Source organism: Halictus rubicundus, unplaced genomic scaffold (genome assembly GCF_050948215.1).
Source record: "Halictus rubicundus isolate RS-2024b unplaced genomic scaffold, iyHalRubi1_principal scaffold0088, whole genome shotgun sequence".
In the NCBI taxonomy this organism is placed as follows: domain Eukaryota; kingdom Metazoa; phylum Arthropoda; class Insecta; order Hymenoptera; family Halictidae; genus Halictus; species Halictus rubicundus.
Window position 1 is genome coordinate 456,834 of NW_027488629.1, and position 144,179 is coordinate 601,012.

The window sequence follows — 144,179 nt, forward strand, 5'->3', positions numbered from 1 at the left end:
ATAGGATAGAGGATAGGATAGGATGGAGGATAGGATAGGATAGAGGATAGGATAGGATAGAGGATAGGATAGAATGGAGGATAGGATAGGATAGAGGATAGGATAGGATAGAGTATAGGGTAGAGGATGGAGGATAGGATAGGATAGAGGATGAGATAGGATAGTGGATAGAATAGGATGGATGATAGGATATGACAGAGGATAGGATAGTTTAGAGTATAGGATTGGATAGAGAATAGGATAGGATTGGGATAGATAGATACGATAGATAATAGAGGATAGGATAGCGGATACGATATGATAGAGGATAGGGTAGGATGGAGGATTGAGGATACTATAGGATAGAGGATGGGATAGGATGGATGATAGGACATGACAGAGGATGGGATAGTACAGACTATAGGATTGGATAGAGGATACGATATGATATGGGATTGGATCGGATAGAGGATATTATAGGATAGAGGATAGGATAGGATTTGGGATAGGATAGGATAGAGGATAGGATAGGATGGAGGATAGGGTAGGATAGACGATAGAGGATAGGATGGATGATAGGATATGATACAGGATAAGATAGGATAGAGGATAGGATAGGATAGGGGATAGGATAGGATTGAGGATAGGATAGGATGGAGGATATGATAGGATTGAGGGTAGGATTGGATTGAGGATAGGATAGGATTGAGGATAGGATAGGATAGAGGATAGGATAGGATAGAGGATAGGATAGGATAGAGGATAGGATAGGATAGAGGATAGGATAGGATAGGATAGAGGATAGGATAGGATAGAGGATAGGATAGGATAGAGGATAGGATAGGATAGAGGATAGGATAGGATAGAGGATAGGATAGGATAGAGGATAGGATAGAGGATAGGATAGGATAGAGGATAGGATAGGATAGAGGATAGGATAGGATAGAGTATAGGATAGGATAGATGATACGATATGATAGAGGATAGGATAGGATGGATGATAGGATAGGATAGAGGATAGGATAGGATAGAGGATAGGATAGGATAGGATAGAGGATAGGATAGGATAGAGGATAGGATAGGAAAGAGGATAGGATAGGATAGAGGATAGGATAGGATAGAGGATAGGATAGGATAGAGGATAGGATAGGATAGGATAGAGGATAGGATAGGATAGAGGATAGGATAGGATAGAGGATAGGATAGGATAGAGGATAGGATAGTATAGAGGATAGGATAGGATAGAGGATAGGATTGGATTGAGGATAGGATAGGATTGAGGATAGGATAGGATAGAGGATAGGATAGGATAGAGGATAGGATAGGATAGAGGATAGGATAGGATAGAGGATAGGATAGGATAGGATAGAGGATAGGATAGGATAGAGGATAGGATAGGAAAGAGGATAGGATAGGATAGAGGATAGGATAGGATAGAGGATAGGATAGGATAGAGGATAGGATAGGATAGGATAGAGGATAGGATAGGATAGAGGATAGGATAGGATAGAGGATAGGATAGGATAGAGGATAGGATAGGATAGAGGATAGGATAGGATAGAGGATAGGATAGGATAGAGGATAGGATAGGATAGAGGATAGGATAGGATAGAGGATAGGATAGGATAGAGGATAGGATAGGATAGAGGATAGGATAGGATGGATGATAGGATAGGATAGAGGATAGGATAGGATAGAGGATAGGATAGGATAGGATAGAGGATAGGATAGGATAGAGGATAGGATAGGAAAGAGGATAGGATAGGATAGAGGATAGGATAGGATAGAGGATAGGATAGGATAGAGGATAGGATAGGATAGGATAGAGGATAGGATAGGATAGAGGATAGGATAGGATAGAGGATAGGATAGGATAGAGGATAGGATAGGATAGAGGATAGGATAGGATAGAGGATAGGATAGGATAGAGGATAGGATAGGATAGAGGATAGGACAGGATAGAGGATAGGATAGGATAGAGGATAGGATAGGATAGAGGATAGGATAGGATAGAGGATAGGATAGGATAGAGGATAGGATAGGATACAGGATAGGATAGGATAGAGGATAGGATAGGATAGAGGATAGGATAGGATAGAGGATAGGATAGGATAGAGGATAGGATAGGATAGAGGATAGGATAGGATAGAGGATAGGATAGGATAGAGGATAGGATAGGATAGAGGATAGGATAGGATAGAGGATAGGATAGGATAGAGGATAGGATAGGATAGAGTATAGGATAGGATAGAGGATAGGATAGGATAGAGGATAGGATAGGATAGAGGATAGGATAGGATAGAGGATAGGATAGGATAGAGGATAGGATAGGATAGAGGATAGGATAGGATAGAGGATAGGGTAGGATAGAGGATAGGATAGGATAGAGGATAGGATAGGATAGAGGATAGGATAGGATAGAGGATAGGATAGGATAGAGGATAGGATAGGATAGAGGATAGGATAGGATAGAGGATAGGATAGGATAGAGGATAGGATAGGATAGAGGATAGGATAGGATAGAGGATAGTATAGGATAGAGAATAGGATAGGATATATGATATTATAGTATAGAGAATAGGATAGGATAGAGGATACGATAGGGGATTGGATAGGATAGGATAGAGGATACGATATTATAGAGGATACGATAGGATAGAGGATAGGATAGGATAGAGGATAGGATAAGATAGAGGATAGGATAGGATAGAGGATAGGATAGGATAGAGGATAGGATAGATGATTGGATGGAGGAGTGGATAGGATAGAGGATATTATAGGATAGAGAATAGGATAGGATAGGGAATAGGATAGGATAGAGGATAGGATAGGATGGAGGATAGGATAGGATAGAGGATAGGATAGGATAGAGGATAGGATAGAATGGAGGATAGGATAGGATAGAGGATAGGATAGGATAGAGTATAGGGTAGAGGATGGAGGATAGGATAGGATAGAGGATGAGATAGGATAGTGGATAGAATAGGATGGATGATAGGATATGACAGAGGATAGGATAGTTTAGAGTATAGGATTGGATAGAGAATAGGATAGGATTGGGATAGATAGATACGATAGATAATAGAGGATAGGATAGCGGATACGATATGATAGAGGATAGGGTAGGATGGAGGATTGAGGATACTATAGGATAGAGGATGGGATAGGATGGATGATAGGACATGACAGAGGATGGGATAGTACAGACTATAGGATTGGATAGAGGATACGATATGATATGGGATTGGATCGGATAGAGGATATTATAGGATAGAGGATAGGATAGGATTTGGGATAGGATAGGATAGAGGATAGGATAGGATGGAGGATAGGGTAGGATAGACGATAGAGGATAGGATGGATGATAGGATATGATACAGGATAAGATAGGATAGAGGATAGGATAGGATAGGGGATAGGATAGGATTGAGGATAGGATAGGATGGAGGATATGATAGGATTGAGGGTAGGATTGGATTGAGGATAGGATAGGATTGAGGATAGGATAGGATAGAGGATAGGATAGGATAGAGGATAGGATAGGATAGAGGATAGGATAGGATAGAGGATAGGATAGGATAGGATAGAGGATAGGATAGGATAGAGGATAGGATAGGATAGGATAGAGGATAGGATAGGATAGAGGATAGGATAGGATAGAGGATAGGATAGGATAGAGGATAGGATAGGATAGAGGATAGGATAGGATAGAGGATAGGATAGAGGATAGGATAGGATAGAGGATAGGATAGGATAGAGGATAGGATAGGATAGAGTATAGGATAGGATAGATGATACGATATGATAGAGGATAGGATAGGATGGATGATAGGATAGGATAGAGGATAGGATAGGATAGAGGATAGGATAGGATAGGATAGAGGATAGGATAGGATAGAGGATAGGATAGGAAAGAGGATAGGATAGGATAGAGGATAGGATAGGATAGAGGATAGGATAGGATAGAGGATAGGATAGGATAGGATAGAGGATAGGATAGGATAGAGGATAGCATAGGACAGAGGATAGGATAGGATAGAGGATAGGATAGGATAGAGGATAGGATAGGATAGAGGATAGGATAGGATAGAGGATAGGATAGAGGATAGGATAGGATAGAGGATAGGATAGGATAGAGGATAGGATAGGATAGAGGATAGGATAGGATAGAGGATAGGATTGGATTGAGGATAGGATAGGATTGAGGATAGGATAGGATAGAGGATAGGATAGGATAGAGGATAGGATAGGATAGAGGATAGGATAGGATAGAGGATAGGATAGGATAGAGGATAGGATAGAGTATAGGATAGGATAGATGATACGATACGATAGAGGATAGGATAGGATGGATGATAGGATAAGATAGGATAGAGGATATGATAGGGGATTGGATCGAATACAGGATAGGATAGAATGGATGATAGGATATGATAGAGGATAGGATAGGATAGAGTAGAGGATGGGATAGAGGATAGGACAGGATAGAGGATAAGATAGGATTTGGGATAGGATAGGATAGAGGATAGGATAGGATAGAGGATAGGATAGATGATTGGATGGAGGAGTGGATAGGATAGAGGATATTATAGGATAGAGAATAGGATAGGATAGGGAATAGGATAGGATAGAGGATAGGATAGGATGGAGGATAGGATAGGATAGAGGATAGGATAGGATAGAGGATAGGATAGAATGGAGGATAGGATAGGATAGAGGATAGGATAGGATAGAGTATAGGGTAGAGGATGGAGGATAGGATAGGATAGAGGATGAGATAGGATAGTGGATAGAATAGGATGGATGATAGGATATGACAGAGGATAGGATAGTTTAGAGTATAGGATTGGATAGAGAATAGGATAGCATTGGGATAGATAGATACGATAGATAATAGAGGATAGGATAGCGGATACGATATGATAGAGGATAGGGTAGGATGGAGGATTGAGGATACTATAGGATAGAGGATGGGATAGGATGGATGATAGGACATGACAGAGGATGGGATAGTACAGACTATAGGATTGGATAGAGGATACGATATGATATGGGATTGGATCGGATAGAGGATATTATAGGATAGAGGATAGGATAGGATTTGGGATAGGATAGGATAGAGGATAGGATAGGATGGAGGATAGGGTAGGATAGACGATAGAGGATAGGATGGATGATAGGATATGATACAGGATAAGATAGGATAGAGGATAGGATAGGATAGGGGATAGGATAGGATTGAGGATAGGATAGGATGGAGGATATGATAGGATTGAGGGTAGGATTGGATTGAGGATAGGATAGGATTGAGGATAGGATAGGATAGAGGATAGGATAGGATAGAGGATAGGATAGGATAGAGGATAGGATAGGATAGAGGATAGGATAGGATAGGATAGAGGATAGGATAGCATAGAGGATAGGATAGGATAGAGGATAGGATAGGATAGAGGATAGGATAGGATAGAGGATAGGATAGAGGATAGGATAGGATAGAGGATAGGATAGGATAGAGGATAGGATAGGATAGAGTATAGGATAGGATAGATGATACGATATGATAGAGGATAGGATAGGATGGATGATAGGATAGGATAGAGGATAGGATAGGATAGAGGATAGGATAGGATAGGATAGAGGATAGGATAGGATAGAGGATAGGATAGGAAAGAGGATAGGATAGGATAGAGGATAGGATAGGATAGAGGATAGGATAGGATAGAGGATAGGATAGGATAGGATAGAGGATAGGATAGGATAGAGGATAGGATAGGATAGAGGATAGGATAGGATAGAGGATAGGATAGGATAGAGGATAGGATAGGATAGAGGATAGGATAGGATAGAGGATAGGATTGGATTGAGGATAGGATAGGATTGAGGATAGGATAGGATAGAGGATAGGATAGGATAGAGGATAGGATAGGATAGAGGATAGGATAGGATAGAGGATAGGATAGGATAGGATAGAGGATAGGATAGGATAGAGGATAGGATAGGAAAGAGGATAGGATAGGATAGAGGATAGGATAGGATAGAGGATAGGATAGGATAGAGGATAGGATAGGATAGGATAGAGGATAGGATAGGATAGAGGATAGGATAGGATAGAGGATAGGATAGGATAGAGGATAGGATAGGATAGAGGATAGGATAGGATAGAGGATAGGATAGGATAGAGGATAGGATAGGATAGAGGATAGGATAGGATAGAGGATAGGATAGGATAGAGGATAGGATAGGATAGAGGATAGGATAGGATAGAGGATAGGATAGGATAGAGGATAGGATAGGATAGAGGATAGGATAGGATAGAGGATAGGATAGAGTATAGGATAGGATAGATGATACGATACGATAGAGGATAGGATAGGATGGATGATAGGATAAGATAGGATAGAGGATATGATAGGGGATTGGATCGAATACAGGATAGGATAGAATGGATGATAGGATAGGATAGAGTAGAGGATGGGAAAGAGGATAGGACAGGATAGAGGATAAGATAGGATTTGGGATAGGATAGGATAGAGGATAGGATAGGATAGAGGATAGGATAGATGATTGGATGGAGGAGTGGATAGGATAGAGGATAGGATAGGATACAGGATAGGATAGGATAGAGGATAGGATAGGATAGAGGATAGGATAGGATAGAGGATAGGATAGGATAGAGGATAGGATAGGATAGAGGATAGGATAGGATAGAGGATAGGATAGGATAGAGGATAGGATAGGATAGAGGATAGGATAGGATAGAGGATAGGATAGGATAGAGGATAGGATAGGATAGAGTATAGGATAGGATAGAGGATAGGATAGGATAGAGGATAGGATAGGATAGAGGATAGGATAGGATAGAGGATAGGATAGGATAGAGGATAGGATGGGATAGAGGATAGGATAGGATAGAGGATAGGATAGGATAGAGGATAGGATAGGATAGAGGATAGGATAGGATAGAGGATAGGATAGGATAGAGGATAGGATAGGATAGAGGATAGGATAGGATAGAGGATAGGATAGAGGATAGGATAGGATAGAGGATAGGATAGGATAGAGGATAGGATAGGATAGAGTATAGGATAGGATAGATGATACGATATGATAGAGGATAGGATAGGATGGATGATAGGATAGGATAGAGGATAGGATAGGATAGAGGATAGGATAGGATAGGATAGAGGATAGGATAGGATAGAGGATAGGATAGGAAAGAGGATAGGATAGGATAGAGGATAGGATAGGATAGAGGATAGGATAGGATAGAGGATAGGATAGGATAGGATAGAGGATAGGATAGGATAGAGGATAGGATAGGATAGAGGATAGGATAGGATAGAGGATAGGATAGGATAGAGGATAGGATAGGATAGAGGATAGGATAGGATAGAGGATAGGATTGGATTGAGGATAGGATAGGATTGAGGATAGGATAGGATAGAGGATAGGATAGGATAGAGGATAGGATAGGATAGAGGATAGGATAGGATAGAGGATAGGATAGGATAGGATAGAGGATAGGATAGGATAGAGGATAGGATAGGAAAGAGGATAGGATAGGATAGAGGATAGGATAGGATAGAGGATAGGATAGGATAGAGGATAGGATAGGATAGGATAGAGGATAGGATAGGATAGAGGATAGGATAGGATAGATGATAGGATAGGATAGAGGATAGGATAGGATAGAGGATAGGATAGGATAGAGGATAGGATAGGATAGAGGATAGGATAGGATAGAGGATAGGATAGGATAGAGGATAGGATAGGATAGAGGATAGGATAGGATAGAGGATAGGATAGGATAGAGGATAGGATAGGATAGAGGATAGGATAGGATAGAGGATAGGATAGGATAGAGGATAGGATAGAGTATAGGATAGGATAGATGATACGATACGATAGAGGATAGGATAGGATGGATGATAGGATAAGATAGGATAGAGGATATGATAGGGGATTGGATCGAATACAGGATAGGATAGAATGGATGATAGGATAGGATAGAGTAGAGGATGGGAAAGAGGATAGGACAGGATAGAGGATAAGATAGGATTTGGGATAGGATAGGATAGAGGATAGGATAGGATAGAGGATAGGATAGATGATTGGATGGAGGAGTGGATAGGATAGAGGATATTATAGGATAGAGAATAGGATAGGATAGGGAATAGGATAGGATAGAGGATAGGATAGGATGGAGGATAGGATAGGATAGAGGATAGGATAGGATAGAGGATAGGATAGAATGGAGGATAGGATAGGATAGAGGATAGGATAGGATAGAGTATAGGGTAGAGGATGGAGGATAGGATAGGATAGAGGATGAGATAGGATAGTGGATAGAATAGGATGGATGATAGGATATGACAGAGGATAGGATAGTTTAGAGTATAGGATTGGATAGAGAATAGGATAGGATTGGGATAGATAGATACGATAGATAATAGAGGATAGGATAGCGGATACGATATGATAGAGGATAGGGTAGGATGGAGGATAGAGGATACTATAGGATAGAGGATGGGATAGGATGGATGATAGGACATGACAGAGAATGGGATAGTACAGACTATAGGATTGGATAGAGGATACGATATGATATGGGATTGGATCGGATAGAGGATATTATAGGATAGAAGATAGGATAGGATTTGGGATAGGATAGGATAGAGGATAGGATAGGATGGAGGATAGGGTAGGATAGACGATAGAGGATAGGATGGATGATAGGATATGATACAGGATAAGATAGGATAGAGGATAGGATAGGATAGGGGATAGGATAGGATTGAGGATAGGATAGGATGGAGGATATGATAGGATTGAGGGTAGGATTGGATTGAGGATAGGATAGGATTGAGGATAGGATAGGATAGAGGATAGGATAGGATAGAGGATAGGATAGGATAGAGGATAGGATAGGATAGAGGATAGGATAGGATAGGATAGAGGATAGGATAGGATAGAGGATAGGATAGGATAGAGGATAGGATAGGATAGGATAGAGGATAGGATAGGATAGAGGATAGGATAGAGTATAGGATAGGATAGATGATACGATACGATAGAGGATAGGATAGGATGGATGATAGGATAAGATAGGATAGAGGATACGATAGGGGATTGGATCGAATACAGGATAGGATAGAATGGATGATAGGATATGATAGAGGATAGGATAGGATAGAGTAGAGGATGGGATAGAGGATAGGACAGGATAGAGGATAAGATAGGATTTGGGATAGGATAGGATAGAGGATAGGATAGGATAGAGGATAGGATAGATGATTGGATGGAGGAGTGGATAGGATAGAGGATATTATAGGATAGAGAATAGGATAGGATAGGGAATAGGATAGGATAGAGGATAGGATAGGATGGAGGATAGGATAGGATAGAGGATAGGATAGGATAGAGGATAGGATAGAATGGAGGATAGGATAGGATAGAGGATAGGATAGGATAGAGTATAGGGTAGAGGATGGAGGATAGGATAGGATTGAGGATAGGATAGGATGGAGGATATGATAGGATTGAGGGTAGGATTGGATTGAGGATAGGATAGGATTGAGGATAGGATAGGATAGGATAGATGATACGATATGATTAAGGATAGGATAGGATAGAGGAAAGGATAGGATGGAGGATAGGATAGGATAGAGGATACGATATGATATGGGATTGGATCGGATAGAGGATAGGATAGGATAGAGGATACGATATGATATGGGATTGGATCGGATAGAGGATATTATAGGATAGAGGATAGGATAGGATAGGGTATACGATATTATAGAGGATAGGTTTGGGGATAGGATAGGATAGAGGAAAGGATAGGTTAGGGGATAGGATAGGATAGAGGAAATGATAGGATGGAGGATAGGATAGGATAGCGGATAGGATAGGATAGAGGATAGGATAGGATAGAGGATAGGATTTAATAGAGGATAGGATAAGATAGAGGATAGGATAGGGGATTGGGTAGGATAGAGGACAGGAGACGATAGAGGATAGGATAGGATAGAGGATAGGATAGGATAGAGGATAGGATAGGGTAGAGGATAGGATAGGATAGAGGATACGATATTATAGATGATTGAATAGGATCGAGTATTGGATAGGATAGAGAATAGGATAGGGGATTGGATAGGATAGAGGATAGGATAGGATAGAGGATAGGATAGGATAGAGGATTGGATAGGATAGAGTATACGATAGGATAGAGGATAGGATAGAGAATAGGATAGGATAGAGGATAGGAGACGATAGAGGATAGGATTGGATAGAGAATAGGATAGAGGATAGTATAGAGGATTGGATAGGATAGAGGATATTATAGGATAGAGGATATGATAGGATAGCGGATAGGATAGGATACAGGATAGGATACGATAGAGGATAGGATAGGATAGAGGATAGGATAGGATAGAGGATAGGATAGGATAGGATAGAGGATAGGATAGGATAGAGGATAGGATAGGATAGAGGATAGGATAGGATGGAGGATCGGATAGGATAGGATAGAGGATAGGATGGAGGATTGGATGGGGTCGAGGATAGGAGACGATAGAGGATAGGATAAGATAGAGGATAGGATAGGATAGAGGATAGGAGAGGATAGAAGATAGGATAGCATAGAGGATAGGATAGAGGATAGGATAGAGGATTGCATAGGATAGAGGATAGGATAGAGGATAGGATAGGGGATAGGATAGGATTGATGATTGGATAGGATAGATGATATTATAGGAAAGAGGATACGATAGGATGGAGGATAGGATAGGATAGAGGATCAGATAGGATAGCGGAAAAGATAGGATAGAGTATAGGATAGGATGGAGGATAGGATAGGATAGAGGATCAGATAGGATAGCGGAAAGGATAGGATAGAGTATAGGATAGGATAGAGGATAGGATAGGATAGAGGATAGGATAGGATTGAGTATAGGATATAGGATTGGATCGGATACAGGATAGGATACGATAGAGGATAGGATAGACGATAGGATAGGATAGAGGATACGATAGGATAGAGGATAGGATAGAGAATAGGATAGGATAGAGGATACGATTGGGGATTGGATCGGATACAGGATAGGATACGGTAGAGGATAGGTTAGGATAGGATAGAGAATAGGATAGGATAGATGATATTATAGGATAGAGGACAGGATAGGATAGAGGATAGGATAGGATAGAGTATAGGATATAATAGAGGATAGGATAGGAGAGAAGGATAGGATAGGATAGAGGATAGGATAGGATTGATGATTGGATAGGATAGATGATATTATAGGAAAGAGGATACGATAGGATGGAGGATAGGATAGGATAGAGGATCATATAGGATAGCGGAAAGGATAGGATAGAGTATAGGATACGATAGAGGATAGGATAGGATATTATAGAGAATAGGATAGGCTAGATGATATTATAGGATAGAGGACATTATAGGACAGAGGAAACGATATTATAATGGATAGGATAGGATAGAGTATAGAATAGGATAGAGGATAAGATAGGATAGAGGATAGGATAAGTTAGAGGATAGGATAGGATAGAGGATAGGATAGGATAGAGGATAGGATAAGATAGTGAATAGGATAGGATAGATGATATTATTGGATAGAGGGTACAATATGATGGAGGATACGATATTATAGAGGATAGGATAGGATAGAGAATAGGATAGGGGATTGGATAGGATAGGGGTTTGGATAGGATAGAGGATAGGATAGGATACAGGATAGAATGGAGATTAGGATATGATAGCGGATAGGATAGGGGATTGGATAGGATAGAGGATAGGAGACGATAGAGGATAGGATAGGATAGAGAATAGGATAGGATAGATGATATTATAGGATAGAGGACAGGACAGGATAGAGGATAGGATAGGATAGAGGATAGGATAGGATAGAGGATAGGATAGGATAGAGGATAATATAGTATAGAGAATAGGATAGGATTGAGGATAGGATAGGATAGAGGATAGGATAAGATAGTGAATAGGATAGGATAGATGATATTATTGGATAGAGGGTACAATATGATGGAGGATACGATATTATAGAGGATAGGATAGGATAGAGGATCGGATAGGATAGAGGATAGGATAGGATAGAGGATAGGATAGGATAGAGGATCGGATAGGATAGAGGATAGGATAGGATAGAGGATACGATAGGATAGAGGATAGGATAGAGAATAGGATAGGATAGAGAATAGGATAGGATAGATGATATTATAGGATAGAGGACAGGACAGGATAGAGGATAGGATAGGATAGAGGATAGGATAGGATAGAGGATAGGATAGGATAGAGGATAATATAGTATAGAGAATAGGATAGGATAGAGGATAGGATAGGATAGAGGATAGGATAAGATAGTGAATAGGATAGGATAGATGATATTATTGGATAGAGGGTACAATATGATGGAGGATACGATATGATAGAGGATAGGATAGGATAGAGGATCGGATAGGATAGAGGATAGGATAGGATAGAGGATAGCACAGAGAATAGGATAGGATAGAGGATATGATAGGGGATTGGATAGGATAGAGGATAGGATAGGATAGAGGATAGGATAGGATAGAGCATAGGATAGGATGGAGGATACCATATAATAGAGGATACGATAATAGATGGGATAGGATAGGATAGAGGATAGGATAGGATTGAGTATAGGATAGGATAGAGGATAGAATAGGATAGAGGATAGGATAGGATAGAGGATAGGATAGGATAGAGGATAGGATAGGATACAGGATAAGATAGGGGATTGGATAGGATAGAGAATAGGAGACGATAGAGGATAGGATAGGATAGAGGATAGGATAGGATAGAGAAGAGGATAGGATATGATAGAGGAAATGAAATTATAGAGGATAGGATAGGATAGAGGATCGGATAGGATAGAGGATTGGATAGAATGGAGGATAGGATATGATATAGGATAGGATAGAATAATATAGGGTACAGGATAGAGAATAGGATAGGCTAGAGGATAGGATAGAGGATAGGATAGAGAATAGGATAGGGTAGAGGATAGGATAGAGGATAGGATCTTATAGAGGATACGATATTATAGAGGATAAGATAGGATAGAGGATAGGATCGGATAGAGGATATGATAGGGGAATGGATAGGATAGAGGATAGAATAGGATAGAGGATAGGATAGGATAGGGGATAGGATAGGATAGAGGATAGGATAGGATAGAGGATAGGATGGGATAGAGGATAGGATAGGATAGAGGATAGGGTAGGATAGAGGATAGGATAGGATAGAGGATAGGGTAGGATAGAGGATAGGATAGGATAGGCGATTGGATCGGATACAGGATAGGATACGATAGAGGATAGGATAGGATAGAGGATAGGATAGGATAGAGGATACGATAGGATAGAGGATAGGATAGGAGAGAAGGATAGGATAGGATAGAGGATAGGATAGGATAGAGGATAGGATAGGAGAGAAGGATAGGATAGGATAGAGGATAGGATAGGATAGAGGATAGGATAGGATAGAGGATAGGATAGGATAGAGGAAAGGGTAGGATAGAGGATAGGATCGGGGATTGGATAGGATAGGGGATTGGATGGGATAGAGGATAGGATAGGATAGAGGATAGGGTAGGATAGAGGACAGAATAGGATAGAGGATAGGATAGGATAGGATAGAGGATAGGATAGGATAGAGGATAGGATAGGGTAGAGGATAGGATAGGATAGAGGATAGGATGGGATAGAGGATAGGATAGGATAGAGGATAGGGTAGGATAGAGGATAGGATAGGATAGGCGATTGGATCGGATACAGGATAGGATACGATAGAGGATAGGATAGTATAGAGGATACGATAGGATAGAGGATAGGATAGGAGAGAAGGATAGGATAGGATAGAGGATAGGATAGGATAGAGGATAGGATAGGATAGAGGATAGGATGGGATAGAGGATAGGATAGGATAGAGGATAGGGTAGGATAGAGGATAGGATAGGATAGGCGATTGGATCGGATACAGGATAGGATACGATAGAGGATAGGATAGGATAGAGGATAGGATAGGATAGAGGATACGATAGGGGATTGGATCGGATACACGATAGGATACGGTAGAGGATAGGATAGGATAGGATAGAGGATAGGATAGGATAGAGGAAAGGGTAGGATAGAGGATAGGATCGGGGATTGGATAGGATAGGGGATTGGATAGGATAGAGGACAGGAGACGATAGAGGATAGGATAGGATAGAGGATAGAATAGGATGGAGGATAGGATAGGATAGGGAATAGGGTAGGATAGAGGATAGGATAGGATAGAGGGTAGGATAGGATAGAGGATAGGATAGGGGATTGGATAGGATAGGGGATTGGATAGGATAGAGGACAGGATAGGATAGAGGATAGGATAGGATAGAGGATAGAATAGGATAGAGGATAGGGTAGGTTAGAGGATAGGATAGGATAGAGGGTAGGATAGGATAGAGGATAGGATAGGATAGAGGATAGGATAGGATAGAGGATAGGATAGGATAGAGGATAGGATAGGATAGAGGATAGGATAGGATAGAGGATAGGATAGGATAGAGGATAGGATAGGATAGGATAGAGGATAGGATAGGATAGAGGATAGGATAGGATAGGATAGAGGATAGGATAGGATAGAGGATAGGATAGGATAGAGGATAGGATAGGATAGAGGATAGGATAGGATAGAGGATAGGATAGGATAGAGGATAGGATAGGATAGAGGATAGGATAGGATAGAAGATAGGATAGAGGATAGGATAGGATAGAGGATAGGATAGGATAGAGGATAGGATAGGATAGAGTATAGGATAGGATAGATGATACGATATGATAGAGGATAGGATAGGATGGATGATAGGATAGGATAGAGGATAGGATAGGATAGAGGATAGGATAGGATAGGATAGAGGATAGGATAGGATAGAGGATAGGATAGGAAAGAGGATAGGATAGGATAGAGGATAGGATAGGATAGAGGATAGGATAGGATAGAGGATAGGATAGGATAGGATAGAGGATAGGATAGGATAGAGGATAGGATAGGACAGAGGATAGGATAGGATAGAGGATAGGATAGGATAGAGGATAGGATAGGATAGAGGATAGGATAGGATAGAGGATAGGATAGAGGATAGGATAGGATAGAGGATAGGATAGGATAGAGGATAGGATAGGATAGAGGATAGGATAGGATAGAGGATAGGATTGGATTGAGGATAGGATAGGATTGAGGATAGGATAGGATAGAGGATAGGATAGGATAGAGGATAGGATAGGATAGAGGATAGGATAGGATAGGATAGGATAGGATAGAGGATAGGATAGGATAGAGGATAGGATAGGATAGAGGATAGGATAGGATAGAGGATAGGATAGGATAGAGGATAGGATAGGATAGAGGATAGGATAGGATAGAGGATAGGATAGAGTATAGGATAGGATAGATGATACGATACGATAGAGGATAGGATAGGATGGATGATAGGATAAGATAGGATAGAGGATATGATAGGGGATTGGATCGAATACAGGATAGGATAGAATGGATGATAGGATATGATAGAGGATAGGATAGGATAGAGTAGAGGATGGGATAGAGGATAGGACAGGATAGAGGATAAGATAGGATTTGGGATAGGATAGGATAGAGGATAGGATAGGATAGAGGATAGGATAGATGATTGGATGGAGGAGTGGATAGGATAGAGGATATTATACGATAGAGAATAGGATAGGATAGGATAGAGGATAGGATAGGATAGAGGATAGGATAGGATAGAGGATAGGATTGGATTGAGGATAGGATAGGATTGAGGATAGGATAGGATAGAGGATAGGATAGGATAGAGGATAGGATAGGATAGAGGATAGGATAGGATAGAGGATAGGATAGGATAGGATAGAGGATAGGATAGGATAGAGGATAGGATAGGAAAGAGGATAGGATAGGATAGAGGATAGGATAGGATAGAGGATAGGATAGGATAGAGGATAGGATAGGATAGAGGATAGGATAGGATAGGATAGAGGATAGGATAGGATAGAGGATAGGATAGGATAGAGGATAGGATAGGATAGAGGATAGGATAGGATAGAGGATAGGATAGGATAGAGGATAGGATAGGATAGAGGATAGGATAGGATAGAGGATAGGATAGGATAGAGGATAGGATAGGATAGAGGATAGGATAGAGTATAGGATAGGATAGATGATACGATACGATAGAGGATAGGATAGGATGGATGATAGGATAAGATAGGATAGAGGATATGATAGGGGATTGGATCGAATACAGGATAGGATAGAATGGATGATAGGATATGATAGAGGATAGGATAGGATAGAGTAGAGGATGGGATAGAGGATAGGACAGGATAGAGGATAAGATAGGATTTGGGATAGGATAGGATAGAGGATAGGATAGGATAGAGGATAGGATAGATGATTGGATGGAGGAGTGGATAGGATAGAGGATATTATAGGATAGAGAATAGGATAGGATAGGGAATAGGATAGGATAGAGGATAGGATAGGATGGAGGATAGGATAGGATAGAGGATAGGATAGGATAGAGGATAGGATAGAATGGAGGATAGGATAGGATAGAGGATAGGATAGGATAGAGTATAGGGTAGAGGATGGAGGATAGGATAGGATAGAGGATGAGATAGGATAGTGGATAGAATAGGATGGATGATAGGATATGACAGAGGATAGGATAGTTTAGAGTATAGGATTGGATAGAGAATAGGATAGGATTGGGATAGATAGATACGATAGATAATAGAGGATAGGATAGCGGATACGATATGATAGAGGATAGGGTAGGATGGAGGATAGAGGATACTATAGGATAGAGGATGGGATAGGATGGATGATAGGACATGACAGAGGATGGGATAGTACAGACTATAGGATTGGATAGAGGATACGATATGATATGGGATTGGATCGGATAGAGGATATTATAGGATAGAAGATAGGATAGGATTTGGGATAGGATAGATAAGAGGATAGGATAGGATGGAGGATAGGGTAGGATAGACGATAGAGGATAGGATGGATGATAGGATATGATACAGGATAAGATAGGATAGAGGATAGGATAGGATAGGGGATAGGATAGGATTGAGGATAGGATAGGATGGAGGATATGATAGGATTGAGGGTAGGATTGGATTGAGGAAAGGATAGGATTGAGGATAGGATAGGATAGAGGATACGATAGGATAGAGGATAGGATAGGATAGAGGATAGGATAGGATAGAGGATAGGATAGGATAGGATAGAGGATAGGATAGGATAGAGGATAGGATAGGATAGACGATAGGATAGGATAGGATAGGATAGAGGATAGGATAGGATAGAGGATAGGATAGAGTATAGGATAGGATAGATGATACGATACGATAGAGGATAGGATAGGATGGATGATAGGATAAGATAGGATAGAGGATATGATAGGGGATTGGATCGAATACAGGATAGGATAGAATGGATGATAGGATATGATAGAGGATAGGATAGGATAGAGTAGAGGATGGGATAGAGGATAGGACAGGATAGAGGATAAGATAGGATTTGGGATAGGATAGGATAGAGGATAGGATAGGATAGAGGATAGGATAGATGATTGGATGGAGGAGTGGATAGGATAGAGGATATTATAGGATAGAGAATAGGATAGGATAGGGAATAGGATAGGATAGAGGATAGGATAGGATGGAGGATAGGATAGGATAGAGGATAGGATAGGATAGAGGATAGGATAGAATGGAGGATAGGATAGGATAGAGGATAGGATAGGATAGAGTATAGGGTAGAGGATGGAGGATACGATAGGATTGAGGATAGGATAGGATGGAGGATATGATAGGATTGAGGGTAGGATTGGATTGAGGATAGGATAGGATTGAGGATAGGATAGGATAGGATAGATGATACGATATGATTAAGGATAGGATAGGATAGAGGAAATGATAGGATGGAGGATAGGATAGGATAGAGGATACGATATGATATGGGATTGGATCGGATAGAGGATAGGATAGGATAGAGGATACGATATGATATGGGATTGGATCGGATAGAGGATATTATAGGATAGAGGATAGGATAGGATAGGGTATACGATATTATAGAGGATAGGTTTGGGGATAGGATAGGATAGAGGAAAGGATAGGTTAGGGGATAGGATAGGATAGAGGAAATGATAGGATGGAGGATAGGATAGGATAGCGGATAGGATAGGATAGAGGATAGGATAGGATAGAGGATAGGATTTAATAGAGGATAGGATAAGATAGAGGATAGGATAGGGGATTGGGTAGGATAGAGGACAGGAGACGATAGAGGATAGGATAGGATAGAGGATAGGATAGGATAGAGGATAGGATAGGGTAGAGGATAGGATAGGATAGAGGATACGATATTATAGATGATTGAATAGGATCGAGTATTGGATAGGATAGAGAATAGGATAGGGGATTGGATAGGATAGAGGATAGGATAGGATAGAGGATAGGATAGGATAGAGGATTGGATAGGATAGAGTATACGATAGGATAGAGGATAGGATAGAGAATAGGATAGGATAGAGAATAGGATAGGATAGAGGATAGGAGACGATAGAGGATAGGATTGGATAGAGAATAGGATAGAGGATAGTATAGAGGATATTATAGGATAGAGGATATGATAGGATAGCGGATAGGATAGGATACAGGATAGGATACGATAGAGGATAGGATAGGATAGAGGATAGGATAGGATAGAGGATAGGATAGGATAGGATAGAGGATAGGATAGGATAGAGGATAGGATAGGATAGAGGATAGGATAGGATGGAGGATCGGATAGGATAGGATAGAGGATAGGATGGAGGATTGGATGGGGTCGAGGATAGGAGACGATAGAGGATAGGATAAGATAGAGGATAGGATAGGATAGAGGATAGGAGAGGATAGAAGATAGGATAGCATAGAGGATAGGATAGAGGATAGGATAGAGGATTGCATAGGATAGAGGATAGGATAGAGGATAGGATAGGGGATAGGATAGGATTGATGATTGGATAGGATAGATGATATTATAGGAAAGAGGATACGATAGGATGGAGGATAGGATAGGATAGAGGATCAGATAGGATAGCGGAAAGGATAGGATAGAGTATAGGATAGGATGGAGGATAGGATAGGATAGAGGATCAGATAGGATAGCGGAAAGGATAGGATAGAGTATAGGATAGGATAGAGGATAGGATAGGATAGAGGATAGGATAGGATTGAGTATAGGATATAGGATTGGATCGGATACAGGATAGGATACGATAGAGGATAGGATAGACGATAGGATAGGATAGAGGATACGATAGGATAGAGGATAGGATAGAGAATAGGATAGGATAGAGGATACGATTGGGGATTGGATCGGATACAGGATAGGATACGGTAGAGGATAGGTTAGGATAGGATAGAGAATAGGATAGGATAGATGATATTATAGGATAGAGGACAGGATAGGATAGAGGATAGGATAGGATAGAGTATAGGATATAATAGAGGATAGGATAGGAGAGAAGGATAGGATAGGATAGAGGATAGGATAGGATTGATGATTGGATAGGATAGATGATATTATAGGAAAGAGGATACGATAGGATGGAGGATAGGATAGGATAGAGGATCAGATAGGATAGCGGAAAGGATAGGATAGAGTATAGGATACGATAGAGGATAGGATAGGATATTATAGAGAATAGGATAGGCTAGATGATATTATAGGATAGAGGACATTATAGGACAGAGGAAACGATATTATAATGGATAGGATAGGATAGAGTATAGAATAGGATAGAGGATAAGATAGGATAGAGGATAGGATAAGTTAGAGGATAGGATAGGATAGAGGATAGGATAGGATAGAGGATAGGGTAAGATAGTGAATAGGATAGGATAGATGATATTATTGGATAGAGGGTACAATATGATGGAGGATACGATATTATAGAGGATAGGATAGGATAGAGAATAGGATAGGGGATTGGATAGGATAGGGGTTTGGATAGGATAGAGGATAGGATAGGATACAGGATAGAATGGAGATTAGGATATGATAGCGGATAGGATAGGGGATTGGATAGGATAGAGGATAGGAGACGATAGAGGATAGGATAGGATAGAGAATAGGATAGGATAGATGATATTATAGGATAGAGGACAGGACAGGATAGAGGACAGGATAGGATAGAGGATAGGATAGGATAGAGGATAGGATAGGATAGAGGATAATATAGTATAGAGAATAGGATAGGATTGAGGATAGGATAGGATAGAGGATAGGATAAGATAGTGAATAGGATAGGATAGATGATATTATTGGATAGAGGGTACAATATGATGGAGGATACGATATTATAGAGGATAGGATAGGATAGAGGATCGGATAGGATAGAGGATAGGATAGGATAGAGGATAGGATAGGATAGAGGATCGGATAGGATAGAGGATAGGATAGGATAGAGGATACGATAGGATAGAGGATAGGATAGAGAATAGGATAGGATAGAGAATAGGATAGGATAGATGATATTATAGGATAGAGGACAGGACAGGATAGAGGATAGGATAGGATAGAGGATAGGATAGGATAGAGGATAGGATAGGATAGAGGATAATATAGTATAGAGAATAGGATAGGATAGAGGATAGGATAGGATAGAGGATAGGATAAGATAGTGAATAGGATAGGATAGATGATATTATTGGATAGAGGGTACAATATGATGGAGGATACGATATGATAGAGGATAGGATAGGATAGAGGATCGGATAGGATAGAGGATAGGATAGGATAGAGGATAGCACAGAGAATAGGATAGGATAGAGGATATGATAGGGGATTGGATAGGATAGAGGATAGGATAGGATAGAGGATAGGATAGGATAGAGCATAGGATAGGATGGAGGATACGATATAATAGAGGATACGATAATAGATGGGATAGGATAGGATAGAGGATAGGATAGGATTGAGTATAGGATAGGATAGAGGATAGAATAGGATAGAGGATAGGATAGGATAGAGGATAGGATAGGATAGAGGATAGGATAGGATACAGGATAAGATAGGGGATTGGATAGGATAGAGAATAGGAGACGATAGAGGATAGGATAGGATAGAGGATAGGATAGGATAGAGAAGAGGATAGGATATGATAGAGGAAATGAAATTATAGAGGATAGGATAGGATAGAGGATCGGATAGGATAGAGGATTGGATAGAATGGAGGATAGGATATGATATAGGATAGGATAGAATAATATAGGGTACAGGATAGAGAATAGGATAGGCTAGCGGATAGGATAGAGGATAGGATAGAGAATAGGATAGGGTAGAGGATAGGATAGAGGATAGGATCGGATAGAGGATACGATATTATAGAGGATAAGATAGGATAGAGGATAGGATCGGATAGAGGATATGATAGGGGAATGGATAGGATAGAGGATAGAATAGGATAGAGGATAGGATAGGATAGGGGATAGGATAGGATAGAGGATAGGATAGGATAGAGGATAGGATGGGATAGAGGATAGGATAGGATAGAGGATAGGGTAGGATAGAGGATAGGATAGGATAGAGGATAGGGTAGGATAGAGGATAGGATAGGATAGGCGATTGGATCGGATACAGGATAGGATACGATAGAGGATAGGATAGGATAGAGGATAGGATAGGATAGAGGATACGATAGGATAGAGGATAGGATAGGAGAGAAGGATAGGATAGGATAGAGGATAGGATAGGATAGAGGATAGGATAGGAGAGAAGGATAGGATAGGATAGAGGATAGGATAGGATAGAGGATAGGATAGGATAGAGGATAGGATAGGATAGAGGAAAGGGTAGGATAGAGGATAGGATCGGGGATTGGATAGGATAGGGGATTGGATGGGATAGAGGATAGGATAGGATAGAGGATAGGGTAGGATAGAGGACAGAATAGGATAGAGGATAGGATAGGATAGGATAGAGGATAGGATAGGATAGAGGATAGGATAGGGTAGAGGATAGGATAGGATAGAGGATAGGTTGGGATAGAGGATAGGATAGGATAGAGGATAGGGTAGGATAGAGGATAGGATAGGATAGGCGATTGGATCGGATACAGGATAGGATACGATAGAGGATAGGATAGGATAGAGGATACGATAGGATAGAGGATAGGATAGGAGAGAAGGATAGGATAGGATAGAGGATAGGATAGGATAGAGGATAGGATAGGATAGAGGATAGGATGGGATAGAGGATAGGATAGGATAGAGGATAGGGTAGGATAGAGGATAGGATAGGATAGGCGATTGGATCGGATACAGGATAGGATACGATAGAGGATAGGATAGGATAGAGGATAGGATAGGATAGAGGATACGATAGGGGATTGGATCGGATACACGATAGGATACGGTAGAGGATAGGATAGGATAGGATAGAGGATAGGATAGGATAGAGGAAAGGGTAGGATAGAGGATAGGATCGGGGATTGGATAGGATAGGGGATTGGATAGGATAGAGGACAGGAGACGAAAGAGGATAGGATAGGATAGAGGATAGAATAGGATGGAGGATAGGATAGGATAGGGGATAGGGTAGGATAGAGGATAGGATAGGATAGAGGATAGGATAGGATAGAGGATAGGATAGGGGATTGGATAGGATAGGGGATTGGATAGGATAGAGGACAGGATAGGATAGAGGATAGGATAGGATAGAGGATAGAATAGGATAGAGGATAGGGTAGGTTAGAGGATAGGATAGGATAGAGGGTAGGATAGGATAGAGGATAGGATAGGATAGAGGATAGGATAGGATAGAGGATAGGATAGGATAGAGGATAGGATAGGATAGAGGATAGGATAGGGGATTGGATAGGATAGGGGATTGGATAGGATAGAGGACAGGAGACGATAGAGGATAGGATAGCATAGAGGATAGGATAGGATAGAGGATAGGATAGGATAGAGGATAGGATAGGATAGATAATAGGATAGGATAGAGGAAAGGGTAGGATAGAGGATAGGATCGGGGATTGGATAGGATAGGGGATTGGATAGGATAGTGGACAGGAGACGATAGAGGATAGGATAGGATAGAGGATAGAATAGGATAGATGATACGATAGGATAGGGGATAGGATACGATAGAGGATAGGATTGGATAGAGGATAGGATGGGATAGAGGATAGGATAGGATAGAGGATAGGGTAGGATAGAGGATAGGATAGGATAGAGGATAGGGTAGGATAGAGGATAGGATAGGATAGGCGATTGGATCGGATACAGGATAGGATACGATAGAGGATAGGATAGGATAGAGGATAGGATAGGATAGAGGATACGATAGGATAGAGGATAGGATAGGAGAGAAGGATAGGATAGGATAGAGGATAGGATAGGATAGAGGATAGGATAGGAGAGAAGGATAGGATAGGATAGAGGATAGGATAGGATAGAGGATAGGATAGGATAGAGGATAGGATAGGATAGAGGAAAGGGTAGGATAGAGGATAGGATCGGGGATTGGATAGGATAGGGGAATGGATAGGATAGAGGACAGGAGACGATAGAGGATAGGATAGGATAGAGGACAGAATAGGATAGAGGATAGGATAGGATAGGATAGAGGATAGGATAGGATAGGGGATAGGATAGGGTAGAGGATAGGATAGGATAGAGGATAGGATGGGATAGAGGATAGGATAGGATAGAGGATAGGGTAGGATAGAGGATAGGATAGGATAGGCGATTGGATCGGATACAGGATAGGATACGATAGAGGATAGGATAGGATAGAGGATAGGATAGGATAGAGGATACGATAGGATAGAGGATAGGATAGGAGAGAAGGATAGGATAGGATAGAGGATAGGATAGGATAGAGGATAGGATAGGATAGAGGATAGGATGGGATAGAGGATAGGATAGGATAGAGGATAGGATAGGATAGAGGATAGGATAGGATAGGATAGAGGATAGGATAGGATAGAGGATAGGATAGGATAGAGGATAGGATAGGATGGAGGATCGGATAGGATAGGATAGAGGATAGGATGGAGGATTGGATGGGGTCGAGGATAGGAGACGATAGAGGATAGGATAAGATAGAGGATAGGATAGGATAGAGGATAGGAGAGGATAGAAGATAGGATAGCATAGAGGATAGGATAGAGGATAGGATAGAGGATTGCATAGGATAGAGGATAGGATAGAGGATAGGATAGGGGATAGGATAGGATTGATGATTGGATAGGATAGATGATATTATAGGAAAGAGGATACGATAGGATGGAGGATAGGATAGGATAGAGGATCAGATAGGATAGCGGAAAGGATAGGATAGAGTATAGGATAGGATGGAGGATAGGATAGGATAGAGGATCAGATAGGATAGCGGAAAGGATAGGATAGAGTATAGGATAGGATAGAGGATAGGATAGGATAGAGGATAGGATAGGATTGAGTATAGGATATAGGATTGGATCGGATACAGGATAGGATACGATAGAGGATAGGATAGACGATAGGATAGGATAGAGGATACGATAGGATAGAGGATAGGATAGAGAATAGGATAGGATAGAGGATACGATTGGGGATTGGATCGGATACAGGATAGGATACGGTAGAGGATAGGTTAGGATAGGATAGAGAATAGGATAGGATAGATGATATTATAGGATAGAGGACAGGATAGGATAGAGGATAGGATAGGATAGAGTATAGGATATAATAGAGGATAGGATAGGAGAGAAGGATAGGATAGGATAGAGGATAGGATAGGATTGATGATTGGATAGGATAGATGATATTATAGGAAAGAGGATACGATAGGATGGAGGATAGGATAGGATAGAGGATCAGATAGGATAGCGGAAAGGATAGGATAGAGTATAGGATACGATAGAGGATAGGATAGGATATTATAGAGAATAGGATAGGCTAGATGATATTATAGGATAGAGGACATTATAGGACAGAGGAAACGATATTATAATGGATAGGATAGGATAGAGTATAGAATAGGATAGAGGATAAGATAGGATAGAGGATAGGATAAGTTAGAGGATAGGATAGGATAGAGGATAGGATAGGATAGAGGATAGGATAAGATAGTGAATAGGATAGGATAGATGATATTATTGGATAGAGGGTACAATATGATGGAGGATACGATATTATAGAGGATAGGATAGGATAGAGAATAGGATAGGGGATTGGATAGGATAGGGGTTTGGATAGGATAGAGGATAGGATAGGATACAGGATAGAATGGAGATTAGGATATGATAGCGGATAGGATAGGGGATTGGATAGGATAGAGGATAGGAGACGATAGAGGATAGGATAGGATAGAGAATAGGATAGGATAGATGATATTATAGGATAGAGGACAGGACAGGATAGAGGATAGGATAGGATAGAGGATAGGATAGGATAGAGGATAGGATAGGATAGAGGATAATATAGTATAGAGAATAGGATAGGATTGAGGATAGGATAGGATAGAGGATAGGATAAGATAGTGAATAGGATAGGATAGATGATATTATTGGATAGAGGGTACAATATGATGGAGGATACGATATTATAGAGGATAGGATAGGATAGAGGATCGGATAGGATAGAGGATAGGATAGGATAGAGGATAGGATAGGATAGAGGATCGGATAGGATAGAGGATAGGATAGGATAGAGGATACGATAGGATAGAGGATAGGATAGAGAATAGGATAGGATAGAGAATAGGATAGGATAGATGATATTATAGGATAGAGGACAGGACAGGATAGAGGATAGGATAGGATAGAGGATAGGATAGGATAGAGGATAGGATAGGATAGAGGATAATATAGTATAGAGAATAGGATAGGATAGAGGATAGGATAGGATAGAGGATAGGATAAGATAGTGAATAGGATAGGATAGATGATATTATTGGATAGAGGGTACAATATGATGGAGGATACGATATGATAGAGGATAGGATAGGATAGAGGATCGGATAGGATAGAGGATAGGATAGGATAGAGGATAGCACAGAGAATAGGATAGGATAGAGGATATGATAGGGGATTGGATAGGATAGAGGATAGGATAGGATAGAGGATAGGATAGGATAGAGCATAGGATAGGATGGAGGATACGATATAATAGAGGATACGATAATAGATGGGATAGGATAGGATAGAGGATAGGATAGGATTGAGTATAGGATAGGATAGAGGATAGAATAGGATAGAGGATAGGATAGGATAGAGGATAGGATAGGATAGAGGATAGGATAGGATACAGGATAAGATAGGGGATTGGATAGGATAGAGAATAGGAGACGATAGAGGATAGGATAGGATAGAGGATAGGATAGGATAGAGAAGAGGATAGGATATGATAGAGGAAATGAAATTATAGAGGATAGGATAGGATAGAGGATCGGATAGGATAGAGGATTGGATAGAATGGAGGATAGGATATGATATAGGATAGGATAGAATAATATAGGGTACAGGATAGAGAATAGGATAGGCTAGCGGATAGGATAGAGGATAGGATAGAGAATAGGATAGGGTAGAGGATAGGATAGAGGATAGGATCGGATAGAGGATACGATATTATAGAGGATAAGATAGGATAGAGGATAGGATCGGATAGAGGATATGATAGGGGAATGGATAGGATAGAGGATAGAATAGGATAGAGGATAGGATAGGATAGAGGATAGGATAGGATAGAGGATACGATAGGATAGAGGATAGGATAGGAGAGAAGGATAGGATAGGATAGAGGATAGGATAGGATAGAGGATAGGATAGGATAGAGGATAGGATAGGAGAGAAGGATAGGATAGGATAGAGGATAGGATAGGATAGAGGATAGGATAGGATAGAGGATAGGATAGGATAGAGGAAAGGGTAGGATAGAGGATAGGATCGGGGATTGGATAGGATAGGGGATTGGATGGGATAGAGGATAGGATAGGATAGAGGATAGGGTAGGATAGAGGACAGAATAGGATAGAGGATAGGATAGGATAGGATAGAGGATAGGATAGGATAGAGGATAGGATAGGGTAGAGGATAGGATAGGATAGAGGATAGGTTGGGATAGAGGATAGGATAGGATAGAGGATAGGGTAGGATAGAGGATAGGATAGGATAGGCGATTGGATCGGACACAGGATAGGATACGATAGAGGATAGGATAGGATAGAGGATACGATAGGATAGAGGATAGGATAGGAGAGAAGGATAGGATAGGATAGAGGATAGGATAGGATAGAGGATAGGATAGGATAGAGGATAGGATGGGATAGAGGATAGGATAGGATAGAGGATAGGGTAGGATAGAGGATAGGATAGGATAGGCGATTGGATCGGATACAGGATAGGATACGATAGAGGATAGGATAGGATAGAGGATAGGATAGGATAGAGGATAGGATAGGATAGAGGAAAGGGTAGGATAGAGGATAGGATCGGGGATTGGATAGGATAGGGGATTGGATAGGATAGAGGACAGGAGACGATAGAGGATAGGATAGGATAGAGGATAGAATAGGATGGAGGATAGGATAGGATAGGGGATAGGGTAGGATAGAGGATAGGATAGGATAGAGGGTAGGATAGGATAGAGGATAGGATAGGGGATTGGATAGGATAGGGGATTGGATAGGATAGAGGACAGGATAGGATAGAGGATAGGATAGGATAGAGGATAGAATAGGATAGAGGATAGGGTAGGTTAGAGGATAGGATAGGATAGAGGGTAGGATAGGATAGAGGATAGGATAGGATAGAGGATAGGATAGGATAGAGGATAGGATAGGATAGAGGATAGGATAGGATAGAGGATAGGATAGGGGATTGGATAGGATAGGGGATTGGATAGGATAGAGGACAGGAGACGATAGAGGATAGGATAGCATAGAGGATAGGATAGGATAGAGGATAGGATAGGATAGAGGATAGGATAGGATAGATAATAGGATAGGATAGAGGAAAGGGTAGGATAGAGGATAGGATCGGGGATTGGATAGGATAGGGGATTGGATAGGATAGTGGACAGGAGACGATAGAGGATAGGATAGGATAGAGGATAGAATAGGATAGATGATACGATAGGATAGGGGATAGGATACGATAGAGGATAGGATTGGATAGAGGATAGGATGGGATAGAGGATAGGATAGGATAGAGGATAGGGTAGGATAGAGGATAGGATAGGATAGAGGATAGGGTAGGATAGAGGATAGGATAGGATAGGCGATTGGATCGGATACAGGATAGGATACGATAGAGGATAGGATAGGATAGAGGATAGGATAGGATAGAGGATACGATAGGATAGAGGATAGGATAGGAGAGAAGGATAGGATAGGATAGAGGATAGGATAGGATAGAGGATAGGATAGGAGAGAAGGATAGGATAGGATAGAGGATAGGATAGGATAGAGGATAGGATAGGATAGAGGATAGGATAGGATAGAGGAAAGGGTAGGATAGAGGATAGGATCGGGGATTGGATAGGATAGGGGAATGGATAGGATAGAGGACAGGAGACGATAGAGGATAGGATAGGATAGAGGACAGAATAGGATAGAGGATAGGATAGGATAGGATAGAGGATAGGATAGGATAGGGGATAGGATAGGGTAGAGGATAGGATAGGATAGAGGATAGGATGGGATAGAGGATAGGATAGGATAGAGGATAGGGTAGGATAGAGGATAGGATAGGATAGGCGATTGGATCGGATACAGGATAGGATACGATAGAGGATAGGATAGGATAGAGGATAGGATAGGATAGAGGATACGATAGGATAGAGGATAGGATAGGAGAGAAGGATAGGATAGGATAGAGGATAGGATAGGATAGAGGATAGGATAGGATAGAGGATAGGATGGGATAGAGGATAGGATAGGATAGAGGATAGGGTAGGATAGAGGATAGGATAGGATAGGCGATTGGATCGGATACAGGATAGGATACGATAGAGGATAGGATAGGATAGGGGATAGGATAGGATAGAGGATACGATAGGATAGAGGATAGGATAGAGAATAGGATAGGATAGAGGATACGATAGGGGATTGGATCGGATACACGATAGGATACGGTAGAGGATAGGATAGGATAGGATAGAGGATAGGATAGGATAGAGGAAAGGGTAGGATAGAGGATAGGATCGGGGATTGGATAGGATAGGGGATTGGATAGGATAGAGGACAGGAGACGATAGAGGATAGGATAGGATAGAGGATAGAATAGGATGGAGGATAGGATAGGATAGGGGATAGGGTAGGATAGAGGATAGGATAGGATAGAGGATAGGATAGGATAGAGGATAGGATAGGGGATTGGATAGGATAGGTGATTGGATAGGATAGAGGACAGGATAGGATAGAGGATAGGATAGGATAGAGGATAGAATAGGATAGAGGATAGGGTAGGTTAGAGGATAGGATAGGATAGAGGGTAGGATAGGATAGAGGATAGGATAGGATAGAGGATAGGATAGGATAGAAGATAGGATAGGATAGAGGATAGGATAGGATAGAGGATAGGATAGGGGATTGGATAGGATAGGGGATTGGATAGGATAGAGGACAGGAGACGATAGAGGATAGGATAGGATAGAGGATAGGATAGGATAGAGGATAGGATAGGATAGAGGATAGGATAGGATAGATAATAGGATAGGATAGAGGAAAGGGTAGGATAGAGGATAGGATCGGGGATTGGATAGGATAGGGGATTGGATAGGATAGTGGACAGGAGACGATAGAGGATAGGATAGGATAGAGGATAGAATAGGATAGATGATACGATAGGATAGGGGATAGGATACGATAGAGGATAGGATAGGATAGAGAATAGGATATAGGATTGGATAGGATAGAGGATAGGATACGATAGAGGATAGGATAGGATAGGATAGAGAATAGGATAGGATAGATCATATTATAGGATAGAGGACATTATAGGACAGAGGAAACGATATTATAGAGGATAGGATAGGATAGAGGATAGGATAGGATAGAGGATAGGATAGGATAGAGGATAGGATAGAGGATAGGATAGGATAGACGATAGGATAGGATAGAGGATAGGATAGGATAGAGGATAGGATAGGATAGAGGATAGGATAGGATAGAGGATAGGATAGGGGATTGGATAGGATAGGGGATTGGATAGGATAGAGGACAGGAGACGATAGAGGATAGGATAGGATAGAGGATAGAATAGGGTAGAGGGTAGGATAGGATAGGGGATAGGATAGGATAGAGGATAGGATAGGATAGAGCATAGGATAGGATAGAGGATAGGATAGGATAGGATAGAGGATAGGATAGGATAGAGGATAGGATAGGATAGAGGATAGGATAGGATAGAGGATAGGATAGGATAGAGGATAGAATAGGATAGAGGATAGGATAGGATAGATGATAGGATAGGATAGGATAGATGATAGGATAGGATAGATGATATTGTAGGATAGAGCAAGGATAGGACAGAGGATACGATATTATAGAGGATAGGATAGCATAGCGGAAAGGGTAGGATAGAGGATAGGATCGGGGATTGGATAGGATAGGGGATTGGATAGGATAGAGGACAGGAGACGATAGAGGATAGGATAGGATAGAGGATAGGATAGGATAGGATAGAGAATAGGATAGGATAGATGATATTATATGATAGAGGACATTATAGGACAGAGGAAACGATATTATAGATCATAGGATAGGATAGAGGATAGGATAGGGGATTGGATAGGATAGAGGATAGGATTCGATAGAGGACAGGATAGGAAAGAGGATAGGATAGGATAGAGGATAGGATAGGATAGAGGATAGGATAGGATAGAGGATTGGATAGGATAGAGGAAAGGGTAGGATAGAGGATAGGATAGGATAGAGGATAGGATAGGGGATTGGATAGGATAGGGGATTGGATAGGATAGAGGACAGGAGACGATAGAGGATAGGATAGGATAGAGGATAGAATAGGGTAGAGGGTAGGATAGGATAGGGGATAGGATAGGATAGAGGATAGGATAGGATAGAGCATAGGATAGGATAGAGGATAGGATAGGATAGGATAGAGGATAGGATAGGATAGAGGATAGGATAGGATAGAGGATAGGATAGGATAGAGGATAGGATAGGATAGAGGATAGAATAGGATAGAGGATAGGATAGGATAGATGATAGGATAGGATAGGATAGATGATAGGATAGGATAGATGATATTGTAGGATAGAGCAAGGATAGGACATAGGATACGATATTATAGAGGATAGGATAGCATAGCGGAAAGGGTAGGATAGAGGATAGGATCGGGGATTGGATAGGATAGGGGATTGGATAGGATAGAGGACAGGAGACGATAGAGGATAGGATAGGATAGAGGATAGGATAGGATAGGATAGAGAATAGGATAGGATAGATGATATTATATGATAGAGGACATTATAGGACAGAGGAAACGATATTATAGATCATAGGATAGGATAGAGGATAGGATAGGGGATTGGATAGGATAGAGGATAGGATTCGATAGAGGACAGGATAGGAAAGAGGATAGGATAGGATAGAGGATAGGATAGGATAGAGGATAGGATAGGATAGAGGATTGGATAGGATAGAGGAAAGGGTAGGATAGAGGATAGGATAGGATAGGGGATAGGATAGAGGATTGGATAGGATAGAGGATACGATAGGATAGAGGATAGGATAGGGGATTGGATCCGATACAGGATAGGATACGGTAGAGGATAGGATAGGATAGGATAGAGAATAGGATAGGGTAGATGATATTATAGGATAGAGGACAGGATAGGATAGAGGATAGGATAGGAGAGAAGGATAGGATAGGATAGAGGATAGGATAGGATAGAGGATAGGATAGGATAGAGGATAGGATTGGATAGAGGATAGGATAGGATAGAGGATAGGGTAGGATAGAGGATAGGATAGGATAGGATAGGCGATTGGATCGGATACAGGATAGGATACGATAGAGGATAGGATAGGATAGAGGATAGGATAGGATAGAGGATAGGATAGGATAGAGGATAGGATAGGATAGTGGATAGGATGGGATAGAGGATAGGATAGGATAGAGCATAGGATAGGATAGAGGTTAGGATAGGATAGGATAGAGGATAGGATAGGATAGAGGATAGGATAGGATAGAGGATAGGATAGGATAGAGGATAGGATAGGATAGAGGATAGGATAGGATAGAGGATAGGATAGGATAGAGGATAGGATAGGATAGAGGATAGGATAGGATAGAGGATAGGATAGGATAGAGGATAGGATAGGATAGAGGATAGGATAGGATAGGATAGAGGATAGGATAGGATAGGATAGAGGATAGGATAGGATAGATGATATTGTAGGATAGAGCAAGGATAGGACAGAGGATACGATATTATAGAGGATAGGATAGCATAGCGGAAAGGGTAGGATAGAGGATAGGATCGGGGATTGGATAGGATAGGGGATTGGATAGGATAGAGGACAGGAGACGATAGAGGATAGGATAGGATAGAGGATAGGATTGGATAGGATAGAGAATAGGATAGGATATATGATATTATATGATAGAGGACATTATAGGACAGAGGAAACGATATTATAGATCATAGGATAGGATAGAGGATAGGATAGAGGATAGGATAGGAGAGAAGGATAGGATAGGATATAGGATAGTATACGATGGAGGATAGGATAGGATAGAGGATAGAATAGGATAGAGGATAGGATAGGATAGGGGATAGGATAGGATAGACGATAGGATAGGATAGAGGATAGGATAGCATAAAGGATAGGATAGGATTGACGATAGGATAGGATAGAGGATAGGATAGAGGATAGGATAGAGGATAGGATAGAGGATAGGATAGAGGATAGGATAGAGGATAGGATATAGGATTGGATAGGATAGAGGATAGGAGAGGATACAGGATAGGATACCATAGAGGATAGGATAGGATAGTGGATAGGATAGGATAGAGGATAGGATAGGATAGAGGATAGGATGGGATAGAGGATAGGATAGGATAGAGCATAGGATAGGATAGAGGATAGGATAGGATAGGATAGAGGATAGGATAGGATAGAGGATAGGATAGGATAGAGGATAGGATAGGATAGAGGATAGGATAGGATAGAGGATAGGATAGGATAGAGGATAGAATAGGATAGAGGATAGGATAGGATAGGATAGAGGATAGGATAGGATAGATGATAGGATAGGATAGATGATATTGTAGGATAGAGCAAGGATAGGACAGAGGATACGATATTATAGAGGATAGGATAGCATAGCGGAAAGGGTAGGATAGAGGATAGGATCGGGGATTGGATAGGATAGGGGATTGGATAGGATAGAGGACAGGAGACGATAGAGGATAGGATAGGATAGAGGATAGGATAGGATAGGATAGAGGATAGGATAGGATAGAGGATAGGATAGGATAGAGGATAGGATTGGATAGAGGATAGGATAGGATAGAGGATAGGGTAGAATAGAGGATAGGATAGGATAGGCGATTGGATCGGATACAGGATAGGATACCATAGAGGATAGGATAGGATAGTGGATAGGATAGGATAGAGGATAGGATAGGATAGAGGATAGGATGGGATAGAGGATAGGATAGGATAGAGCATAGGATAGGATAGAGGATAGGATAGGATAGGATAGAGGATAGGATAGGATAGAGGATAGGATAGGATAGAGGATAGGATAGGATAGAGGATAGAATAGGATAGAGGATAGGATAGGATAGAGGATAGAATAGGATAGAGGATAGGATAGGATAGGGGATAGGATAGGATAGACGATAGGATAGGATAGAGGATAGGATAGCATAAAGGATAGGATAGGATTGACGATAGGATAGGATAGAGGATAGGATAGAGGATAGGATAGAGGATAGGATAGAGGATAGGATAGAGGATAGGATAGAGGATAGGATATAGGATTGGATAGGATAGAGGATAGGATAGGGGGTTGGATAGGATAGAAGATAGGATACGATAGAGGATAGGATAGGATAGAGAATAGGATAGGATAGATGATTTTACAGGAAAGAGGATAGGATACGATGGAGGATACGATATTATAGAGAATACGATCTTATAGAGAATAGGATAGGATAGAAGATAGGATAGAGGATAGGATAGAGGATTGGACAGGATAGAGGATATTATAGGATAGAGGATAGGATAGGATAGCGGATAGGATAGGATGGAGTAGAGGATAGGAATGAGGATAGGATAGGATGGAGTAGAGGATAGGAATGAGGATAGGATAGGGTTGAGGATAGGATAGCATAGAGGATATTATAGGAAAGAGGATAGGATATGATAGAGGATCGGATAGGATAGAGGATAGGAAAGGATAAGATAGAGGGTAGGATAGGGGATTGGGTAGGATAGAGGACAGGAGACGATAGAGGATAGGATAGGATAGAGGATAGGATAGCATAAAGGATAGGATAGGATTGACGATAGGATAGGATAGAGGATAGGATAGAGGATAGGATAGAGGATAGGATAGAGGATAGGATAGAGGATAGGATAGAGGATAGGATATAGGATTGGATAGGATAGAGGATAGGATAGGGGGTTGGATAGGATAGAAGATAGGATACGATAGAGGATAGGATAGGATAAAGAATAGGATAGGATAGATGATATTACAGGAAAGAGGATAGGATACGATGGAGGATACGATATTATAGAGAATACGATCTTATAGAGAATAGGATAGGATAGAAGATAGGATAGAGGATAGGATAGAGGATTGGACAGGATAGAGGATATTATAGGATAGAGGATAGGATAGGATAGCGGATAGGATAGGATGGAGTAGAGGATAGGAATGAGGATAGGATAGGATGGAGTAGAGGATAGGAATGAGGATAGGATAGGGTTGAGGATAGGATAGCATAGAGGATATTATAGGAAAGAGGATAGGATATGATAGAGGATCGGATAGGATAGAGGATAGGAAAGGATAAGATAGAGGGTAGGATAGGGGATTGGGTAGGATAGAGGACAGGAGACGATAGAGGATAGGATAGGATAGAGGATATGATAGGATAGAGGATAGGATAGGATAGAGGATAGGATAGGATAGTGGATAGGATGGGATAGAGGATAGGATAGGATAGAGCATAGGATAGGATAGAAGTTAGGATAGGATAGGATAGAGGATAGGATAGGATAGAGGATAGGATAGGATAGAGGATAGGATAGGATAGAGGATAGGATAGAGGATAGGATAGGATAGAGGATAGGATAGGATAGAGGATAGGATAGAGGATAGGATAGGAGAGAAGGATAGGATAGGATATAGGATAGTATACGATAGAGGATAGGATAGGATAGAGGATAGAATAGGATAGAGGATAGGATAGGATAGGGGATAGGATAGGATAGACGATAGGATAGGATAGAGGATAGGATAGCATAAAGGATAGGATAGGATTGACGATAGGATAGGATAGAGGATAGGATAGAGGATAGGATAGAGGATGGGATAGAGGATAGGATAGAGGATAGGATAGAGGATAGGATATAGGATTGGATAGGATAGAGGATAGGATAGGATTCAGGATAGGATTGGATAGAGGATAGGGTAGGATAGAGGATACGATATAGGATTGGATAGGATAGAGGATAGGATAGGATAGAGAACAGGATAGGATAGATGATATTATAGGAAAGAGGATAGGATACGATGGAGGATACGATATTATAGAGAATACGATCTTATAGAGGATAGGATAGGATAGAGGATAGGATAGGATAGAGGATGGGATAGGATAGAGGATAGGATAGGATAGACGATAGGAGAGGATAGAGGATAGGATAGCATAGAGGATAGGATAGGGGATTGGATAGGATACAGGATAGGAGACGATAGAGGATAGGATAGGATAGAGGATAGGATAGGGGATTGGACAGGATAGAGGATATTATAGGATAGAGGATAGGATAGGATAGCGGATAGGATAGGATCGAGTGGAGGATAGGTATGAGGATAGGATAGGGTTGAGGATAGGATAGCATAGAGGATATTATAGGAAAGAGGATAGGATATGATAGAGGATCGGATAGGATAGAGGATAGGAAAGGATAAGATAGAGGGTAGGATAGGGGATTGGGTAGGATAGAGGTCAGGAGACGATAGAGGATAGGATAGGATAGAGGATATGATAGGATAGAGGATAGGATAGGGTAGAGGATATGATAGGATAGAGGATTCGATATTATAGATGATAGAATAGGATTGAGTATTGGATAGGATAGAGAATAGGATAGGGGATTGGATAGGATAAAGGATAGGATAGGATAGAGTACAGGATAGGGGATTGGATAGGATAGAGGATAGGATAGGATAGAGTATAGGATAGGATAGCGGGTAGAATTGGATAGAGTATATAATAGGATAGAGGAGAGGATACAGGATTGGATAGGATAGAGGATAGGATACGGTAGAGGATAGGATAGGGGATTGGACAGGATAGAGGATAGGATAGCATTGAGGATAGGATAGGTTAGAGGCTAGGATAGGATAGGATAGACGATGGGATATAAAACAGGATATGATAGGATAGAGGATAGGATAAGATTGAGGATAGGATAGAGGATAGGATATAGGATTGGATAGGATAGAGGATCGGATAGGATATAGGATTGGATAGGATAGAGGATCGGATAAGATAGAGGATAGGATAGGATTCAGGATAGGATTGGATAGAGGATAGGGTAGGATGGAGGATACGATATAGGATTGGATAGGATAGAGGATAGGATAGGATAGAGAACAGGATAGGATAGATGATATTATAGGAAAGAGGATAGGATACGATGGAGGATACGATATTATAGAGAATACGATCTTATAGAGGATAGGATAGGATAGAGGATAGGATAGGATAGAGGATGGGATAGGATAGAGGATAGGATAGAGGATAGGATAGAGGATAGGATATAGGATTGGATAGGATAGAGGATAGGATAGGGGGTTGGATAGGATAGAGGATAGGATAGGATAGAGGATAGGATAGGGTAGAGGATAGGATAGGATAGAGGATACGATATTATAGAGGATAGGATAGGATAGAGGATAGGATAGGATAGAGGATAGGATAGGGTAGATGATAGGATAGGATAGAGGATAGGATAGGATAGAGGATAGGATAGGATAGACGATAGGAGAGGATAGAGGATAGGATAGAGGATTGGATAGGATAGAGGATACGATAGGATAGAGGATAGGATAGAGAATAGGATAGGATAGAGGATACGATAGGGGATTGGATCGGATACAGGATAGGATACGGTAGAGGATAGGATAGGATAGGATAGAGAATAGGATAGGATAGATGATATTATAGGATAGAGGACAGGATAGGATACAGGATAGGATAGGATAGAGGATAGGATAGGATAGAGGATAGGATAGGAGAGAAGGATAGGATAGGATAGAGGATAGGATAGAGGATAGGATAGGATAGAGGATAGGATGGGATAGAGGATAGGATAGGATAGAGGATAGGGTAGGATAGAGGATAGGATAGGATAGAGGATATTATAGGATAGAGGATAGGATAGGATAGAGGATAGGATAGGATAGAGGATAGGATAGGATAGGATAGAGGATAGGATAGGATAGGATAGAGGATAGGATAGGATAGAGGATAGGATAGGATAGAGGATAGGATAGGATAGAGGATAGGATAGGATAGAGGATAGGATAGGATAGAGGATAGGATAGGATAGACGATAGGATAGGATAGAGGATAGGATAGGGTAGATGATAGGATAGGATAGAGGATAGGATAGGATAGAGGATACGATATTATAGAGGATAGGATAGGATAGAGGATAGGATAGGATAGAGGATAGGATAGGATAGAGGATAGGATAGGATAGGGGATAGGATGGGATAGAGGATAGGATAGGATAGAGGATAGGATAGGATAGAGGATAGGATAGAGGATTGGATAGGATAGAGGATACGATAGGATAGAGGATAGGATAGAGAATAGGATAGGATAGAGGATACGATAGGGGATTGGATCGGATACAGGATAGGATACGGTAGAGGATAGGATAGGATAGGATAGAGAATAGGATAGGATAGATGATATTATAGGATAGAGGACAGGATAGGATACAGGATAGGATAGGATAGAGGATAGGATAGGATAGAGGATAGGATAGGAGAGAAGGATAGGATAGGATAGAGGATAGGATAGAGGATAGGATAGGATAGAGGATAGGATGGGATAGAGGATAGGATAGGATAGAGGATAGGGTAGGATAGAGGATAGGATAGGATAGAGGATATTATAGGATAGAGGATAGGATAGAATAGAGGATAGGATAGGATAGAGGATAGGATAGGATAGGATAGAGGATAGGATAGGATAGGATGGAGGATAGGATAGGATAGAGGATAGGATAGGATAGAGGATAGGATAGGATAGAGGATAGGATAGGATAGAGGATAGGATAGGATAGAGGATGGGGACCGAGGGGATATGGGCTTAGTAGTGGTGACTCGGATCCACTACTAGGTATGCCACAGTGGTGGCGGTCATATCCCTAAAATCCTCTACGCTCCACCTCCTCGTGGTGGTCCCTGGGAACACACATAGTTGTGTGTTGCTAACGGAGCGAGGGGTATTCCGCGGAAAGTAGTCCCAATGATGTATGAGGCGATGCCGGCGGGATCTTCGGATCCTGGCAGGGCCTCCCTTGCCGGTAAGGCTCACACGGAGGGATAAAAAACCGCGGAATGGGTCCTGCGATAACGACCGGGGAGGTCGCCGCAGGGCCCTTGCCGTAAACCGGTGGTCATGTTTTACCGGAACGGTGGTCTTGCCTTAATCGGCCGGGCCGCGAGGATGATAACCTCTATAAAAATCCCTAATGCCCTAAGCTTAGGTGCGCGGTGAGAGGGTACGCCCTGGCTACAGGGCGCGGCTGGTGGGGTACATCAGCCACTAGCGCACCATCTCTGGATACCTGGCGAACTCCAGTTGAAATTAGCCTTACCCGGGCAAGGAGGCTCTGCCCGGGCGGACGTGTTTTTTCCTGCCAATCTCGTGGGACCAGATATGGAATCGTATAATAAAAACCTTGATGTTGTGGGGGAGGCTGCCGATACGGCAGCAGCTGCAGCGGGGGAAGAGACGGCAGCGGTCACTGACGGGGAGGGGATGGCAACGATTACTGCCGGGGAGGACGCGGTCGTGGTCATCGCGGACGAGGACTCGGATGGGGATGAAACAATCATCTCCATCTCGAGCTCCGTCGGCTCGATCGTGACGCGCGGGGGCGCGGAGAAGCGGGGCGCGACATCTGGGGTCTCTGACCCCAAGCGTGCCCGGTTAGAGGGGGGGCAGCACACCCGCGGCGGGTCGGTGTCGCGGACGGACCCCGGGGAGGGCTCGTCGGGGACGCCCACCATGGATCTGGCCCTCGGCGGCCGCGCCGAGAGGAGTCAGACGAGGAGGGTGGATGACCTCATCGAGCTGGGTGGGAGGATGCCGACAGCGCAGCTAGTAGGGGAGGTGGAGGAGGCGATGTTGAGGGTGGAGAGAGTCTCCACCGTCTCAAAGGGCCTCAAGGGGGACCTGGCTAAAGACTTGCGGGATTGTTCTGCAGTCGCCAGGGCCCACTGCACCACCTTGATGCAGCGGTGCTTTACCGGGATGGCGTGGCAGGGTAGCCAGGAGGTGGCCCGCCTCCGCGAGCAGAACGCGGCCCTCGCGAAGGAGGCGGGTGACCTCCGGGCGAGGCTCCGGTCAATGGAGGCCGGGCGGCGGGCGAACACCGACAGCGGTCGCCGGGCGGGACATGCGCCAATAGGGGAAGCGCCCCCCGCCTCCTCGACAGCGGGGGTCCGTACGCGGGGGATGGAGGCGATGGGACCGTCGGGGGAGGGAGCGGGAGTTTTGGACTCCGAAGCCCTGCTTCTCCGGGTCGGCGCGCTGATAACGGCCAGGAACCGGGAGCTAGAGGCCCGGATGGAGGAGCGGTTCCGGACGATTCTGGCCGGGTTGGCCCCGGCCCTCCGGGCGGAGGGTAAATCGGCGCGCGAGGCGACGCCGGTGGCTTCTCTGCCGGCGACGTCTGTCACCAAGGGGACTGGACCGGTGGTCGTGTCCAACGTGAGGGTGGTGCCCCCCGTTATCATTCCGCCACCGGTCGTCCCGGCCTCGTGGATGGAGGTGACGAGCAAGGCGGCGAAGAGGGCCAAGAAGAAGATGGCCGCGGAGGAGGCTGCGGCGAGAGCAGCCGCGGCCGAGGCAGCTGCCGCCGCTTCACGGCTGCAGGCTGCGAGGGAGCCGAGGGCGGCGGGCGGCGCACGAGTGCAGGGCGGCGCGAGCGCGGCGAAGCCCGCCGCCGGGAGGGACGGTGGCCTGGGACGCACCCCCAGAACGGGAGCAGTGGCCATCACCATCCCCGAGGGCTGCAAGCTCACTTATTCGGAGGTGATGGCCAGGGCAAAAGAGAGGGTGGACCTCAAGGCTATCGGGATCGAGTCGGGGGTGCTTCCCAGGCGGTCGAAAACCGGCGGGATCCTCCTGGAGGTCAGGGGCACGGGGTGCCAGGAGAAGGCACGGGCCCTCTCCGGGAGGATCGCCGAGGCGCTTGGGGGGACCGGGGTTAAGGTCTCCCAGGCGGTCAAGCGCGGCGAGGTGCGCGTGGCGGGCCTGGACGACTCGGTGTCGCCCGGGGACGTAGCGGCGGCGCTGGCGGCGGCGGGGGGGTGTTCCGCGGCGGAGTTCCGGGTCGGCGAGATCGGCAGACCCGCCTCGGAGCAGGCGCTGGGCTCCTGTTGGGCCCAGGGCCCCCTCGCGGCCGTCAAGAAAGTGTTGGCGGGAGGCCGGCTGCTGGTCGGCTGGTCCTCGGCCCGCGTCGAGGCGCTGAGGGAGCGGCCCCTCCAATGCTTCCGTTGTTTGGAGACGGGGCACACGCGGGCGACATGCAAGAGCGCGGTCGACAGAGGCGCGATGTGCTACCGCTGCGGGGCGGCGGAGCACCGGGCTTCGGCCTGTAAGGCCGCCCCCAGGTGTCCGCTCTGCGCGGACCTGGGGAGACCATCGGGCCATAGATTCGGGGCCAAAGCGTGTGCCCCGGCTCCCAAGAGGGGCCGCGCGGCGACGAAAGAGAAGGGCGCGTCTGGGGCTGCATCCGCGCAGCGGCCGCAGACGGCGCCGGGGGCCCGGACCTCCCAGGGAGGGGACTCTGCAGAGCCCATGTTAGAGTAGGTACTTTTAATCCTACTCCGGTTCTGCAGGCGAACCTCAACCACTCGCGCGCGGCACAGGACCTGTTTGTCCAAGCCGTGCGCGAGTGGGGGGCTGGGCTGGCAGTTGCGGCGGAGCCGTACGCAATCCCCGAACACCCCTTCTGGGTGGGGGACGAGATCGGCTCCGTAGTAATAGTGGCGGGAAGCCGCCCCGGGTCCCCGTCGGTCTCCCTTCTGGAGCGGGGCGAGGGATTCGTGGCGGTGCAATGGGGGGACATCGCGGTTGTCGGGATCTACATCTCGCCGAGCTGTGGCCTCGATCAATTTCGGGGGTTCCTGGGCGGGCTGAACAGCTGCATCGCGCGGTGCAGCGCCCGCCCGGTTCTCGTTTTGGGAGACTTCAATGCCCACGCGGTATCGTGGGGGAGTCCCAGGACGACCACTAGGGGTAGCGAGGTGTTAACCTGGGCGGCCGGCCTGGATCTCCGGTTGATTAACCGGGGATCCACGCCGACGTGCGTGCGTCCGCAGGGGGTCTCGATTGTCGACCTGACATGGGGGACTCCCTCGGCCGTGCGCCGGGTGTCGGGATGGAGGGTGGCCGAGGAGATAGAGATTGCGTCAGACCATACGCCCATCGTCATGGACGTGTGGCCCACCCTCCACGCGCGGGATTCCCGGCCGGGCCGGGGGGACCGACGGCCGCGATGGGCCTGGAAGCGGCTGGACGCGGACGCGTTCGGGGCCGCGGTAGCCGCGGCGACATGGACGGGGCCGGCCCTGTGCGAGCTGGCGCCTGCGCAAGGGGCGAGGCGGCTGCGGGAGGTAATGACGGCGGTGTGCGACACCGCCATGCCCCGCAGCCGGTTCGCCCCCAGGAGGGCGGCGTACTGGTGGTCCGCCGGCATTGCGGAGCTCCGGCGTGCCTGCAATGCCGCGCGGCGTCGGTACGGCCGAGCGCGTAGGAGGCGCGACGACGAGGAGGCGACGGCGAGGCTCGGCGGGGAGTACCGAGCCGCGCTCGGGGTTCTCCGCAGGGCTATCGCGCGGGCCAAGGCCGACGCGTGGTCGGAGCTCGTCGGCACGGTGGACTCCGATCCATGGGGGCGCCCGTACAAGCTTGTCATGAACAAGCTGCGCGCGTGGGCGCCTCCGGTGACGGAGTCGATGGACCCCCACCTGCTCGAGGGAGTGGTGGCGTCCCTCTTCCCGCGAGAGGGGGGACAACTGCGTCGCTCCCATTGGGAACAGGAGCCTCTCTCCTGGTCCGCAGAGTGGGAGGTGTCGGCCGGCGAGCTGGGTGAGGCGATGGCCAGGGCGCGGCGGGTGGGCCGCAAGGCCCCGGGCCCGGACGGGGTGCCGGGCCGCGCGTTGGTCTTGGCCCTGGAGGGGGGACTCGCCGCCGAACTCCGGCAGCTGTATAACGGCTGTCTGAGGGAGGGGGTGTTCCCCACGGAGTGGAAGTCGGGCAGGTTGGTCCTCCTTCCGAAGGGGGGCAAGTCCCGGGACTCGCCCTCAGGGTACCGGCCAATTTGTCTGCTGGACGAGGCGGGGAAGTTGTTCGAGCGCGTACTCGTTGGACGCCTCGTCCGGCACCTGTCGGCGGGAGGGGTCCCCGATCTGAGCGGGGTTCAATTCGGCTTCCGGGAGGGTCTCTCCACCGTCGACGCTATTCGGCGGGTGAGGGCTCTCTCGGAGGCCTGTACGAGGGGGGGGCGGTGTTGCGTTGGCGATATCCTTGGATATCGCTAACGCGTTCAACACCGTCCCCTGGGATCGGATAATGGAGGCCCTGGTCTTCCACCGGGTGCCTCTGTATCTCAGAAGGGTGATTGGGAGCTATCTCTCCGACAGGGGTATAGAGTATCCCGGCCGGTACGGGATGGTGCGCAGGGGCGTCGTGCGCGGGGTTCCGCAGGGCTCGGTGTTGGGCCCGTTGCTGTGGAATCTTGCGTACGATCGCGTCCTGCGGGACGAGATGCCTCCCGGGGTCAGCCTGACGTGTTACGCCGACGACACGCTGGTATTGGCCACCGGGAGGTATGCGAAGGAGGCCATCTGCCTGGCGGAGCGCGGCGCGTGGCGCGCGGTGCGCGCGATCCGGTCGCTGGGCCTAGAGGTGTCCGTCGAGAAAACCAGGGCCATGTGGTTTCTCCGCTCGGCCCGGTTGGCGGCGCCTCCCCAGTGCTGGATCTGCGTGGGGGAGGGTATGGTCAAGGTCGGGTCCCAGATGCGGTACCTGGGACTCGAGCTTGACGGCCGGTGGCGTTTTGACCGCCACCTTGAGTCGCTGGCGCCCCGGGCGGAGAGGGCGACCGCTGCGCTCGGTCGCCTTCTCCCGAATCTCGGGGGACCCTGTGGACGGGTGCGTCGTCTGTTCGCGGTGGTGGTGCGAGTTTTGGTCCTGTACGGAGCCCCTGTGTGGGCGCGCGATGTCTTGGCTAGGGGGCGCAGTGGCGGCACACGGTCGCTGCTGCGTCGCATCGAGCGCAGGCTGGCCATAGGCATCGTGCGGGGGTACCGCACCATTTCATACGCGACGGCGATGGTGATGTCGGGGCTGATCCCCCTCGAGCTGGAGGCCCGCGTGTTGGCGGATGTGCATACGCACTCCAGGGAACTCCGGCTCCGGGGGGTGGCCCCGGATCAGGCGCGGCTCATGGTGGATGAGCTCAGGCGACATGCTCGGCGGCACGCAGCCCGGGAGTGGCGCGATAGCCTTCCCGGGACGAGGGAGGGCGAGAGGCGGGCCGTTCGGGCCATCCTCCCGGTGTTCGACCAATGGAACAGGGGATGGATGGGGCATAGGGTCTCCTACCGTGTGACGCAGGTGATGAGCGGGCACGGGTGCTTCGGCGACTACCTGTGTCGCATCGGGAGGGAGACCGAGGAGGCGTGTCACCACTGCGGCGAGCCGCGGGACACGGCGCAACACACTCTGGAGGAGTGTCCGGCATGGGGGGGAGAGCGCCGTGCCCTGCGGCGCGCGGTGGGCCACGACCTCTCGCTCCCGGCTGTCGTCGCTGCGGCAGCCGGTGGCGAGGAGGCGTGGAGGGGGTTCGCTTCCTTCTGCGAGCGGGTTATGCTGCGGAAGGAGGCTGCGGAACGGGATCGGGAGCGTAATCACGATCCCGGCCGAAGGGGGGGGAGGCGGCTCAGGGTACGCCCCGGGGGCGTACCCCCGTTGCGACGCCTCTGACGCGAGCGGGGACGCCCTTGATGATCTCGAGGCGGGGGATCGGATATCCCCTTACACTCGGTCACCAACGGCGTCCCCGGAGGCCGCCGGGCATCTCGAGCGGGGGCTCGGATGCTCATCGGGCGGCCTAACAGGGGGGAAGGCGCCACGTCGTCCGTTGCGTGGTGCCTTCGGATAGAGTAGGTACGGGAGGGGGCCGCGTCCCCCCCTGGGTGGTATGCTAAGGCGGGGGCACACCGGATTGACATGCGCGCGCAGAGCACGGGTGCCCCCAGGAGTCTAGGGACGGACGGGGAGGAGTTAGTGGGTATACTCGGCGTTGCACCAACCAGCCGAGGAGTCCCACATAACCCGGACCACCCCCCCCGGGGGGGTTCGGGTATCCGTAACGAGATTACCTCCTCGGAAAAAAAAAAAAAAAAAAAAAAATAGGATAGGATAGAGGGTAGGATAGGATAGAGGAAAGGGTAGGATAGAGGATAGGATCGGGGATTGGATAGGATAGGGGATTGGATAGGATAGAGGACAGGAGACGATAGAGGATAGGATAGGATAGAGGATAGAATAGGATAGAGGATAGGATAGGATAGGGGATAGGATAGGATAGAGGATAGGATAGGATAGAGGATAGGATAGGATAGAGGATAGGATAGGATAGATAATAGGATAGGATAGAGGAAAGGGTAGGATAGAGGATAGGATAGGATAGAGGATAGGATAGGATAGATAATAGGATAGGATAGAGGAAAGGGTAGGATAGAGGATAGGATCGGGGATTGGATAGGATAGGGGATTGGATAGGATAGTGGACAGGAGACGATAGAGGATAGGATAGGATAGAGGATAGAATAGGATAGAGGATACGATAGGATAGGGGATAGGATACGATAGAGGATAGGATAGGATAGAGAATAGGATATAGGATTGGATAGGATAGAGGATAGGATAGGATAGAGGATAGGATAGGATGGAGGATAGGATAGGATAGAGGATAGGATAGGATAGAGGATAGGATAGGATAGAGGATAGGATAGGATAGAAGATAGGATAGGATAGAGGATAGGATAGGATAGAGGAAAGGGTAGGATAGAGGATAGGATCGGGGATTGGATAGGATAGGGGATTGGATAGGATAGAGGACAGGAGACGATAGAGGATAGGATAGGATAGAGGATAGAATAGGATAGAGGATAGGATAGGATAGGGGATAGGATAGGATAGAGGATAGGATAGGATAGAGGATAGGATAGGATAGAGGATAGGATAGGATAGATAATAGGATAGGATAGAGGAAAGGGTAGGATAGAGGATAGGATAGGATAGAGGATAGGATAGGATAGATAATAGGATAGGATAGAGGAAAGGGTAGGATAGAGGATAGGATCGGGGATTGGATAGGATAGGGGATTGGATAGGATAGTGGACAGGAGACGATAGAGGATAGGATAGGATAGAGGATAGAATAGGATAGAGGATACGATAGGATAGGGGATAGGATACGATAGAGGATAGGATAGGATAGAGAATAGGATATAGGATTGGATAGGATAGAGGATAGGATACGAAAGAGGATAGGATAGGATAGGATAGAGAATAGGATAGGATAGATGATATTATAGGATAGAGGACATTATAGGACAGAGGAAACGATATTATAGAGGATAGGATAGGATAGAGGATAGGATCGGATAGAGGATAGGATAGGGGATAGGATTCGATAGAGGACAGGATAGGATAGGATGGCGGAAAGGATAGGATAGAGTATATAATAGGACAGAGGATAAGATAGGATAGAGGATAGGATAAGTTAGAGGATAGGATAGGATAGAGGATAGGATAGAGGATTGGATAGGATAGAGGATACGATAGGATAGAGGATAGGATAGAGAATAGGATAGGATATAGGATACGATAGGGGATTGGATCCGATACAGGATAGGATACGGTAGAGGATAGGATAGGATAGGATAGAGAATAGGATAGGATAGATGATTTTATAGGATAGAAGACAGGATAGGATAGAGGATAGGATAGGATAGAGGATAGGACAGGATAGAAGATAGGATAGGATAGAGGATAGGATAGGATAGAGGATAGGATGGGATAGAGGATAGGATAGGATAGAGGATAGGGTAGGATAGAGGATAGGATAGGATAGGGGATTGGATCGGATACAGGATAGGATACAATAGAGGATAGGATAGGATAGAGGATAGGATAGGATAGAGGATACGATGGGATAGAGGATAGTATAGAGAATAGGATAGGATAGAGGATACGATAGGGGATTGCATCGGATACACGATAGGATACGGTAGAGGATAGGATAGGATAGGATAGACGATAGAATAGGATAGAGGATAGGATAGGATAGGGGATAGGATAGGATAGAGGATAGGATAGGATACAGGATAGGATAGGATAGAGGATAGGATAGGATAGGATAGAGGATAGGATAGAGGATTGGATAGGATAGAGGATACGATAGGATAGAGGACAGGATAGAGAATAGGATAGGATAGAGGATACGATAGGGGATTGGATCGGATACAGGATAGGATACGGTAGAGGATAGGATAGGATAGGATAGAGAATAGGATAGGATAGATGATATTATAGGATAGAGGACAGGATAGGATACAGGATAGGATAGGATAGTGGATAGGATAGGATAGAGGATAGGATAGGAGAGAAGGATAGGATGGGATAGAGGATAGGATAGGATAGAGGATAGGGTAGGATAGAGGATAGGATAGGATAGAGGATATTATAGGATAGAGGATAGGATAGGATAGAGGATAGGATAGGATAGGATAGAGGATAGGATAGGATAGGATAGAGGATAGGATAGGATAGGATAGAGGATAGGATAGGATAGAGGATAGGATAGGATAGAGGATAGGATAGGATAGAGGAAAGGGTAGGATAGAGGATAGGATCGGGGATTGGATAGGATAGGGGATTGGATAGGATAGAGGACAGGTGACGATAGAGGATAGGATAGGATAGAGGATAGAATAGGATAGAGGATAGGATAGGATAGGGGATAGGATAGGATAGAGGATAGGATAGGATAGAGGATAGGATAGGATAGAGGATAGGATACGATAGATAATAGGATAGGATAGAGAAAAGGGTAGGATAGAGGATAGGATCGGGGATTGGATAGGATAGTGGACAGGAGACGATAGAGGATAGGATAGGATAGAGGATAGAATAGGATAGAGGATAGGATGGGATATAGGATAGGATAGAGGATAGGATAGAGGATTGGATAGGATAGAGGATACGATAGGATAGAGGATAGGATAGAGAATAGGATAGGATAGAGGATACGATAGGGGATAGGATCCTATACAGGATAGGATACGGTAGAGGATAGGATAGGATAGGATAGAGAATAGGATAGGATAGATGATATTATAGGATAGAGGACAGGATAGGATAGAGGATAGGATAGGATAGAGGATAGGATAGGAGAGAAGGATAGGATAGGATAGAGGATAGGATAGGATACAGGATAGGATGGGATAGAGGATAGGATAGGGTAGAGGATAGGGTAGGATAGAGGATAGGATAGGATAGGCGATTGGATCGGATACAGGATAGGATACGATAGAGGATAGGATAGGATAGAGGATACGATAGGATAGAGGATAGGATAGAGAATAGGATAGGATAGAGGATACGATAGGGGATTGGATCGGATACACGATAGGATACGGTAGAGGATAGGATAGGATAGGATAGAGAATAGGATAGGATAGATGATATTATAGGATAGAGGACAGGATAGGATACAGGATTTGATAGGATAGAGGATAGGATAGGTTAGAGGATAGGATAGGAGAGAAGGATAGGATAGGATAGAGGATAGGATAGGATAGAGGATAGGATAGGATAGAGGATAGGATAGGATAGAGGATAGGATAGGATAGAGGATAGGAGACGATAGAGGATAGGATAGGATAGAGGATAGAATAGGATAGAGGATATTAGAGGACAGAAGATAGGATAGGATAGGATTGAGGATACGATAGGATAGAGGATAGGATAGAGAATAGGATAGGATAGAGGATACGATAGGGGATTGGATCGGATACACGATAGGATACGGTAGAGGATAGGATAGGATAGGATAGAGGATAGGATAGGATAGAGGAAAGGGTAGGATAGAGGATATGATCGGGGATTGGATAGGATAGGGGATTGGATAGGATAGAGGATAGAATAGGATAGAGGATAGGATAGGGGATAGGATAGGATAGAGGATAGGATAGAGGATTGGATAGGATAGAGGATACGATAGGATAGAGGATAGGATAGAGAATAGGATAGGATAGAGGATACGATAGGGGATTGGATCGGATACACGATAGGATACGGTAGAGGATAGGATAGGATAGGATAGAGAATAGGATAGGATAGATGATATTATAGGATAGAGGACAGGATAGGATACAGGATTTGATAGGATAGAGGATAGGATAGGTTAGAGGATAGGATAGGAGAGAAGGATAGGATAGGATAGAGGATAGGATAGGATAGAGGATAGGATAGGATAGAGGATAGGATAGGATAGAGGATAGGATAGGATAGAGGATAGGAGACGATAGAGGATAGGATAGGATAGAGGATAGAATAGGATAGAGGATATTAGAGGACAGAAGATAGGATAGGATAGGATTGAGGATACGATAGGATAGAGGATAGGATAGAGAATAGGATAGGATAGAGGATACGATAGGGGATTGGATCGGATACACGATAGGATACGGTAGAGGATAGGATAGGATAGGATAGAGGATAGGATAGGATAGAGGAAAGGGTAGGATAGAGGATATGATCGGGGATTGGATAGGATAGGGGATTGGATAGGATAGAGGATAGAATAGGATAGAGGATAGGATAGGGGATAGGATAGGATAGAGGATAGGATAGAGGATTGGATAGGATAGAGGATACGATAGGATAGAGGATAGGATAGAGAATAGGATAGGATAGAGGATACGATAGGGGATTGGATCGGATACAGGATAGGATACGGTAGAGGATAGGATAGGATAGGATAGAGAATAGGATAGGATAGATGATATTATAGGATAGAGGACAGGATAGGATACAGGATAGGATAGGATAGTGGATAGGATAGGATAGAGGATAGGATAGGAGAGAAGGATAGGATGGGATAGAGGATAGGACAGGATAGAGTATAGGATGGGATAGAGGATAGGATAGGATAGAGGATAGGGTAGGATAGAGGATAGGATAGGATAGAGGATATTATAGGTTAGAGGATAGGATAGGATAGAGGATAGGATAGGATAGAGGATAGGATAGGATAGGATAGAGGATAGGATAGGATAGGATAGAGGATAGGATAGGATAGGATAGGATAGAGGATAGGATAGGATAGAGGATAGGATAGGATAGAAGAAAGGGTAGGATAGAGGATAGGATCGGGGATTGGATAGGATAGGGGATTGGATAGGATAGAGGACAGGAGACGATAGAGGATAGGATAGGATAGAGGATAGAATAGGATAGAGGATAGGATAGGATAGGGGATAGGATAGGATAGAGGATAGGATAGGATAGAGGATAGGATAGGATAGAGGATAGGATAGGATAGATAATAGGATAGGATAGAGGAAAGGGTAGGATAGAGGATAGGATCGGGGATTGGATAGGATAGTGGACAGGAGACGATAGAGGATAGGATAGGATAGAGGATAGAATAGGATAGAGGATAGGATGGGATAGAGGATAGGATAGGATAGAGGATAGGATAGAGGATTGGATAGGATAGAGGATACGATAGGATAGAGGATAGGATAGAGAATAGGATAGGATAGAGGATACGATAGGGGATTGGATCCGATACAGGATAGGATACGGTAGAGGATAGGATAGGATAGGATAGAGAATAGGATAGGATAGATGATATTATAGGATAGAGGACAGGATAGGATAGAGGATAGGATAGGATAGAGGATAGGATAGGAGAGAAGGATAGGATAGGATAGAGGATAGGATAGGATAGAGGATAGGATGGGATAGAGGATAGGATAGGATAGAGGATAGGGTAGGATAGAGGATAGGATAGGATAGGCGATTGGATCGGATACAGGATAGGATACGATAGAGGATAGGATAGGATAGAGGATAGGATAGGATAGAGGATACGATAGGATAGAGGATAGGATAGAGAATAGGATAGGATAGAGGATACGATAGGGGATTGGATCGGATACACGATAGGATACGGTAGAGGATAGGATAGGATAGGATAGAGAATAGGATAGGATAGATGATATTATAGGATAGAGGACAGGATAGGATACAGGATTTGATAGGATAGAGGATAGGATAGGATAGAGGATAGGATAGGATAGAGGATAGGATAGGATAGAGGATAGGAGACGATAGAGGATAGGATAGGATAGAGGATAGAATAGGATAGAGGATATTATAGGACAGAGGATAGGATAGGATAGGATTGAGGATACGATAGGATAGAGGATAGGATAGAGAATAGGATAGGATAGAGGATACGATAGGGGATTGGATCGGATACACGATAGGATACGGTAGAGGATAGGATAGGATAGGATAGAGGATAGGATAGGATAGAGGAAAGGGTAGGATAGAGGATAGGATCGGGGATTGGATAGGATAGGGGATTGGATAGGATAGAGGACAGGAGACGATAGAGGATAGGATAGGATAGAGGATAGAATAGGATAGAGGATAGGATAGGATAGGGGATAGGGTAGGATAGAGGATAGGATAGGATAGAGGATAGGATAGGATAGAGGATAGGATAGGATAGAGGATAGGATAGGATACAGGATAGGATAGGATAGAGGATAGGATAGGATAGAGGATAGGATAGAGGATTGGATAGGATAGAGGATACGATAGGATAGAGGATAGGATAGAGAATAGGATAGGATATAGGATACGATAGGGGATTGGATCCGATACAGGATAGGATACGGTAGAGGATAGGATAGGATAGGATAGAGAATAGGATAGGATAGATGATAGGATAGGATAGAGGAAAGGGTAGGATAGAGGATAGGATCGGGGATTGGATAGGATAGGGGATTGGATAGGATAGAGGACAGGATAGGATAGAGGATAGGATAGGATACAGGATAGGATAGGATAGAGGATAGGATAGGATAGAGGATAGGATAGAGGATTGGATAGGATAGAGGATACGATAGGATAGAGGATAGGATAGAGAATAGGATAGGATATAGGATACGATAGGGGATTGGATCCGATACAGGATAGGATACGGTAGAGGATAGGATAGGATAGGATAGAGAATAGGATAGGATAGATGATATTATAGGATAGAGGATAGGATAGGATAGGATAGAGGATAGGATAGGATAGAGGATAGGATAGGATAGGATAGAGGATAGGATAGGATAGGATAGAGGATAGGATAGGATAGAGGATAGGATAGGATAGAGGATAGGATAGGATAGAGGATAGGATAGGATAGAGGAAAGGGTAGGATAGAGGATAGGAGCTGGGATTGGATAGGATAGGGGATTGGATAGGATAGAGGACAGGAGACGATAGAGGATAGGATAGAATAGAGGATAGAATAGGATAGAGGATAGGATAGGATAGGGGATAGGATAGGATAGAGGATAGGATAGGATAGAGGATAGGATAGGATAGAGGATAGGATAGGATAGATAATAGGATAGGATAGAGGAAAGGGTAGGATAGAGGATAGGATCGGGGATTGGATAGGATAGGGGATTGGATAGGATAGTGGACAGGAGACGATAGATGATAGGATAGGATAGAGGATAGAATAGGATAGAGGATAGGATGAGATAGAGGATAGGATAGGATAGAGGATAGGATAGAGGATTGGATAGGATAGAGGATACGATAGGATAGAGGATAGGATAGAGAATAGGATAGGATAGAGGATACGATAGGGGATTGGATCCGATACAGGATAGGATACGGTAGAGGATAGGATAGGATAGGATAGAGAATAGGATAGGATAGATGATATTATAGGATAGAGGACAGGATAGGATAGAGGATAGGATAGGATAGAGGATAGGATAGGAGAGAAGGATAGGATAGGATAGAGGATAGCATAGGATAGAGGATAGGATGGGATAGAGGATAGGATAGGATAGAGGATAGGATAGGATAGAGGATAGAATAGGATAGAGGATACGATAGGATAGTGGATAGGATACGATAGAGGATAGGATAGGATAGAGAATAGGATATAGGATTGGATAGGATAGAGGATAGGATCGGGGATTGGATAGGATAGGGGATTGGATAGGATAGAGGACAGGAGACGATAGAGGATAGGATAGGATAGAGGATAGAATAGGATAGAGGATATTATAGGATAGGATAGAGGATAGGATAGGATAGAGGATACGATAGGATAGAGGATAGGACAGAGAATAGGATAGGATAGAGGATACGATAGGGGATTGGATCGGATACACGATAGGATACGGTAGAGGATAGGATAGGATAGGATAGAGAATAGGATAGGATATATGATATTATAGGATAGAGGACAGGATAGGATACAGGATTTGATAGGATAGAGGATAGGATAGGATAGAGGATAGGATAGGAGAGAAGGATAGGATAGGATAGAGGATAGGATAGGATAGAGGATAGGATAGGATAGAGGATAGGATAGGATAGAGGATAGGAGACGATAGAGGATAGGATAGGATAGAGGATAGAATAGGATAGAGGATATTATAGGACAGAGGATAGGATAGGATAGGATTGAGGATACGATAGGATAGAGGATAGGATAGAGAATAGGATAGGATAGAGGATACGATAGGGGATTGGATCGGATACACGATAGGATACGGTAGAGGATAGGATAGGATAGGATAGAGGATAGGATAGGATAGAGGAAAGGGTAGGATAGAGGATAGGATCGGGGATTGGATAGGATAGGGGATTGGATAGGATAGAGGACAGGAGACGATAGAGGATAGGATAGGATAGAGGATAGAATAGGATAGAGGATAGGATAGGATAGGGGATAGGGTAGGATAGAGGATAGGATAGGATAGAGGATAGGATAGGATAGAGGATAGGATAGGATAGAGGATAGGATAGGATACAGGATAGGATAGGATAGAGGATAGGATAGGATAGAGGATAGGATAGAGGATTGGATAGGATAGAGGATACGATAGGATAGAGGATAGGACAGAGAATAGGATAGGATATAGGATACGATAGGGGATTGGATCCGATACAGGATAGGATACGGTAGAGGATAGGATAGGATAGGATAGAGAATAGGATAGGATAGATGATATTATAGGATAGAGGACAGGATAGGATAGAGGATAGGATGGGATAGAGGATAGGATATGATAGAGGATAGGGTAGGATAGAGGATAGGATAGGATAGGGGATTGGATCGGATACAGGATAGGATACGATAGAGGATAGGATAGGATAGAGGATAGGATAGGATAGAGGATAGGATAGGATAGACTATACGATGGGATAGAGGATAGGATAGAGAATAGGATAGGATAGAGGATACGATAGGGGATTGCATCGGATACACGATAGGATACGGTAGAGGATAGGATAGGATAGGATAGAGGATAGGATAGGATAGAGGAAAGGGTAGGATAGAGGATAGGATCGGGGATTGGATAGGATAGGGGATTGGGTAGGATAGAGGACAGGAGACGATAGAGGATAGGATAGGATAGACGATAGAATAGGATAGAGGATAGGATAGGATAGGGGATAGGATAGGATAGAGGATAGGATAGGATACAGGATAGGATAGGATAGAGGATAGGATAGGATAGAGGATAGGATAGAGGATTGGATAGGATAGAGGATACGATAGGATAGAGGATAGGATAGAGAATAGGATAGGATAGAGGATACGATAGGGGATTGGATCGGATACAGGATAGGATACGGTAGAGGATAGGATAGGATAGGATAGAGAATAGGATAGGATAGATGATATTATAGGATACAGGATAGGATAGGATAGAGGATAGGATAGGATAGAGGATAAGATAGGAGAGAAGGATAGGATGGGATAGAGGATAGGATAGGATAGAGGATAGGATGGGATAGAGGATAGGATAGGATAGAGGATAGGGTAGGATAGAGGATAGGATAGGATAGAGGATATTATAGGATAGAGGATAGGATAGGATAGGATAGAGGATAGGATAGGATAGAGGATAGGATAGGATAGGATAGAGGATAGGATAGGATAGGATAGAGGATAGGATAGGATAGAGGATAGGATAGGATAGAGGATAGGATAGGATAGAGGAAAGGGTAGGATAGAGGATAGGAGCTGGGATTGGATAGGATAGGGGATTGGATAGGATAGAGGACAGGAGACGATAGAGGATAGGATAGAATAGAGGATAGAATAGGATAGAGGATAGGATAGGATAGGGGATAGGTTAGGATAGAGGATAGGATAGGATAGAGGATAGGATAGGATAGAGGATAGGATAGGATAGATAATAGGATAGGATAGAGGAAAGGGTAGGATAGAGGATAGGATCGGGGATTGGATAGGATAGGGGTTTGGATAGGATAGTGGACAGGAGACGATAGATGATAGGATAGGATAGAGGATAGAATAGGATAGAGGATAGGATGAGATAGAGGATAGGATAGGATAGAGGATAGGATAGAAGATTGGATAGGATAGAGGATACGATACGATAGAGGATAGGATAGAGAATAGGATAGGATAGAGGATACGATAGGGGATTGGATCCGATACAGGATAGGATACGGTAGAGGATAGGATAGGATAGGATAGAGAATAGGATAGGATAGATGATATTATAGGATAGAGGACAGGATAGGATAGAGGATAGGATAGGATAGAGGATAGGATAGGAGAGAAGGATAGGATAGGATAGAGGATAGCATAGGATAGAGGATAGGATGGGATAGAGGATAGGATAGGATAGATGATATTATAGGATAGAGGACAGGATAGGATACAGGATTTGATAGGATAGAGGATAGGATAGGATAGAGGATAGGATAGGAGAGAAGGATAGGATAGGATAGAGGATAGGATAGGATAGAGGATAGGATAGGATAGAGGATAGGATAGGATAGAGGATAGGATAGGATAGAGGATAGGAGACGATAGAGGATAGGATAGGATAGAGGATAGAATAGGATAGAGGATATTATAGGACAGAGGATAGGATAGGATAGGATTGAGGATACGATAGGATAGAGGATAGGATAGAGAATAGGATAGGATAGAGGATACGATAGGGGATTGGATCGGATACACGATAGGATACGGTAGAGGATAGGATAGGATAGGATAGAGGATAGGATAGGATAGAGGAAAGGGTAGGATAGAGGATAGGATCGGGGATTGGATAGGATAGGGGATTGGATAGGATAGAGGACAGGAGACGATAGAGGATAGGATAGGATAGAGGATAGAATAGGATAGAGGATAGGATAGGATAGGGGATAGGGTAGGATAGAGGATAGGATAGGATAGAGGATAGGATAGGATAGAGGATAGGATAGGATAGAGGATAGGATAGAGGATAGGATAGGATACAGGATAGGATAGGATAGAGGATAGGATAGGATAGAGGATAGGATAGAGGATTGGATAGGATAGAGGATACGATAGGATAGAGGATAGGATAGAGAATAGGATAGGATATAGGATACGATAGGGGATTGGATCCGATACAGGATAGGATACGGTAGAGGATAGGATAGGATAGGATAGAGAATAGGATAGGATAGATGATATTATAGGATAGAGGACAGGATAGGATAGAGGATAGGATGGGATAGAGGATAGGATATGATAGAGGATAGGGTAGGATAGAGGATAGGATAGGATAGGGGATTGGATCGGATACAGGATAGGATACGATCGAGGATAGGATAGGATAGAGGATAGGATAGGATAGAGGATAGGATAGGATAGACTATACGATGGGATAGAGGATAGGATAGAGAATAGGATAGGATAGAGGATACGATAGGGGATTGCATCGGATACACGATAGGATACGGTAGAGGATAGGATAGGATAGGATAGAGGATAGGATAGGATAGAGGAAAGGGTAGGATAGAGGATAGGATCGGGGATTGGATAGGATAGGGGATTGGGTAGGATAGAGGACAGGAGACGATAGAGGATAGGATAGGATAGACGATAGAATAGGATAGAGGATAGGATAGGATAGGGGATAGGATAGGATAGAGGATAGGATAGGATACAGGATAGGATAGGATAGAGGATAGGATAGGATAGAGGATAGGATAGAGGATTGGATAGGATAGAGGATACGATAGGATAGAGGATAGGATAGAGAATAGGATAGGATAGAGGATACGATAGGGGATTGGATCGGATACAGGATAGGATACGGTAGAGGATAGGATAGGATAGGATAGAGAATAGGATAGGATAGATGATATTATAGGATACAGGACAGGATAGGATACAGGATAGGATAGGATAGAGGATAGGATAGGATAGAGGATAAGATAGGAGAGAAGGATAGGATGGGATAGAGGATAGGATAGGATAGAGGATAGGATGGGATAGAGGATAGGATAGGATAGAGGATAGGGCAGGATAGAGGATAGGATAGGATAGAGGATATTATAGGATAGAGGATAGGATAGGATAGGATAGAGGATAGGATAGGATAGAGGATAGGATAGGATAGGATAGAGGATAGGATAGGATAGGATAGAGGATAGGATAGGATAGAGGATAGGATAGGATAGAGGATAGGATAGGATAGAGGAAAGGGTAGGATAGAGGATAGGAGCTGGGATTGGATAGGATAGGGGATTGGATAGGATAGAGGACAGGAGACGATAGAGGATAGGATAGAATAGAGGATAGAATAGGATAGAGGATAGGATAGGATAGGGGATAGGATAGGATAGAGGATAGGATAGGATAGAGGATAGGATAGGATAGAGGATAGGATAGGATAGATAATAGGATAGGATAGAGGAAAGGGTAGGATAGAGGATAGGATCGGGGATTGGATAGGATAGGGGTTTGGATAGGATAGTGGACAGGAGACGATAGATGATAGGATAGGATAGAGGATAGAATAGGATAGAGGATAGGATGAGATAGAGGATAGGATAGGATAGAGGATAGGATAGAAGATTGGATAGGATAGAGGATACGATACGATAGAGGATAGGATAGAGAATAGGATAGGATAGAGGATACGATAGGGGATTGGATCCGATACAGGATAGGATACGGTAGAGGATAGGATAGGATAGGATAGAGAATAGGATAGGATAGATGATATTATAGGATAGAGGACAGGATAGGATAGAGGATAGGATAGGATAGAGGATAGGATAGGAGAGAAGGATAGGATAGGATAGAGGATAGCATAGGATAGAGGATAGGATGGGATAGAGGATAGGATAGGATAGATGATATTATAGGATAGAGGACAGGATAGGATACAGGATTTGATAGGATAGAGGATAGGATAGGATAGAGGATAGGATAGGAGAGAAGGATAGGATAGGATAGAGGATAGGATAGGAGAGAAGGATAGGATAGGATAGAGGATAGGATAGGATAGAGGATAGGATAGGATAGAGGATAGGATAGGATAGAGGATAGGAGACGATAGAGGATAGGATAGGATAGAGGATAGAATAGGATAGAGGATATTATAGGACAGAGGATAGGATAGGATAGGATTGAGGATACGATAGGATAGAGGATAGGATAGAGAATAGGATAGGATAGAGGATACGATAGGGGATTGGATCGGATACACGATAGGATACGGTAGAGGATAGGATAGGATAGGATAGAGGATAGGATAGGATAGAGGAAAGGGTAGGATAGAGTATAGGATCGGGGATTGGATAGGATAGGGGATTGGATAGGATAGAGGACAGGAGACGATAGAGGATAGGATAGGATAGAGGATAGAATAGGATAGAGGATAGGATAGGATAGGGGATAGGGTAGGATAGAGGATAGGATAGGATAGAGGATAGGATAGGATAGAGGATAGGATAGGATAGAGGATAGGATAGGATACAGGATAGGATAGGATAGAGGATAGGATAGGATAGAGGATAGGATAGAGGATTGGATAGGATAGAGGATACGATAGGATAGAGGATAGGACAGAGAATAGGATAGGATATAGGATACGATAGGGGATTGGATCCGATACAGGATAGGATACGGTAGAGGATAGGATAGGATAGGATAGAGAATAGGATAGGATAGATGATATTATAGGATAGAGGACAGGATAGGATAGAGGATAGGATGGGATAGAGGATAGGATATGATAGAGGATAGGGTAGGATAGAGGATAGGATAGGATAGGGGATTGGATCGGATACAGGATAGGATACGATAGAGGATAGGATAGGATAGAGGATAGGATAGGATAGAGGATAGGATAGGATAGACTATACGATGGGATAGAGGATAGGATAGAGAATAGGATAGGATAGAGGATACGATAGGGGATTGCATCGGATACACGATAGGATACGGTAGAGGATAGGATAGGATAGGATAGAGGATAGGATAGGATAGAGGAAAGGGTAGGATAGAGGATAGGATCGGGGATTGGATAGGATAGGGGATTGGGTAGGATAGAGGACAGGAGACGATAGAGGATAGGATAGGATAGACGATAGAATAGGATAGAGGATAGGATAGGATAGGGGATAGGATAGGATAGAGGATAGGATAGGATACAGGATAGGATAGGATAGAGGATAGGATAGGATAGAGGATAGGATAGAGGATTGGATAGGATAGAGGATACGATAGGATAGAGGATAGGATAGAGAATAGGATAGGATAGAGGATACGATAGGGGATTGGATCGGATACAGGATAGGATACGGTAGAGGATAGGATAGGATAGGATAGAGAATAGGATAGGATAGATGATATTATAGGATACAGGACAGGATAGGATACAGGATAGGATAGGATAGAGGATAGGATAGGATAGAGGATAAGATAGGAGAGAAGGATTGGATGGGATAGAGGATAGGATAGGATAGAGGATAGGATGGGATAGAGGATAGGATAGGATAGAGGATAGGGTAGGATAGAGGATAGGATAGGATAGAGGATATTATAGGATAGAGGATAGGATAGGATAGGATAGAGGATAGGATAGGATAGAGGATAGGATAGGATAGGATAGAGGATAGGATAGGATAGAGGATAGGATAGGATAGAGGATAAGATAGGAGAGAAGGATTGGATGGGATAGAGGATAGGATAGGATAGAGGATAGGATGGGATAGAGGATAGGATAGGATAGAGGATAGGATAGGATAGGGGATAGGATAGGATAGAGGATAGGATAGGATAGAGGATAGGATAGGATAGAGGATAGGATAGGATAGATAATAGGATAGGATAGAGGAAAGGGTAGGATAGAGGATAGGATCGGGGATTGGATAGGATAGGGGTTTGGATAGGATAGTGGACAGGAGACGATAGATGATAGGATAGGATAGAGGATAGAATAGGATAGAGGATAGGATGAGATAGAGGATAGGATAGGATAGAGGATAGGATAGAAGATTGGATAGGATAGAGGATACGATACGATAGAGGATAGGATAGAGAATAGGATAGGATAGAGGATACAATAGGGGATTGGATCCGATACAGGATAGGATACGGTAGAGGATAGGATAGGATAGGATAGAGAATAGGATAGGATAGATGATATTATAGGATAGAGGACAGGATAGGATAGAGGATAGGATAGGATAGAGGATAGGATAGGAGAGAAGGATAGGATAGGATAGGGGATTGGATCGGATACAGGATAGGATACGATAGAGGATAGGATAGGATAGAGGATAGGATAGGATAGAGGATAGGATAGGATAGACTATACGATGGGATAGAGGATAGGATAGAGAATAGGATAGGATAGAGGATACGATAGGGGATTGCATCGGATACACGATAGGATACGGTAGAGGATAGGATAGGATAGGATAGAGGATAGGATAGGATAGAGGAAAGGGTAGGATAGAGGATAGGATCGGGGATTGGATAGGATAGGGGATTGGATAGGATAGAGGACAGGAGACGATAGAGGATAGGATAGGATAGACGATAGAATAGGATAGAGGATAGGATAGGATAGGGGATAGGATAGGATAGAGGATAGGATAGGATACAGGATAGGATAGGATAGAGGATAGGATAGGATAGAGGATAGGATAGAGGATTGGATAGGATAGAGGATACGATAGGATAGAGGATAGGATAGAGAATACGATAGGATAGAGGATACGATAGGGGATTGGATCGGATACAGGATAGGATACGGTAGAGGATAGGATAGGATAGGATAGAGAATAGGATAGGATAGATGATATTATAGGATACAGGACAGGATAGGATACAGGATAGGATAGGATAGAGGATAGGATAGGATAGAGGATTGGATAGGAGAGAAGGATAGGATGGGATAGAGGATAGGATAGGATAGAGGATAGGGTAGGATAGAGGATAGGATAGGATAGATAATAGGATAGGATAAAGGAAAGGGTAGGATAGAGGATAGGATCGGGGATTGGATAGGATAGGGGATTGGATAGGATAGTGGACAGGAGACGATAGAGGATAGGATAGGATAGAGGATAGAATAGGATAGAGGATAGGATGGGATAGAGGATAGGATAGGATAGAGGATAGGATAGAGGATTGGATAGGATAGAGGATACGATAGGATAGAGGATAGGATAGAGAATAGGATAGGATAGAGGATACGATAGGGGATTGGATCCGATACAGGATAGGATACGGTAGAGGATAGGATAGGATAGGATAGAGAATAGGATAGGATAGATGATATTATAGGATAGAGGACAGGATAGGATAGAGGATAGGATAGGATAGAGGATAGGATAGGAGAGAAGGATAGGATAGGATAGAGGATAGGATAGGATAGAGGATAGGATGGGATAGAGGATAGGATAGGATAGAGGATAGGGTAGGATAGAGGGTAGGATAGGATAGGCGATTGGATCGGATACAGGATAGGATACGATAGAGGATAGGATAGGATAGAGGATAGGATAGGATAGAGGATACGATAGGATAGAGGATAGGATAGAGAATAGGATAGGATAGAGGATACGATAGGGGATTGGATCGGATACACGATAGGATACGGTAGAGGATAGGATAGGATAGGATAGAGGATAGGATAGGATAGAGGAAAGGGTAGGATAGAGGATAGGATCGGGGATTGGATAGGATAGGATAGAGGATAGGATAGGATAGAGGATAGGATGGGATAGAGGATAGGATAGGATAGAGGATAGGGTAGGATAGAGGATAGGATAGGATAGAGGATAGGATAGGATAGAGGAAAGGGTAGGATAGAGGATAGGATAGAGGATTGGATAGGATAGATTATACGATAGGATAGAGGATACGATAGGATAGAGGATAGGATAGAGAATAGGATAGGATAGAGGATACGATAGGGGATTGGATCGGATACAGGATAGGATACGGTAGAGGATAGGATAGGATAGGATAGAGAATAGGATAGGATAGATGATATTATAGGATAGAGGACAGGATAGGATACAGGATAGGATAGGATAGAGGATAGGATAGGATAGAGGATAGGATAGGAGAGAAGGATATAATAGGATAGAGGATAGGATAGGATAGAGGATAGAATAGGATAGAGGATACGATAGGATAGGGGATAGGATACGATAGAGGATAGGATAGGATAGAGAATAGGATATAGGATTGGATAGGATAGAGGATAGGATCGGGGATTGGATAGGATAGGGGATTGGATAGGATAGAGGACAGGAGACGATAGAGGATAGGATAGGATAGAGGATAGAATAGGATAGAGGATATTATAGGACAGAGGATAGGATATGATAGGATTGAGGATACGATAGGATAGAGGATAGGATAGAGAATAGGATAGGATAGAGGATACGATAGGGGATTGGATCGGATACACGATAGGATACGGTAGAGGATAGGATAGGATAGGATAGGATAGAGGATAGGATAGGATAGAGGAAAGGGTAGGATAGAGGATAGGATCGGGGATTGGATAGGATAGGGGATTGGATAGGATAGAGGACAGGAGACGATAGAGGATAGGATAGGATAGAGGATAGAATAGGATAGAGGATAGGATAGGATACGGGATAGGATAGGATAGAGGATAGGATAGGATAGAGGATAGGATAGGATAGAGGATAGGATAGAGGATTGGATAGGATAGAGGATACGATAGGATAGAGGATAGGATAGAGAATAGGATAGGATAGAGGATACGATAGGGGATTGGATCGGATACAGGATAGGAGACGGTAGAGGATAGGATAGGATAGAGGATAGGATAGGATAGAGGATAGGATAGGGGATTGGATAGGATAGGGGATTGGATAGGATAGGGGATTGGATAGGATAGAGGACAGGAGACGATAGAGGATAGGATAGGATAGAGGATAGAACAGGATAGAGGATAGGATAGGATAGGGGATAGGATAGGATAGAGGATAGGATAGGATAGAGGATAGGATAGGATAGAGGATAGGATAGGATAGAGGAAAGGGTAGGATAGAGGATAGGATCGGGGATTGGATAGGATAGAGGACAGGAGACGATAGAGGATAGGATAGGATAGAGGATAGAGGATAGAATAGGATAGAGGATAGGATAGGATAGGGGATAGGATACGATAGAGGATAGGTTAGGATAGAGAATAGGATATAGGATTGGATAGGATAGAGGATAGGATACGATAGGGGATAGGATAGGATAGGATAGAGAATAGGATAGGATAGATGATATTATAGGATAGATGATATTATAGGATAGAGGACAGGATAGGATACAGGATAGGATAGGATAGATGATATTATAGGATAGAGGACAGGATAGGATACAGGATAGGATAGGATAGAGGATAGGATAGGATAGAGGATAGGATAGGAGAGAAGGATAGGATAGGATAGAGGATAGGATAGGATAGAGGACAGGATGGGATAGAGGATAGGATAGGATAGAGGATAGGGTAGGATAGAGGATAGGATAGGATAGAGGATAGGATAGGATAGAGGAAAGGGTAGGATAGAGGATAGGATCGGGGATTGGATAGGATAGGGGATTGGGTAGGATAGAGGACAGGAGACGATAGAGGATAGGATAGGATAGAGGATAGAATAGGATAGAGGATAGGATAGGATAGGGGATAGAATAGGATAGAGGATAGGATAGGATAGAGGATAGGATAGGATAGAGGATAGGATAGGATAGAGGATAGGATAGGATAGAGGATAGGATAGGATAGGATAGAGGATAGGATAGGATAGAGGATAGGATAGGATAGATGATATTGTAGGATAGAGCAAGGATAGGACAGAGGATACGATATTATAGAGGATAGGATAGCATAGCGGAAAGGGTAGGATAGAGGATAGGATCGGGGATTGGATAGGATAGGGGATTGGATAGGATAGAGGACAGGAGACGATAGAGGATAGGATAGGATAGAGGATAGAATAGGATAGAGGATAGGATAGGATAGGGGATAGAATAGGATAGAGGATAGGATAGGATAGAGGATAGGATAGGATAGAGGATAGGATAGGATAGATGATATTGTAGGATAGAGCAAGGATAGGACAGAGGATACGATATTATAGAGGATAGGATAGCATAGCGGAAAGGGTAGGATAGAGGATAGGATCGGGGATTGGATAGGATAGGGGATTGGATAGGATAGAGGACAGGAGACGATAGAGGACAGGATAGGATAGAGGATAGGATAGGATAGAGGATAGGATAGGAGAGAAGGATAGGATAGTATATAGGATAGTATACGATAGAGGATAGGATAGGATAGACGATAGGATAGGATAGAGGATAGGATAGCATAAAGGATAGGATAGGATTGACGATAGGATAGGATAGAGGATAGGATAGAGGATAGGATAGGATATAGGGTAGGATAGGAAAGAGAATAGGATAAGATATAGGGTAGGATAGGATAGAGGATATTATAGGACAGAGGATAGGATAGGATAGGATTGAGGATAGGATAGGATAGAGGATACGATATTATAGGGGATAGGATAGGATTGAGGACAGGATAAAATAGAGGATAGGATAATATAGAAGATAGGATAGGATAGAGGATAGGATAGGATAGAGGATAGGATAGGATAGAGGATAGGATAGGATAGAAGATAGGAAAGGATAGAGGATAGGATACGATAGATGATATGATAGGATAGAGTATAGGATAGGGCAGAGGATGGGATAGGATACAGGATAGAATAAGATAGAGGATAGGAAAGAGGATAGGATAGGATAGTGGATAGGATAGGATAGAGGATATGATAGGATAGAGTATGGGATAGGGAAGAGGATGGGATAGGATAGAGAATAGCGTAGGATAGATGATATTATAGGATAGAGGACAGGATAGGATACAGGATAGGATAGGATAGATGATATTATAGGATAGAGGACAGGATAGGATACAGGATAGGATAGGATAGAGGATAGGATAGGATAGAGGATAGGATAGGAGAGAAGGATAGGATAGGATAGAGGATAGGATAGGATAGAGGACAGGATGGGATAGAGGATAGGATAGGATAGAGGATAGGGTAGGATAGAGGATAGGATAGGATAGAGGATAGGATAGGATAGAGGAAAGGGTAGGATAGAGGATAGGATCGGGGATTGGATAGGATAGGGGATTGGGTAGGATAGAGGACAGGAGACGATAGAGGATAGGATAGGATAGAGGATAGAATAGGATAGAGGATAGGATAGGATAGGGGATAGAATAGGATAGAGGATAGGATAGGATAGAGGATAGGATAGGATAGAGGATAGGATAGGATAGAGGATAGGATAGGATAGAGGATAGGATAGGATAGGATAGAGTATAGGATAGGATAGAGGATAGGATAGGATAGATGATATTGTAGGATAGAGCAAGGATAGGACAGAGGATACGATATTATAGAGGATAGGATAGCATAGCGGAAAGGGTAGGATAGAGGATAGGATCGGGGATTGGATAGGATAGGGGATTGGATAGGATAGAGGACAGGAGACGATAGAGGATAGGATAGGATAGAGGATAGAGGATAGAATAGGATAGAGGATAGGATAGGATAGGGGATAGGATACGATAGAGGATAGGATAGGATAGAGAATAGGATATAGGATTGGATAGGATAGAGGATAGGATACGATAGGGGATAGGATAGGATAGGATAGAGAATAGGATAGGATAGATGATATTATAGGATAGATGATATTATAGGATAGAGGACAGGATAGGATACAGGATAGGATAGGATAGATGATATTATAGGATAGAGGACAGGATAGGATACAGGATAGGATAGGATAGAGGATAGGATAGGATAGAGGATAGGATAGGAGAGAAGGATAGGATAGGATAGAGGATAGGATAGGATAGAGGACAGGATGGGATAGAGGATAGGATAGGATAGAGGATAGGGTAGGATAGAGGATAGGATAGGATAGAGGATAGGATAGGATAGAGGAAAGGGTAGGATAGAGGATAGGATCGGGGATTGGATAGGATAGGGGATTGGGTAGGATAGAGGACAGGAGACGATAGAGGATAGGATAGGATAGAGGATAGAATAGGATAGAGGATAGGATAGGATAGGGGATAGAATAGGATAGAGGATAGGATAGGATAGAGGATAGGATAGGATAGAGGATAGGATAGGATAGAGGATAGGATAGGATAGAGGATAGGATAGGATAGGATAGAGGATAGGATAGGATAGAGGATAGGATAGGATAGATGATATTGTAGGATAGAGCAAGGATAGGACAGAGGATACGATATTATAGAGGATAGGATAGCATAGCGGAAAGGGTAGGATAGAGGATAGGATCGGGGATTGGATAGGATAGGGGATTGGATAGGATAGAGGACAGGAGACGATAGAGGATAGGATAGGATAGAGGATAGAATAGGATAGAGGATAGGATAGGATAGGGGATAGAATAGGATAGAGGATAGGATAGGATAGAGGATAGGATAGGATAGAGGATAGGATAGGATAGATGATATTGTAGGATAGAGCAAGGATAGGACAGAGGATACGATATTATAGAGGATAGGATAGCATAGCGGAAAGGGTAGGATAGAGGATAGGATCGGGGATTGGATAGGATAGGGGATTGGATAGGATAGAGGACAGGAGACGATAGAGGACAGGATAGGATAGAGGATAGGATAGGATAGAGGATAGGATAGGAGAGAAGGATAGGATAGTATATAGGATAGTATACGATAGAGGATAGGATAGGATAGACGATAGGATAGGATAGAGGATAGGATAGCATAAAGGATAGGATAGGATTGACGATAGGATAGGATAGAGGATAGGATAGAGGATAGGATAGGATATAGGGTAGGATAGGAAAGAGAATAGGATAAGATATAGGGTAGGATAGGATAGAGGATATTATAGGACAGAGGATAGGATAGGATAGGATTGAGGATAGGATAGGATAGAGGATACGATATTATAGGGGATAGGATAGGATTGAGGACAGGATAAAATAGAGGATAGGATAATATAGAAGATAGGATAGGATAGAGGATAGGATAGGATAGAGGATAGGATAGGATAGAGGATAGGATAGGATAGAAGATAGGAAAGGATAGAGGATAGGATACGATAGATGATATGATAGGATAGAGTATAGGATAGGGCAGAGGATGGGATAGGATACAGGATAGAATAAGATAGAGGATAGGAAAGAGGATAGGATAGGATAGTGGATAGGATAGGATAGAGGATATGATAGGATAGAGTATGGGATAGGGAAGAGGATGGGATAGGATAGAGAATAGCGTAGGATAGATGATATTATAGGATAGAGGACAGGATAGGATACAGGATAGGATAGGATAGATGATATTATAGGATAGAGGACAGGATAGGATACAGGATAGGATAGGATAGAGGATAGGATAGGATAGAGGATAGGATAGGAGAGAAGGATAGGATAGGATAGAGGATAGGATAGGATAGAGGACAGGATGGGATAGAGGATAGGATAGGATAGAGGATAGGGTAGGATAGAGGATAGGATAGGATAGAGGATAGGATAGGATAGAGGAAAGGGTAGGATAGAGGATAGGATCGGGGATTGGATAGGATAGGGGATTGGGTAGGATAGAGGACAGGAGACGATAGAGGATAGGATAGGATAGAGGATAGAATAGGATAGAGGATAGGATAGGATAGGGGATAGAATAGGATAGAGGATAGGATAGGATAGAGGATAGGATAGGATAGAGGATAGGATAGGATAGAGGATAGGATAGGATAGAGGATAGGATAGGATAGGATAGAGGATAGGATAGGATAGAGGATAGGATAGGATAGATGATATTGTAGGATAGAGCAAGGATAGGACAGAGGATACGATATTATAGAGGATAGGATAGCATAGCGGAAAGGGTAGGATAGAGGATAGGATCGGGGATTGGATAGGATAGGGGATTGGATAGGATAGAGGACAGGAGACGATAGAGGATAGGATAGGATAGAGGATAGAATAGGATAGAGGATAGGATAGGATAGGGGATAGAATAGGATAGAGGATAGGATAGGATAGAGGATAGGATAGGATAGAGGATAGGATAGGATAGATGATATTGTAGGATAGAGCAAGGATAGGACAGAGGATACGATATTATAGAGGATAGGATAGCATAGCGGAAAGGGTAGGATAGAGGATAGGATCGGGGATTGGATAGGATAGGGGATTGGATAGGATAGAGGACAGGAGACGATAGAGGACAGGATAGGATAGAGGATAGGATAGGATAGATGATAGGATAGGAGAGAAGGATAGGATAGGATATAGGATAGTATACGATAGAGGATAGGATAGGATAGACGATAGGATAGGATAGAGGATAGGATAGCACAAAGGATAGGATAGGATTGACGATAGGATAGGATAGAGGATAGGATAGAGGATAGGATAGGATATAGGGTAGGATAGGAAAGAGAATAGGATAAGATATAGGGTAGGATAGGATAGAGGATATTATAGGACAGAGGATAGGATAGGATAGGATTGAGGATAGGATAGGATAGAGGATACGATATTATAGGGGATAGGATAGGATTGAGGACAGGATAAAATAGAGGATAGGATAATATAGAAGATAGGATAGGATAGAGGATATGATAGGATAGAGGATAGGATAGGATAGAGGATAGGATAGGATAGAAGATAGGAAAGGATAGAGGATAGGATACGATAGATGATATGATAGGATAGAGTATAGGATAGGGCAGAGGATGGGATAGGATACAGGATAGAATAAGATAGAGGATAGGAAAGAGGATAGGATAGGATAGTGGATAGGATAGGATAGAGGATATGATAGGATAGAGTATGGGATAGGGAAGAGGATGGGATAGGATAGAGAATAGCGTAGGATAGATGATATTATAGGATAGAGGATAGGATAGGATAGGGGATTGGATAGGATAGAGGACAGGAGACGATAGAGGATAGGATAGGATAGAGGATAGAATAGGATAGAGGATAGGATAGGATAGGGGATAGGATACGATAGAGGATAGGATAGGATAGAGAATAGGATATAGGATTGGATAGGATAGAGGATAGGATACGATAGGGGATAGGATAGGATAGGATAGAGAATAGGATAGGATAGATGATATTATAGGATAGATGATATTATAGGATAGAGGACAGGATAGGATACAGGATAGGATAAGATAGAGGATAGGATAGGATAGAGGATAGGATAGGAGAGAAGGATAGGATAGGATAGAGGATAGGATAGGATAGAGGATAGGATGGGATAGAGGATAGGATAGGATAGAGGATAGGGTAGGATAGAGGATAGGATAGGATAGAGGATAGGATAGGATAGAGGAAAGGGTAGGATAGAGGATAGGATCGGGGATTGGATAGGATAGGGGATTGGGTAGGATAGAGGTCAGGAGACGATAGAGGATAGGGTAGGATAGAGGATAGAATAGGATAGAGGATAGGATAGGATAGAGGATAGGATAGGATAGAGGATAGGATAGGATAGAGGATAGGATAGGATAGAGGATAGGATAGGATAGAGGATAGGATAGGATAGAGGATAGGATAGGATAGAGGATAGGATAGGATAGAGGATAGGATAGGATAGAGGATAGGATAGGATAGAGGATAGGATAGGATAGAGGATAGGATAGGATAGAGGATGGGATAGGATAGAGGATAGGATAGGATAGAGGATAGGATAGGATAGAGGATAGGATAGGATAGGATAGGATAGAGGATAGGATAGGATAGAGGATAGGATACGATAGAGGATAGGATAGGATAGGATAGAGAATAGGTTAGGATAGATGATATTACAGGATAGAGGACAGGATAGGACAGAGGAAACGATATTATAGAGGATAGGATAGGATAGAGGATAGGATAGCGGCTTGGATAGGATAGAGGATAGGATACGATACAGAATAGGATAGGATAGATGGTATTACAGGAAAGGGGATACAATAGGATACAGGATAGGATAGGATAGAGGATAGGATAGGATGGAGTATAGGATAGAATTGAGGATAGGATAGGGTTGAGGATATGATAGGATAGAGGAGAAGATAGGAGAGAGGATAGGATAGGATAGGGAATAGGATAGGATAGATGATATTATAGGAAAGAGGATAGGATATGATAGAGGATACGATATTATAGAGGATAGGATATGAGAGAGGATAGGATAGGATAGGATAGAGAATAGGTTAGGATAGATGATATTACAGGATAGAGGACAGGATAGGACAGAGGAAACGATTTTATAGAGGATAGGATAGGATAGAGGATAGGATAACGGATTGGATAGGATAGAGGATAGGATACGATAGAGGATAGAATGGAATGGAAGATAGGATAGAGAATAGGATAGGATAGAGGATATGATAGGATAGAGGATACGATAGGATAGAGGATAGGATAGTATAGAGGATAGGATAGGATAGAAGATAGGATAGGATAGAGGATAGAATGGGATTGAGGATAGGATTGGAGAGAGGATAGGATAGGATAAAGGATAGGATAGGATAGAGAATAGCTTAGGAAAGACGATAGGATAGGGTAGAGAATGGGATAGGATAAGGGTTAGGATAGGATTGAGGATATGATCGAGGATTGGATAGGATAGAGGATACGATAGGATAGAGGATAGGATAGGATGAAGGATAGGATAGGATAGAGGACAGGATAGGATAGAGGATAGGATAGCGGATTGGATAGGATAGAGGATATGATGGAGGATAGGATAGAGGATTGGATAGGATAGAGGATATGATAGGATAGAGGATAGGATAGGATAGAGGATAGGATAGGATAGAGGATAGGATAGGATAGAGGATAGGATAGGATAGAGGATATGATAGGATAGAGGATAGGATAGGATAGAGGATAGGATAGGATAGAGGATAGGATAGGATAGAGGATAGGATAGGATAGAGGATAGGATAGGATAGAGGATAGGATAGGATAGAGGATAGGATAGGATAGAGGATAGGATAGGATAGAGGATAGGATAGGATAGAGGATAGGATAGGATAGAGGATAGGATAGGATAGAGGATAGGATAGGATAGAGGATAGGATAGGATAGAGGATAGGATAGGATAGGATAGAGGATAGGATAGGATAGAGGATAGGATACGATAGAGGATAGGATAGGATAGGATAGAGAATAGGTTAGGATAGATGATATTACAGGATAGAGGACAGGATAGGACAGAGGAAACGATATTATAGAGGATAGGATAGGATAGAGGATAGGATAGCGGCTTGGATAGGATAGAGGATAGGATACGATACAGAATAGGATAGGATAGATGGTATTACAGGAAAGAGGATACGATAGGATAGAGGATAGGATAGGATAGAGGATAGGATAGGATGGAGTATAGGATAGAATTGAGGATAGGATAGGGTTGAGGATAGGATAGGATAGAGGAGAAGATAGGAGAGAGGATAGGATAGGATAGGGAATAGGATAGGATAGATGATATTATAGGAAAGAGGATAGGATATGATAGAGGATACGATATTATAGAGGATAGGATATGATAGAGGATAGGATAGGATAGGAAAGAGGACAGGATAGGATACAGGATACGATATTATAGAGTATAGGATAGGATAGAGAAGAGGATAGGATAGATGATGTTATAGGATAGAGCAAGGATAGGACAGAGGATACGATATTATAGACGATAGGATAGGATAGAGAAGAGGATAGGATAGGATAGAGGATAGGATAAGATTGAGAATTGGATAGGATAGACGATAGGATAGGATAGAGGATTGGATAGGATAGAGGATAGGATAGGATAGTGGATAGGATAGGATAGAGGATAGGTTAGGATAGAGGATAGGATAGGATATAGGATAGGATAGCGGATTGGATAGGATAGAGGATAGGATAGAGGATTGGATAGGATAGAGGATACGATAGGATAGAGGATAGGATAGAGGATCGGATAGGATAGAGGATAGGATACGATAGAGGATAGGATAGAGTATAGGATACGATAGAGGATAGGATAGGATAGAGGATAGGATAGGATAGAGGATAGGATAGGATAGAGGATAGGATAGGATAGAGGATAGGATAGGATAGAGGATAGGATAGGATAGAGGATAGGATAGGATAGTGGATAGGGTAGGATAGAGGATAGGATAGGATAGAGGATAGGATAGGATATAGGATAGGATAGCGGATTGGATAGGATAGAGGATAGGATAGAGGATTGGATAGGATAGAGGATACGATAGGATAGAGGATAGGATAGAGAATAGGATAGGATAGAGGATACGATAGGGGATAGGATCGGTTACAGGATAGGAGACGGAAGAGGATAGGATAGGATAGGATGGAGAATAGGATAGGATAGATGATATTGCAGGATAGAGGATATGATAGGATAGAGGATAGGATAGGATAGAGGATAGGATTGGATATAGGATAGGATAGCGGATTGGATAGGATAGAGGATAGGATAGAGGATTGGATAGGATAGAGGATACGATAGGATAGAGGATAGGATAGGATAGAGGATAGGATAGAGAATAGGATAGGATAGAGGATACGATAGGGGATAGGATCGGTTACAGGATAGGAGACGGAAGAGGATAGGATAGGATAGGATGGAGAATAGGATAGGATAGATGATATTGCAGGATAGAGGATATGATAGGATAGAGGATAGGATAGGATACAGGATATTATAGGACAGAGGATAGGATAGGATAGGATTGAGGATAGGATAGGATAGAGGATAGGATAGGATGGAGTATAGGATAGAATTGAGGATAGGATAGGGTTGAGGATAGGATAGGATAGAGGATAGGATAGGACAGAGGATAGGATAGGATAGGGAATAGGATAGGATAGATGATATTATAGAAAAGAGGATAGGATATGATAGAGGATACGATCTTATAGAGGATAGGATATGATAGAGGATAGGATAGGATAGGGAATAGGATAGGATAGATGATATTATAGGAAAGAGGATAGGATATGATAGAGGATACGATAGGATAGAAGATAGGTTAGGATTGAGGATAGGATAGGAACAAGGACAGGATAGGATACATGATACGATATTATAGAGTATAGGATAGGATAGAGAAGAGGATAGGATAGATGATGTTATAGGATAGAGCAAGGATAGGACAGAGGATACGATATTATAGACGATAGGATAGGATAGAGAAGAGGATAGGATAGGATAGAGGATAGGATAGGATAGAGGGTAGGATAAGATTGAGGATTGGATAGGATAGACGATAGGATAGGATAGAGGATTGGATAGGATAGAGGATAGGATAGGATAGCGGAAAGGATAGGATAGATTATAGAATAGGATAGGGGATAGGATAGGATAGAGGATAGGATAGGATATAGGAAAGGATAGGATAGTGGAAAGGATAGGATAGAGGATAGGATAGGGGATTAGATAGGATAGAGGATAGGAGACGAAAGAGGATAGGATTGGATAGAGAATAGGATAGAGGATAGGATAGAGGATTGGATAGGATAGAGGATATTATATGATAGAGGATAGGATATGATAGAGAATACGATATTATAGAGGATAGGATAGGATAGCGGATAGGATAGGATGGAGTATAGGATAGAATTGAGGATAGGATAGGGTTGAGGATAGGATAGGATAGAGGATAGGATAGGATAGAGGATAGGATAGGATAGAGAATAGGATAGGGGATTGGATAGGATAGACGACAGGATAGGATAGGATAGCGGAAAGGATAGGATAGAGGATAGGATAGGATAGAGGATAGGATAGGATGGAGGATATGATAGGATAGAGGATAGGATAGGATATGGGATAGATAATAGGATAGGATATAGGATATTATAGGATAGAGGATAGGATAGGATAGAGGATACGATATGACAGAGGATAGGATATAGGATATTATAGGATAGAGGATAGGATAGGATAGAGGATACGATATGACAGAGGATAGGATAGGATAGACGATAGAGGATGCGATGGATGATAGGATAGGATAGAGGATAGGATAGGATAGAGGATAGGATGGAGGATAGGATAAGATAGAGGATAGGATAGGATAGAGGATAGGATAGGATAGAGGATAGGATAGGATAGAGGATACGATATGATAGAGGATAGGATAGGATGGAGGATAGGATAGGATAGAGGATAGGATAGGATAGAGGATAGGATAGGATGGAGTATAGGATAGGATAGAGGATAGGATAGGATAGAGGATAGGATAGAATAGAGGACAGGATTGGATAGAGTATAGGATAGGATAGAGGATAGGATAAGATAGAGGATAGGAAAGGATACAGGATTGGGTAGGGGATTGGATAGGGTACAGGACATGATACGATAGAGGATAGGATACGATAGAGGATAGGATAGGATAGAGAATAGGATAGGAAAGAGGATAGGATAGGATAGAGGATAGGATAGGACTGAGGATGGGATAGGATTGAGGATAGGATAGGATAGAGGATACGATAGAGGATTGGATAGGATAGAGGACAGGATACGATATAGGATAGGATAGGATAGAGGATAAGATAGGATAGAGAATAGGACAGGAAAGAGGATAGGATAGGATTGAGGATAGGATAGAGGATGGAGGATAGGATAGGATAGAGGATGAGATAGGATAGAGGATAGAATAGGATGGATGATAGGATAGGATAGAGGATAGGATAGGATAGAGGATAGGATAGGATAGGATAGATGGATAGGATAGGATAGAGGATAGGATAGGATAGAGGATAGGATAGGATAGAAGATAGGATCGGATAGAGGATAGGATGGGATAGAGGATAGGATAGAATAGAGGATAGGATAGTATAGAGGATAGGATAGGATAGGATAGAGGATAGGAAAGGATAGAGGATAGGATAGTGGATAGGATAGCATAGAGAATAGGATAGGATAGAGGATAGGATAGGATAGAGGATAGGATAGGATTGAGGATAGGATAGGATAGAGGATAGGATAGGATAGACGATAGGATAGAGGAAATAATAGGATAGAGGATAGGAAAGGATACAGGATAGGGTAGGGGATTGGATAGGGTACAGGACAGGATACGATAGAGGATAGGATAGGATAGAGGACAGGATAGGATAGAGAATAGGATAGGAAAGAGGATAGGATTGGATAGAGGATAGGATAGGACTGAGGATGGGATAGGATAGAGGATAGTATAGGATATAGGATAGAGAATAGGATGGGATAGGATAGGATGGATGATAGGATATGATAGAGGATAGGATAGGATAGAGGATAGGATATGATAGAGGATAGGATAGGATAGAGGAGAGGATAGGATAGAGGATAGGATAGGATGGAGGATAGGATAGGATAGAGGATAGGATAGGATATGGGATAGATAATAGGATAGGATATAGGATATTATAGGATAGAGGATAGGATAGGATAGAGGATGGGATAGGATAGAGGATAGTATAGGATATAGGATAGAGAATAGGATGGGATAGGATAGGATAGAGGATAGGATAGGATAGAGGATAGGATAGGATAGAAGATAGGATCGGATAGAGGATAGGATGGGATAGAGGATAGGATAGGATAGAGGATAGGATAGTATAGAGGATAGGATAGGATAGGATAGAGGATAGGAAAGGATAGAGGATAGGATAGTGGATAGGATAGCATAGAGAATAGGATAGGATAGAGGATAGGATAGGATAGAGGATAGGATAGGATTGAGGATAGGATAGGATAGAGGATAGGATAGGATAGACGATAGGATAGAGGAAATAATAGGATAGAGGATAGGAAAGGATACAGGATAGGGTAGGGGATTGGATAGGGTACAGGACAGGATACGATAGAGGATAGGATAGGATAGAGGATAGGATAGGATAGAGAATAGGATAGGAAAGAGGATAGGATTGGATAGAGGATAGGATAGGACTGAGGATGGGATAGGATAGAGGATAGTATAGGATATAGGATAGAGAATAGGATGGGATAGGATAGGATGGATGATAGGATATGATAGAGGATAGGATAGAGAATAGGATAGGATAGAGGATACGATAGGGGATAGGATCGGTTACAGGATAGGAGACGGAAGAGGATAGGATAGGATAGGATGGAGAATAGGATAGGATAGATGATATTGCAGGATAGAGGATATGATAGGATACAGGATATTATAGGACAGAGGATAGGATAGGATAGGATTGAGGATAGGATAGGATAGAGGATAGGATAGGATGGAGTATAGGATAGAATTGAGGATAGGATAGGGTTGAGGATAGGATAGGATAGAGGATAGGATAGGACAGAGGATAGGATAGGATAGGGAATAGGATAGGATAGATGATATTATAGAAAAGAGGATAGGATATGATAGAGGATACGATCTTATAGAGGATAGGATATGATAGAGGATAGGATAGGATAGGGAATAGGATAGGATAGATGATATTATAGGAAAGAGGATAGGATATGATAGAGGATACGATAGGATAGAAGATAGGTTAGGATTGAGGATAGGATAGGAACAAGGACAGGATAGGATACAGGATACGATATTATAGAGTATAGGATAGGATAGAGAAGAGGATAGGATAGATGATGTTATAGGATAGAGCAAGGATAGGACAGAGGATACGATATTATAGACGATAGGATAGGATAGAGAAGAGGATAGGATAGGATAGAGGATAGGATAGGATAGAGGGTAGGATAAGATTGAGGATTGGATAGGATAGACGATAGGATAGGATAGAGGATTGGATAGGATAGAGGATAGGATAGGATAGCGGAAAGGATAGGATAGATTATAGAATAGGATAGGGGATAGGATAGGATAGAGGATAGGATAGGATATAGGAAAGGATAGGATAGTGGAAAGGATAGGATAGAGGATAGGATAGGGGATTAGATAGGATAGAGGATAGGAGACGAAAGAGGATAGGATTGGATAGAGAATAGGATAGAGGATAGGATAGAGGATTGGATAGGATAGAGGATATTATATGATAGAGGATAGGATATGATAGAGAATACGATATTATAGAGGATAGGATAGGATAGCGGATAGGATAGGATGGAGTATAGGATAGAATTGAGGATAGGATAGGGTTGAGGATAGGATAGGATAGAGGATAGGATAGGATAGAGGATAGGATAGGATAGAGAATAGGATAGGGGATTGGATAGGATAGACGACAGGATAGGATAGGATAGCGGAAAGGATAGGATAGAGGATAGGATAGGATAGAGGATAGGATAGGATGGAGGATATGATAGGATAGAGGATAGGATAGGATATGGGATAGATAATAGGATAGGATATAGGATATTATAGGATAGAGGATAGGATAGGATAGAGGATACGATATGACAGAGGATAGGATAGGATAGACGATAGAGGATGCGATGGATGATAGGATAGGATAGAGGATAGGATAGGATAGAGGATAGGATGGAGGATAGGATAAGATAGAGGATAGGATAGGATAGAGGATAGGATAGGATAGAGGATAGGATAGGATAGAGGATACGATATGATAGAGGATAGGATAGGATGGAGGATAGGATAGGATAGAGGATAGGATAGGATAGAGGATAGGATAGGATGGAGTATAGGATAGGATAGAGGATAGGATAGGATAGAGGATAGGATAGAATAGAGGACAGGATTGGATAGAGTATAGGATAGGATAGAGGATAGGATAAGATAGAGGATAGGAAAGGATACAGGATTCTGTAGGGGATTGGATAGGGTACAGGACATGATACGATAGAGGATAGGATACGATAGAGGATAGGATAGGATAGAGAATAGGATAGGAAAGAGGATAGGATAGGATAGAGGATAGGATAGGACTGAGGATGGGATAGGATTGAGGATAGGATAGGATAGAGGATACGATAGAGGATTGGATAGGATAGAGGACAGGATACGATATAGGATAGGATAGGATAGAGGATAAGATAGGATAGAGAATAGGACAGGAAAGAGGATAGGATAGGATTGAGGATAGGATAGAGGATGGAGGATAGGATAGGATAGAGGATGAGATAGGATAGAGGATAGAATAGGATGGATGATAGGATAGGATAGAGGATAGGATAGGATAGAGGATAGGATAGGATAGGATAGATGGATAGGATAGGATAGAGGATAGGATAGGATAGAGGATAGGATAGGATAGAAGATAGGATCGGATAGAGGATAGGATGGGATAGAGGATAGGATAGAATAGAGGATAGGATAGTATAGAGGATAGGATAGGATAGGATAGAGGATAGGAAAGGATAGAGGATAGGATAGTGGATAGGATAGCATAGAGAATAGGATAGGATAGAGGATAGGATAGGATAGAGGATAGGATAGGATTGAGGATAGGATAGGATAGAGGATAGGATAGGATAGACGATAGGATAGAGGAAATAATAGGATAGAGGATAGGAAAGGATACAGGATAGGGTAGGGGATTGGATAGGGTACAGGACAGGATACGATAGAGGATAGGATAGGATAGAGGACAGGATAGGATAGAGAATAGGATAGGAAAGAGGATAGGATTGGATAGAGGATAGGATAGGACTGAGGATGGGATAGGATAGAGGATAGTATAGGATATAGGATAGAGAATAGGATGGGATAGGATAGGATGGATGATAGGATATGATAGAGGATAGGATAGGATAGAGGATAGGATATGATAGAGGATAGGATAGGATAGAGGAGAGGATAGGATAGAGGATAGGATAGGATGGAGGATAGGATAGGATAGAGGATAGGATAGGATATGGGATAGATAATAGGATAGGATATAGGATATTATAGGATAGAGGATAGGATAGGATAGAGGATGGGATAGGATAGAGGATAGTATAGGATATAGGATAGAGAATAGGATGGGATAGGATAGGATAGAGGATAGGATAGGATAGAGGATAGGATAGGATAGAAGATAGGATCGGATAGAGGATAGGATGGGATAGAGGATAGGATAGGATAGAGGATAGGATAGTATAGAGGATAGGATAGGATAGGATAGAGGATAGGAAAGGATAGAGGATAGGATAGTGGATAGGATAGCATAGAGAATAGGATAGGATAGAGGATAGGATAGGATAGAGGATAGGATAGGATTGAGGATAGGATAGGATAGAGGATAGGATAGGATAGACGATAGGATAGAGGAAATAATAGGATAGAGGATAGGAAAGGATACAGGATAGGGTAGGGGATTGGATAGGGTACAGGACAGGATACGATAGAGGATAGGATAGGATAGAGGATAGGATAGGATAGAGAATAGGATAGGAAAGAGGATAGGATTGGATAGAGGATAGGATAGGACTGAGGATGGGATAGGATAGAGGATAGTATAGGATATAGGATAGAGAATAGGATGGGATAGGATAGGATGGATGATAGGATATGATAGAGGATAGGATAGGATAGAGGATAGGATATGATAGAGGATAGGATAGGATAGAGGAGAGGATAGGATAGAGGATAGGATAGGATGGAGGATAGGATAGGATGGAGGATAGGATAGGATATGGGATAGATAATAGGATAGGATATAGGATATTATAGGATAGAGGATAGGATAGGATAGAGGATACGAAATGACAGAGTATAGGATATAGGATAATATAGGATAGAGGATAGGATAGGATAGAGGATACGATATGACAGAGGATAGGATAGGATAGACGATAGAGGATGCGATGGATGATAGGATAGGATAGAGGATAGGATAGGATAGAGGATAGGATGGAGGATAGGATAGGATAGAGGATAGGATAGGATTGAGGATAGGATAGGATAGAGGATAGGATACAATAGAGTATAGGATAGAGTATAGGATAGGATAGGGTTGAGGATAGGATAGGATAGAGGATACGATAGGATAGAGGATAGGATAGAGAATACGATAGGATAGAGGATACGATAGGGGATAGGATCGGTTACAGGATAGGAGACGGAAGAGGATAGGATAGGATAGGATGGAGAATAGGATAGGATAGATGATATTGCAGGATAGAGGATATGATAGGATAGAGGATAGGATAGGATAGAGGATAGTATAGCATAGCGGAAAGGGAAGGATAGAGGATAGGATCGGGGATTGGATAGGATAGAGGACAGGAGACGATAGAGGATGGGATAGGATAGAGGATAGGATAGGATAGAGGATAGGATAGGATAGAGAATAGGATAGGATACGATAGAGGATAGGATAGGATAGGATAGAGAATAGGTTAGGATAGATGATATTACAGGATAGAGGACAGGATAGGACAGAGGAAACGATATTATAGAGGATAGGATAGGATAGAGGATAGGATAGAGGATAGGATAGATGATAGGATAGAGGATAGGATAGGATAGAGTATAATATAGGATAGAGTATAATATAGGGCAGATGATGGGATAGGATACAGGATACGATAGGATAGAGGATAGCATAGCATGGAGGATAGGATAGGATTAAGGATAGGATAGGATAGAGGATAGGATAGAGGATAGGATAGAGGATAGCATAGAGGATAGGATAGGATAGAGGAAAGGATATAATAGAGGATACGATATTATAGAGGATAGGATAGGATAGAGGATAGGATTGGATAGAGGATAGGATAGGATAGAGGATAGAGGTTATGATAGAGTAGAGGATACGATAGGATAGAGGATAGGATAGAGGATAGGATAGGATGGATGATAGGATATGATAGAGGATAGGATGGGATAAAGGATAGGATAGAATAGGATAGAGAATAATATAGGATATAGGATAGAGAATAGGATAGGATATAGGATATTATAGGATAGAGGATAGGATAGGATAGAGGATAGGATAGGATAGAGGATAGGATAGGATAGAGGATAGGATAGGATTGAGGATAGGATTGGAGAGAGGATAGGATAGGATAAACGATATGATAGGATAGAGAATAGGATAGGAAAGACGATAGGATAGGATAGAGAATGGGATAGGATAGATGGTATTATAGGAAAGAGGATACGATAGGATAGAGGATAGGATAGGATAGAGGATAGGATAGGAAAGAGGATAGGATAGGATAGAGGATAGGATAGAATAGAGGATAGGATAGTATTGAGGATAGGATTGGAGAGAGGATAGGATAGGATAAAGGATAGGATAGGATAGAGAATAGGATAGGAAAGAGGATAGGATAGGATAGAGAATGGGATGGGGATAGAGGATAGGATAGAATGGAATGGAAGAGACAGGCTAGGAGACGATAGAGAATAGGATAGGATAGATGGTATTATAGGAAACAGGATACGATAGGATAGAGGATAGGATAGGATAGATGGTATTATAGTTAAGAGGATACGATAGGATAGAGGATAGGATAGGATAGAGGATAGGATAGTACTGATGATAGGATTGGAGAGAGGATAGGATAGGATAAAGGATTGGATAGGATAGAGAATAGGATAGGAAAGAGGATAGGATAGGATAGAGAATGGGATAGGATAGAGGATAGGATAGGATAGAGGATAGCACAGAGAATAGGATAGGATAGAGGATAGGATAGGGGATTCGATAGGATAGAGGATAGGATAGGATTGAGGACAGGATAGGAAAGTGGATTGGATAGGAAAGAGATTCGGATAGGGTAGATGATGTTATAGGAAAGAGGATAGGATAGGATAGAGGATAGGATAGGATAGAGGATAGGATAGGATAACGGATATGATAGGATAGAGTATAATATAGGGCAGATGATGGGATAGGATACAGGATACGATAGGATAGAGGATAGGATAGAGGATAGGATAGCATGGAGGATAGGATAGCATTAAGGATAGGATAGGATAGAGGATAGGATAGAGGATAGGATAGATGATAGGATAGAGGATAGGATAGGATAGAGTATAATATAGGATAGAGTATAATATAGGGCAGATGATGGGATAGGATACAGGATACGATAGGATAGAGGATAGCATAGCATGGAGGATAGGATAGGATTAAGGATAGGATAGGATAGAGGATAGGATAGAGGATAGGATAGAGGATAGCATAGAGGATAGGATAGGATAGAGGAAAGGATATAATAGAGGATACGATATTATAGAGGATAGGATAGGATAGAGGATAGGATTGGATAGAGGATAGGATAGGATAGAGGATAGAGGTTATGATAGTGTAGAGGATACGATAGGATAGAGGATAGGATAGAGGATAGGATAGGATGGATGATAGGATATGATAGAGGATAGGATGGGATAAAGGATAGGATAGAATAGGATAGAGAATAATATAGGATATAGGATAGAGAATAGGATAGGATATAGGATATTATAGGATAGAGGATAGGATAGGATAGAGGATAGGATAGGATAGAGGATAGGATAGGATAGAGGATAGGATAGGATAGAGGATAGGATAGGATAGAGGATAGGATAGGATAGAGGATAGGATAGGATAGAGGATAGGATAGGATGGAGGATAGGATAGGATGGAGGAAAGGATAGGATATAGGATACGATATAATAGAGGATTGGATAGGATAGAGGATAGGATAGGATAGAGGATAGGATAGGATAGGATAGAGGATAGGATAGGATAGGATAGAGGATAGGATAGGATAGAGGATAGGATAGGATAGAAGATATTATAGGATGGATGATAGGATATGACAGAGGATAGGATAGTATAGAGTATAGGATTGGATAGAGAATAGGATGGGATTGGGATAGATAGATAGGATAGATAATAGAGGATAGGATAGGATAGAGGATACGATATGATAGAGGATAGGGTAGGATGGAGGATAGGATAGGATAGAGGATGGAGGATAGGATAGGATAGTGGATAAGATAGGATAGAGGATAGGATAGGATGGATGATAGGATATGACAGAGGATAGGATAGTATAGAGTATAGGATTCGATAGAGAATAGGATAGGTTTGGGATAGATAGATAGGATAGATAATAGTGGATGGGATAGGATAGAGGATACGATATGATAGAGGCTAGGGTTGGATGGAGGATAGGATAGGATAGAGGATAGGATAGGTTTGAGGATAGGATAGGATAGAGGATAGGATAGAATAGAGGATAGGATAGGATAGAGGATAGGATAGAATAGAGTATAGGATAGAGTATAGGATAGAGGATGGATGATAGGATATCATAGAGGATAGGATAGGATAGACGATAGAGGATAGGAAGGATAATAGGATATGAGAGAGGATAGGATAGGATAGAGGATAGGATAGGATAGAGGATAGGATAGGATAGAGGAAAGGATAGGATAGAGGATAGGATAGGATAGAGGATAGGATAGGATAGAGGATAGGATAGGCTAGAGGATAGGATTGGATAGAGGATAGAATAGGATCAAGGATAGGATAGGATAGAAGATAGGATAGGATAGGATAGAGGATAGGATAGGATAGGATAGAGGATAGGATAGGATAGAGGATAGGATAGGATAGAGGATAGGATAGGATAGAGGATAGGATAGGATAGAGGATAGGATAGGATAGAGGATAGGATAGGATAGAGGATAGGATAGGATAGAGGATAGGATAGGATAGGATAGAGGATAGGATAGGATAGGATAGAGGATAGGATAGGATAGGATAGAGGATAGGATAGGATAGGATAGAGGATAGGATAGGATAGAGGATAGGATAGGATAGAGGATAGGATAGGATAGAGGATAGGATAGGATAGAGGATAGGATAGGATAGAGGATAGGATAGGATAGAGGATAGGATAGGATAGAGGATAGGATAGGATAGAGGATAGGATAGGATAGAGGATAGGATAGGATAGAGGATAGGATAGGATAGAGGATAGGATAGGATAGAGGATAGGATAGGATAGAGGATAGGATAGGATAGAGGATAGGATAGTGGATAGGATAGGATCGAGAATAGGATAGGATGGAGGATAGGATAGGATAGAGGATAGGATAGGATAGAGGATAGGATAGGATAGAGGATAGGATAGGATAGAGGATAGGATAGGATAGAATAGAGGATAGGATAGGATGGATGATGGGATATGACAGAGGATAGGATAGTATAGAGTATAGGATTGGATAGAGAATAGGATAGGATTGGGATAGATAGATAGGATAGATAATGGAGGATAGGATAGGATAGAGGATACGATATGATAGAGGATCGGGTAGGATAGAGGATAGGATAGGATGGATGATAGGATATGATAGAGGATAGGATAGGATAGAGGATAGGATAGGATAGAGGATAGGATAGGATAGAGGATAGGATAGGATAGAGGATAGGATAGGATGGAGGATAGGATGGGATAGAGGAAAGGATAGGATAGAATAGAGGATAGGATAGGATGGATGATGGGATATGACAGAGGATAGGATAGTATAGAGTATAGGATTGGATAGAGAATAGGATAGGATTGGGATAGATAGATAGGATAGATAATAGAGGATAGGATAGGATAGAGGATACGATATGATAGAGGATGGGATAGGATGGAGGATAGGATAGGATAGAGGATAAGATGGGATAGAGGATAGGATAGGATGGATGATAGGATATGACAGAGGATAGGATAGTATAGAGTATAGGATTGGATAGAGAATAGGATAGGATATAGAATAGATAATAGGATAGGATATAGGATATTATAGGATAGAGGATAGGATAGGATAGAGGATACGATTGGATAGAGGATAGGATAGGATTGAGGATAGGATAGGATAGAGGATAGGATAGGATAGACGATAGGATAGAGGATAGGATAGGATAGAGGATAGGGAAGGATACAGGATAGGGTAGGGGATTGGATAGGGTACAGGACAGGATACGATAGAGGATATGATAGGATAGAGGATAGGATAGGATAGAGAATATAATAGGAAAGAGGATAGGATAGGATTGAGGATAGATAGGATAGAGGATAGGATAGAGGATTGGATAGGATAGAGGATAGGATAGGATAGAGGATAGGATAGTGGATAGGATAGGATAGAGAATAGGATAGGATAGAGGATAGGATAGGATAGAGGATAGGATAGGATAGAGGATAGGATAGGATAGAGGATAGGATAGGATGGAGGATAGGATTGGATAGAGGATAGGATAGGATATGATAGAGGATAGGATAGGATAGAGGATAGGATAGGATAGAGGATAGGATAGTGGATAGGATAGGATAGAGGATAGGATAGGATGGAGGATAGGATAGGATAGAGGATAGGATAGGATAGAATAGAGGATAGGATAGGATGGATGATGGGATATGACAGAGGATAGGATAGTATAGAGTATAGGATTGGATAGAGAATAGGATAGGATTGGGATAGATAGATAGGATAGATAATAGAGGATAGGATAGGATAGAGGATAGGATAGAATAGAGGATAGGATAGGATAGAGGATAGGATAGAATAGAGGATAGGATAGGATAGAGGATAGGATAGGATAGAGGATAGGATAGGATGGAGGATAGGATAGGATAGAGGATAGGATAGTATAGAATAGAGGATAGGATAGGATGGAGGATAGGATAGGATAGAGGATAGGATAGGATAGAGGATAGGATAGGATGGAGGATAGGATAGGATAGAGGATAGGATAGGATAGAATAGAGGATAGGATAGGATGGATGATGGGATATGACAGAGGATAGGATAGTATAGAGTATAGGATTGGATAGAGAATAGGATAGGATTGGGATAGATAGATACGATAGATAATAGAGGATAGGATAGGATAGAGGATAGGGTAGGATGGAGGATAGGATAGGATAGAGGATAGGATAGGATTGAGGATAGGATAGGATAGAGGATAGGATAGGATAGAGGATAGGATAGGATAGAGGATAGGATAGGATAGGATAGAGGATAGGATAGGATAGGATAGTGGATAGGATAGGATAGAGGATAGGATAGGATAGAGGATAGGATAGTGGATAGGATAGGATAGAGAATAGGATAGGATAGAGAATAGGATAGGATAGAGGATAGGATAGGATTGAGGATAGGATAGGATAGAGAAAGGGATAGGATAGACGATAGGATAGAGGATAGGATAGAGGATAGGATAGGATAGAGGATAGGATAGGATGGAGGATAGTATAGGATAGAGGATAGGATAGGATAGAGGATAGGATAGAATAGAGGATAGGATAGGATGGATGATAGGATATGACAGAGGATAGGATAATATAGAGTATAGGATTCGATAGAGAATAGGATAGGTTTGGGATAGATAGATAGGATAGATAATAGTGGATGGGATAGGATAGAGGATACGATATGATAGAGGCTAGGGTTGGATGGAGGATAGGATAGGATAGAGGATAGGATAGGTTTGAGGATAGGATAGGATAGAGGATAGGATAGAATAGAGGATAGGATAGGATAGAGGATAGGATAGAATAGAGTATAGGATAGGATAGAGGATAGGATAGGATAGGATAGAGGATAGGATAGGATAGGATAGAGGATAGGATAGGATAGGATAGAGGATAGGATAGGATAGAGGATAGGATAGGATAGAGGATAGGATAGGATAGAGGATAGGATAGGATAGAGGAAAGGATAGGATAGGATAGAGGATAGGATAGGATAGAGGATAGGATAGGATAGAGGATAGGATAGGTTAGAGGATAGGATTGGATAGAGCATAGAATAGGATAAAGGATAGGATAGGATAGAAGATAGGATAGGATAGGATAGAGGATAGGATAGGATAGGATAGAGGATAGGATAGGATAGAGGATAGGATAGGATAGAGGATAGGATAGGATAGAGGATAGGATAGGATAGAGGATAGGATAGGATAGGATAGAGGATAGGATAGGATAGGATAGAGGATAGGATAGGATAGGATAGAGGATAGGATAGGATAGGATAGAGGATAGGATAGGATAGGATAGAGGATAGGATAGGATAGAGGATAGGATAGGATAGAGGATAGGATAGGATAGAGGATAGGATAGGATAGAGGATAGGATAGTATAGAGGATAGGATAGTGGATAGGATAGGATAGAGAATAGGATAGGATGGAGGATAGGATAGGATAGAGGATAGGATAGGATAGAGGATAGGATAGGATAGAGGATAGGATAGGATGGAGGATAGGATAGGATAGAGGAAAGGATAGGATAGAATAGAGGATAGGATAGGATGGATGATGGGATATGACAGAGGATAGGATAGTATAGAGTATAGGATTGGATAGAGAATAGGATAGCATTGGGATAGATTGATAGGATAGATAATAGAGGATAGGATAGGATAGAGGATAGGATAGAATAGAGGATAGGATAGGATAGAGGATAGGATAGAATAAAGGATAGGATAGAGTATAAGATAGAGGATGGAGGATAGGATAGGATAGAGGATGGAGGATAGGATAGGATAGGGGATAAGATAGGATAGAGGATAGGATAGGATAGGATAGAGGATAGGATAGGATAGGATAGAGGATAGGATAGGATAGAGGATAGGATAGGATAGAAGATATTATAGGATGGATGATAGGATATGACAGAGGATAGGATAGTATAGAGTATAGGATTGGATAGAGAATAGGATGGGATTGGGATAGATAGATAGGATAGATAATAGAGGATAGGATAGGATAGAGGATACGATATGATAGAGGATAGGGTAGGATGGAGGATAGGATAGGATAGAGGATGGAGGATAGGATAGGATAGTGGATAAGATAGGATAGAGGATAGGATAGGATGGATGATAGGATATGACAGAGGATAGGATAGTATAGAGTATAGGATTCGATAGAGAATAGGATAGGTTTGGGATAGATAGATAGGATAGATAATAGTGGATGGGATAGGATAGAGGATACGATATGATAGAGGCTAGGGTTGGATGGAGGATAGGATAGGATAGAGGATAGGATAGGTTTGAGGATAGGATAGGATAGAGGATAGGATAGAATAGAGGATAGGATAGGATAGAGGATAGGATAGAATAGAGTATAGGATAGAGTATAGGATAGAGGATGGATGATAGGATATCATAGAGGATAGGATAGGATAGACGATAGAGGATAGGAAGGATAATAGGATATGAGAGAGGATAGGATAGGATAGAGGATAGGATAGGATAGAGGATAGGATAGGATAGAGGAAAGGATAGGATAGAGGATAGGATAGGATAGAGGATAGGATAGGATAGAGGATAGGATAGGTTAGAGGATAGGATTGGATAGAGCATAGAATAGGATAAAGGATAGGATAGGATAGAAGATAGGATAGGATAGGATAGAGGATAGGATAGGATAGGATAGAGGATAGGATAGGATAGAGGATAGGATAGGATAGGATAGAGGATAGGATAGGATAGGATAGAGGATAGGATAGGATAGGATAGAGGATAGGATAGGATAGAGGATAGGATAGGATAGAGGATAGGATAGGATAGGATAGAGGATAGGATAGGATAGAGGATAGGATAGGATAGAGGAAAGGATAGGATAGAGGATAGGATAGGATAGAGGATAGGATAGGATAGAGGATAGGATAGGTTAGAGGATAGGATTGGATAGAGCATAGAATAGGATAAAGGATAGGATAGGATAGAAGATAGGATAGGATAGGATAGAGGATAGGATAGGATAGGATAGAGGATAGGATAGGATAGAGGATAGGATAGGATAGAGGATAGGATAGGATAGAGGATAGGATAGGATAGGATAGAGGATAGGATAGGATAGGATAGAGGATAGGATAGGATAGGATAGAGGATAGGATAGGATAGAGGATAGGATAGGATAGAGGATAGGATAGGATAGAGGATAGGATAGGATAGAGGATAGGATAGTGGATAGGATAGGATAGAGAATAGGATAGGATGGAGGATAGGATAGGATAGAGGATAGGATAGGATAGAGGATAGGATAGGATAGAGGATAGGATAGGATGGAGGATAGGATAGGATAGAGGATAGGATAGGATAGAATAGAGGATAGGATAGGATGGATGATGGGATATGACAGAGGATAGGATAGTATAGAGTATAGGATTGGATAGAGAATAGGATAGGATTGGGATAGATAGATAGGATAGATAATAGAGGATAGGATAGGATAGAGGATACGATATGATAGAGGACCGGGTAGGATAGAGGATAGGATAGGATGGATGATAGGATATGATAGAGGATAGGATAGGATAGAGGATAGGATAGGATAGAGGATAGGATAGGATAGAGGATAGGATAGGATGGAGGATAGGATAGGATAGAGGAAAGGATAGGATAGAATAGAGGATAGGATAGGATGGATGATGGGATATGACAGAGGATAGGATAGTATAGAGTATAGGATTGGATAGAGAATAGGATAGCATTGGGATAGATTGATAGGATAGATAATAGAGGATAGGATAGGATAGAGGATAGGATAGAATAGAGGATAGGATAGGATAGAGGATAGGATAGAATAAAGGATAGGATAGAGTATAAGATAGAGGATGGAGGATAGGATAGGATAGAGGATGGAGGATAGGATAGGATAGGGGATAAGATAGGATAGAGGATAGGATAGGATAGGATAGAGGATAGGATAGGATAGGATAGAGGATAGGATAGGATAGAGGATAGGATAGGATAGAAGATATTATAGGATGGATGATAGGATATGACAGAGGATAGGATAGTATAGAGTATAGGATTGGATAGAGAATAGGATGGGATTGGGATAGATAGATAGGATAGATAATAGAGGATAGGATAGGATAGAGGATACGATATGATAGAGGATAGGGTAGGATGGAGGATAGGATAGGATAGAGGATGGAGGATAGGATAGGATAGTGGATAAGATAGGATAGAGGATAGGATAGGATGGATGATAGGATATGACAGAGGATAGGATAGTATAGAGTATAGGATTCGATAGAGAATAGGATAGGTTTGGGATAGATAGATAGGATAGATAATAGTGGATGGGATAGGATAGAGGATACGATATGATAGAGGCTAGGGTTGGATGGAGGATAGGATAGGATAGAGGATAGGATAGGTTTGAGGATAGGATAGGATAGAGGATAGGATAGAATAGAGGATAGGATAGGATAGAGGATAGGATAGAATAGAGTATAGGATAGAGTATAGGATAGAGGATGGATGATAGGATATCATAGAGGATAGGATAGGATAGACGATAGAGGATAGGAAGGATAATAGGATATGAGAGAGGATAGGATAGGATAGAGGATAGGATAGGATAGAGGATAGGATAGGATAGAGGAAAGGATAGGATAGAGGATAGGATAGGATAGAGGATAGGATAGGATAGAGGATAGGATAGGTTAGAGGATAGGATTGGATAGAGCATAGAATAGGATAAAGGATAGGATAGGATAGAAGATAGGATAGGATAGGATAGAGGATAGGATAGGATAGGATAGAGGATAGGATAGGATAGAGGATAGGATAGGATAGGATAGAGGATAGGATAGGATAGGATAGAGGATAGGATAGGATAGGATAGAGGATAGGATAGGATAGAGGATAGGATAGGATAGAGGATAGGATAGGATAGGATAGAGGATAGGATAGGATAGAGGATAGGATAGGATAGAGGAAAGGATAGGATAGAGGATAGGATAGGATAGAGGATAGGATAGGATAGAGGATAGGATAGGTTAGAGGATAGGATTGGATAGAGCATAGAATAGGATAAAGGATAGGATAGGATAGAAGATAGGATAGGATAGGATAGAGGATAGGATAGGATAGGATAGAGGATAGGATAGGATAGAGGATAGGATAGGATAGGATAGAGGATAGGATAGGATAGGATAGAGGATAGGATAGGATAGGATAGAGGATAGGATAGGATAGAGGATAGGATAGGATAGAGGATAGGATAGGATAGGATAGAGGATAGGATAGGATAGAGGATAGGATAGGATAGAGGAAAGGATAGGATAGAGGATAGGATAGGATAGAGGATAGGATAGGATAGAGGATAGGATAGGTTAGAGGATAGGATTGGATAGAGCATAGAATAGGATAAAGGATAGGATAGGATAGAAGATAGGATAGGATAGGATAGAGGATAGGATAGGATAGGATAGAGGATAGGATAGGATAGAGGATAGGATAGGATAGAGGATAGGATAGGATAGGATAGAGGATAGGATAGGATAGGATAGAGGATAGGATAGGATAGGATAGAGGATAGGATAGGATAGAGGATAGGATAGGATAGAGGATAGGATAGGATAGAGGATAGGATAGGATAGAGGATAGGATAGGATAGACGATAGAGGATAGGAAGGATAATAGGATATGAGAGAGTATAGGATAGGATAGAGGATAGGATAGGATAGAGGATAGGATAGGATAGGATAGAGGATAGGATAGGATAGAGGATCGGATAGGATAGAGGATAGGATAGGATAGGATAGAGGATAGGATAGGATAGGATAGAGGATAGGACAGGATAGAGGATAGGATAGTGGATAGGATAGGATAGAGAAAAGGATAGGATAGAGGATAGGATAGGATAGAGGATAGGATAGGATTGAGGATGGGATAGGATAGAGGATAGGATAGGATAGACGATAGGATAGAGGATACGATAGGATAGACGATAGGATAGAGGATACGATAGGATAGAGGATAGGAAAGGATACAGGATAGGGTAGGGGATTGGATAGGGTAGGGGATTGGATAGGGTACAGGACAGGGTACGATAGAGGATAGGATAGGATAGAGGATACGATACAATAGAATATAGGATAGAGTATAGGATAGAGGATGGATGATAGGATATGATAGAGGATAGGATAGGATAGACGATAGAGGATAGGAAGGATAATAGGATATGAGAGAGGATAGGATAGGATAGAGGATAGGGTAGGATAGAGGAAAGGATAGGATAGAGGATAGGATAGGATAGAGGATAGGATAGGATAGAGGATAGGATAGGATAGGATAGAGGATAGGATAGGATAGGATAGAGGATAGGATAGGATAGGATAGAGGATAGGATAGGATAGAGGATAGGATAGGATAGAGGATAGGATAGGATAGAGGATAGGATAGGATAGAGGATAGGATAGGATAGAGGATAGGATAGGATAGGATAGAGGATAGGATAGGATAGGATAGAGGATAGGACAGGATAGAGGATAGGATAGTGGATAGGATAGGATAGAGAAAAGGATAGGATAGAGGATAGGATAGGATAGAGGATTGGATAGGATTGAGGATGGGATAGGATAGAGGATAGGATAGGATAGACGATAGGATAGAGGATACGATAGGATAGACGATAGGATAGAGGATACGATAGGATAGAGGATAGGAAAGGATACAGGATAGGGTAGGGGATTGGATAGGGTAGGGGATTGGATAGGGTACAGGACAGGGTACGATAGAGGATAGGATAGGATAGAGGATAGGATAGGATAGAGAATAGGATAGGAAAGAGGATAGGATAGGATAGAGGATAGGATAGGACTGAGGATGGGATAGGATTGAGGATAGGATAGGATAAAGGATAGGATAGAGGATTGGATAGGATAGAGGACAGGATACGATAGAGGATAGGATAGAATAGAGGATAGGATAGAATAGAGGATAGGATAGGATAGAGGATACGATATGATAGAGGATAGGATAGGATAGAGGATAGGATGGGATTGGGATAGATAGATAGGATAGATAATAGAGGATAGGATAGGATAGAGGATACGATATGATAGAGGATATGGTAGGATGGAGGATAGGATAGGATAGAGGAGAGGATGGAATAGAGGATGGGATAGGATAGAGGATAGGATAGGATAGAGTATGGGATAGAGGATGGAGGATAGGATAGGATAGAGGATAAGATAGGATAGAGGATGGGATAGGATGGATAATAGGACATGACAGAGGATGGGATAGTATAGAGTATAGGATTGGATAGAGGATAGGATAGGATAGAGGATAGGATAGGATAGGATAGAGGATAGGATAGGATAGAGGATAGGATAGGATGAAGGATAGGATAGGATAGAGGATAGGATAGGATAGAGGATAGGATAGAATAGAGGATAGGATAGGATAGAGGATACGATATGATAGAGGATAGGATAGGATAGAGGATAGGTTAGGATAGGATAGAGGATAGGATAGGATAGGATAGAGGATAGGATAGGATAGAGGATAGGATAGAGGATAGGATAGGATAGGATAGGATAGAGGATAGGATAGTGGATAGGATAGGATAGAGAATAGGATAGGATAGAGGATAGGATAGGATAGAGGATAGGATAGGATTGAGGATAGGATAGGATAGAGGATAGGATAGGATAGACGATAGGACAGAGGATAGGATAGGATAGAGGATAGGAAAGGATACAGGATAGGGTAGGGGATTGGATAGGGTACAGGACAGGATACGATAGAGGATAGGATAGGATAGACGATGAGAGCAAAGTGAACCGCCACGGTAATCGGAGCTTAACAGCAGATTTTTGAGTCTATAGCCGCGAAAGAAACAAAGAAGTTAAACTCGAAGTGAGTTTCAAGCATTAATTAAAAGAAGAATTACAAATAAGATAATTAATTCGCGCGATTTCGAGGAAAATAAGAGCAAATCTCCCCCGGGGGACTAGTTCCGAATCTCCGGGTTCAAATCACGTGAATTCGGTTATTAAACTGAACAAAGTGGATCGAGACACAGTGTAAAGTAAATTAAAATTAATTAATTAATTAATTAAGGTACTTACTTGTTATCGGGAATTCGTACGGTACGGTTTTTTCCTCGTGGAAAACCCACTCGGTCGCACGAATCGATGAAATACCACGGTCCGGAACATCTAGAAAAAAAAAGAGAGAAAATAATAAATTAGTTACTAATTAATAAAACAAGACGGGCTTGTGCGTGCGGAGATTATTGTGCGTGCGGAGATTACTCGACACGAAAACCCCTTCCTTCCAGTAAATCAAGGAACGGAGAGTGCCGGTGAAAAACCTGTAAAAAGAAAAAATTATTAGTATAATTAAAATTAATGGTCGGAGTGAGGGGCACATTGAGAACAGAAGTGCATTAACTGAAAGTGAGAAAAAAGGACTTAAAGTGAGGAATTTAGGGAAAAAATTTCGAAATAGAGAAGTACCACCAGATAAACCGATACACACGGACCAGGAAGAGGGACCACACCGCGAGGGGTCGGTCGTATCTCATAAAAATAAGGTAGGAGAAAGGGTTTAGTGCCTAAAAATAGGAAAGAGTAGAGAAAAGTAGGAAAAGAGATTTGACCTTGAACACAAGAGAGAACTAGCGGTTTTTATATAACTAACCCACATCTATTAGTGCAGCTACGGATAGGGATAGACATAAGAAGCAATCGCCCTATAGGAAGTTTTCTCGTAAAACCTATCCCTGTAGGTGTTAGGGTCGTTATCTCGAGAACGGGGGGCCGGAGGCGAAAATCGTGTACCTCCGAAATCCCTTCGGGGACCAGACGCCAACCCCGAGATACACCCCCCCCCCAAGAGGATAGCCTACCCAGAAAATTTTTTCAGTCGAAAATTTATGGGACACCCGGTATATAAGAAAAACTTAGACTTTATCCGATCTAGGCGTGCGACGGCTCGTTGTAAAGCTCTAGCCGAGCCCTAACCGACTACCGGGTCAGCTTTTTGAAAATCTCAAAATTCGAGGTAATTTTTCCCACAGCTCGGAAAGGAGGGGGCAAAATCGAAAAAGTTTTTCAGGGGGGAGAATACTTCTCCAATCCGACCCCGAAAGACTCGCCACCCTCCGAAATAGGCGTGTCCGATTCGTCGCTGACGGTCCGCGTATTTCCGGCCGTGTGGCAATCGAGGATGCCACAGCTGCGCGAAGCATGCTCTTTCGTCCCAAAACATATTGCGCAAAGAGCCCTTTTCCGATTTTTGTCCGTCCTTCGACTAATCACGAAGAATGCTAATCCTCGAGTTGCCGCACGCGAGGCGCTTGAGGGTTCGAGCTGATGGCATTGGAAAAGTGGCCATAAGTCAATCCGTACGACCCTCACTCCGTGTACCGTCCGCGAGGTACTTGAGGGTCCCGGATTCGGACACAGCGGGCCTTGTGGCCCACTACACGCGGCGGCCAAGGGGTCGTAAATCCTCTTCCGCACGACGCGAGGTACGCTCGGGTTGCGCTACAACCCCAAGAACCGTGTCTCTGGTTTTCGTCAAACGGACGAAAACCACAGACAGTAAACGCACGTTTCCCAGCCCCTTAGGGGCAATAAATTAGCTGCTAGCCACTTGGCTAGCACGGCGTACGGAGGCCACTCGGGCCCCAACAATACCCAGCCACTTGGCTGAAAATACATGCTGCTCCGAGGTACTAATAAACGCGCTTTTTGGGGAATTTCCCGAACATCGGCCTAAGGTAGGGGTTTCTTCCACCACCAAAGAGGGAGGTTCCAGAAGATCCTCTCCCTTAGGCTGATCAACAAATCAGGAGAGTTTTACTCCCATCATGGGCCCATGCCCAGAATTCTCACCACCCACACGAGGTGACGAACGAACTGACCTCGGAGCAGCAAGGCAGAATCAATCCAACTGGCAACCAGTCAACTGAAAAACTCTGACTAAACGTAGAAGTACACATACAAAGGCCTCGCTTTGTTAAATCTGAAATCGCGCTAAGTGCACACCGCGCTAAGTTCACACCGCGCTAAGTTTACACCGCTCCAGCCCACTGTTCCGTGAATTAAAGACTCATCTAAGGTTAGTTCGGCAGATGAGATTCAATAAGTTGTAAATAGTGTGAATAAATAGTCTATTGCGCAAAGAAAAGAGACTGCAACATTCATTTACAACCACAAAATTATCCATGGTCCTTCGAGCCGGATCAGTGATCTAAGTGGAGTGCGGTGAAGTTTGAACATTGAAATATCAACGCACAACGAGATCTGTTCTACCGGACGATCTCCATCATCTTCGTGGGGTCGACAGTCTTGGACGTTATACCGAGCCACGGGGATCATCCAAGTACGCGATTGCTGAGGACACCAGTGGACTGATTCTCCAGGAAAGGAAACAAGGAAGCAGCAGCCAAAACCTATCTACGAAAGGTAGGCTCGTCAATTCACGCGGTTCTCTATTTCCTGTTTATTTTTCCACTTTTCTTCCTGTCTCAATTTTCCGAAAATGACTGGCACGACAAAGAAAGATTCTCAAAGGGAGGAACAGATTCGCGCACTCAATCATAGAAGCCGATATTTTAAAGGGCAAATTACAATGCTTATGAGTTTCCTTGAAAATTATAAGGACTCTGCTAAAGAACGCGTTAAACTACGAGAACGGATCGAGCGTTTAAAATCATACTTCGAAAAATTCGACGAACAACAAAATGAGCTGACAATAATATCGGATGACAGCGAGACTGTACTTTTGCAACGAGAAGAACTCACAGAATATTACGATGATGTGCTAGCGTCCGCGATAACACTGTTAGAAAATCTTGAGACGCCTTCAAATAAGGCAATCAAAGAAAACAATCTTACAAGTAAATCCAATTCGGTTCCAGTCAAATTACCTAAAATAGATTTACCAAAATTCGATGGTCGCATCGAAAATTGGATTACCTTTAAAGACGCCTTCCAAACGATGATACACGCGCACGAAGGTCTAAGTAATATTCAGAAATTAAATTATCTTAGGCTTTCATTATCAGGAAGAGCCGAAATCGCGATAGGAGCTTTTACAATCACTGACGACAACTACGCAGCCGCTTGGAATCATTTAGTAGAAATTTACGATAACAAACGCGCTTTGGTTTTACGACACGCGGCACTTCTACGCGACACTCCATCAATGCCTAACGAGTCATCCGAGTCAATTCGCGATCTTGTTAACCATATGCAATTACAAATACGTTCATTGCAAGCTCTAGGTCGTAGTTGGGAGGATATCGCCAACGATCTCATAACTAGTATAATTATTTCGCGCATGGGCAAGGAGATCAGGAAAACGTGGGAACGCACGTTAGCCGATACCGAAGTGCCAAAAATAAACGATATTTTCAAATTCTTGCATTTGGCCTCCCACCAATGCAGGGATTATGAATCCATATCAAACATCACGACGCAGGATCCTCCGATTAAGAAACCGCAAAATGATAATCGCGCATACAACACTCGACCACTCCCTTTGTCTTCGCCGCCAAATAATCGCGCATACAACAACCGTCCACCTCAATTTTATTCGCAAAATAATCGCACTTATAATACACGGTCATCTCCATCGCCATCACCAAACTTGAATTATCGTCAAGCTTTCGTAACGCAATATCGCTTTCCAACTTGCGGGATTTGTAAAACGGGTGAACATGCGGCTTATCAATGTAAAAAGTTTTTGGAAGCCCCCGTAGATAAAAAAATAGAATTAGCGCGCAAGGCCGAACTTTGTTTAAATTGTCTAAAGCCCGGTCATTCACCTGATACCTGTTACCGGGGCAGGTGCCAAAAATGTCATCGACCACATAACACGCGTCTTCATCGGGATAAAAATCCTAAGCAGCCAACAGTAATTTCACACGCCGAATCAAAAAACCTTGAAAACGACTCCTGACTCGCTACCCGCTTCGACGTTACGCATCAATCCCAAAATAAGATAACATCGCTAATCATTGATGGTTCGACCCATGATTTAATGGCTACAGCCACCGTTCATGCTTTGGACATCAATAAAAAACTCATAAATTGTAGAACGCTCTTGGATACATGTTCAAACGCAAATTTTATAACAGAGGAATTATTAACAAAGTTGAAATTACCAACGCGCGAGCAGAGCGTAACGATCGAAGCGTTGAACGAGCTCAATACCATAACAAATAGGCAAGTCAAACTGACAATCAAATCCCGTTTGAATAACTTTAAACGCGATTTATATTTTTTCGTAATTCCGCGCATTGCTGGGCACTTACCCGACGTCCAAATAGATAAAACAAAAATCGCGATTCCGTCTAACATTCGATTGGCGGATCCAAATTTTCATAAACCCGCGCCTATCGACATGCTGATCGGTACGGGACTGACGCTCTCGTGCCTCAGTATCGGTCAAATAAATTTATCGAAACGAACCGACTCTGACCTGATCTTACAAAAAACTCAGTTCGGTTGGGTTATCGGGGGGAGTGCTCCTACTACGTTCCACAAAAATTCGCGCAAATCCTTCTATAACAATACCGAATTTGATTTGAAAAAATTTTGGGAAATCGAAGAAGGATCACAACTTCCTCATTTCACACCTGAAGAGGAAGCTTGTGAAACGCATTTTAAAAATAACATTTCGCGCTCTGTTACCGGTCGATACGTAGTCGCGCTTCCATTTAACGACAAAAAACAAAGTATAGGAGAAACTTATAATCGCGCTATGAGTAGATTTCAGTCGTTAGAAAGACGATTCGCTCTTAATCCAGAATTGCATACAGAGTATACACAGGTAATAGAGGAATACATAACACTCGGCCATTTAACGGAAATAAAGACACCTGTGCACTCTGAAGGGTTTTACCTGCCACACCACGCCGTCATCAAACCCTCCAGCTCAACAACAAAGGTTCGAGTTGTGTTCGATGGTTCGGCAAAATCGAGTACAGGTATATCGCTGAACGACACTCTTTTAACAGGTCCTACTATTCAGGACGATCTTTTCTGCCACTTGTTGAGATTTCGAATGCACCCTTTTGTACTAACCGGGGATATTGAAAAAATGTACCGTCAATTTCTTGTCAGACCCCAAGACAGACATTATCAAAAAATTCTTTGGCGGAATGATAAAAATGAAATCGCGACTTTTCAACTAAACACCGTTACTTTCGGTCTTACATCCGCGCCTTTCCTTGCAACGCGATGCTTGCAACAACTTGCCAACGACGAATTGCACACGTACAGCGCGGCATCCGAAGTCATAAAGAGGGACATTTATGTTGATGATCTCCTGACCGGTGCCGCCACATACCGCGATACAATTAGATTACGCGATCAAATAATCGAATTATTAAAAAGGGGAGAACTTAATATACGACAGTGGGTTTCAAATGATCCAAAATTATTGACTGGGTTATCTAATGACCAAATTCATCCGAAACTCTTTGGGGACGAAACGGTGAAAACATTAGGTGTAGCATGGAATCCGCGAAATGACAAAATTCAATATTCAGTGAATATTAACTCACCACAGCAACCGACAAAACGCGCAATATTATCAACAATTGCCAAAATATTCGACCCTTTGGGACTATTGTGTCCAGTAACTGTAACCGCAAAAATAATTATGCAACGTCTCTGGCAATTAAAATTAGACTGGGATGAATCACTACCCGCTCACCTACATCGTGAATGGTTGCTTTATAAAGACGATTTAAAACTCTTGGAAAGGATCACTTTCCACCGTCACGTCACACAACGCACCGTTGAAACAATTGAAATACACGGATTCTGTGACGCAAGTGAACGCGCTTATGGAGCGGCTATTTACATCCGTAGTATAGACCGTTCCGGAAAAATCAAAACACAAATACTTTGTGCAAAAACCAGAATCGCGCCTTTAAAAACAATAAGTCTCGCTCGTCTTGAGCTCTGTGGAGCAAATTTATTAGCAAATTTATATGTCTCAATAAAAGATTCTCTCACTAATAGCGTCGCAAAAACCACGTTCTGGACAGATTCGACTGTCGTGCTGCATTGGCTTATGAAATCTCCGAGCAACCTAAAAACTTTTGTAGCCAATCGCATAGCAGAAATTCAAACAAAAACGCGCATAACCGACTGGCGCCATATTCGCACGACTGATAACCCCGCAGATTTATTGTCGCGCGGCATTACAGCAAAAGAATTACTCAATAACAAACGTTGGACATTCGGTCCAGATTGGCTCACGCTTGATAAATCGCTTTGGCCGGAATCGCGATTAGAAATTTTGCAAGATATACCTGAAGTACGCAAGATTGTTTGTCTCGCCTCAAATGTTCTCAATCCCAATGACATTCTACACAAATATTCATGCATCAAGCGTCTGCGTAGAGTGATCGCGTATTGTTTAAGATTTTTAAAGGCAAATCGTCATACCGGAGCGATTTCTGTAGAAGAAGCTCAACACGCGAACGAAAAAATTATCGCTTTAATACAGCAACAGTCGTTTTCAGAAGAAATACGCGCATTAAAAACTGGAACGGAATTGCCCAATAAAAGTAAACTTCTCTGTTTAAGTCCTTTTGTTGACAATAAAGGCATATTACGAGTCGGAGGTCGTCTCCAAATTGTCAGAATTACCGTATCATGCAAAGCATCCGATATTATTGCCAAAAAACGATCATGTAACCGATCTCATTATTCGACATGCACACTTGCAAAACCACCATTCAGGTCTCAACGCTACCTTGTACCACGTTCGACAATATTACTGGCCCATCGACGGCAAAAATACTACACGTAGGATATTGCGAGGTTGCGTGAAATGTTTTAGAGTTAATCCTCCTGCGACAAGCTATGTAATGGGAATTTTACCGGCCAACCGAATCACCGAAACGCGCCCTTTTACCAACATAGGAGTAGATTATTGCGGCCCATTTTTCATTAAAGAGCGCAAGTTCCGAAACCGCATGAAAATCAAAATCTATGTTGCCGTATTTATTTGTTTTTCGAGTAAGGCTATTCACTTGGAAGTAGTCAGCGATATGACCACTGAAGCATTCATCGCAGCTTTAAAAAGAATGATCGCGCGCCGTGGAGTATGTAAAAATATTTATTCCGATAACGGTACCAACTTCATAGGTGCCAATAATGAGTTGACCGAGCTTTCCCGAGTCCTGAACGAAAATGAGAAAATTCGTCAATTTCTCAATGATAAAGAAATATCGTGGCACTTCATGCCGGCTTTAACACCACATTTCGGCGGGCTCTGGGAAGCGGCCGTCAAATCTTTCAAACATCACCTTAAACGCGTCGTAGGTAACGAATTATTTACTTACGAAGAATTTGCCACCTTTGTAACGGAAATTGAGGCTGTCCTTAACTCCCGTCCATTGACTCCGATATCATCCGACCCCAACGATCCCGAAGCCCTTACTCCCGGTCATTTTCTAATAGGAACCGCGCTGACGAGTATACCCGAGGTCGATCTCACCATGACCTCCAACAACAAACTGTCAAAATGGCAGCATATTCAAAAGGTGAAGCAGGACTTCTGGACCAGGTGGTCCAAGGAATATATTAATCAATTAAATGTACGCGCAAAATGGGCCAAGGGGTCCCATATAATAAACAAGGGAACCATCGTGGTACTCAAGGACAACCACCTGCCACCTTCACATTGGAATCTCGGACGAGTGGAGGAGATTCATCCAGGCCCAGATGACGTCATACGCGCTGTAACCGTTCGAACAATTAACGGAGTTTATAAGCGCAATGTAAAACAACTAGCACCGCTTCCGATCGAACCTACGTCATCTTAAAATTTAAGATTTATGTCATCGCGCCTTTATTTGCTCTTATTTATTATGTCAATCATATTCGTATACGATATTTTCTATGTAATCAATTAGTAGATAATTTTTTGTGTATTTAGGTTAGAGGTTTCGGAGAATTCGCGTTATTTTTTACAGTAACTTGCCTTTTTTATTCCCTTTTAGTATTATTAGACTGTACATATTAGCTTCCGCTAGCTCCCTAGTTATTGATTTTTTTCATTATAAGGATTAATCGCGCCCATTTTATTTTTCTATTGAATGACAGTGTCATTCAACGGGGGGAGCATGTCCGATTCGTCGCTGACGGTCCGCGTATTTCCGGCCGTGTGGCAATCGAGGATGCCACAGCTGCGCGAAGCATGCTCTTTCGTCCCAAAACATATTGCGCAAAGAGCCCTTTTCCGATTTTTGTCCGTCCTTCGACTAATCACGAAGAATGCTAATCCTCGAGTTGCCGCACGCGAGGCGCTTGAGGGTTCGAGCTGATGGCATTGGAAAAGTGGCCATAAGTCAATCCGTACGACCCTCACTCCGTGTACCGTCCGCGAGGTACTTGAGGGTCCCGGATTCGGACACAGCGGGCCTTGTGGCCCACTACACGCGGCGGCCAAGGGGTCGTAAATCCTCTTCCGCACGACGCGAGGTACGCTCGGGTTGCGCTACAACCCCAAGAACCGTGTCTCTGGTTTTCGTCAAACGGACGAAAACCAGAGACAGTAAACGCACGTTTCCCAGCCCCTTAGGGGCAATAAATTAGCTGCTAGCCACTTGGCTAGCACGGCGTACGGAGGCCACTCGGGCCCCAACAATACCCAGCCACTTGGCTGAAAATACATGCTGCTCCGAGGTACTAATAAACGCGCTTTTTGGGGAATTTCCCGAACATCGGCCTAAGGTAGGGGTTTCTTCCACCACCAAAGAGGGAGGTTTGTAACCGTACAGGTTACATATTGATACACCCCATAGATCGAACGTCGATGTCGACCCCACCATAACGCTCCGTGACGTAGCCCGCGAGTTCGGACGGAGAAAAGGACCGCGAGATATCGCGACACTTGTCGTAATGCGCACGCATCGATCCCCACTCGATACCGATCGAAGGAGGTCGATGTGTGCCGCAGATAGATCACTCTACATCTGGAAGCGGTTCTAGCCGCACGCGTCTCGCGAAGTGTCCCGTCGGCGAAACACGGTACGCGATCGAGGGGTCAAACCGACCCGATAGAACAGGCAAACCGACTGTTCTATCCTCGACACGTACGCGCCTCAAACCGAGGAGTCACAGGTGCAAACTGCGCTGTGGCATTGCCGACCATTAAGACGCAGTTTGTGTTCTGTGTAATTATCACGGGTTATTTAAAATTCGTAAATCTTTCGTCGTAATCGTGGTACCGAGTGGACACTTCGTCATCGTAACTTTCGGGGTTCTTGTTCGAAATGCCCATCACTGCTTCGGTAGGATTTGCATGGTCGTGATCATTCTGCCGCTATCAATCAGGAACACGTTCGGAGGCCACGTATCGTGCTGAAGAGCGTAGTCCTTGGTAGCGTGGCGTGACCTACGGCTTGGTGTGCGTCTCCATCCAGACCACTCGTACGAGCATTCGGACGAGTGTATGGACGGTCTGACAAGTCCACAATCGTGCAGTGCGTCGTACGCATACGGATTGTTCGAACGAACTCACAATTTCCCTTCGGGTCGATTCGATACGACCGAACCTTGCACAATCCTTGTCATTCTGCCGCTGCTTACACGGAGATTGCTCGGAGGCCACGCATCGTGCTGAAGAGTAAACTTCTTAGTTGCGTGGAGTGCCAGGGGTTTTTAGTGTGTGTCTCCACTTGGGCTATTTGTACGAGAATTCGGCCAAATACTTGGGTGGTCTGACGGGTTCGCCTTCGATCGGTTACGAGGTCGAAACGAGTCGTCCAACCGTCACTGCGTCAGGCACACGGGTCGGATTAGAGCGAGCGGACTGTGCACAATTCTTGTCATTCTGCCGCTACCGATACGGAGATTGCTCGGAGGCGACGTATCGTGCTGAAGAGTAAACTCCTCGGTCGCGTGGAGTGCCAGGGGTTTTTAGTGTGTGTCTCCAACCGGACTACTCGTACGCATTCGCGGCCGAGTGCACGGTTGGTTAGACAGGTCACGAATTCGCATATCGTGAGGCGCGATACACATTCAAATCGTTAGAATCGTTTATAAAAAAGAACCAGGTGTAGAGGCAAAGCGAGCGAACTGCGTGCGTCGTAACACGGCGTACATTGCGTGTTTACGTGTTGCGAGAACTCGGTACGGATTACCGTTACGCGGTATTCAGCGCGTCGTCGTTGAGGAATTTATTGCCCCGTACGTCGGGACAGATCACGAGTCGTCCTGTAAACAAATAGCTCATCTCCGAGCATACCGGAGAGATTGCTCGTCAAAACAAAAATAGTTCTTCCAAGAATATACTGCCAATTTTACCAGTAATTTGTCTACAAGCTTTATTTGTCTCGTCCAAACCTCGCCGCTTTCCAGTGCCTGGAGGCACGAATCCATCTCCTTCGCGAATTTACACGCGTAGGGAATTGGGGGTAGTAACCGGCCCCCGTGTCTTAATATAAATAACCCTTGAGTCGTCGGGACAGGGAAAAATCCAATCAACACAGTCGAAAGAGGAATGTACGGTTACAGGTTCCAGAAGATCCTCTCCCTTAGGCTGATCAACAAATCAGGAGAGTTTTACTCCCATCATGGGCCCATGCCCAGAATTCTCACCACCCACACGAGGTGACGAACGAACTGACCTCGGAGCAGCAAGGCAGAATCAATCCAACTGGCAACCAGTCAACTGAAAAACTCTGACTAAACGTAGAAGTACACATAGAAAGGCCTCGCTTTGTTAAATCTGAAATCGCGCTAAGTGCACACCGCGCTAAGTTCACACCGCGCTAAGTTTACACCGCTCCAGCCCACTGTTCCGTGAATTAAAGACTCATCTAAGGTTAGTTCGGCAGATGAGATTCAATAAGTTGTAAATAGTGTGAATAAATAGTCTATTGCGCAAAGAAAAGAGACTGCAACATTCATTTACAACCACAAAATTATCCAGGCGTATACCGAATTTCGGCCCGATAGGTCAATTTTCGTACGGAACCATAATCGCGAAAACACCTAAAAAAACGCCGGGTACGATAAAACCGTGTGGGGGCTCTTTGGAAAGCCAGAGAGCAGGGCTGGCATTTCGCCAAAGCAGATTTTGTATATCGTGTAAAATAAAAGAACATACAGTTAAGAATAAAAAATTAGAGTAAGAGAAGGTATCGACACCTTGACACGTTTAGACCACGCGCAGACGTTTTAATGATAGGTTAAATTAGGCTAAGAGCGAAAAAACCAAAAAAAATCAATTAAAAATAAGGTAGCGTTTAAGACTAGAAAATAAGAACATTTATAGAAATATATATATATATATATATATAAAAAAAAAGAAATGTATATATATATATACATAGAGGCTAGAAAATTATTTACAGTAGCGAATAAAATAAGATAAGATACGTTAAAAGTTAAATAAGAAGTTAGTTTATTTTAGTGTTTTTGAATTTGAATTTGAATTTATTGCATTTCGTATACTATACTATACTATATTATACTAAGCACTATTATACTGTATTAGATTTACAAACAATTTTGAATAAGCGAAGTAGTTTTAACTACGACAGACATTGTAATTTTTAGGTGATTCTGTAATTTTAGAAAATGAAATAGAGACAAATACCCGTTTAAAAAAAAAAGGATAGGATAGACGATAGGATAGGATAGACAATAGGATAGGAAAGAGGATAGGATAGGATAGAGGATAGGATAGGACTGAGGATGGGATAGGATTGAGGATAGGATAGGATAGAGGATAGGATAGAGGATTGGATAGGATAGAGGACAGGATACGATAGAGGATAGGATAGGATAGAGGATAAGATAGGATAGAGAATAGGACAGGAAAGTGGATAGCATAGGATTGAGGAAAGGATAGGATAGAGGAGAGGATAGGATAGAAGATAGGATAGGATGGATGATAGGATATGACAGAGGATAGGATAGAATGGAGAATAGGATAGGATAGAGGATAGGATAGGATAGAGTATAGGATAGAGGATGGAGGATAGGATAGGACTGAGGATGAGATAGGATGGAGGATAGAATAGGATGGATGATAGGATATGACAGAGGATAGGATAGTTTAGAGTATAGGATTGGATAGAGAATAGGATAGGGTATAGGATAGAGAATAGGATAGGATATAGGATATTATTGGATAGAGGATATTATAGGATAGAGGATACGATATGATAGAGGATAGGGTAGGATGGAGGATAGGATAGGATAGAGGATAGGATAGGATTGAGGATAGGATAGGATAGAGGATAGGATAGAATAGAGGATAGGATAGGATAGAGGATAGGATACAATAGAATATAGGATAGAGTATAGGATAGAGGATGGATGATAGGATAGGATAGCTGATAGGACAGGATGGATGATAGGATATGATAGAGGATAGGATAGGATAGACGATAGAGGATAGGAAGGATAATAGGATATGAGAGAGGATAGGATAGGATAGAGGATAGGATAGGATGGAGGATAGGGTAGGATAGAGGAAAGGATAGGATAGAGGATAGGATAGGATAGAGGATAGGATAGGATAGACGATAGGATAGAGGATAGGATAGGATAGACGATAGGATAGAGGATAGGATAGGATAGACGATAGGATAGAGGATAGGATAGGATAGAGGATAGGAAAGGATACAGGATAGGGTAGGGGATTGGATAGGGTACAGGACAGGATACGATAGGGGATAGGATAGGATGGAGGATAGGATAGGATAGAGAATAGGGTAGGAAAGAGGATAGGATAGGATAGAGGATAGGATAGGACTGAGGATGGGATATTATTGAGGATAGGATAGGATAGAGGATAGGATAGAGGATAGGATAGGATAGAGGATAGGATAGTGGATAGGATAGGATAGAGAAAAGGATAGGATAGAGGATAGGATAGGATAGAGGATAGGATAGGATTGAGGATGGGATAGGATAGAGGATAGGATAGGATAGACGATAGGATAGAGGATAGGAAAGGATACAGGATAGGGTAGGGGATTGGATAGGGTACAGGACAGGGTACGATAGAGGATAGGATAGGATAGAGGATAGGTTAGGACAGAGAATAGGATAGGAAAGAGGATGGGATAGGATAGAGGATAGGATAGGATAGGATAGAGGATAGGATAGGATAGGATAGAGGATAGGATAGGATAGGATAGAGGATAGGATAGGATAGGATAGAGGATAGGATAGGATAGAGGATAGGATAGTGGATAGGATATAATAGAGAAAAGGATAGGATAGAGGATAGGATAGGATAGAGGATAGGATAGGATTGAGGATGGGATAGGATAGAGGATAGGATAGGATAGATAATAGAGGATAGGATAGGATAGAGGATACGATATCATAGAGGATATGGTAGGATGGAGGATAGGATAGGATAGAGGAGAGGATGGATTAGAGGATAGGATAGGATAGGATAGAGGATAGGATAGGATAGGATAGAGGATAGGATAGGATAGGATAGGATAGGATAGAGGATAGGATAGGATAGAGGATAGGATAGGATAGAGGATAGGATAGGATAGAGGATAGGATAGGATAGAGGATAGGATAGGATAGAGGATAGAGGATGCGATGGATGATAGGATAGGATAGAGGATAGGATAGGATGGAGGATAGGATAGGATAGAGGATAGGATAGGATAGACGATAGAGGATAGGAAGGATAATAGGATATGAGAGAGGATAGGATAGGATTGAGGATAGGATTGGATAGAGGATAGGATAGGATAGAGGATAGGATAGGATAGAGTATAGGATAGAGGCTGGAGAATAGGATAGGATAGAGGATAAGATAGGTTAGAGGATAGGATAGGATAGAGGATAGGATAGGATAGAGGATAGAGGATGCGATGGATGATAGGATAGGATAGAGGATAGGATAGGATGGAGGATAGGATAGGATAGAGGATAGGATAGGATAGAGGATAGAGGATAGGAAGGATAATAGGATATGAGAGAGGATAGGATAGGATTGAGGATAGGATTGGATAGAGGATAGGATAGGGTAGAGGATAGGATAGGATAGAGGATAGGATAGGATAGAGGATAGGATAGGATAGAGGATAGGATAGGATAGAGGATAGGATAGGATGGAGGATAGGAGAGGATAGAGGATAGGATAGAGGATAGGATAGGATAGGATGGAGGATAGGATAGGATAGAGGATAGGATAGGTTAGAGGATAGGATAGAGGATAGGATAGAGGATAGGATAGAATAGAGGATAGGATAGAGTATATGATAGAGGATGGAGGATAGGACAGGATAGAGGATAAGATAGGATAGAGGATAGGATAGGATATAGGATAGAGAATAGGATGGGATAGGTTAGGATAGAGGATAGGATAGGATGGATGATAGGATATGATAGAGGATAGGATAGGATAGAGGATAGGATAGGATAGAGGATAGGATAGGATAGAGTATAGGATAGAGGCTGGAGAATAGGATAGGATAGAGGATAAGATAGGTTAGAGGATAGGATAGGATAGAGGATAGGATAGGATAGAGGATAGAGGATGCGATGGATGATAGGATAGGATAGAGGATAGGATAGGATGGAGGATAGGATAGGATAGAGGATAGGATAGGATAGACGATAGAGGATAGGAAGGATAATAGGATATGAGAGAGGATAGGATAGGATTGAGGATAGGATTGGATAGAGGATAGGATAGGATAGAGGATAGGATAGGATAGAGGATAGGATAGGATAGAGGATAGGATAGGATAGAGGATAGGATAGGATAGAGGATAGGATAGGATGGAGGATAGGAGAGGATAGAGGATAGGATAGAGGATAGGATAGGATAGGATGGAGGATACGATAGGATAGAGGATAGGATAGAGGATAGGATAGAATAGAGGATAGGATAGAGTATATGATAGAGGATGGAGGATAGGACAGGATAGAGGATAAGATAGGATAGAGGATAGGATAGCATATAGGATAGAGAATAGGATGGGATAGGTTAGGATAGAGGATAGGATAGGATGGATGATAGGATATGATAGAGGATAGGATAGGATAGAGGGTAGGATAGGATAGAGGATAGGATAGGATGGAGGATAGGATAGGATAGGATAGAGGATAGGATAGGATAGAGGAAAGGATGGAATAGAGGAGGGGATAGGATAGAGGAGAGGATGGAATAGAGGAGGGGATAGGATAGAGGATGGAGGATAGGATAGGATAGAGGATAAGATAGGATATAGGATGGGATAGAATGGATGATAGGACATGACAGAGGATGGGATAGTATAGAGTATAGGATTGGATAGAGAATAGGATAGGATATAGGATAGATAATAGGATAGGATGTAGGACATTATAGGATAGAGGATAGGATAGGATAGAGGATAGGATAGGATGGAGGATAGGATAGGATAGGATAGAGGATAGGATAGGATAGAGGAAAGGATGGAATAGAGGAGGGGATAGGATAGAGGAGAGGATGGAATAGAGGAGGGGATAGGATAGAGGATGGAGGATAGGATAGGATAGAGGATAAGATAGGATATAGGATGGGATAGAATGGATGATAGGACATGACAGAGGATGGGATAGTATAGAGTATAGGATTGGATAGAGAATAGGATAGGATATAGGATAGATAATAGGATAGGATGTACGACATTATAGGATAGAGGATAGGATAGGATAGAGGATACGATATGATAGAGGATAGGGTAGGATAGAGGATAGGATAGGATAGAGGATAGGATAGGATAGACGATAGAATATGCGATGGATGATAGGATATGATAGAGGATACGATAGGATAGAGGATAGGATTAGATAGAGGATAGGATAGAATAGAGGGTAGGATAGGATAGAGGATACGATATGACAGAGGATAGTATAGGATAGACGATTGAGGATGCGATGGATGATAGGATAGGATAGAGGATAGGATAGGATGGAGGATAGGATAGGATAGAGGATAGGATAGGATAGAGGATAGGATAGGATAGAGGATAGGATAGGATGGAGGATAGGAGAGGATAGAGGATAGGATAGAGGATAGGATAGGATAGGATGGAGGATAGGATAGGATAGAGGATAGGATAGGTTAGAGGATAGGATAGAGGATAGGATAGAATAGAGGATAGGATAGAATAGAGGATATGATAGAGGATAGGATAGGATAGAGGATAGGATAGGATGGAGGATAGGATAGGATAGAGGATAGGATAGGATAGAGGATAGGATAGAATAGAGGATAGGATAGGATAGAGGATAGGATAGGATAGAGTATGGGATAGAGGCTGGAGAATAGGATAGGATAGAGGATAAGATAGGATAGAGCATAGGATAGGATGGATGATAGGATATGACAGAGGATAGGATAGTATAGGTTATAGGATTGGATAGAGAATAGGATGGAATATAGGATAGATAATAGGATAGGATAGAGGATAGGATAGGATGGATGATAGGATATGACAGAGGATAGGATAGTATAGAGTATAGGATTGGATAGAGAATAGGATAGGATTGGGATAGATAGATAGGATAGATAATAGAGGCTGCGATGGATGATAGGATATGATAGAGGATAGGATAGGATAGAGGATAGGATTGGATAGAGGATAGGATAGAATAGAGGGTCGGATAGAGGATAGGATAGGATAGAGGATAGGATATTATAGAGGATAGGATACAGGATAGGATAGAATAGAGGATAGGATAGAGTATATGAGAGAGGATGCAGGATAGGATAGGATAGAGGATAAGATAGGATAGAGGATAGGATAGGATATAGGATAGAGAATAGGATGGGATAGGTTAGGATAGAGGATAGGATACGATGGATGATAGGATATGATAGAGGATAGGGTAGGATAGAGGATAGGATAGGATAGAGGATAGGATAGGATAGAGGATAGGATAGGATGGAGGATAGGATAGGATAGAGGATAGGATAGGATAGAGGATAGGATGGGATATAGGATAGATAATAGGATAGGATGTAGGACATTATAGGATAGAGGATAGGATAGGATAGAGGATACGATATGATAGACGATAGGGTAGGTTGGAGGATAGGATAGGATAGAGGATAGGATAGGATAGTTGATACGATATGATAGAGGATAGGATAGGATGGATGATAGGATATGATAGAGGATAGGATGGGATAAAGGATAGGATAGGATAGCCGATAGAGGATAGGAAGGATAATAGGATATGATAGAGGATAGGATAGGATAGAGGATAGGATAGGATAGAGGATAGGATAGGATAGAGGAAAGGATAAGATAGAGGATAGGATAGGATAGAGGATAGGATAGGACAGAGGATAGGATAGAGTATAGGATAGAGGATGCAGGATAGGATAGGATAGAGGATAGGATAGTATAGAGTATAGGATAGGATACAGAATAGGATAGGATATAGAATAGAGAATAATATATGATATAGGATAGAGAATAGGATAGGATATAGGATATTATAGGATAGAGGATAGGATAGGATAGACGATAGAGGATAGGATGGATAATAGGATATTATAGAGGATAGCATAGGATAGAGGAGAGGATGGGATAGAGGATACGATATGATAGAGGATAGGGTAGGTTGGAGGATAGGATAGGATAGAGGATAGGATAGGTTAGAGGATACGATATGATAGAGGATAGGGTAGGATGGAGGATAGGATAGAGGATAGGATGGGATAGACGATAGAGGATGCGATGGATGATAGGATATGATAGAGGATAGGATAGGATAGAGGATAGGATAGGATAGAGGATAGGATAGGATAGAGGATAGGATAGGATGGAGGATAGGATAGGATAGAGGATAGGATAGGATAGAGGATAGGATAGAATAGAGGATAGGATAGGATAGAGGATAGGATAGGATAGAGTATGGGATAGAGGCTGGAGAATAGGATAGGATAGAGGATAAGATAGGATAGAGCATAGGATAGGATGGATGATAGGATATGACAGAGGATAGGATAGTATAGGTTATAGGATTGGATAGAGAATAGGATGGAATATAGGATAGATAATAGGATAGGATAGAGGATAGGATAAGATAGAGGATAAGATAGGATAGAGGATAGGATAGGATGGATGATAGGATATGACAGAGGATAGGATAGTATAGAGTATAGGATTGGATAGAGAATAGGATAGGATTGGGATAGATAGATAGGATAGATAATAGAGGATGCGATGGATGATAGGATATGATAGAGGATAGGATAGGATAGAGGATAGGATTGGATAGAGGATAGGATAGAATAGAGGGTCGGATAGAGGATAGGATAGGATAGAGGATAGGATAGGATAGGATACCGGATAGGATAGGATAGAGGATAGGATAGGATAGAGGATAGGATACAGGATAGGATAGAATAGAGGATAGGATAGAGTATATGACAGAGGATGCAGGATAGGATAGGATAGAGGATAAGATAGGATAGAGGATAGGATAGGATATAGGATAGCGAATAGGATGGGATAGGTTAGGATAGAGGATAGGATACGATGGATGATAGGATATGATAGAGGATAGGGTAGGATAGAGGATAGGATAGGATAGAGGATAGGATAGGATAGAGGATAGGATAGGATGGAGGATAGGATATGATAGAGGATAGGATGGGATAAAGGATAGGATAGGATAGCCGATAGAGGATACGAAGGATAATAGGATACGATAGAGGATAGGATAGGATAGAGGATAGGATAGGATAGAGGATAGGATAGGATAGAGGAAAGGATAAGATAGAGGATAGGATAGGATAGAGGATAGGATAGGACAGAGGATAGGATAGAGCATAGGATAGGATGGATGATAGGATATGACAGAGGATAGGATAGTATAGGTTATAGGATTGGATAGAGAATAGGATGGAATATAGGATAGATAATAGGATAGGATAGAGGATAGGATAAGATAGAGGATAAGATAGGATAGAGGATAGGATAGGATGGATGATAGGATATGACAGAGGATAGGATAGTATAGAGTATAGGATTGGATAGAGAATAGGATAGGATTGGGATAGATAGATAGGATAGATAATAGAGGATGCGATGGATGATAGGATATGATAGAGGATAGGATAGGATAGAGGATAGGATTGGATAGAGGATAGGATAGAATAGAGGGTCGGATAGAGGATGGGATAGGATAGAGGATAGGATAGGATAGGATACCGGATAGGATAGGATAGAGGATAGGATAGGATAGAGGATAGGATACAGGATAGGATAGAATAGAGGATAGGATAGAGTATATGACAGAGAATGCAGGATAGGATAGGATAGAGGATAAGATAGGATAGAGGATAGGATAGGATATAGGATAGCGAATAGGATGGGATAGGTTAGGATAGAGGATAGGATACGATGGATGATAGGATATGATAGAGGATAGGGTAGGATAGAGGATAGGATAGGATAGAGGATAGGATAGGATAGAGGATAGGATAGGATGGAGGATAGGATATGATAGAGGATAGGATGGGATAAAGGATAGGATAGGATAGCCGATAGAGGATACGAAGGATAATAGGATATGATAGAGGATAGGATAGGATAGAGGATAGGATAGGATAGAGGATAGGATAGGATAGAGGAAAGGATAAGATAGAGGATAGGATAGGATAGAGGATAGGATAGGACAGAGGATAGGATAGAGTATAGGATAGAGGATGCAGGATAGGATATGACAGAGGATATGATAGTACAGAGTATAGGATTGGATAGAGAATAGGATAGGATATAGGATAGATAATAGGATAGAATATAGGATATTATAGGATAGAGGATAGGATAGGATAGAGGATACGATATGATAGAGGATAGGGTAGGATGGAGGATAGGATAGGATAGAGGAGAGGATGGAATAGAGCATGGGATAGGATAGAGGATAGGATAGGATAGAGTTTGGGATAGTGGATGAAGGATAGGATAGGATAGAGGATAAGATAGGATAGAGGATAGGGTAGGATGGAGGATAGGATAGGATAGAGGATAGGATAGGATTGAGGATAGGATAGGATAGAGGATAGGATAGAATAGAGGATAGCATAGGATAGAGGATAGGATAAGATAGATGATAAGATAGGATAGAGGATAGGATAGGTAGGATGATAGGATATGACAGAGGATAGGATAGTATAGAGTATAGGTTTGGATAGACAATAGGATAGGATATAAGATAGATAATAGGATAGGATATAGGATATTATAGGATAGAGTATAGGATTGGATAGAGAATAGGATAGGATATAGGATAGATAATAGGATAGGAATAGGATATTATAGGATAGAGGATACGATATGATATGGGATTGGATCGGATAGAGGATATTATAGGATAGAGGATAGGATAGGATAGGGTATACGATATTATAGAGGATAGGTTAGGGGATAGGATAGGATAGAGGAAAGGATAGGATGGAGGATAGGATAGGATAGAGGATAGGATAGGATAGAGGATAGGATAGGATAAAGGATAGAGGATAGGATGAATGATAGGATATGGTAGAGGATAGGATAGGATAGTGAATACGATAGGATTAAGGATAGGATAGGATGGAGGATAGGATAGGATTGAGGGTAGGATTGGATAGAGGACTGGATAGGATTGCAGGATAGGATAGGATAGAGGATAGGGTAGTATAGAGTATAGGATAGGGTACAGAATAGAATAGGATATAGGATAGAGAATAGGATAGGATATAGGGTAGAGAATAGGATAGGATATTGGATAGGATAGGATAGAGGATGGGATAGAAGATAGGATAGGATAGAGGATAGGATAGGATTGAAAATAGGATTGGATAGCGGATAGAATAGGATGGAGGATATTATTGGATAGAGGATAGGATAGGATACATGATAGGAAAGGATAGAGGATAGGATTGGATTAAGGACAAGGATACGATAGAGGATAGAGAATAGGATAGGATAGAGGATAGGATAGGATAGAGGATAGGATAGGATAGAGGATAGGATAGGATAGAGGATAGGATAGGATAGAGGTTAGGATAGGATAGAGGATAGGATAAGATAGAGGATAGGATAGGATGGAGGATAGGATAGGATAGAGGATACGATAGGGGATTGGATAGGATAGGATAGAGGATACGATATTATAGAGGATACGATAGGATAGAGGATAGGATGGGATGGAGGATAGGATAGGATAGAGGATAGGATAGGATAGAGGATAGGATAGGATAGGATAGAGGATAGGATAGGATAGAGGATAGGATGGGATAGAGGATAGGATAGGATAGAGGATAGGATAGGATACAGAATAGGATAGGATATAGGATAGAGAATAATATAGGATATAGGATAGAGAATAGGATAGGATATAGGATATTATAGGATAGAGGATAGGATAGGATAGAGGATACGATATGACAGAGGAAAGTATAGGATAGACGATTGAGGATGCGATGGATGATAGGATAGGATAGAGGATAGGATAGGATAGAGGATAGGATAGGATAGAGGATAGGATAGGATAGGATAGAGGATAGGATAGGATAGGATAGAGGATAGGATAGGATAGAGGATAGGATAGAATAGAGGATAGGATAGGAAAGAGGATAGGATAGGATAGAGTATGGGATAGATGCTGGAGAATAGGATAGGAGAGAGGATAAGATAGGATAGAGGATAGGATAAGATAGATGATAAGATAGGATAGAGGATAGGATACGATAGAGGATAGGATAGGATAGGGGGTATTATAGTATAGAGGGTAGGATAGGATAGCGGATAGGATAGGATATTGGATTGGATAGGATAGATGATAGGATACGTTAGAGGATAGGATAGGATGGGATAGAGAATAGGATAGGGGATTGGATAGGATAGAGGATAGGAGACGATAGAGGATGGGATAGGTGATTGGATAGGATAGAGGATAGGATAGGACAGAGGATAGGATAGGATAGAGGATAGGATACGATAGAGGATAGGATAGGATAGGTTAGAGGATTGGATCGGATAGAGGATTGTATAGGATAGAGGATATTATAGGATAGAGGATAGAATATGATAGAGGATAGGATAGGATGGAGTATAGGATAGGATTGAGGATAGGATAGGGTTGAGCATAACATAGGATAGAGGATAGGATATGATAGAGGATAGGATAGGACAGAGGATAGGATAGTATAGAGAATAGGATAGGATAGGATAGAGAATAGGGTAGGGGATTGGATAGGATAGAGTATAGGAGACGATAGAGGATAGGATAGGTGATTGGATAGGATAGAGGACTGGAGACGATAGAGGATAGGATAGGATAGAGGATAGGATAGGGCAGAGGATAGGATAGTATAGAGAATAGGATAGGATAGGATAGAGAATAGGGTAGGGGATTGGATAGGATAGAGGATAGGAGACGATAGAGGATAGGATAGGTGATTGGATAGGATAGAGGACTGGAGACGATAGAGGATAGGATAGGATAGAGGGTAGGATGGGATAGAGGAAAGGATAGAGGATAGAGGATAGGATAGAGGATAGGATAGAGGATTGGATAGGATAGCGGATAGGATAGGATATAGGATTGGATAGGATAGAGGATAGGATACGATAGAGGATAGGATCGGATATGATAGAGGATTGGATCGGATAGAGGATTGTATTGGATAGAGGATATTATAGGATAGAGGATAGGATATGATAGAGGATAGGATAGGATGGAGTATAGGATAGGATTGCGGATAGGATAGGGTTGAGCATGACATAGGATAGAGGATAGGATAGGATAGAGGATAGGATAGGATAGAGTATAGGATAGGATAGAGGATAGGATGGGATAGAGGATAGGATGGGATAGAGGATAGGATAGAGGATAGGATAGAGGATAGGGGATAGGATAGAGGATACGATAGAGGATTGGATACGATAGGGGGTATTATGGGATAGAGGATAGGATATGATAGAGGATAGGATAGGATGGAGTATAGGATAGGATTGAGGATAGGATAGGGTTGAGCATAACATAGGATAGAGGATAGGATAGGATAGAGGATAGGATAGAGGATAGAGGATAGGATAGAGGATACTATAGAGGATTGGATACGATAGGGGGTATTATAGGATAGAGGATAGGATATGATAGAGGATAGGATAGGATGGAGTATTGGATAGGATTGAGGATAGGATAGGGTTGAGCATAACATAGGATAGAGGATATGATAGGATAGAGGATAGGATAGGATGGAGGATAAGATAGGATAGAGGATAGGATAGGATAGGATAGAGAATAGGGTAGGGGATTGGATAGGATAGAGTATAGGAGACGATAGAGGATAGGATAGGTGATTGGATAGGATAGAGGACTGGAGACGATAGAGGATAGGATAGGATAGAGGATAGGATAGGACAGAGGATAGGATAGTATAGAGAATAGGATAGGATAGGATAGAGAATAGGGTAGGGGATTGGATAGGATAGAGGATAGGAGACGATAGAGGATAGGATAGGTGATTGGATAGGATAGAGGACTGGAGACGATAGAGGATAGGATAGGATAGAGGATAGGATGGGATAGAGGAAAGGATAGAGGATAGAGGATAGGATAGAGGATAGGATAGAGGATTGGATAGGATAGCGGATAGGATAGGATATAGGATTGGATAGGATAGAGGATAGGATACGATAGAGGATAGGATCGGATATGATAGAGGATTGGATCGGATAGAGGATTGTATTGGATAGAGGATATTATAGGATAGAGGATAGGATATGATAGAGGATAGGATAGGATGGAGTATAGGATAGGATTGCGGATAGGATAGGGTTGAGCATGACATAGGATAGAGGATAGGATAGGATAGAGGATAGGATAGGATAGAGTATAGGATAGGATAGAGGATAGGATGGGATAGAGGATAGGATGGGATAGAGGATAGGATAGAGGATAGGGGATAGGATAGAGGATACGATAGAGGATTGGATACGATAGGGGGTATTATGGGATAGAGGATAGGATATGATAGAGGATAGGATAGGATTTGGGATAGGATAGGATAGAGGATAGGATAGAGGATGGAGGATAGGATAGGATAGAGGATAAGATAGGACAGAGGATAGGATAGGATGGATGATAGGATATGATAGAGGATAGGATAGTATAGAGTATAGGATTGGATAGAGAATAGGATAGGATATAGGATAGATAATAGGATAGGATATAGAATATTATAGGATAGAGGATAGGACAGGATAGAGGATAGGATAAAATGGAGGATAGGATAGGATGGATGATAGGATATGACAGAGGATAGGATAGTAAAGAGTATAGGATTGGATAGAGAATAGGATAGGATTGGGATAGATAGATAGGATAGATAATAGGGGATAGGATAGAATAGAGGATAGGACAGGATAGAGAATAGGATAGAATATAGGATAGAGAATCGGATAGGATATAGGATATTATAGGATAGAGGATACGATATGATAGAGGATAGGGTAGGATGGAGGATAGGATAGGATAGAGGATAGGATGTGATAGAGGAGAGGATAGAGGATAGGATAGAATAGAGGATAGGATAGGATAGAGGATAGGATAGGGTAGAGGATAGGATAGGATAGAGGATAGGATAGGATAGAGGATAGGATAGGATAGAGGATAGGATAGGATGGAGGATAGTATAGGATGGAGGATAGTATAGGATAGAGGATAGGATAGGATAGAGGATAGGATAGGATAGAGGATAGGATAGCATAGAATATAGGGTAGATTATATTATAGGATAGTGGATTCGATAGGATTGAGGATAGGTTAGGATAGAAGATAGGATAGAGGATAGGATAGGATAGTGGATAGGATAGGATAGAGGATAGGGTAGGATAGAGGATAGGATAGGATAGAGGATAGGATAGGATAGAGTATAGGATAGGATACAGAATAGGATAGGATATAGGATAGAGAATAGGATATTATATAGGATAGAGAATAGGATAGGATATAGGATAGGATAGGATAGAGGATAGGACAGGATAAAGGATAGGATAGGATAGAGGATAGGATGGAGGATAGGATAGGATAAAGGATAGAGGATAGGATGGATGATAGGATATGATAGAGGATAGGATAGGATATTGAATACGATAGGATTGAGGATAGGATAGGATGGAGGATAGGATAGGATTGAGGGTAGGATTGGATAGAGGTTAGGATAGGATGGAGGATAGGATAGGATAGAGGATAGGATAGGATAGAGGATAGGATAGGATAGAGGATAGGATAGGATGGAGGACAGGATAGAATGGAGGATATGATAGGATAGAGGATACGATATGATATGGGATTACATCGGATAGAGGATAGGATAGGATAGAGGATACGATATTATAGAGGATAGGTTAGGGGATTGGATAGGATAGAGGATAGGATAGGATAGGATAGAGGATAGGATAGGATGGAGGATAGGATAGGATAGAGGATAGGATAGGATAGAGGATAAGATAGGTTCGAGGATAGGTTGGCGGATTGGATAGAATAGAATATAGGACAGGATAGAGGATAGGATAGAGGCGCCGATAGGATAGAGGATAGGATAGGATAGAGGATAGGATAGGATAGAGGATAGGATAGGATAGAGGATAGGATAGGACAGAGGATAGGATAGGATAGAGGATAGGCTAGAGGACAGGATAGGATAGAGGATAGGATAGACGATAGAGGATAGGATAGGATAGACGATAGACGATAGGATGAATGATAGGATATGATACAGGATAGGATAGTATAGAGGAGAGGATGGGATAGAGGATAGGATAGGATACAGGATACGATAGGATTTAGGATAGGATAGGATAGAGGATAGGATAGGATGGAGGATAGGATAGGATAGAGAATAGGATAGGATTGAGGATATGATTGGATAGAGGATAGGATAGGATAGAGGATAGGATAGGATAGAGGAGAGGATAGGATAGAGGATAGGATAGGATAGAGGATAGGATAGGATGGAGGATAGTATAGGATGGAGGATAGTATAGGATAGAGGATAGGATAGGATAGGATAGAGGACAGTAGACGATAGAGGATAAGATAGGGTATTGGATAGGATAGAGGACAGGAGACGATAGAGGATAGGATAGGATAGAGGATAGGATGGGATTCAGGATAGGATAGGATAGAGGATAGGTTAGAATAGAGGATAGGATAGAGGATAGGATGGAGGATAGGATAGAGGATAGGATAGAGGATAGGATAGGATAGAGCATAAGATAGGATAGAGGATAGGATAGGGGATTGGATAGGATAGAGGACAGGAGACGATAGAGGATAGGATAGAGGATAGGATAGGATAGAGGATAGGATAGGATAGAGGATAGTATATAGGATTGGATAGGATAGAGGTTAGGATACGATGGAGGATACGATATTATAGAGGATAGGGTAGGATGGAGGATAGGATAGGATAGAGGATAGGGTAGGATGGAGGATAGGATAGGATAGAGGATGGAGGATAGGATATGATAGAGGATAAGATAGGATAGAGGATAGGATAGGATAGATGATAGGATATGACAGAGGATAGGATAGTATAGAGTATAGGATTGGATAGAGGATAGGATAGGATAGAGGATAGGATAGGATAGATGATAGGATACGATAGTGGGTAGAATAGGATAGAGGATAGGATAGGATAGAGGATAGGATAGAGGATAGGATAGGATAGAGGATAAGATAGGATGGAGGATAGGATAGAGGATGGAGGATAGGATAGGATAGAGGATAAGATAGGACAGAGGATAGGATAGGATGGATGATAGGATATGATAGAGGATAGGATAGTATAGAGTATAGGATTGGATAGAGAATAGGATAGGATATAGGATAGATAATAGGATAGGATATAGAATATTATAGGATAGAGGATAGGACAGGATAGAGGATAGGATAAAATAGAGGATAGGATAGGATGGATGATAGGATATGACAGAGGATAGGATAGTAAAAAGTATAGGATTGGATAGAGAATAGGATAGGATTGGGATAGATAGATAGGATAGATAATAGGGGATAGGATAGAATAGAGGATAGGACAGGATAGAGAATAGGATAGAATATAGGATAGAGAATCGGATAGGATATAGGATATTATAGGATAGAGGATAGGACAGGATAGAGGATAGGATAAAATAGAGGATAGGATAGGATGGATGATAGGATATGACAGAGGATAGGATAGTAAAGAGTATAGGATTGGATAGAGAATAGGATAGGATTGGGATAGATAGATAGGATAGATAATAGGGGATAGGATAGAATAGAGGATAGGACAGGATAGAGAATAGGATAGAATATAGGATAGAGAATCGGATAGGATATAGGATATTATAGGATAGAGGATACGATATGATAGAGGATAGGGTAGGATGGAGGATAGGATAGGATAGAGGATAGGATGTGATAGAGGAGAGGATAGAGGATAGGATAGAATAGAGGATAGGATAGGATAGAGGATAGGATAGGGTAGAGGATAGGATAGGATAGAGGATAGGATAGGATAGAGGATAGGATAGGATAGAGGATAGGATAGGATGGAGGATAGTATAGGATGGAGGATAGTATAGGATAGAGGATAGGATAGGATAGAGGATAGGATAGGATAGAGGATAGGATAGCATAGAATATAGGGTAGATTATATTATAGGATAGTGGATTCGATAGGATTGAGGATAGGTTAGGATAGAAGATAGGATAGAGGATAGGATAGGATAGTGGATAGGATAGGATAGAGGATAGGGTAGGATAGAGGATAGGATAGGATAGAGGATAGGATAGGATAGAGTATAGGATAGGATACAGAATAGGATAGGATATAGGATAGAGAATAGGATATTATATAGGATAGAGAATAGGATAGGATATAGGATAGGATAGGATAGAGGATAGGACAGGATAAAGGATAGGATAGGATAGAGGATAGGATGGAGGATAGGATAGGATAAAGGATAGAGGATAGGATGGATGATAGGATATGATAGAGGATAGGATAGGATATTGAATACGATAGGATTGAGGATAGGATAGGATGGAGGATAGGATAGGATTGAGGGTAGGATTGGATAGAGGTTAGGATAGGATGGAGGATAGGATAGGATAGAGGATAGGATAGGATAGAGGATAGGATAGGATAGAGGATAGGATAGGATGGAGGACAGGATAGAATGGAGGATATGATAGGATAGAGGATACGATATGATATGGGATTACATCGGATAGAGGATAGGATAGGATAGAGGATACGATATTATAGAGGATAGGTTAGGGGATTGGATAGGATAGAGGATAGGATAGGATAGGATAGAGGATAGGATAGGATGGAGGATAGGATAGGATAGAGGATAGGATAGGATAGAGGATAAGATAGGTTCGAGGATAGTATATAGGATTGGATAGGATAGAGGTTAGGATACGATGGAGGATACGATATTATAGAGGATAGGGTAGGATGGAGGATAGGATAGGATAGAGGATAGGGTAGGATGGAGGATAGGATAGGATAGAGGATGGAGGATAGGATATGATAGAGGATAAGATAGGATAGAGGATAGGATAGGATAGATGATAGGATATGACAGAGGATAGGATAGTATAGAGTATAGGATTGGATAGAGGATAGGATAGGATAGAGGATAGGATAGGATAGATGATAGGATATGATAGTGGGTAGAATAGGATAGAGGATAGGATAGGATAGAGGATAGGATAGAGGATAGGATAGGATAGAGGATAAGATAGGATGGAGGATAGGATAGAGGATGGAGGATAGGATAGGATAGAGGATAGGACAGGATAAAGGATAGGATAGGATAGAGGATAGGATGGAGGATAGGATAGGATAAAGGATAGAGGATAGGATGGATGATAGGATATGATAGAGGATAGGATAGGATATTGAATACGATAGGATTGAGGATAGGATAGGATGGAGGATAGGATAGGATTGAGGGTAGGATTGGATAGAGGTTAGGATAGGATGGAGGATAGGATAGGATAGAGGATAGGATAGGATAGAGGATAGGATAGGATAGAGGATAGGATAGGATGGAGGACAGGATAGAATGGAGGATATGATAGGATAGAGGATACGATATGATATGGGATTACATCGGATAGAGGATAGGATAGGATAGAGGATACGATATGATATGGGATTACATCGGATAGAGGATAGGATAGGATAGAGGATACGATATTATAGAGGATAGGTTAGGGGATTGGATAGGATAGAGGATAGGATAGGATAGGATAGAGGATAGGATAGGATGGAGGATAGGATAGGATAGAGGATAGGATAGGATAGAGGATAAGATAGGTTCGAGGATAGTATATAGGATTGGATAGGATAGAGGTTAGGATACGATGGAGGATACGATATTATAGAGGATAGGGTAGGATGGAGGATAGGATAGGATAGAGGATAGGGTAGGATGGAGGATAGGATAGGATAGAGGATGGAGGATAGGATATGATAGAGGATAAGATAGGATAGAGGATAGGATAGGATAGATGATAGGATATGACAGAGGATAGGATAGTATAGAGTATAGGATTGGATAGAGGATAGGATAGGATAGAGGATAGGATAGGATAGATGATAGGATATGATAGTGGGTAGAATAGGATAGAGGATAGGATAGGATAGAGGATAGGATAGAGGATAGGATAGGATAGAGGATAAGATAGGATGGAGGATAGGATAGAGGATGGAGGATAGGATAAGATAGAGGATAAGATAGGACAGAGGATAGGATAGGATGGATGATAGGATATGATAGAGGATAGGATAGTATAGAGTATAGGATTGGATAGAGAATAGGATAGGATATAGGATAGATAATAGGATAGGATATAGAATATTATAGGATAGAGGATAGGACAGGATAGAGGATAGGATAAAATAGAGGATAGGATAGGATGGATGATAGGATATGACAGAGGATAGGATAGTAAAGAGTATAGGATTGGATAGAGAATAGGATAGGATTGGGATAGATAGATAGGATAGATAATAGGGGATAGGATAGAATAGAGGATAGGACAGGATAGAGAATAGGATAGAATATAGGATAGAGAATCGGATAGGATATAGGATATTATAGGATAGAGGATACGATATGATAGAGGATAGGGTAGGATGGAGGATAGGATAGGATAGAGGATAGGATGTGATAGAGGAGAGGATAGAGGATAGGATAGAATAGAGGATAGGATAGGATAGAGGATAGGATAGGGTAGAGGATAGGATAGGATAGAGGATAGGATAGGATAGAGGATACGATATTATAGAGGATAGGATAGGATAGAGGATCGGATAGGATAGGATAGAGGACAGTAGACGATAGAGGATATGATAGGGTATTGGATAGGATAGAGGACAGGAGACGATAGAGGATAGGATAGGATAGAGGATAGGAGACGATAGAGGATAAGATAGGGTATTCGATAGGATAGAGGACAGGAGACGATAGAGGATAGGATAGGATAGAGGATAGGATGGGATTCAGGATAGGATAGGATAGAGGATAGGTTAGAATAGAGGATAGGATAGAGGATAGGATGGAGGATAGGATAGAGGATAGGATAGAGGATAGGATAGGATAGAGCATAAGATAGGATAGAGGATAGGATAGGGGATTGGATAGGATAGAGGACAGGAGACGATAGAGGATAGGATAGAGGATAGGATAGGATAGAGGATAGGATAGGATAGAGGATAGGATAGGATAGAGGATAGTATATAGGATTGGATAGAGGATAGGATAGGATAGAGGATAGGATAGGATAGAGGATAGGATAGGATAGAGGATAGGATAGGATAGAGGATAGGATAGGATAGAGGATAGGATAGGATAGAGGATAGGATAGGATAGAGGATAGCACAGAGAATAGGATAGGATAGAGGATACGATAGGATAGAGGATAGGATAGGATAGAGGATAGGATAGGATAGAGGATAGAATAGGATAGAGGTTAGGATAGGATAGGGGACAGGATACGATAGAGGATAGGATAGGATAGAGAATAGGATATAGGATTGGATAGGATAGAGGATAGGATACGATAGAGGATAGGATAGGATAGAGGATAGGATAGGATAGAGGATACGATATTATAGAGGATAGGATAGGATAGAGGATCGGATAGGATAGGATAGAGGACAGTAGACGATAGAGGATATGATAGGGTATTGGATAGGATAGAGGACAGGAGACGATAGAGGATAGGATAGGATAGAGGATAGGAGACGATAGAGGATAGGATAGAGGATAGGATAGGGGATTGGATAGGATAGAGGACAGGAGACGATAGAGGATAGGATACAGGATAGGATAGGATAGAGGATAGGATAGGATAGAGGATAGTATACAGGATTGGATAGGATAGAGGATAGGATATGATAGAGGATACGATATTATAGAGGATAGGATAGGATAGAGGATCGGATAGGATAGGATAGAGGACAGTAGACGATAGAGGATAAGATAGGGTATTGGGTAGGATAGAGGACAGGAGACGATAGAGGATAGGATAGGATAGAGGATAGGATGGGATTCAGGATAGGATAGGATAGAGGATAGGTTAGAATAGAGGATAGGATAGAGGATAGGATGGAGGATAGGATAGAGGATAGGATAGAGGATAGGATAGGATAGAGCATAAGATAGGATAGAGGATAGGATAGGATGGAGGATAGGATAGGATTGAGGGTAGGATTGGATAGAGGTTAGGATAGGATGGAGGATAGGATAGGATAGAGGATAGGATAGGATAGAGGATAGGATAGGATAGAGGATAGGATAGGATGGAGGACAGGATAGAATGGAGGATATGATAGGATAGAGGATACGATATGATATGGGATTACATCGGATAGAGGATAGGATAGGATAGAGGATACGATATTATAGAGGATAGGTTAGGGGATTGGATAGGATAGAGGATAGGATAGGATAGGATAGAGGATAGGATAGGATGGAGGATAGGATAGGATAGAGGATAGGATAGGATAGAGGATAAGATAGGTTCGAGGATAGTATATAGGATTGGATAGGATAGAGGTTAGGATACGATGGAGGATACGATATTATAGAGGATAGGGTAGGATGGAGGATAGGATAGGATAGAGGATAGGGTAGGATGGAGGATAGGATAGGATAGAGGATGGAGGATAGGATATGATAGAGGATAAGATAGGATAGAGGATAGGATAGGATAGATGATAGGATATGACAGAGGATAGGATAGTATAGAGTATAGGATTGGATAGAGGATAGGATAGGATAGAGGATAGGATAGGATAGATGATAGGATATGATAGTGGGTAGAATAGGATAGAGGATAGGATATGATAGAGGATAGGATAGAGGATAGGATAGGATAGAGGATAAGATAGGATGGAGGATAGGATAGAGGATGGAGGATAGGATAGGATAGAGGATAAGATAGGACAGAGGATAGGATAGGATGGATGATAGGATATGATAGAGGATAGGATAGTATAGAGTATAGGATTGGATAGAGAATAGGATAGGATATAGGATAGATAATAGGATAGGATATAGAATATTATAGGATAGAGGATAGGACAGGATAGAGGATAGGATAAAATAGAGGATAGGATAGGATGGATGATAGGATATGACAGAGGATAGGATAGTAAAGAGTATAGGATTGGATAGAGAATAGGATAGGATTGGGATAGATAGATAGGATAGATAATAGGGGATAGGATAGAATAGAGGATAGGACAGGATAGAGAATAGGATAGAATATAGGATAGAGAATCGGATAGGATATAGGATATTATAGGATAGAGGATACGATATGATAGAGGATAGGGTAGGATGGAGGATAGGATAGGATAGAGGATAGGATGTGATAGAGGAGAGGATAGAGGATAGGATAGAATAGAGGATAGGATAGGATAGAGGATAGGATAGGGTAGAGGATAGGATAGGATAGAGGATAGGATAGGATAGAGGATACGATATTATAGAGGATAGGATAGGATAGAGGATCGGATAGGATAGGATAGAGGACAGTAGACGATAGAGGATATGATAGGGTATTGGATAGGATAGAGGACAGGAGACGATAGAGGATAGGATAGGATAGAGGATAGGAGACGATAGAGGATAAGATAGGGTATTCGATAGGATAGAGGACAGGAGACGATAGAGGATAGGATAGGATAGAGGATAGGATGGGATTCAGGATAGGATAGGATAGAGGATAGGTTAGAATAGAGGATAGGATAGAGGATAGGATGGAGGATAGGATAGAGGATAGGATAGAGGATAGGATAGGATAGAGCATAAGATAGGATAGAGGATAGGATAGGGGATTGGATAGGATAGAGGACAGGAGACGATAGAGGATAGGATAGAGGATAGGATAGGATAGAGGATAGGATAGGATAGAGGATAGGATAGGATAGAGGATAGTATATAGGATTGGATAGAGGATAGGATAGGATAGAGGATAGGATAGGATAGAGGATAGGATAGGATAGAGGATAGGATAGGATAGAGGATAGGATAGGATAGAGGATAGGATAGGATAGAGGATAGGATAGGATAGAGGATAGCACAGAGAATAGGATAGGATAGAGGATACGATAGGATAGAGGATAGGATAGGATAGAGGATAGGATAGGATAGAGGATAGAATAGGATAGAGGTTAGGATAGGATAGGGGACAGGATACGATAGAGGATAGGATAGGATAGAGAATAGGATATAGGATTGGATAGGATAGAGGATAGGATACGATAGAGGATAGGATAGGATAGAGGATAGGATAGGATAGAGGATACGATATTATAGAGGATAGGATAGGATAGAGGATCGGATAGGATAGGATAGAGGACAGTAGACGATAGAGGATATGATAGGGTATTGGATAGGATAGAGGACAGGAGACGATAGAGGATAGGATAGGATAGAGGATAGGAGACGATAGAGGATAGGATAGAGGATAGGATAGGGGATTGGATAGGATAGAGGACAGGAGACGATAGAGGATAGGATACAGGATAGGATAGGATAGAGGATAGGATAGGATAGAGGATAGTATACAGGATTGGATAGGATAGAGGATAGGATATGATAGAGGATACGATATTATAGAGGATAGGATAGGATAGAGGATCGGATAGGATAGGATAGAGGACAGTAGACGATAGAGGATAAGATAGGGTATTGGGTAGGATAGAGGACAGGAGACGATAGAGGATAGGATAGGATAGAGGATAGGATGGGATTCAGGATAGGATAGGATAGAGGATAGGTTAGAATAGAGGATAGGATAGAGGATAGGATGGAGGATAGGATAGAGGATAGGATAGAGGATAGGATAGGATAGAGCATAAGATAGGATAGAGGATAGGATAGGGGATTGGATAGGATAGAGGACAGGAGACGATAGAGGATAGGATAGAGGATAGGATAGGATAGAGGATAGGATAGGATAGAGGATAGTATATAGGATTGGATAGGATAGAGGTTAGGATACGATGGAGGATACGATATTATAGAGGATAGGGTAGGATGGAGGATAGGATAGGATAGAGGATAGGGTAGGATGGAGGATAGGATAGGATAGAGGATGGAGGATAGGATATGATAGAGGATAAGATAGGATAGAGGATAGGATAGGATGGATGATAGGATATGACAGAGGATAGGATAGTATAGAGTATTGGATTGGATAGAGGATAGGATAGGATAGAGGATAGGATAGGATAGATGATAGGATATGATAGAGGATAGAATAGGATAGAGGATAGGATAGGATAGAGGATAGGATAGAGGATAGGATAGGATAGAGGATAAGATAGGATGGAGGATAGGATAGAGGATGGAGGATAGGATAGGATAGAGGATAAGATAGGATAGAGGATAGGATAGGATGGATGATAGGATATGATAGAGGATAGGATAGTATAGAGTATAGGATTGGATAGAGAATAGGATAGGATATAGGATAGATAATAGGATAGGATATAGGATATTATAGAATACAGGATACGATATGATAGAGGATAGGGTTGGATGGAGGATAGGATAGGATAGAGGAAATGATAGGATAGACGATACAGGATGGGATGGATGATAGGATATGATAGAGGATAGGATAGGATAGAGGATAGAATTGGATAGAGGATAGGATAGGATAGAGGATAGAGGATAGGATAGAACAGAGGATAGGATAGGATTGGGGATAGGATTGGATAGCGGATATGATAGTATAGAGGATAGGATTGGATAGAGGATAGGGTAGGGTACAGGATAGGAAAGGATAGAGGATAGGATAGGATTGAGGATAGGATTGAGGATAGGATAGGATATAGGATATTGTAGGATAGAGGATAGGATAGGATATAGGATACGTTATTATAGAGGATAGGATAGAAGATTGGATAGGATTGAGGATATTATAGGATAGAGGATAGGATAGGATAGAGAATAATATAGGATAGAGGACAGGATAGGAGAGAGGACAGGATAGGACAGGGGAAAGGATAGGGTAGAGTATAGGATAGGATAGAGGATAAGATATTATAGAGGATAGTATATAGGATAGGATAGGATTGAGGATAGGATAGGATAGAGGATAGGCTAGGATAGAACATAGGATAGGATAGAGGATAGGATAGGAATGAGGATAGGATTGGATAGCGGATAGGATAGGATGGAGAATATTATTGGATAGAGGATAGGATATGATACAGGATAGGAAAGGATAGAGGATATAATAGAATAGAGGATATGATAGGAAAGAGGATAGGATAGGATAGAGGATAGGATGGATGATAGGATATGATAGAGGATAGAATAGGATTGAGGATACGATTGGATAGAGGATAGGATAGGATGGAGGATAGGATAGATGATACGATAGAAGATGGAGGGTAGCGTAGGATAGAGGATAGAATAGGATAGGGTGGAGGATAGTACTGGATAGACGATAGAGGAAAGGATGGATGATACGATATGATAGAATAATAGGATAGTATTCAGGATAGGCTAGGATAGAACATGGGATAGGATAGAGGATAGGATAGGATTGAGGATAGGATTGGATATCGGATAGGATAGGATGGAGAATATTATTGGATAGACGATAGGATAGGATACTGGATAGGAAAGGATAGAGGATAGGATAGAATAGAGGATAGGAGAGGATAGAGGATAGGATAGGATGGAGGATAGGATAGAGTATAGGACAGAGGATGGAAGATAGGATAGGATAGAGGATAAGATGGGAATGACGATAGAGGATGCGATGGATGATAGGTTATGATAGAGGATAGGATAGCATAGGGGATATGATAGTATAGAGCATAGGATAGGATAGAGGATAGGATAGGATAGAGGATCGGGTAGGATAGAGGATAGGATAGGATAGATGATAGGATATGATAGAGGATAGCATAGGATAGAGGATAGGATAGGATAGACGATAGGATAGGATAGAGGATAGGATAGGATAGAGGATAGGATAGGATGGAGGATAGGATAGGATAGAGGATAGGATAGGATAAAATAGAGGATAGGATAGGATGGATGATAGGATATGACAGAGGATAGGATAGTATAGAGTATAGGATTGGATAGAGGATAGGATAGGATAGAGGATAGGATAGGATAGATGATAGGATATGATAGAGGATAGAATAGGATAGAGGATAGGATAGGATAGAGGATAGGATAGAGGATAGGATAGGATAGAGGATAAGATAGGATGGAGGATAGGATAGGATAGAGGATAGGATAGGATAGAGGATAGGATAAAATAGAGGATAGGATAGGATGGATGATAGGATATGACAGAGGATAGGATAGTATAGTGTATAGGATTGGATAGAGAATTGGATAGGATTGGGATAGATAGATAGGATAGATAATAGGGGATAGGATAGAATAGAGGATAGGACAGGATAGAGAATAGGATAGAATATAGGATAGAGAATCGGATAGGATATAGGATATTATAGGATAGAGGATACGATATGATAGAGGATAGGGTAGGATGGAGGATAGGATAGGATAGAGGATAGGATGTGATAGAGGAGAGGATAGAGGATAGGATAGAATAGAGGATAGGATAGGATAGAGGATAGGATAGGGTAGAGGATAGGATAGGATAGAGGATAGGATAGGATAGAGGATAGGATAGGATAGAGGATAGGATAGGATGGAGGATAGTATAGGATGGAGGATAGTATAGGATAGAGGATAGGATAGGATAGAGGATAGGATAGGATAGAGGATAGGATAGCATAGAATATAGGGTAGATTATATTATAGGATAGTGGATTGGATAGGATTGAGGATAGGTTAGGATAGAAGATAGGATAGAGGATAGGATAGGATAGTGGATAGGATAGGATAGAGGATAGGATAGGGTAGAGGATAGGATAGGATAGAGGATAGGATAGGATAGAGGATAGGATAGGATAGAGTATAGGATAGGATACACAATAGGATAGGATATAGGATAGAGAATAGGATAGGATAGAGGATACGATAGGATAGAGGATAAGATAGGATCGAGGATAGGTTGGCGGATTGGATAGAATAGAATATAGGACAGGATAGAGGATAGGATAGAGGCGCCGATAGGATAGAGGATAGGATAGGATAGAGGATAGGATAGGATAGAGGATAGGATAGGATAGAGGATAGGATAGGACAGAGGATAGGATAGGATAGAGGATAGGCTAGAGGACAGGATAGGATAGAGGATAGGATAGACGATAGAGGATAGGATAGGATAGACGATAGACGATAGGATGAATGATAGGATATGATACAGGATAGGATAGTATAGAGGAGAGGATGGGATAGAGGATAGGATAGGATACAGGATACGATAGGATTTAGGATAGGATAGGATAGAGGATAGGATAGGATGGAGGATAGGATAGGATAGAGAATAGGATAGGATTGAGGATATGATTGGATAGAGGATAGGATAGGATAGAGGATAGGATAGGATAGAGGAGAGGATAGGATAGAGGATAGGATAGGATAGAGGATAGGATAGGATGGAGGATAGTATAGGATGGAGGATAGTATAGGATAGAGGATAGGATAGGATAGAGGATAGGATAGGATAGAGGATAGGATAGCATAGAATATAGGGTAGATTATATTATAGGATAGTGGTTTGGATAGGATAGAGGATAGGATAGGATAGTGGATAGGATAGGATAATGGATAGGGTAGGATAGAGGATAGGATAGGATAGAGGATAGGATGGGATAGAGGATAGGATAGGATGGAGGATAGTATAGGATGGAGGATAGTATAGGATAGAGGATAGGATAGGATAGAGGATAAGATAGGATCGAGGATAGGTTGGCGGATTGGATAGGATAGAATATAGGACAGGATAGTGGTTTGGATAGGATAGAGGATAGGATAGGATAGTGGATAGGATAGGATAGAGGATAGGGTAGGATAGAGGATAGGATAGGATAGAGGATAGGATAGGATAGAGGATAGGATAGGATAGGATAGAGGACACGATAGAATAGAGGATAGGATAGTACAGAGAATAGGATAGAATATAGGATAGAGAATCGGATAGGATATAGGATATTATAGGATAGAGGATACGATATGATAGAGGATAGGGTAGGATGGAGGATAGGATAGGATAGAGGATAGGATAGGATAGAGGATAGGATAGGATAGAGGATAGGAGAGGATGGAGGATAGTATAGGATGGAGGATAGTATAGGATAGAGGATAGGATAGGATAGAGGATAGGATAGGATAGAGGATAGGATAGCATAGGATGGAGGATAGGATAGGATAGAGGATAGGATAGGATTGAGGATATGATTGGATAGAGGATAGAATAGGATAGAGGATAGGATAGGATAGAGGAGAGGATAGGATAGAGGATAGGATAGGATAGAGGATAGGATAGAATGGAGGATAGGATAGGATAGAGGATAGGATAGGATAGAGTATAGGGTAGAGGATGGAGGATAGGATAGGATAGAGGATGAGATAGGATAGAGGATAGAATAGGATGGATGATAGGATATGACAGAGGATAGGATAGTTTAGAGTATAGGATTGGATAGAGAATAGGATAGGATGGGATAGACGATAGACGATAGGATGAATGATAGGATATGATACAGAATAGGATAGGATACAGGAGAGGATGGGATAGAGGATAGGATAGGATACAGGATAGGATAGGATAGAGGATAGGATAGGATAGAGGAAAGGATAGGATAGACGATAGACGATAGGATGAATGATAGGATATGATACAGGATAGGATAGTATAGAGGAGAGGATGGGATAGAGGATAGGATAGGATACAGGATAGGATAGGATTTAGGATAGGATAGGATAGAGGATAGGATAGGATGGAGGACAGGATAGTGTAGAGTGGAAGGGTCTTTTCAGGAAGCTAAATCGTGTAATTTAGAAAGATGCTTTATTAAATGTTCTCTGCCAAGTCTGAACGTGAAGTGAACTCGCTTAACGGACAACTCAAAACGAAAACTAGTGTCGGCGGTTTTTCACTCTGACCTTATAGCTCGAGTCGTCGTCGATCAGTTATTGTGTCGAAAAACACGGGGCGACGACCGCGCGCCACAACATTGTCTGAGGAACGACAATCCTTCCTCGCGCAACGGACACACGCTTGTATACAAGGCAGCGCAAGGTGTTTCTTTTACAATAGGATGGAGGATATGATAGGATAGAGGATACGATATGATATGTGATTACATCGGAAAGAGGAAAGAATAGGGTAGAGGATAGAATAGGATTGAAGATCGGATTGGAAAGAGGATAGGATAGGATGGAGGATAGGATAGGATAGATGATACGATATGATATGGGATTACATCGGATAGAGGATAGGATAGGATAGAGGATACGATATTATAGAGCATAGGTTAGGGGATTGGATAGGATAGTATAGGATGGAGGATAGGATAGGATAGAGGATAGGATAGGATTGAGGATATGATTGGGTAGAGGATAGGATAGGATAGAGGATAGGATAGGATAGAGGAGAGGATAGGATAGAGGATAGGAAAGGATAGATGATAGGATAGGATAGAGGATAGGATAGCATAGAGGATAGGATAGGATAGAGGATAGGATAGGACAGAGGATAGGATAGGATAGAGGATAGGCTAGAGGACAGGATAGGATAGAGGATAGGATCGGATAGAGGATAGGCTAGAGGACAGGATAGGATAGAGGATAGGATAGACGATAGAGGATAGGATAGGATAGACGATAGACGATAGGATGAATGATAGGATATGATACAGGATAGGATAGTATAGAGGAGAGGATGGGATAGAGGATAGGATAGGATACAGGATACGATAGGATTTAGGATAGGATAGGATAGAGGATAGGATAGGATGGAGGATAGGATAGGGTAGAGGATACGATAGGATTGAGGATATGATTGGATAGAGGATAGGATAGGATAGAGGATATGATAGGATAGAGGAGAGGATAGGATAGAGGATAGGATAGGATAGAGGATAGGATAGCATAGAGGATAGGATAGGATACAGGATAGGATAGGATAGAGGATAGGATAGGATAGAGGATAGGATAGGATAGACGATAGACGATAGGATGAATGATAGGATATGATACAGGATAGGATAGGATAGAGGAGAGGATGGGATAGAGGATAGGATAGGATACAGGATAGGATAGGATTTAGGATAGGATAGGATAGAGGATAGGATAGGATGGAGGACAGGATAGGATGGAGGATATGATATGATAGAGGATACGATATGATATGGGATTACATCGGATAGAGGATAGGATAGGATAGAGGATACGATATTATAGAGGATAGGTTAGGGGATAGGGTAGGATAGAGGATAGGATAGGATAGGATAGGATAGAGGATAGGATAGGATGGAGGATAGGATAGGATAGGGGATAGGATAGGATAGAGGATAGGATAGGATAGGATAGGATAGGATAGAGGATAGGATAGGATAGAGAATAGGATAGGGTGGAGGGTAGTATAGGATGGCGGATAGTATAGGATAGAGGATAGGATAGGATAGAGGATAGGATGGCGGATTGGATAGGATCGAGTATTGGATAGGATATAGGATAGAGAATAGGATAGGATATAGGATAGAGAATAGGATAGGATATAGGATAGGATAGGATAGAGAATAGGACAGGATAGAGGATAGGATAGGATAGAGGATAGGATGGAGGATAGGATAGGATAAAGGACAGAGGATAGGATGGATGATTGGATATGATAGAGGATATGATAGGACAGAGGATAGGATAGGGTAGTGAATACGATAGGATTGAGGGTAGGTTTGGATAGAGGATAGGATAGGATGGAGGATAGGATAGGATAGAGGATAGGCTAGAGGACAGGATAGGATAGAGGATAGGATAGAGGATAGGATAGACGATAGAGGATAGGATAGGATAGACGATAGACGATAGGATGAATGATAGGATATGATACAGGATAGGATAGTATAGAGGAGAGGATGGGATAGAGGATAGGATAGGATACAGGATACGATAGGATTTAGGATAGGATAGGATAGAGGATAGGATAGGATGGAGGATAGGATAGGATAGAGGATACGATAGGATTGAGGATATGATTGGATAGAGGATAGGATAGGCTAGAGGACAGGATAGGATAGAGGATAGGATAGGATAGAGGATAGGATAGGATAGACGATAGACGATAGGATGAATGATAGGATATGATACAGGATAGGATAGTATAGAGGAGAGGATGGGATAGAGGATAGGATAGGATGGAGGATAGGATAGGATAGAGGATACGATAGGATTGAGGATATGATTGGATAGAGGATAGGATAGGATAGAGGATATGATAGGATAGAGGAGAGGATAGGATAGAGGATAGGATAGGATAGAGGATAGGATAGAATGGAGGATAGGATAGGATAGAGGATAGGATAGGATAGAGTATAGGGTAGAGGATGGAGGATAGGATAGGATAGAGGATGAGATAGGATAGAGGATAGAATAGGATGGATGATAGGATATGACAGAGGATAGGATAGTTTAGAGTATAGGATTGGATAGAGAATAGGATAGGATGGGATAGACGATAGACGATAGGATGAATGATAGGATATGATACAGAATAGGATAGGATACAGGAGAGGATGGGATAGAGGATAGGATAGGATACAGGATAGGATAGGATAGAGGATAGGATAGGATAGAGGAAAGGATAGGATAGACGATAGACGATAGGATGAATGATAGGATATGATACAGGATAGGATAGTATAGAGGAGAGGATGGGATAGAGGATAGGATAGGATACAGGATAGGATAGGATTTAGGATAGGATAGGATAGAGGATAGGATAGGATGGAGGACAGGATAGTGTAGAGTGGAAGGGTCTTTTCAGGAAGCTAAATCGTGTAATTTAGAAAGATGCTTTATTAAATGTTCTCTGCCAAGTCTGAACGTGAAGTGAACTCGCTTAACGGACAACTCAAAACGAAAACTAGTGTCGGCGGTTTTTCACTCTGACCTTATAGCTCGAGTCGTCGTCGATCAGTTATTGTGTCGAAAAACACGGGGCGACGACCGCGCGCCACAACATTGTCTGAGGAACGACAATCCTTCCTCGCGCAACGGACACACGCTTGTATACAAGGCAGCGCAAGGTGTTTCTTTTACAATAGGATGGAGGATATGATAGGATAGAGGATACGATATGATATGTGATTACATCGGAAAGAGGAAAGAATAGGGTAGAGGATAGAATAGGATTGAAGATCGGATTGGAAAGAGGATAGGATAGGATGGAGGATAGGATAGGATAGATGATACGATATGATATGGGATTACATCGGATAGAGGATAGGATAGGATAGAGGATACGATATTATAGAGCATAGGTTAGGGGATTGGATAGGATAGTATAGGATGGAGGATAGGATAGGATAGAGGATAGGATAGGATTGAGGATATGATTGGGTAGAGGATAGGATAGGATAGAGGATAGGATAGGATAGAGGAGAGGATAGGATAGAGGATAGGAAAGGATAGATGATAGGATAGGATAGAGGATAGGATAGCATAGAGGATAGGATAGGATAGAGGATAGGATAGGACAGAGGATAGGATAGGATAGAGGATAGGCTAGAGGACAGGATAGGATAGAGGATAGGATCGGATAGAGGATAGGCTAGAGGACAGGATAGGATAGAGGATAGGATAGACGATAGAGGATAGGATAGGATAGACGATAGACGATAGGATGAATGATAGGATATGATACAGGATAGGATAGTATAGAGGAGAGGATGGGATAGAGGATAGGATAGGATACAGGATACGATAGGATTTAGGATAGGATAGGATAGAGGATAGGATAGGATGGAGGATAGGATAGGGTAGAGGATACGATAGGATTGAGGATATGATTGGATAGAGGATAGGATAGGATAGAGGATATGATAGGATAGAGGAGAGGATAGGATAGAGGATAGGATAGGATAGAGGATAGGATAGCATAGAGGATAGGATAGGATACAGGATAGGATAGGATAGAGGATAGGATAGGATAGAGGATAGGATAGGATAGACGATAGACGATAGGATGAATGATAGGATATGATACAGGATAGGATAGGATAGAGGAGAGGATGGGATAGAGGATAGGATAGGATACAGGATAGGATAGGATTTAGGATAGGATAGGATAGAGGATAGGATAGGATGGAGGACAGGATAGGATGGAGGATATGATATGATAGAGGATACGATATGATATGGGATTACATCGGATAGAGGATAGGATAGGATAGAGGATACGATATTATAGAGGATAGGTTAGGGGATAGGGTAGGATAGAGGATAGGATAGGATAGGATAGGATAGAGGATAGGATAGGATGGAGGATAGGATAGGATAGGGGATAGGATAGGATAGAGGATAGGATAGGATAGGATAGGATAGGATAGAGGATAGGATAGGATAGAGAATAGGATAGGGTGGAGGGTAGTATAGGATGGCGGATAGTATAGGATAGAGGATAGGATAGGATAGAGGATAGGATGGCGGATTGGATAGGATCGAGTATTGGATAGGATATAGGATAGAGAATAGGATAGGATATAGGATAGAGAATAGGATAGGATATAGGATAGGATAGGATAGAGAATAGGACAGGATAGAGGATAGGATAGGATAGAGGATAGGATGGAGGATAGGATAGGATAAAGGACAGAGGATAGGATGGATGATTGGATATGATAGAGGATATGATAGGACAGAGGATAGGATAGGGTAGTGAATACGATAGGATTGAGGGTAGGTTTGGATAGAGGATAGGATAGGATGGAGGATAGGATAGGATAGAGGATAGGCTAGAGGACAGGATAGGATAGAGGATAGGATAGAGGATAGGATAGACGATAGAGGATAGGATAGGATAGACGATAGACGATAGGATGAATGATAGGATATGATACAGGATAGGATAGTATAGAGGAGAGGATGGGATAGAGGATAGGATAGGATACAGGATACGATAGGATTTAGGATAGGATAGGATAGAGGATAGGATAGGATGGAGGATAGGATAGGATAGAGGATACGATAGGATTGAGGATATGATTGGATAGAGGATAGGATAGGCTAGAGGACAGGATAGGATAGAGGATAGGATAGGATAGAGGATAGGATAGGATAGACGATAGACGATAGGATGAATGATAGGATATGATACAGGATAGGATAGTATAGAGGAGAGGATGGGATAGAGGATAGGATAGGATGGAGGATAGGATAGGATAGAGGATACGATAGGATTGAGGATATGATTGGATAGAGGATAGGATAGGATAGAGGATATGATAGGATAGAGGAGAGGATAGGATAGAGGATAGGATAGGATAGAGGATAGGATAGCATAGAGGATAGGATAGGATACAGGATAGGATAGGATAGAGGATAGGATAGGATATAGGATAGGATAGGATAGACGATAGACGATAGGATGAATGATAGGATATGATACAGGTTAGGATAGGATAGAGGAGAGGATGGGATAGAGGATAGGATAGGATACAGGATAGGATAGGATTTAGGATAGGATAGGATAGAGGATAGGATAGGATGGAGGACAGGATAGGATGGAGGATATGATAGGATAGAGGATACGATATGATATGGGATTACATCGGATAGAGGATAGGATAGGATAGAGGATACGATATTATAGAGGATAGGTTAGGGGATAGGGTAGGATAGAGGATAGGATAGGATAGGATAGGATAGAGGATAGGATAGGATGGAGGATAGGATAGGATAGGGGATAGGATAGGATAGAGGATAGGATAGGATAGGATAGGATAGAGGATAGGATAGGATAGGATAGGATAGAGGATAGGATAGGATAGGATAGGATAGAGGATAGGATAGGATAGTATAGGATAGAGGATAGGATAGGATAGAGGATAGGATGGCGGATTGGATAGGATCGAGTATTGGATAGGATATAGGATAGAGAATAGGATAGGATATAGGATAGAGAATAGGATAGGATATAGGATAGGATAGGATAGAGAATAGGACAGGATAGAGGATAAGGATAGGATAGAGGATAGGATGGAGGATAGGATAGGATAAAGGACAGAGGATAGGATGGATGATTGGATATGATAGAGGATATGATAGGACAGAGGATAGGATAGGGTAGTGAATACGATAGGATTGAGGGTAGATTTGGATAGAGGATAGGATAGGATGGAGGATAGGATAGGATAGAGGATAGGATAGGATACAGTATAGGATAGAGGATGGAGGATAGGATAGTATAGAGTATAGGATTGGATAGAGAATAGGATAGGATATAGGATAGAGAATAGCATGTGATATAGGATAGAGAATAGGATAGGATATAGGATATTATAGGATAGAGGATAGGATAGGATAGAGGATAGGATAGGATAGAGGATAGGATAGCATAGATGATAGGATAGGATAGAGGATATGATGGAGGATAGGATGGTATAGAGGATAGGATAGGATACAGGATTGGAAAGGATAGAGGATAGGATGGATGATAGGATATGATACAGGATAGGATAGTATAGAGGAGAGGATGGGATAGAGGATAGGATAGGATACAGGATACGATAGGATTTAGGATAGGATAGGATAGAGGATAGGATAGGATGGAGGATAGGATAGGATAGAGAATACGATAGGATTGAGGATATGATTGGATAGAGGATAGGATAGGATAGAGGATAGGATAGGATAGAGGATAGGATAGGGTAGAGGATAGGATAGGATAGAGGATAGGATAGGATAGATGATAGGATAGGATAGAGGATAGGATAGGATAGAGGATAGGATGGAGGATAGGATAGGATAAAGGACAGAGGATAGGATGGATGATTGGATATGATAGAGGATAGGATAGGATAGAGGATAGGATAGGGTAGTGAATACGATAGGATTGAGGGTAGGATTGGATAGAGGATAAGATAGGATGGAGGGTAGGATAGGATAGAGGGTAGGGTAGGATACAGTGTAGGATAGAGGATGGAGGATAGGATAGGATTGAGGGTAGGTTTGGATAGAGTATAGGATAGGATGGAGGATAGGATAGGATAGAGGATAGGATAGGATACATTATAGGATAGAGGATGGAGGATAGGATAGTATAGAGTATAGGATTGGATAGAGAATAGGATAGGATATAGGATAGAGAATAGCATATGATATAGGATAGAGAATGGGATAGGATATAGGATATTATAGGATAGAGGATAGGATAGGATAGAGGATAGGATAGGATAGAGGATAGGATAGCATAGATGATAGGATAGGATAGAGGATATGATGGAGGATAGGATAGGATAGAGGATAGGATAGGTTTGAGGATAGGATAGGATAGAGAATATGATAGAATAGAGGATAGGATAGGATAGAGGATAGGATATAATAGAGGATAGGATTGGATTGAGAATAGGATAGGATTTAGGATAGATAATAGGATAGGATATAGGATATTATAGGATAGAAGATAGGATAGGATAGAGGATACGATATGATAGAGGATAGGGTAGGATGGAGGATAGGATAGGATAGAGGATAGGATAGGATAGACGATAGAGGATGCGATGGATGATAGGATATGATAGAGGATAGGATAGGATAGAGACTAGGATAAGATAGAGGATTGGATAGGATAGAGGATGGGATAGGATAGAGGATAGGATAGGATAGAGGATAGGATAGGACAGAGGATAGGATAGAGTATAGGATAGAGGATGTAGGATAGGATAGGATAGTATAGAGTATAGGATAGGATACAGAATAGGACAGGATATAGGATAGAGAATAGGATAGGATATAGGATAGAGAATAGGATAGGATATGGGATATTATAGGAAAGAGGATAGGATATTATATTGAATACGATAGGATTGAGGATAGGATAGGACGGAGGATATAATGGGATAGAGGATAGGATGGGGGATAGGATAGGATAGAGGATAGGATAGGATAGAGGATAGGATAGGATACAGGATAGGAAAGGATAGAGGATAGGATGGATGATAGGATATGACAGAGGATAGGATAGTATAGAGTATAGGATAGGATACAGAATAGGATAGGATATAGGATAGAGAATAGGATAGGATATAGGATAGAGAATAGGATAGGATATAGGATAGAGAATAGGATAGGATATAGGATAGAGAATAGGATAGGATATAGGATAGAATAGGATTGAGGGTACGATTGGATAGAGGATAGGATAGGATGGATGATAGGATATGACAGAGGATAGGATAGAATAGAGTATAGGATTGGATAGAGAATAGGATAGGATATAGGATAGATAGATAGGATAGATAATAGAGGATAGGATAGGATAGAGGATACGATATGATAGAGGATAGGGTAGGATGGAGGATAGGATAGGATAGAGGATAGGATAGGATGGATGATAGGATATGACAGAGGATAGGATAGTATAGAGTATAGGATAGGATACAGAATAGGATAGGATATAGGATAGAGAATAGGATAGGATATAGGATAGAGAATAGGATAGGATATAGGATAGAGAATAGGATAGGATATAGGATAGGATAGGACGTAGGATATTACAGGATAGAGTATAGGATACAGGATGGAGGATAGGATATGATGGAGGATAGGATAGGATAGAGGATAGGATAGGATAGATTATAGGATAGGATAGAAGATGGGTTTGGGTAGAGGATAGGATAGGATTGAGGATAGGATTGGATAGTGAATACGATAGGATTGAGGATAGGATAGGATGGAGGATAGGATAGGATTGAGGGTAGGATTGGATAGAGGATAGGATAGGATGGAGGATAGGATAGGATAGAGTATGGGATGGAGGATGGAGGATAGAATAGGGTAGAGGATAGGATAGGATAGAGGATAGGATAGGATAGAGGATAGGATAGTATAGAGTATAGGATTGGATACAGAATAGGATAGGATATAGGATAGAGAATAGGATAGGATATAGGATAGAGAATAGGATAGGATATAGGATAGAGAATAGGATAGGATATAGGATAGGATAGGATAGGATATAGGATAGAGAATAGGATAGGATATAGGATAGAGAATAGGATAGGATATAGGATAGGATAGGACGTAGGATAGGACAGGATAGAGTATAGGATACAGGATGGAGGATAGGATATGATGGAGGATAGGATAGGATAGAGGATAGGATAGGATAGATTATAGGATAGGATAGAAGATGGGTTTGGGTAGAGGATAGGATAGGATTGAGGATAGGATTGGATAGTGAATACGATAGGATTGTGGATAGGATAGGATGGAGGATAGGATAGGATTGAGGGTAGGATTGGATAGAGGATAGGATAGGATGGAGGATAGGATAGGATAGAGGATAGGATAGGATAGAGAATAGAGGATAGGATAGAATAGAGGATAGGATAGGATTGGGAATAGGATAGGATAGAGGATATTATAGGGTAGGGGAAAGGATAGGATAGAGGATAGGATAGGATTGAGGGTAGGATTGGATAGAGTATAGGATAGAGGATGGTGGATAGGATAGGATAGAGGATAGGATAGGATACAGTATTGGATAGAGGATGGAGGATAGGATAGTATAGAGTATAGGATTGGATACAGAATAGGATAGGATATAGGATAGAGAATAGGATAGGATATAGGATAGAGAATAGGATAGGATATAGGATAGAGAATAGGATAGGATATAGGGTAGAGAATAGGATAGGATATAGGATAGGACAGGATAGAGTATAGGATACAGGATGGAGGATAGGATATGATGGAGGATAGGATAGGATAGAGGATAGGATAGGATAGATTATAGGATAGGATAGAAGATGGGTTTGGGTAGAGGATAGGATAGGATTGAGGATAGGATTGGATAGTGAATACGATAGGATTGTGGATAGGATAGGATGGAGGATAGGATAGGATTGAGGGTAGGATTGGATAGAGGATAGGATAGGATGGAGGATAGGATAGGATAGAGTATGGGATGGAGGATGGAGGATAGAATAGGGTAGAGGATAGGATAGGATAGAGGATAGGATAGGATAGAGGATAGGATAGTATAGAGTATAGGATAGGATACAGAATAGGATAGGATATAGGATAGAGAATAGGATAGTATATAGGATAGAGAATAGGATAGGATATAGGATAGGATAGGATAGAGGATAGGATAGGATAGACGATAGGATAGGATAGAGTATAAGATAGAGGATGGAGGATAGGAGAGGATAGAGGATAAGATAGGATATAGGATAGGATAGGATGTATGATAGGATATTACAGAGGATAGGATAATACAGAGTATAGGATTGGATAGGGAATAGGATAGGATATAGGATAGATAATAGGATAGGATATAGGATATTATAGGATAGAGGATAGGATAGGATAGAGGATAGGATAAGATAGAGGAAAGGATAGGATAGAGGATAGGATAGAATAGAGGATAGGATAGGACACTGGATAGGATAGAGTATAGGATAGAGGATGCAGGATAGGATAGGATAGAGGATAGGATAGGATAGAGGATAGGATAGGATAGAGGATAGGATAGGATAGAGGATAGGATAGGATAGAGGATAGGATAGGATAGAGGATAGGATAGGATAG